General features: G+C 45.2%; 1 protein-coding gene across 2 annotated transcripts; it reads right to left on the bottom strand.

Annotated features, from left to right (window-relative positions):
* Positions 1 to 24,246: 24,246 nt before the first annotated feature.
* Positions 24,247 to 110,684, bottom strand: IGFBP4 (insulin like growth factor binding protein 4). 2 transcript variants are annotated; one of them, XM_077459854.1, is made up of 4 exons: positions 110,175 to 110,684; positions 30,950 to 31,107; positions 29,952 to 30,080; positions 24,247 to 26,684 (listed from the first exon to the last, which is right to left on the bottom strand). In XM_077459854.1, the coding sequence occupies exons 1-4, from the start codon at positions 110,518 to 110,520 to the stop codon at positions 26,550 to 26,552; spliced, it is 768 nt and encodes a 255-aa protein (XP_077315980.1). In that variant the 5' UTR covers positions 110,521 to 110,684; the 3' UTR covers positions 24,247 to 26,549. The 2 variants fall into 2 exon arrangements, with proteins under 2 accessions (XP_077315980.1, XP_077315981.1); XM_077459855.1 differs by having other exon boundaries at positions 30,950 to 31,104.
* Between the last annotated feature and the right edge of the window lie 33,495 nt (positions 110,685 to 144,179).

Below are 144,179 nucleotides of genomic sequence, written 5' to 3'. Positions count from 1 at the left end.
GTATCTAGAACCTTCCTGAAATTAGTCAGAACCCGTGTCCAGAGAAGCCACCAACCCCCTTAGACCTTGTCAAATTTAGTTAGTGCACCTCTGGTCAAATAGGTGGCTTTGTAATAGGGTACTGCCTTATTGACCAATGCCTTCAGGACTCCAAGGTTGGAGTCAAAGAGCTCATGAAAGGATAATCAGCTTTTTAGAATAGAACAGCAATAGGGTAAGGAGATTCCGTATTGCCCTGGTAGTAGGTAAAGGTTCCACCAGAAGCAATTGGCACACCTCAATGGACATGGGGATCGAGATAGAAGTGGTCGACTGTCAGGGCTGGGCTCAGCCCTTCCTTCACTGAGCTGGCAGTTCAGATGTTGGCTAATTGCCAGCTCCTATCTCTCCACAGTTACTCAGTTGCTGATGATATCCTGCTCGCAGTCCAGAGAAGCTCTGTGTTCGCCTTGGTCAACATCACAGAGCCTATCGCCTGCGTTCCTGTTTAAAGACTTGCTTTGCTGACATCCCTTCTGTCTCCAAATCCTGCTTGCTGTTCCACTACACTGATCCCTGACTTCTGGCTTGGCTTACTATCTGTTCCGGTTACTGAACTTTGGCTATGTTTTGACCACATTTATTCTTTTTATTTTTATTATTAAACAAGTGTGATTTAACTGTACTTCTGTCTCGGTCTGATTTCATGGTTTCTGACACCGAACTAATATATCGTGCAACAGCTTGCCAGTAAGGTTTGACCTGTGGACAGTCCCAAAATATATGCATGAAGTTTTTTAGGGGTGCTGAGTAGTGATGGCCGAACGGTTCGCCCGGCGGTCGTTTCGCGGCGAATTTCCGACATTCGCGGTCCGCACGTTCGAACGCCTTTTTCCGTCGTTCGCCGCGGCGGACTTACGTGTTTAATGTATACAAGAACTTTAACCTTTGGTGACACGTTTATCATGTGATACAGGACAGCCAATTGAGACATGACAGCACATGGACACTTGTACATTCCCCCTAACCTATAAATACACCCGATCCGGTGGCCATTTTACATTCTTTCTTCTGTTAAGATAGGGACAGGTTCCTGTGTGGAGTAGGGAGAGATAAACCACTAGCTATTTGGTACACAAAAGTTCTTTTCAGGACTGGTATAGGTGTTAGGTGTTGATAGGTTTGCTGTGCTGCTGATTCTTGCAGCAGCCTGAGTGTCTTTTGTTAGTTTAGAGAAAGGGAAAGGACGGTGTATGCTACAGGGACAGCCAGATTAGTCTTTCATCATCATCATCATCATCATCATCATTAGCTGTTACTATCAAGGTCCACAAAAGAGCTGTTCCAGTAACCACTAATCGTTCTCTTTTTTTGCCAATTTGTATAGGGACAGGAAGGAAGCAGTGTTGTCAGGCAGTGAGGGTAATTTTAAAGACTTGCTGTTATTATTAGTTCCACAAAGGTTCTTTTCAGGACTGGTATCAGTGGTACAGTAATAGGCTTGTACATGTATAATATTCTTTCTTCCAAATATAGAAAGGATATTATACTTGACTGCTGCCCTTCTGCTGCAGTCTGCTAAACATTCACAACTCACTTGTTCCACAAAAGTTCTTATAAGGACTGGTAACTTGGTATAGGGTGCTACGGTACATAGGCTTGAGTGCGGTACAGTCTGCTGTTCTGTAAGGACCGCTATCGGTCCACAATAGATAGGGTTGACGTGCACCACTGCTGACCGCTGCCCTATACTGCAGCAGTCCTTCAGCGGTATAGGGACTGACGTACAGTCTGCTAATCACTAACACACAACCTGCTTGTTCCACAAAAGTTCTTATAAGGACTGGTAACTTGGTATAGGGTGCTACGGTACATAGGCTTGAGTGCGGTACAGTCTGCTGTTCTGTAAGGACCGCTATCGGTCCACAATAGATAGGGTTGACGTGCACCACTGCTGACCGCTGCCCTATACTGCAGCAGTCCTTCAGCGGTATAGGGACTGACGTACAGTCTGCTAAACACTAATACACAACCTGCTTGGTCCACAAAAGTTCTTATAAGGACTGGTAACTTGGTATAGGGTGCTACGGTACATAGGCTTGAGTGCGGTACAGTCTGCTGTTCTGTAAGGACCGCTATCGGTCCACAATAGATAGGGTTGACGTGCACCACTGCTGACCGCTGCCCTATACTGCAGCAGTCCTTCAGCGGTATAGGGACTGACGTACAGTCTGCTAATCACTAACACACAACCTGCTTGTTCCACAAAAGTTCTTATAAGGACTGGTAACTTGGTATAGGGTGCTACGGTACATAGGCTTGAGTGCGGTACAGTCTGCTGTTCTGTAAGGACCGCTATCGGTCCACAATAGATAGGGTTGACGTGCACCACTGCTGACCGCTGCCCTATACTGCAGCAGTCCTTCAGCGGTATAGGGACTGACGTACAGTCTGCTAAACACTAATACACAACCTGCTTGGTCCACAAAAGTTCTTATAAGGACTGGTAACTTGGTATAGGGTGCTACGGTACATAGGCTTGAGTGCGGTACAGTCTGCTGTTCTGTAAGGACCGCTATCGGTCCACAATAGATAGGGTTGACGTGCACCACTGCTGACCGCTGCCCTATACTGCAGCAGTCCTTCAGCGGTATAGGGACTGACGTACAGTCTGCTAAACACTAATACACAACCTGCTTGGTCCACAAAAGTTCTTATAAGGACTGGTAACTTGGTATAGGGTGCTACGGTACATAGGCTTGAGTGCGGTACAGTCTGCTGTTCTGTAAGGACCGCTATCGGTCCACAATAGATAGGGTTGACGTGCACCACTGCTGACCGCTCACCTATACTGCAGCAGTCCTTCAGCGGTATAGGGACTGACGTACAGTCTGCTAATCACTAACACACAACCTGCTTGTTCCACAAAAGTTCTTATAAGGACTGGTAACTTGGTATAGGGTGCTACGGTACATAGGCTTGAGTGCGGTACAGTCTGCTGTTCTGTAAGGACCGCTATCGGTCCACAATAGATAGGGTTGACGTGCACCACTGCTGACCGCTGCCCTATACTGCAGCAGTCCTTCAGCGGTATAGGGACTGACGTACAGTCTGCTAATCACTAACACACAACCTGCTTGTTCCACAAAAGTTCTTATAAGGACTGGTAACTTGGTATAGGGTGCTACGGTACATAGGCTTGAGTGCGGTACAGTCTGCTGTTCTGTAAGGACCGCTATCGGTCCACAATAGATAGGGTTGACGTGCACCACTGCTGACCGCTGCCCTATACTGCAGCAGTCCTTCAGCGGTATAGGGACTGACGTACAGTCTGCTAAACACTAATACACAACCTGCTTGGTCCACAAAAGTTCTTATAAGGACTGGTAACTTGGTATAGGGTGCTACGGTACATAGGCTTGAGTGCGGTACAGTCTGCTGTTCTGTAAGGACCGCTATCGGTCCACAATAGATAGGGTTGACGTGCACCACTGCTGACCGCTGCCCTATACTGCAGCAGTCCTTCAGCGGTATAGGGACTGACGTACAGTCTGCTAAACACTAATACACAACCTGCTTGGTCCACAAAAGTTCTTATAAGGACTGGTAACTTGGTATAGGGTGCTACGGTACATAGGCTTGAGTGCGGTACAGTCTGCTGTTCTGTAAGGACCGCTATCGGTCCACAATAGATAGGGTTGACGTGCACCACTGCTGACCGCTCACCTATACTGCAGCAGTCCTTCAGCGGTATAGGGACTAAGAGTTTTGTCACAGGGTCATTTAAAAAATGACATGCAGAGGAAGAGGCAGGCCCTTCCGCAGGGGTGGTAGGGGTAGGGCAGGAGCAACAGGCTTGAGCCAAAGTGGGAAGTTGCAGAAGGTGCGTTCAATTACTTTAAAGGATGCACCAGACTTGGTTGAGTGGCTCGCTCAGCCTTACTCTTCTGCACCCTCCTCATCCTCTCGATCTGCACCCTCTTCTTCACTCTCTGCTATGTGCACCCCCAAAGACACTACCACCAACAACACGACCACCACCACCACCACCACATACCTTCCGCTTGAGTCACTGGAATTATTTTCCGATCCATATCAAGAGGACATTTCTGATGCGCAGCCACTCTTGGTATTGGATCAGGAAGAGGAGGTAGCAACAAGCGCTACTCAGCAGTCTGACGCCAGTACCCAGATCAGCCCAAGGAGGAGGTTGGTCCCCGGTGTTGCTGCCTACTCCGAGATCTCTACTTATAGCGGTGGGGAAGGTGACGTTGATGATGACGTGTCTAGTGATGTCACGTGGGTGCCCACAAGAGAGGAAGAGGAGGGGAGTTCAGAGGGAGATATGGACCAGCAGATAGGGAGGAGAAGCAGCAATGACTTACATTGCACAGCAGGGACAAAGCAGACTGCAAATGTATCAGGAGCGAGTCATCGACCATGTACGGTCACATCTGGCGCTCCCAGGACACCGGCACATGGCTCCGCAGTGTGGGCTTTTTTTAACGTGTCCGCTGCTGACAATAGCGTTGCCATCTGCAATCTTTGCAGTCAACGCGTTAGTCGCGGTAAGCCCAATACTCACCTAGGGACGACCGCCTTAAGAAGGCACATGAGCAGCCATCACCGAGCCCAGTGGGAGCAACGGAACACACAAAGCCACACTGCAGGCTCTCACCGTCCAGCCTCGTCTTCTACTTCTCCTTCTCCTCTCTCCTCACAATTGTCCTCCACTCCACCTTCCATCACGCCAAGCTCACATTTTTCTGCAAAAAGGCAGGCTTCCGTGGGCCTAATGTTTGAGCGTAAAAAAATGATGACGCCGGATAACCCTCTTGCCCAACGGTTGGCGGCTGGCTTGTCAGAACTCATAGCCCGCCAACTACTGCCATATAAACTGGTGGACTCGGAGGCCTTTCGCAAATTTGTGGCCATTGGAACACCACAATGGAAGGTCCCAGGAAGGAAGTATTTCTCAGAGAAGGGCATCCCAGAGCTATATGGCCATGTTCAGCGGCAAGTGAATGTATCTCTGGCACACAGTGTCGGTGCCAAGATACATCTGACCACAGACACGTGGTCTAGCAAACACGGGCAGGGAAGGTATATCAGTTTTACTGCCCACTGGGTGAACCTTCTGACGGCCGTCAAGCTTGTAACCCGTGGCACCCGTGTAGATTTGGTTTTACCGCCACGGATTGCATGCAGGCCTGACTCTTCTTCTCCTCCTCCTACTCCATCCTCCTCCCTCTCCTCCTCAGCTGCCTCCTCCTTTTCCGCTGCTAGCGTCTCTTCCACTGCACCGCCCAAGCTCCCCAGAACCTATTCCACATGCCAGGTGAGACGTTGCCATGCCGTGCTGCGTCTGTTGTGCCTGGAAGCAAAGAGCCACACTGGCCCGGCACTCCTTTCAGCTTTGCGTTCACAGGCAGATGAGTGGCTAACACCGCTCAATTTGACAGTTGGTAAAGTGGTGTGTGACAACGGTGCCAATCTGCTTAGCGCATTGAAACAGGGCAAAATCACGCACGTGCCGTGCATGGCACACGTCTTAAACTTGGTCGTGCAGCGATTCCTTGTCAAATACCCTGGGGTCCAGGACATCTTGCGGCAGGCAAGGAAAATCTCGGCCCATTTCAGAAGATCTTACACGGCCATGGCTCGCCTTGCTGACATTCAGCGGCGACACCATCTGCCGGTCAGACGTCTTATTTGCGATTGCCCGACGCGATGGAACTCAACCTTCTATATGCTTGATAGGCTGCTCCAGCAGAAACGTGCAGTTAACGTCTACCTGTATGAACTCTGCGAAAGAAACGGTTCTGGGGAGCTGGGTTTTTTTTCACCGCGCCAGTGGCTGCTCATGCGCGACACATGCAGACTTCTGCGGCCATTTGAGGAGATCACCAAACTGGTCAGTCGCAGCCATGGCGCCATCAGTGACATGGTACCTTATGCCTTCTTTCTGGAGCGTGCATTGCGTCGTGTCATTGATCAGGCTGTGGAGGAGCAGGAGCGGGAAGATGAGGAAGTCGCAATGCTGGATGAATTCCCAGGGGGGGCTACTCTATCTGAGACAAGTCAACAACAGGAGTCTGATGAGGAGTCAGAGGAGGATGGTGCCGGGGCGGATGAGCAGGAGCAAGAAGAGCATGCTTTAAACCTTTCTGGGATCCCTGTTGTGCAAGGATGGGGAGAGGAGAATGAAGAGGACGACATTATCCTGGATGATGAGCAGGAGCCAGGCCACCACACCGCTTCCACTTTAGTGCAAATGGGGGCCTTCATGCTCCAGTGTTTTAATAGGGACCCCCGTATAAAAAGCATGAGGGTCAAGGACCAGTACTGGGTGGCAACGTACTTAGACCCCCGGTACAAACACAAAATGGCGGAAATGTTACCGCCGTCGCAGAGGGCTGTCAGAATGCAGCACTTCCAGGCCTTGCTTCGAGAAATGCTGCATTCTGCTTTTGCGTGCGCTGGCAGAGGAGCAATTCCCACTCCCAGAGAAGGATTTGCGGGTACCAATCCAACAGCGCCTGCAAGAAGAGGCCGGTTTGAAGATGTGTTGGTGACTTCGGATATGAGGTCATTCTTTCAGCCGACCCATCGACAGGTGTCATCCGGATCCAGCATCAGGGAACGCCTAGACCGTCAGGTGTCCGACTACATTGGGTTAACGGCCGATGTGGACGCTCTGAGGAGTGATGAACCCCTAGACTACTGGGTGGGCAGGCTTGACCTCTGGCCAGAGCTTGCCCAATTTGCAATCGAACTGTTGGCTTGCCCCTCATCCAGTGTCCTGTCCGAAAGGACGTTCAGCGCAGCAGGGGGGATTGTGACCGATAAGCGTACTCGCCTAGCTCACCACAGTGTTAACTACCTCACATTTCTAAAAATGAATGAGGCATGGATCTCGGAGGAATTCAACACATGTGATCAGTAGACCATGTATATGTCTATAAACAATTTTTGGAATCAAGCACACAGACCTTCTTAATTCATTTGGCTCACTTCCCTGACCCAAAAAAGCACACCGTACTATATGCCCCTACCCTCCTCTTTGAAGAGGTTGAGCGGTGTCATATTTCTACTGGGGCTGCTTATTATGAGGGGTTCCCACCATCCCTGTGCTGTGCTGACTTCCTCCTGGGTGTTCTTATTATGAGGGGCTCCCACCATCCCTGTGCTGTGCTGACTTCCTCCTGGGGGTTCTTATTATGAGGGGATCACACCATCCCTGTGCTGTGCTGACTTCCTCCTGGGGCTGCTTACGGTGCTGCTGTCAGCGCTGTATGTCACGGAGCTGCTGTCAGCGCTGTATGTCACGGAGCTGCTGTCAGCGCTGTATGTCACGGAGCTGCTGTCAGCGCTGTATGTCACGGAGCTGCTGTCAGCGCTGTATGTCACGGAGCTGCTGTCAGCGCTGTATGTCACGGAGCTGCTGTCAGCGCTGTATGTCACGGAGCTGCTGTCAGCGCTGTATGTCACGGAGCTGCTGTCAGCGCTGTATGTCACGGAGCTGCTGTCAGCGCTGTATGTCACGGAGCTGCTGTCAGCGCTGTATGTCACGGTGCTGCTGTCAGCGCTGTATGTCACGGAGCTGCTGTCAGCGCTGTATGTCACGGAGCTGCTGTCAGTGCTGTATGTCACGGAGCTGCTGTCAGCGCTGTATGTCACGGAGCTGCTGTCAGCGCTGTATGTCACGGAGCTGCTGTCAGCGCTGTATGTCACGGTGCTGCTGTCAGCGCTGTATGTCACGGAGCTGCTGTCAGCGCTGTATGTCACGGAGCTGCTGTCAGCGCTGTATGTCACGGAGCTGCTGTCAGCGCTGTATGTCACGGAGCTGCTGTCAGCGCTGTATGTCACGGAGCTGCTGTCAGCGCTGTATGTCACGGTGCTGATGTCAGTGCTCTGTATTACGGTGCTGCTGTCAGTGCTCTGTATCTCCTGCACCCTCTTGTTTGCCTACCCTGGTCCCTGACCTTCCCTCTCCTCCATTGCCTTCATTAGCTCCATAGTCCTGAATTGTCAGAACAATTTCCCAAATAAAAAAAAAATGCTTGTAGTTATCGATCCCAAATTCACCTCATACATGTATTATGCTATTGTCCAGGTGGTGGGACTACGTGCTACCCCCTAATAATTACCCCGTGGCCGCAAATTCGACCTAAAGGTTTGCGAAATTCGCCTCCCATTGAAGTCAATGGAGCCCGCGGCGAACGGTCGTTTTCGCGAACGTTTGTGTCCGTTCGCGTTTCGCGTTCGCGAAACGTCCCGTCGGAAGTTCGTCCATCACTAGTGCTGAGCACCTTCAGCAGAAAGATTGTTGGTTCCCGAACATTTTAGCAAGTCTAGCTGGGGTGAGATAAATCCTATGCAGGGATTTGTAATGGATTAATCTGTCTGTGGTAGAAACCAGATTTTGAAATGCAGTTCCCCACATATCATCCAAGTCATCCCTGTCCACCCCCGGGGCTACATCCTCCCAAGCCTGTCTGCAGGGCTCCAGCAATTTGGTTGTCTCCTGGAAGAGGTCTTTATATAAGCTAGAGACCAGTTTAGATAAAGGATCACCACGTGTCAATAATTCTAGGTCACTGGGCTCAAGGTCAAGAGGCTCTTTGACAAATTAGGAGCAAAAAGCATGTCTCAATTGAATGTAACTAAAAAAATATGACTTTGGTAAGTCATACCGTAGCTTTGAGTCATCGAATGTCATTAGAGTACCATTCACTACAATGTGATGTCAAATCTTAATTCCGTATTTAGTCCAGACTACCGGGTCTCGGTAATCAAAAAAATGTAATAGATTAGGATTTCTCTAAAGGGGAGATTGGGGGAAAGCTTGCATTGACTAGGCAGCCTCAGTCCCTGAGACATAGACCATGTCCTTATCACTGAGCGCATGGAGGAAGTCAGGGGATAGGGGGCCCTCAGACCTCTGTAAACAAGGTGAGACAGCGCCTCATATGAGCACACACACACAGCCTCCAGAGACACCGAGGCATCATCCGGAGGGGTAGTCACCCAACGGTGAGCCAGCGTCAATTGACCAGCTAAGAAGTATTTGTAGAAGTTAGGTACCGTGAGGCGCCCCTCCCTCATGGCTGTTGAAGGACAGCCATTTTTAAAGTGGGTGGACGCGTCCCTGCCACGAGAAGGAGGAAATCATACTGTCTATTGACTTAAAAATAGACTTTGGAATCCACACTGGAGAGTTTCTGAGGGTGTATAATAGTAAGGGTAGGATCTTAATTTTAATCAGGTTTATCTTCCCAATGAGGGACAAGGGAAGATTTTTCCAGGTGTGAAATTTCATGGCAAGCGACGGGGAAACATTTAGGCTAATGAAATCCATCACTGAGTTTGAAATTTGGAGTCCAAAGTACTTAATTTGTGTTACCCACTACAGGGGGTTGTTGGGGGTCTGCCTGTCTAAGTACTGTATGGGAACATAAGGGAATTATTCTGGACTTAGTCCAATTAACCTTGAGACCAGAGACCACAGTAAATCGTCCTAGTAGTAATAGCGCAGCTTGCAAAGGAGTCCCAGTATCCCTAATGAACAGAACTAGGTCATCTGTATATAGAGCTGTAGTTTCAGTAAGAGTACCCACACCGATCCCCCGGATTTGAGGGGAGGAGCGCAGTGCAATTGCCAGGGGTTCCGTAACCAATGCAAATAAATCTGGTGAAAGGGGGCACCCCTGTCTGGTGCTACTGGACACTGGAAAGGCTCCTGACACCCCGCCATTGAAACGGAGGGCCACTACTGCATGATCATATAGCAATGATATCCATTTGAGCAATTTAGGACCAAGCCCCATGCGTTGCAATAACTGGGTCGTATATCCCCAATCAATGGAATCAAAGGCCTTTTCCAGGTCCAAAAACACCATAGCTCACCTGATGACGTCTCTTCATCTAACTGAGTATGGGTATACACCGTCCTGAGATTAATGTCTGTAGCCTTTTTTAGGCATGAACCCGGTTGGGTCAGGTGATACTAATGCCGCGTACACACGTAGCCGACTATCCGGCGGACTTAGTCCGGCGGACTTCCCGCCGGACTGTTCGCCGGACTTTCCGAACGGGCTACTTGCCCACACACGGCACTTTTTCAGCGGACTAATACGGCGTACTAAGTCCGCCGGACTATCCGCCGTACTTTTGAAATGAACGGACTCGCCCACACACGCGGAGGAAAGTCCGCTTACTTTGAGCACGTCTCCAGGTAGGCGGGGCCCGTGAAGGAGACGTCGCTGGCCCCGCCACCTGGTATGGACTTAAAGGGGAACCCCAACGCCGAAAAAAATCAGCGTGGGGTACCCCCCAGGTCCACATTAGACCCTTGTCCGAGCACGCTACCCGGCCTGCCAGGAAAGGGGGGGGAACGAGCGAGCGCCCCCCCCCCCTCCTGAGCCGTACCAGGCCTCAACATGGGGGGGTGCCTTGGGGAAGGGGGGGCCGCGCGGCCCCCTCACCCCAAAGCACCTTGTCTACATGTTGATGAGGACAAGGCCCTCTTCCCAACAACCCTTGCCGTTGGTTGTTGGGGTCTTTAATAAGGGGGCCCCCGGATACCAGCCCCCCACCCTATGTGAATGAGTATGGGGTACAATGTACCCCTACCCATTCACCTGTAAAATAAAGTTAAAAAAACACAACACACAAGATAAAATAGTTTATTGCACAGCTCCGGGGGTCTTCCATCTTCGGGGGTCTTCTCGCCGGACTCCTCCGCTATCTTCTGCTAATAGCGGAGGAGTCCGGCGAGAAGACCCCCGAAGACGGAAGACCCCCGGAGCTGTGCAATAAACTATTTTATCTTGTGTGTTGTGTTTTTTTTACTTTATTTTACAGGTGAATTGGTAGGGGTACATTGTACCCCATACTCATTCACAAAGGGTGGGGGGCCGGTATCCGGGGGCCCCCTTATTAAAGGGGGCTCCTGGATTCTGATAAGCCCCCTGCCTGCAGACCCCGACAACCAATGGCCAGAGTTGTCGGGAAGAGGCCCTTGTCCTCATCAACATGGGGACAAGGTGCTTTGGGGTGGGGGGCCCCCCCATGTTGAGGGCACGCGGCCTGGTACGGCTCAGGAGGGGGGGGGGGCGCTCGCTCGTCCCCCCCTTTCCTGGCCGGCCGGGTAGCGTGCTCGGACAAGGGTCTGATGTTGACTTGGGGGGGACCCTCACGCCGATTTTTTCGGCGTTGGGGTTCCCCTTTAAGTCCATACCAGGTGGCGGGGCCAGCGATGCATCCTTCGCGGGCCCCGCCTACCTGGAGACGTGCTCAAAATTAGTGGACTTTTCTCCGGGCGGGAAAAGTCCGTTCATTTCAAAAGTACGGCGGACTGGCATACACACGGCCGGATTGTCAGCGGAAATACAAGTTTGGGCCGAAGATTGGAGTGCAAAACTACTTTCTAAGTCCGCCGTACTTTCGGGTCAAAAAAGTCCGCCGGAGGCTACACATGGGGGGATTGTCCGGCGGACTTGAGTTTGAGTTTCCACTCGCTTGTTTGATCGTGTGTACGCAGCATAAGTGGTGCAGAATTTTCACCTACCTATCAGATACCATTTAGGTAAATATTTTTATATCCATATTTAACAGTGCTATGGACCTATAGGAGGTGCAGAAGAGAGGGTCCTTATCAGATTTGGGGAGTAACACACCATGGGCTTCATAAAAGGAGGTGGGCAAGATCCCCATTTCAAAACATTCTCCGATAGGGTTGTAGAAATCTGGGAGATAAAATATCTAAGTATTGTTTGTACCACTCTGCAGGGATTCCATCAGAGCCTGGCGATTTACCATTAGGGAATGAGGCAACAGCAGTCGCCAATTCTTATCAGTGAAGGGTGCCTCATGTCCCGCTGCCACCTCAATGGGCAACTCTGGTATCTGAAGAGGGTCCAGCAGGTCTGTCAGGACCCAACAGTCATACATTGGGATAGCAGTGTAGAGTTCTGATTAGTAAGGAACAAAAGCCTGCATGGTACTTTCTCTATCCTTCACAAGAGTACCCTCCGACGAATAGATGCAGGGGATAGCAATATGTGCCCATGCATCAGCAGTCAGGTAGGCCAACAGTTTCCCATTCTTGTCACCCTTTTCAAATAGTTCCTCAGCTCTGTGCTTAAAAGTACATTGTGTAAAGTTTTGAAAATGAACCAATAAGCCCTGTCCGGCCATTTGCAGCCCAGTTAGGGAGGAGGAGGAGGGAGCATCAGCATGGGTCTTTGCACATTGTAATTCATGAGCCTGAAGCGCCTCTGATTCAGACTTTTTCTCAGCTATGGCTTCTTTGACAGCCGATACATACATCGCACGAGTTGAGTGCAACCCAGACTATGGGCTTGTCTGCCGAGCCCTCATTTATATCCCAATATTCCCTCATATGTGGAGAGACCTGTGCCTCAACCAAAGGTTCAGTCACCCACCCCAGGTGAAGCCTCTGGATCCCACAACTGTCGCCTGTGGTGAGACTCAGCATTACCTGCAAGGGGGTGTGATCCAAGAGCCCCTCAGCCAGGTAACAGGCCACCCTGCTTTTGGCCAATCATGGCTCTCACAGCACATTGCACTGGGATTGGCCAAAGCAGGCAGATCAGGTGCATGCTTTGACCAATCAGCAGTCGTCAATGTACTGCGATTTCACAGTGCATTATGGGGCCTGAGGCTCTAATTGGCTTTAAAAAATGGAGGGCTCAGGCAGGGCTCGGGCTCCCCCAAAAGATTAAGCACAAACTGACACTGCCTTTAATGACTACACACAGTCATGTCACAGCGGATAACAATATATGCTACTGTGATTGTGACCTCTTCTGCTTCAATGAGTGTGCCTATATGCCATAGCTAGTGCTATTTGCTTTCCTGGCTGAACAGAAAACAAAACTCTACATCACCAAGGAACTTTAATGAAACATCAGTGTTTTATTGCTTTCACATTGCATTTCAAACAAAGTTGATATGTAAAACTTCCAAATGCTACATTAATTTAAAGACAGATATTAATCCCTTGTCAGATCAGTTCCACTTTCTGCTCTGCAAATGTCTCCGACTTTGTCACATTTTTTCTGATTGTTAATTCACGTGTCATGCACATGCGTATCACCACTCAGTTGGTCACATGACAAGGCATTTGCATTCACAGATATAATTGTATGATCCTAGAAGAACAGTCTGGCCATTTCAAAAAGCCATTATAAACTTGAAAAAAAAAAAAAAAAGAAACAAACATAATACTATTAAGGTGGAAATCAAGGATCAGAATGATTCTATTTTTTTTAAAAAAACAGTACGTGGCTTAAAATCTTAACTTATAACAATAAATTGTGAAAGCACCATAAAAAGTTTTTTAAAATAAGGTAACTAACATTATCCTACTGGACTTCTTTCTGTTACAAAATATGCAGTCTAGAAGGAGAGATTCCTACAGAGGCTCTAGTCTAGCTGGTACCATGCAAGGTGGTCACTCGACCTGTGCAAAACACAAAAGGCATGGCAAAAGAATATATTATGCTACCAATCAGGCTCTATGGGGCGAAGGGAGCAAGGCCAGGGTTTCAACCCTACTTCATGCTTTGAGCCATGGAGGCTCTCTAAGTAGCAGAATGACCACTGATTTAGGATGGTGCAATTCTACAGCCTATAGGAATGCTTACTCAACCCAGGATCAAGATTTCTGACATACTTTGGATGTGCAATGGAGGGTAAATATTCCTACTAATGAAAAAAATTATACTTTATAAAAAATATGGCTTCTAATCATGAAAGTGATTTTTGTTAAAGCATCGTTATAACTCCTCCAATCACACATATGTAACTACTTACTCTAGCTGCTAATGGTAAGTATGGGAATAAAATATTGTTGCAGGATAATATACAGTAAAATGATGGTGAAATAGGCATAATTAGTTGAACAAGTTAAGCCCGAGCACATGTTTGCGTTGATCATTGTCTCTGTATACACATATGCCATTACTCTTCTCCCCCATTAAGTCTTTCAAGCATTCAAGCGCATCTTCAGATGAAAGATCAAGGAACAGCAGGGTCAAATAGAGCACAAATATAGCAAAAGTCACCTAGAGATTTAAAAGCATTGATATTACCATAGCAATTGCTATTATGAGATGCATGAGAAACTGTGGTGGACTCTTCCTTGGCATACTGTATGTATAACATGGTTGTCCACATTTACATATGCAAAACTCAGATGAGCTGTACTTATTGCCGCTGATACTGATCTCCTACAATATGAGTGTAACTTTGCTATTTACTAAAGATAAAATTAAGTGAGGTTGAGCAGTCCCCAGAACATATTAAGTGCCCACACACCACTCTTCTGACCAATACCAGATTATGCTACTAAAGCATGCAGTAGTTGTGCTGCTCTGGAGTCAACAGCCCTTCTCTAAAGGCTGTGTTGTGTCTTCTTTGCCACTGGACAAGGCTTTTTATCCTCATGGTCATGCTTTTAGTGTTATCTAGCTCATTTACACTGTAAATTGCTTCCCAGTGTGATATTCCTATCATGTGTTCAAGCTGATCCCCATGCATCTATGAAATACACAACTGTGCTAACAAGGGAATAAGAGAAATAATGATATGAGGACAGATCAGAGAGTCAAGGAGAAGAACTCATCAGCCTACTGCGTCTCCTTCCACCATCCAGTCACAGGTTACGGGAGGGACAAGTCGAATAGGTGTTACTTATCTGCAGCAGAGAAGAATCAGATCTGGAGGTACACTGCTGGTATATGGCAAGGACCCTCATTACACTGACGGTCACTAATTAAAATACCCACCTTACAGATAGCTAAAAAGACCAAGGCATCAGTGTTTTTTTGACCGACTCCACTGGTCCCATGCCACAAACTATGCAAGCATCATCAGACAGGAGGATCAATTCACCACTGCTTAAATTAGAAATACAGCCAAAGCTCGTTTGGTTGTACTTCTCCTGTGGATCGCAGGAGTGCAGTTCCGGCTAAAGCTTGCTGTTGACTGATATCACAGAGCCGGTCCAGGCTGGGGAAAGATCGTGAACATATGGTCGGGATCCACCCAGGAGCCTGGACCAGCACCTGGCTCAGCCTCTCGGGGGGGGGGGGGTATGGGTGGGTGGTCATCAGAGAATGTGACTGTCACATCACTCTGCTTAGAGTATCAGGGAGAACTGAGTGATCAGCAATGTTTGATCACTCAATTTCCAGCCTTAGAGATGGCAGGGGACAGATGCAGCATGGCATAAATGCGGCATTCACCTAGATGAGTATGAATTAAAACAAAAGCAATGCTTCTGTTGTTGAGAAAGGCTGGTCTACACTATCAATACTGTCAGGATTTATGAGGAGTTGAGACTAAGCCAAGATGGGCTTCTGCATGTATAGTTAAATGAGCCAAAGAAAAAACAAGACTACACAATTGTCCTTGTTCTCTCAATAGCCTGTACCAAGATCACTTTGTTGCATCACCACTCTGAAGTCCCATATTGACACAGCCTGCTACTAGCAACACCAAGATTGTCAGCACGGGACCATGTTCTAAGTATTGTATACTGATGGAGCTGCCTAATAATTATATGTTCAGATCTGGAGGACACTTCATTAGAAATGGTTTGTTGCCAGTTTACAGGTTAAAGCCAGTTACTGCTGTTTCCGCTTTCCATATCTTGAACAAGGAGGCTTCTGACTGTAGTGGTCAAGTGTTGTCTTGGAAATACATGATTCTAATGCCGCGTACACATGACCGGACTTTTCGGACTTGGTCCAGCGGACAATCCGACGGACTTTGCAGCTGAGGTCTGCCGGACTTTCAAACGAATGGACTTGGCCACGCACGATCACTCCAAAAGTCCGACGGATTTGAACGTGATGACGTAGAATAAGGAAGTTCATAGCCAGTAGCCAATAGCTGCCCTAGCGTCGGTTTTAGTCCATCGGACTAGCACACAGACGAACGGATTGTCAGCTAAAAGCTGAGTCCGGCGGACAAATTTGAAGCCAGTCTTATTTCTAGGTCCGCCGGACTTTTGGGAAGAAAAAGTCCGCTGGAGCCCACACACAGTGGAATTGTCCGACGGACTCTGGTCCGCTGGACCAAGTCCGCCGGAAAGTCTGATCGTGTGTACGCAGTATAAGTTATTCAAAGCTGTCTGGATGCTTAAATTACTGAATAAGCAAAACACAACACTATGTTAACCACTAAACTTTTAACAATAATACGCACATGAAAGGTTACAAAAACAGGAGAGCTGTGTGTGGGCCCACTTCTTTATCAATATATAATAGTTGTCATCGGTAAGGTGGCCAAAGACAAAGCATGGTACCCAATTACTCCCAGTAATCCTAAAAAAAACTGCCAAAAGAGATTATGGACTAGACACCAAAAAATGGGGTGCAGGATTTAGATTTTTTTTAGATTAGAGTCACTGAAAATGTCACTGGGCACACTGGCTCCAGTTCAGCAGCACTCACAAAATGAGGACACCCCTCAGAAACAGTGAAGGAACCCAGAGTTGAGAATCTACACACATATAATTCAGTGACAGCACCAAACAAACATGCAAGGTTTTCATGATAAAATTGATTCATAGCAGAAAAAAAGCCAACGCGTTTCAGGGGCCAAACACACTCCCCCTTCATCAGGTAGTTAAGCAGGTCTGCACTTATTTACTGCTTAGAAAAGTTTCAGGAGGGCAGGTTAAACCAGTGTTCATGAATGCAGCAAAGCCTTGGATAGTTTTGAAGCCAGTTAATCAGCATAACAACCAGGCAGCAACAACAAGATTATCAGCCTTTTAAGACTGGTTTACTTTAAGAGACAAATGCAGACAACACATTATTTTGTGTGTTTGCTTAGGAGAACAGCATATTGATACACTGGCCGTATTCCCAGATCCCGAAATGGGGACAAATAGATAACAGGTTATATTTACAGATCTCAACAGCTCTGCCATTACAAGCAATAGAATTGTTTGTGCTTTAAACATTTTAGTATTTTAGTTTTAGTATTCTACTTTTACAGATATATGATGCATACAGTGTGGTCTATATTTAAAGAGAGAATTCGAAATTTAAATCTATGTCAAGGTGCCTTTGGTATACAGTATAAAGTACATGTAAATTGTCTTTTTACCTTCAGCAACTAATTGTGTGAGCTTTTTATTTCCTAACCTGTGCTGAGACATAAAAGAATCTGAAATACTATAAGCAACACATTTTTGAATGTAAAATGCTTTACGACTCAAGTATTTTTAAGTATGTTTTAAGTATGTTTTATAAACGCAAAGGCTTTTTTTAACGTAAAACGTTTAGTACATTTATTATTACTTATTGTAATCTTAATTTTGCCTTTTTTAATAGTGAGAGAAGATAATTATTAGCAAAAAAAGGGTGAGGGGCATTGCTTAATGCCACCAGTCTGATAACCAATGCAGTGTTAATTTCGTAAACTAAAACGACTAAAACATTTTAGTCAACGAAATTAATACTATTTTAGTTGACTAAAATACGACTAAAACAATTGACATTACTAAAATACGACTAAAACTAAAATGGCATTTTAGTTAAAAGACTAAAATGGAACTAAAACTATAATGCCATTTTAGTCAATAGACTAAGACTAAAACTACATTGAAATTTGACTTCAATATTAACACTGGTCTGTAGTGCATGTTCATACCTCAATACCATAAATAATAACATATTCGATTTTTCACTCCAGCAGTATATAATGAGTTTGGAAATTGTAGAGAAATGTTAACGAATGCATTACAATTTAATTACACCCATTAGATTTTAGATGACTAAAATGAGTTTTAGTCGACTAAAATGTACTGGAGATTTCAGTCGACTAAAACATAGGACATTTTAGTCAGCTAAAATGTAAGGAGATTTAGTCGACTAAATACGACTAAAACTAAAACAATTGCAGAAGACTAAAATGGGACTAAAACTAAAATGCAGTTTTAGTCCTAAGACAAAAACTAAATCGAAATTTTCTACCAAAATGAATACTGGACCAATGTCATTGATTGCTGTGTAAAACAGCTCCACATTTACTCTAATGCCGTGAACACACGACCGGACTTTTCTACGGACTTGATCCGGTGGACAATCCGGCGGACTTTGCAGCTGAGGACTTTCAAACGAACGGACTCCAAAAGTCTGACGGATTCGAACGTGATGACATAGCATAAGGAAATTCATAGCCAGTAGCCAATAGCTGCCCTAGCGTCGGTTTTAGTCCGTCGGACTAGCACACAGACCACCGGGTTTTTCGACCGGACTCGAGTTCGTCAGAAAGATTTGAAGCCAGTTTTATTTCTAGGTCCGCCGGACTTTTGGGAAGAAAAAGAGCCCACACACGATCGAATTGTTGGACAGAAAGTCCGATCGTGTGCACGCGGCATAAGTTTCATATATAAGTGCAAATAGCAAGAAGTAAAAAAAATACTATAGTTAAAGCAACTGATGAAATATCAGATTTTAGAGACTGAATGTTACAGCACAATTACAAACGATTGAGGATACTGGATTTCGTAAGGGCTTATCCAGTGAAAAAGTGCAAAGTGCAGTGTCAATGTACATAGTAACCCATCTTAGTCAAACAGATCTATATTTATACTGATTTGACTGCAATAAATTGAGATCTGTGTGTTGCTATGGGTTAAAAAGGTCTGTATTTTAAAACACAAAGGTGAACAAGACCTTAAAATATTAAAGTCAGTGGGTCAGCATGTCAGGCTGCTAATAGTTTCAGTGGGAAAGGTCAACAATGACGGCCTTCTTAATTCTCTCACAACAGGACTCCTTACAGCCCAAAGTTTATATTTTTTTGGTAGACTAATATATACTATGGGGGTTATTTACAAAAGGCAAATCCACTTTGCACTACAAGTGCACTTTAAAGTTTAGTCGCTGTAGATCTAAGGGGGACACGCAAGGAAAATAAAAAATAGAATTTTAGCTTGCACAGGATGATAAATCAGCAGAGCTTCCCCTCATTTCAGATATTCCCCTCAGATCAACAGTGACTACATTTATAGTGCAAAGTGGATTTGCTTTTCGTAAACAGCCCCCTATATTACCAAAAGTTTTATATAAAGTACCATTCTTCCAGAAGCGCATTTGTGAGGTCAGGCACTGATGTGGACAAGAAGGACTCTCTCGCAGTCTCCTCTAATTCATCCCAAAGGTGTTCTATCGGTTTAAGGTCAGGAGACCAGTCAAGTTCCTCCACCCCAAACAAGCTCATCCATGTCTTTATGGACCTTGCTTTGTGTACTGGTCCAAATCATTTGGTGGAGGGGGGATTATGGTGTGAGGCTGTTTTTGAGGGATTGGTCTTGGCCCCTTAGTTCCAGTGAAGGGAACTCTTAAGGCCTCAGCATAGCAAGACATTTTGGACAATTTCATGCTCCCAACTTTTTGGGAACAGTTTGAGGATGGCCTTTTCCTGTTCCCACATGACTGCACATCAGTTCCCAAACAAGGTTCTTCTGCTTTTGGAAGAATGGTCAAACATTCCCATAGACACACTCCTAAACCTTGTGGACAGCCTACTCAGAAGAGCTGAAACTGTTATAGCTTCAAAGGGTGGGCCAATTCAATATTGAACCCTACGGGCTAAGACTGGGATGCCATTAAAGTTCATGTGCGTGTAAAGGCAGGCGTCCCAATACTTTAGGTAATATAATCCTGGGGAAAAAAAACATTTACAGTGTATTTAAAGCCAAAAGCCATTTTTTTTTTTTTTAGTTTCAATGGGTAAACCTGTTTTTGTGACAATCCTCCAAAAAGGAGATATCCCTTCACTTTGGAGAGATCTCCTCTTCCTTCGTTGCTGTGTTGTCTCTACGTCAGGAAGTGAACGACAATCTGCCCAATAATACACAGACAGTAAAACTATCATGAGAGAAATGTAGAGACTGCCCATCTAGACCTTCTTAGCCTTGTTACATGGTTGTAATTCTGGTCTTCTGTCTTTAATATGAGTCACTTGGGTGACATGGACACTTCCCATAGGCTGTTTAGTGGCAGGGATTTCACAGGCCCCAGAAGACTGGAGCCGTGTGATGACATCCTAAGGATGGGCAAAGCAATGCCAGTTGGTGTGGCCCAGACTGCTAAACTTGATTACCAGCCTCCAATAGCAGAAGACGGACTGTGGAGGGACACGTGACAGTGAAGTCAGATAAGTAAAAAAATATTCTATGATGAATGTTAAAGAAAAAAGTAGATGGTAGGAATCGGTGTGAGGAATTGGGTTGGGCTTTATTTTATTTTTGCTTTGGAGATGGGCTTTAAATAACCCTAATAACTTGATATAGCTCCCATTGTTCCTTCTAAAGTCATGTCTCATCTTCAGCTTTCATTATATAATTCTACTGCTCCATTTATAATGTTCTTCTCCTTAACCGATTTAGCCTTGGAAAATTTGGCTGCTCAATGACCAGGCCGTTTTTTACGATTCAGCACTGCGCCGCTTTAACTGACAGTTACACGGTCGTGCGATGCTGTACCCCCAAAAAATTGATGTCCATTTTTTCCCACAAATTGAGCTTTCTTTTGGCGGTATTTGATCGCCTCTGCAGTTTTTATTATTTGCGCTATAAACAAAAGAAGACAGAAAATTTTAAAAAAAAAACACAATGGGGGTTGTTTACGAAAGGTAAATCCACTTTGCAAAACAAGTGCATACTACAAGTGCAAACTGCAAGTGCAAACTGCAAGTGCAAACTGCACTTGAAATTGCACTGAAAGTGCACTTGGAAGTGCAGTCGCTGTAAATAGATAGATCTGAAATGAGGGGAAGCTCTGCTGTTTTTATCATCCACTCATGTGCAAGCTAAAATGCTGTTTTTTATTTTCCTTGCATGTCCCCCTCGGATCTACAGTGACTGCACTTCCAAGTGCACTTTCAGTGCAATTTCAAGTGCACTTTGCACTTGTAGTTTGCACATTCGTAGTGCAAAGTGAATTTGCCTTTAGTAAATAACCCCCAATATCTTTTACTTTTTGCTATAATACATTTTCCAAATTTTTTATCAAAAAACATTTTTTTTCCTCAGTTTAGGCCGATATGTATTCTTCTACATATTTTTGGTAAAAAAAAAATCACAATAAGCATATATTGATTGGTTTGCGCAAAAGTTATAGCGTCTACAAAATAGGGGATATATTTATGGCATTTTTGTCTTTTTTTTTTTACTAGTAATGGTGGCGATCTGTGATTTTTATCCAGACTACGACATTATGGCGGACACATCGGAAACTTTTGACACATTTTTGAAACCATTGACAATTATGCTATAAAAATGCACAGATTACTGTGTAAATGTCACTGGCAGGGAAGGGGTTAACACTAGGGGGCAATCGAGGGGTTAAGTGTGATCCCTATGTGTGTTTCTAACTGTGGGGGGAATGGACTGTCTAGGAGAAGAGAGAGATTGGTGTTCATACATAGTATGAACACATGATCTGTCTCCTCTCCCTTGAAAGAACCAGGATCTGTGTGTTTACACACACAGATCCTGATGTGTCATGAACGTTCGTGGGAGCCAGGCGGTCATAGTGCCCACAGTGGGTCAGGCGCATCCTGCGGGTGCATGCGCACACCTCCGGTGGCATGTGCACGCTCCTAGTGGCCAAAAGGCAAAGTGCCATAAGGTAACGTCATTTTTGCCATTATGCTGCAGTAAAACTGCGGTGTCTGGTCGGCAAGCGGTTAAACTGCTACTACAAAATTCCTACAATGCAAGCCTTGAAACACAAAGGCCTTTTCATTAGCTAAATGCCTCCAATGATGTTCCAACAGCTTTTTTTTAAATTAGCCAATAAAACTAAGACATGGTTTTTACTGTTTTAAACACTGTAAAATATTTTACAGAATGCACGCCATTCTGACTAACATGTTACATCACTAATGATTAAGCTACTCAACAAACTCTCAGCTATAACTTGCAGATCCCCAACTGAGGCTAGCCATAAATGGACTAGTTCCTCTGGCCCGCCTTATTGCGTCCATAAAGTAATCCAGACAGCTCCCAATCTTGCAGTCCCAGCATTACAAAGTTTGGATCAGGAGAGGTAGAAGCAGCATGAGCAGTAGTGCAATGAGTGTTTTGGGGAATAGACAGAGTAACAGATAGATAGCTTATTAGTCTGCTGCTTCTCCTTTCACTGTCCAGTCCCAGGTCGGGGGTGGGACAAGACCCATAAATGTTACTGAACAGCAGAATGTGAAAAAATAGATATCCTGCCCTGACAGACATGATTGTGCTGCATGATGGGACTGTGTTAATCTCAGAACTGGATGGACAGGAAAATCCTTTGAGAGGTCAAACAGCTTTTAAAAATGTATTCATAGGTGTGTGCAGCCTATTGTATTAGGGTGTGCACCCCAAAGCTCAATCACACATGCTTGGGTGTGTGTATCTACATATATATGGCCCTGGCACATTGATCTCCCCTCTGCCATACAGAGTGTTATTGCTAATGCGCACTAGGTGATTAGGGTGTGTCCAGGTGTGCCCAGGCACATCCGGCACACCCTCTGTGCACACCTATGTATGTATTTCATCAATGTATTTAGCAGTTGACCTGGAATTAAGCTTTAAATGCTTTGAAAACGCTTGCTGAATTAAGCAGTCTTCAGAATAATGTAATATATTGTCACTCACCAGTTCTGAGAAATGGTGGCTGCCTTTGTTTTTTTCTCTTTATTTTCACATGGTGACCCTGCTGTAGACTGACAACACTTAGACCCCTTTCACACTGAGGCAGTTTTCAGGTGTTTAAGCGCTAGAAACAGCGCCTGTAAAGCACCTGAAAACTGCCTACCATTCTCTGCAATGGGTGCTTTCACACCCGGGTGGTGCGCTTGCGGGACGTTTGGAAAAGTCCTGCAAGCAGCATCTTTGGGGCAGGTATACAGCACTCCCAAAACGCCCCATTGCAAAGGATAGGCAGTGCTTCAGAAGCACCTGAAAAGCACTTCGGAAGCGGCGCAGCACTGGAGTTTTTACGTTTTTTTGGGGTTAAAATCGCCACGCTTGCGGTAAAGCTCAGCTAAAAGGGGTGAAAGGGGTCTTAATGTACTGATCTATGAGAGAGCAGCACTGTCACCCTAGATTGCTCACTCTTGATTTGAAGTAAGAAAAACCTTTAATTGTGGGATTTTTAAGGCAACAAAAGTCAATATATTAAAAATGTATTTTTTGGACATCATGACGAGGAATGTATCTTCTATTTGATATCTAATTAAAGAGTGGTACAATATCCCTGACGAAGATTGTATTGATAATTACTATTGAAACGCGTTGGAGAACCGCTCTTTTTTCCATCACCACCAGTTGTCCTGGGGGTCCCTGGATCTTGTAGCGGATAGTATCACTCTTTCAAATGTTTTTAACATTTAGATTTGTGTATTGGATGTTTCTATGAATTTTCTATGAATTGTTTATATATATATATATATATATATATATATATATATATATATATGCATTTTTTGTACAATAAATGAATTTTTTATATATTGACTTTTGTTGCCTTAAGAATCCCACGATTAGAGGTTTTTCTTACTTCTTATCTATACAAGGGATGATGGCAACCGCATGCCCAATGACATGAGTTACTCCTTTTCAAATGCACGCTCTTGATTTTAGACTACAGAACACACCTGCTAGTCTCATCTCTATACCTTAGAGCAGGGGTCTCCAAACTCTGGCCCGAGGGCCAGATGTGGCCCTTTGCTAGCCTTTATCCGGCCCTTGGGGCAAAATTCCTCCCACTAATATGAGGCACCATTCCTCCCACTGACACACTCCAACAATGGGGGACTATATCTTCCACCGAAACCAATGATGGGATACTATTCCTCCTACTAATAGGGGGTATACTCCTCCTCCTATTGACCACCAACCCTGTGGCCATATTTATTCTCACTGATGCTAGGCCCGTGAGATTTTCTGCCCCTGCTGGCCATAATCCGGCCCTCCTAACGTCTGAAGGACAATAAAGTGACCCTTTGTTTGAATAGTTTGGAGACCCCTGCCTTAGAGGGTGGACATAATGCAGTTTACACAGGTGACCTGGACATTTGCAGACACAGTGCTCTGAATTTCTGGCTGGATCTTTTTGCACTTGTCAAAACTTTATAATATACATATATAATGGTATGTTTGACACACAGAAAGGGTGCTAATAAGAGAAGTTCATAATTGGGGTCTACATACTCCTCAAAGGCAAATTTCATGATAGATGTAAAAACCTTTTTAATCCAGAAATGTATAAATTAAAACAACATTAAGTGTATTTTTTCAAAGAAATAGTACCTGAAAATCACTTGATATCAGCCTTCTGTAATTCAATATGCAGCGGTATCCAGACTGTGAAAAGGAGGACCAGCACTTTGAGTCAATCAAAGCACTACCGCCTACAGAGATCATGCATAAATAAGGAGAGAGCAGAGTGATGGTCTTTTTAGAATGCTGCTGCTCTTTCACTGTCCAACCACTGGATATGGTCTTGATCCAGGCTGTAAATTCTTATTGAAGTGTAGTCTTCCGGAGTCCAGGATGTGCTGGATCACAAGCGAGGCTCTACAAATATTTTACATTCCACTTCAGACGAGATCAAGCTTCATACTTCACAATCAAATATCAGATGCTGGCACAGCTCGCCTGCACCGAAGCTATCAATTGTACCAACAACAGGAATGCCACACACCAAGATGCAAAATACTATTTTTCCTTTAAAGTGGTTGTAAACCCTCCCCCACAACTTTGTCCCATGTAAATCAGTATAAAACCCTAATGAACACTGCTTGTAGATATCTCCTTACTTGCTTAGTATTGTTGTAATCCTTTTTGTTCTTTAGAAGGAAGTCACTGAGCATGCCCAGATCTCCCCTGATGTGCGGCACACTCTCTATGTCTTATCTATCTGTTATCAGGACTTCCTAGTCACCTAGTCACAACACTTAACTCCCAGGAGACTTCAGACTCATTCAGAGCTTCCTCCTACACACCATGTGACCATGTGACATGACATACAATGTAAACCTGGCCATTACTGCAGTCTTATCAGTTGAAACTGATAAGACTGACAAAGGGAAACATTAGACATTGGAACAAGTAAATACTATGAAATAAAACAAGTCAGCTATGAACAGGGAAGCAGGGTTGCCATAGAAACATTGGATTGAGAAGGAGGCTTGGTTAACAGTACAGGAAGTGCTCAATGTAAGGGCGGAAATACACTCCACTGTGGACTCAGAAAACAATACTCAAGATGGCGCTGTCTAACCCCTGGAAACAAGTTTTTTAAAGTTTTAAAAAGTAAGTAATATGCGATTTGGGCTGGATTACAGTGGCTATAGTCTGATAATTATTTATTATAATGGACCAAATGAAGAGAAGCATCAGAGTGGGAGAGTTTACTTCCTCTTTAATAAAAAAGCCAACAGGAACATGTTCTTTTCTGACATGTTTTGTACTAGGCACAGCGCTTTCTCAAAGAATCTGAGAAAACGCTATGTCTAGCACTAAACATGTCAGCAGAGAACCACAGAACCTGTTCCTGCTGGCTGTTTAATAATATAAGAATATTATTCTGCATCTTGGTGTGCAGCATTCCTGCTTCTGGTACAGTTCAAGGCTTTACAAAGATACAAATTATTTGACAGGTAAAAAAGTTAAACTATCAATTAAAGATGTATGCCTGGAGTTCAGCTTTAACGTATACAGTATGTACTTGTTTTCAGAAATTTGGCATTTGTATTTTATGTCGAACAGATAAATTTCAAATATTTCACCCTTATCAGACAAAATACATCCTATTTGTGGCCAGCATAATACTTGCTCTTACTTAGCTTATAAGTGTGCTACTTTCTGCAAGTCCTAAGACTAGCTTAATCTTGACCTGCTAAGTCCTACAACTATTAAATAAATGAAACATGTAAGTATTAAACCCCCTAACCTTCCATGTCTCCACAGTTATATATAGAAGTCATTTCCTTCCAAAGCGGCAGTCTGCAGTTTGATAAAGAACTTGGGCTTCTCAGCAACTTAAAGAATTAAAGTACAGCTCTACCATTTTGGAAAATGTAACACTAAAGGCAGGATAGGAAAAAAAATCAACTTTTTAAGTAGTGCTTATTAACCGTAATTTTCCCTTAAACTTATGTAGAATCTTGAAGTATCCACTAGAGTTGAAGGTCACACTGAATGCTGTGTAGGTAAGCCAACTGCAATAAGTGTAGATAACGGATGTTCTTCCACCATGGCTATTGACAAAATAAAATAGTTCTCATTTGATTCAGTGGATACTTCCAGAACCTGTACAAGCATATAAAAAATGTAATAAGCATTGTTTATAAAGTTGATGGATGTACCGCCATAGAATATCAAATTTGCCAGGAAAGTGGAGACACCCTTTAAGTTTCTCTTGCGGTCGCTTGTAGGTTCATCATTGTAAAAAGTTTCAAGTCCCTGTAGAGCTGATTGTCTTTGTTAGGATGGCGGGTTTTCAAGTGAAAAGATGCTTGATCTTTTATTTTCTGATGAGTTCAGATGCCAACTGACAGTCTGGGTCGGTCAGAGGGTCATAGGCTGGGTTTAGCTTGACACCAGTTTTCCGTTCGACGCACCAGCATTTTCCACGCTGTCCGTCCAGAGCTGGATGGCACTGTAAGAAGTGTATGAAAGGCATATAAATGGAAATGGCAGTATAAATATCCTTGAAAGACCTGATTATTGCCAATGTTACTATTATAGTCACTGCTATATAAAATGCTTCACTAGGATTAAGGCACATGGTTACAAACAAAACCTGAAGAAAAAAAAAACTACAATGGAAGTCTAGCCCAGCCTTTTTTAACCAGGGTGCCCAGGCACCTTGGTGTGCCTCCTGGGTTCTTCAGGGGTGCCTTGGCAAAATGCCTACAAATTACCCCAAATTCCCAAAAATTGTCAACCAGCCAGCGGGTGGACCAAGCTTGCCATTTTTGTTACAAAAAGCCACATGTTTTTATTGTGCAGCATTATAACCCTGGGCACAATGTGAGACAGCATCCTAACAAGCGATTATGTCCTCAGTTGATAAGGAGAACCTCTACACAACATCCTCCCTTGTCCTTCTCCGCTAGTACTGGGGGTACATTAATTGAGTGAGGGAAACTGGAGGTATAGAGAAACTCTGGAATACTAGTCAGGGTGCAAAGGTGTATTTGCTTTGTAAGAATAAATCACCTCTAATATTGGGTGCCCTAAATGCATGGATGATGCTGCAATGTGTAAAACTGTTAGTTCCATATTTAAATTTTTTGAATGGGGTGTCTCAAGAGTGCAAAATTTTAAAGGGTGCCACGACTGAAAAAAGGTTGAGGAACACTGGTCTAGCCTATGCTGTCTCACGCATAAATACATTTTATTCTCAGAGAAAATGTTTTTTCTTACCCATCTCAAAACTACTCTGTGCTGGCAGAGCTGAGTAGTAGCTACACCTCTTAGCACAAACTTCCTTTCTCAGACTTGTAAAGAAGGAGAGGGGTGTGTCTAACCAGCTCTGTGATAATTACTTAGTGTACCAGTGCCTGCAGAACTGCACAGTCATTCTAAAGTGGAACTAAACCCTCCATTCACTTACAGCCAAGGAAGCAGCCATCCTGTTTGATCTGTGGTTGTCATAGTGCTGCACATGTGGTCAGTTATGACATCAGCCATTTGGTTTCTTGGCAGTTCACTAGCAACTGTGACAGTTTGCATCCAGAGCATGGGTTTGAATGTAAGTGCTAGTTCACATCACTCGCAGTTCCATTCAGTTCCGTGCACTTTTTTTCTGCACTAAAATGCATGCACAGTGTTCACCATGTATTCCAATGGCTCGAGTTCCATTGGAATGCATGGAAAACACTGTGCATGCATTTTGTGCAGAAAAAAAGCACACAGAACTGAACGGAACTGCATCTGGTGTGAACTGGCTCTAACTGTTTTGTGAAACAGTTAAATAGGTGGGTTTAATTCTGCATACTTTTAGATCCCCATGGGGACACAGTTCACATCAAACTTTGTTTTGTAGATATCTGTGCAGTGAGTTCTGAGCAGCTCATCCCTCCCCTATCCACTGCTTTCTAAACATGCTTGATGAAGGAGATGAGATCTTGGCTTAGACTGCACACAGCACCGGCTATGCAAGGGAAGTGTGGAGTAAAATTGTTGGCTTGTGTTGTGAATGATAGCCATTGGAGAAGACCATGATCATTCACAAAAAGCACAAACCCACAGCAACACAAGAGAGGCTAATACACTGGGCTAAGATAGAGCAGTGTAGCCACTGGTTTGTGTTGCTGAGAGTTTGCATTTTTGTAAATGATTGTGCTCGTCTCAAGTGGCCATTATTCACAACCCAAGCTGACAGATTCCACTCTTCTTTCCCCTCAATAGCAGGTAACAAGTGAATGGGCAGGTTTTGGCTTAGTCTTTCTTTTTGGGGGTGTGCCAGTTGTCCCTGGGCCCACCCTAATCCCCCCTGTGCAGCGTAGATTCCCCCTGCTGCCTGGGTTCATGTCATTTACCAGCCACTTTCTTTTTTTGAATGAGCACAGTGAATGATTGTTACAGATTCCTCACTGTGTTCATTCATAACTGAGGCATAGTAAACTGCGCAGAATGTCATATCCTTTCGTGTGGTGACCCCCCCCCCCCCCGCTGTCTTCTGGGACCTATGGGTGTCCCAGAAGACAGCTGGCCATTCACAAAGCGCTCATGCGCAGTAGGAAATGGGCAGTGAAGCCGCAAGGCTCCACTGCTGGTTTCCCTTAGCTAGAATGGTGTCGCCTGCACCCGATTTGATGGACAGATTGGCCTTGGGGGACCTGGACAGATAAGTGTCCTTATTAAAAGTCAGCAGCTACAGTGTTTGTAGCTGCTGACTTAAAAAAAATAATTTGTGGGTGGAACACCGCTTTAACTGTCCACTGTTAACTGTTAACTGCTGCAGAGAAAGGGGCTGGGGAATCTTTGTCCTCAGCTGTTTTCTCTGTCGCAAAAGTGAGACATCAGGGGTCTGTTTAGACCCCTAATATTTCACCAAAGCCCCCAGTGGGGCTCCTAAAAGAATTGTAAATAAAAAATATTGTAAAAAAAATAATAAAAATAAAAAGCTACTGATACTGCTCACTGCCCAATTGACACCAATCTCTGCCCTATTGTATAATGCTGCGTACACACTCTCGGAATTCTCATTGGAAAAAGCTCTGATGGTTTTCCCTTTGGAATTCCGATGGAATTGCCTACACACGGTCACACCAAATTCCGACCGCCAAGAACACGGTGACGTACAACACGTACGACGGTACTAGAAAAAGGAAGTTCAATACCCAGTAGCCAATAGCTTCCATCTCGTAGTTGAATCTGAGCATGTGTGAGTTTTTGCGCTCGGAATTGCATACACACGATCGGAATTCCCGATAGAAAGTTTTTCCATGGGGAAAATTGAGAACATGCTATCAAATTTTTGCTGGTGGGAATTCGGCCACCTAAATTCCAATAGAGCATACACACGGTCGCATTTTCTGATGAAAAGCTCTCATCGGTCTTTTGCTGGCTGAAATTCCGATCGTGTGTACACGGCATAAGGCCCATCACAGCAATCTGAAGGTGCAAAGCCTCTCAGAACGTACATAGTGCCTGTGAACAAAGCTGTCCAAGGACAGCTTGGTGTACTAGTATTAACAGGCGGAATGGTTACCCAAAGGGGCTTTATCCAGTGTTGATTATAAACCACTTCACCATTATTTTTTTTTAATAAGATGCAACAAAGGTGGTTAAGCGGATCTACTAACACAGGGAGTTGATAGTTCAGACCTCCATTCCAACTTTTTGGTTGTATATTTAACTACTATTTCCACACGACTCAATTTTGTTAAGCACAACAAATCACTTCTCTCCTTACCTGCTTTGGATTAAAGTATCCATCTCGGTCACAGTTTGGTATTGGGGTATTCAAAAAATCTTCCTGTGTTTTGGTCCTGAGTGATGCTAATCTCTCCAGTGCTATATTCAATGCCATGTGACAGGCACCCTAGAAAAATCATAACATAATTTATTAAAATCCTTCTGAAGATAAAGCTATTTAAATTGTTGGTGGAGTGGAAATATTTTAGAATATTCTTCTTAATGCTAACTCTAAGGGAATTTATCCCTTATGCTATGTGGTCAAACAGTACAAGGAGTCTCTCTAATGAGGGTATAGGACAGCAACAAAACCTGGCAGAAGTTCTAATCTTTCTCCTCCTAATAACACTTTACTTTAAAGTACTAGCATAATGTATGAACAAAGCTTAAAGTGATTGTTATGTAATTGCCTAATCTCTCCACCACATCCAATAAGAGAATGCTTTGCATTCCTTGAAAAAGGGAAAAATATTCTCTTAATGGCACCAATGCTGAACAAGCAACCTCCTTTGTCCATAGTGCCTACTACAGTGATTTCCAGCTTCCTTTGGGATCCCACAGGTATGACATATGGTCTAAGCTCGATTAATGTACAGTAACTATGTACAAATGGCCATTCTTTAATTCAAATGCATCAAGGATAGACTGCATATTCTTTGCTGAAGCTTACCTTAGTAAAGACCTGATTCTGGGCCTAGGCTGTAGCCTTGCTGTTCACCATAATCTCATAATTGAATGGCTGAACAGCTTCTAAATGTACGGCTAGGGGTGCCTAAGTACTGTCTCTAACCACTCACTTAAAAGCCAGGTGAGGATAAAAGAACCCAACATAGCTAAACCTTAAACACTCATTACGATACACCGCCCATTTCATAGTGGACGTGCTCATCAGATAAATGGAGACATTTTCCAATTTAATATACTGCCATGTTTGTGGTCAGCTTAAGGTGGATAAACATCCCTTTACCCTTATGGCCCTTATGTGGCTACTCTTACCATCTGAGTGGGTAAATTATTGGCAGTCTGACGGCCAAAAGTCAATTTCTTCATTCTCTGCATGGTGTTCCGGTTTGCTTTGGCTTGTTCTTTCTGGAGACAAGTTTTGTCATTCGTAGGGCATGGATTCAAGCTGATATTGGGATGGTCCTCTTCTGCTGAAAAAGAGAAGAGATCATGATCTGATAATTGTAAAATTTCAGAGGTCTTCAACAGTGAAGAAATAGACGCAACTGCAAACAATTCTATGGTTGGTAAAGTAAAGCCACAAACTGACCATAACTTAATCCTGAATTATTAAAAGTTGGATAGGAAGGTGAGGGCATCAGATTTTCTAAAGCTATTGCCAAGGTTCAGAGGCAAAGACTGTAGCGATAGATTTAGGCTAACGGGTTTTGACTCCATCTACTTTTTACAATATCATATGTATCTAAATATTTACAGATGTACAAATCCAAGTTGCCAAATATGTAGCAAAGCTCTGGATCGCTTCCAAAGAGTAAAATCAGCTTTATTGTTCAGCACAACATTCCACCTATAATTCTCCCTCTAACATGAGACTTAAAGCCCAACTCCAGGAAACGTAAAAATTCAACTCGCAGTGGGGCTGTGCCCAAATTGCAAGGGTTAACTGCTCATTTAGGTCTAGGGAGAATTTACCCAATCCTCTGCGCTACTAGACTGGTCCTGCAGCATCTTCTTCCCCATGCTCCAGTGGTCTAAAATGCTTTAAACATCAAGATCAGTGCAGGAGACATAACTCTGTAGCAGATGTGAGGATGCCAAGGGACAGTCCACTGTTGGTCTATCCCGAGATCTAAACGAGCAGGTAACCTTTACTGTGCAGGCCCAGCTCCACAGCAAGGAAGAATTTTTAGATTTTCTGGAGCTGGGCTCTACAGTTAGACTGCATTAGGGGGTGAAGAATATTAGCTGGAGGATCCTGGGTGAAATCTCTATGATCGGTTGGGGTACATTATCTACCAAGTTCTGAAAGCTGTATTGTATTAGTCAAGTTATTATACTTGTCTTTTGTAAACACTTTATCATGAATATATTGTTTAGGATTTACAATTACCTTAACTACACATGGCCATTTAGGTGCTATCCAAATGTAATTAGGCTTGGGCAATGCTACTTTGTTGTTGGGCAATGTTTTCAATGTCTTAATATGTAAGGGGTTGGTATATGAACTTTTCAAATGTTATTAAATGTAATGCTAGTATCGTCTTAAAATAGTTGATTAGAGATCAAATTCTAAAATGGTGCTTATTAATTGACTTTTTTATTGATATGGGTCATTGGTTATAGAGTTCAATGCCCAACATCACTCATGGCTTTGGATGCTCTCTGTGTCTGGGGGGGTGTGGGTAACCTAACGTTTGTTACTTCTTATGCAATTTAGTAAATAAATTGGCCCCTTTGACAGATAAGCCCTCTAAAATCTCATGCAGTAAACTTTACAATTTGTATTCTGTTTCAAATATCCAAAATGCATGGTCTGACCATTTGCTCATTCACACCAAATTTGTCAAGTCTCCAACACATGGCACTTCAATGAATCTCTTCCAGTAAAGCCCGATATCAGCACTCAAACAATAATCCAAATCAGAATCACAATTTTTTAATTCACAAATAAATATATTTGGCAAATATATATTCCAATGTGGACTTGGTTCTCTCATAAGATAACTATTTAAGCTATTTATTAAACTGGCTGCTAAATTAAAAAGAAAGATCTGAGGTATGAAAGAACCTGGAACTTTGCCTTCCTGAATATTTTCACATCCCTCAATATTTTATTTTGTTGTTTACTGTTCAAAAATCTTCTCAGTAAAAGTTTATTGAACAAGGTAGACATTTTTTTTAGCTATGGGTGAGGATAGACTAGTATATTTTGCTCTGGGTGAATGTACTCTGCTCTGGGTGGGAGGGGGGGTCTATCAGGAGACACAGTCAGCCTGGCTATTAGCTCTTTAATTACAACCAAGCAGTGTCACTCTGATCAAGGCACCATTATGTTGTGCCTCCTCCAGCTCAGTCGGCGACCTTTAACGGCTCATTCCAACCAGCTCAGCATATAGAAATAATAGATCTAATGGGTGAAGGTCTGCTTTAATATATGACAAACTACATCTGGTGGCATAGTTCTCTTTTCTGCAGTACAGTTCCACCATATTTAACATTTTATCATGCTCCTCATGTCCCACAGAAAGTCCTACCTGGCAGGTGACAGCACACAAGTTACTGTGATATGGGTCGGCCTGCAGGAAAGTGTCATCGCATTTTTTTTGGGGAATATTGACAACTATGTAATGGGTAATTGGTAAACACTTGGTGAAGGTATACATAAATTGATAATGTTGATTAAGATGCACCGTTTCACATGACGGATGTATATATTAGTCTATAGGTAGTAGGTAGTTAAAAAGACTTGCATGTAAAAAGGTGCCTGAAATGAAACTATTACTCCACAGAAAACAGTTATATATACACAAAAGGACTGACATATAAAATAAGAGCAAGCCAGCGATACAGGATTTATATAGCGCCAACAGTTTGCACAGCGCTTTACAAAATAAAGAGACAGTAAAGTTACAAAATTTAAGATGGGCTACAAGAGCCCTGCTTATGAGAGCTTACAAAACAAAAAAGTTCCCATTCTCACCTGAGCGTTTTTTGAAGCTTGAAGCTCCAAAATGCTCAGTATCCAAAATCTCTTGGTTTTCACTTATGTTCATTCACACCTGTTGCTTGAAGCTTGTAGCTGGAAAAAGTTCACAAGCACTTTTGAGCTCCATGCTACAACCTTTAACCACTCTGCGACTGCATTATAGCCAAATATAGATGCCTCCTAGAACCACACCCCGTGCACCCACTGCAGCGCTTATCCGCCGTGCTTTGTCCTTTGGACACAGCTAATTACAGATGAAGGTAAAGGGCCAATCACAGTGGTCCTTTACCATGTTATCAGCTGTTTCCAATCACAGCTGATCACAATGTAAACACTCTTGCCGGTTATCATCATTCCACTCCTCTGAGAGCCGGTAACTGCCCAGTATAAAAGGGAACATCTACACTGGTTGTCACTTATGTTCATTCACACCTGTCACTTGAAGCTTGTAGCTCGAAAAAGTTCACAAGCTACTTTTGAGCTAAAAGCTTCAACCTTTAACCACTTGCCGACTGCGTTATTGCCGAATATAGATGCCTCCCAGAACCACACCCCTGTGCACCCACTGCGGCGCTTATCCGGCATGCTCTTTGTCCTTTGGATACAAGTGATTACAGATTAAGGTAAAGGGCCAATCACAGAGGTCCTTTACCATGTGATCAACTGTCCAATCGCAGCTGACCACAATGTAAACACACTTGCCTGTCATGAAAAGGACCAAGTGTGATGTGCACTGGGTCACTTAGGGGATTTAACAAACATTTTAAATTCCTGGCAATAGTTTTTCTTTAAACCATCTTCACAACTGCCTTACATACAGCTGGCTCAGCCTCTCAGCTGCGCCACTAAGAGCCTGAGCCAGCTGCTCCTGCCCCCTCTACAGCCCAGCTCTCCGTGATTGACAGTCACTGCTCTCTGCACAGAGCAGATCCGAGAACTGAGCAATATGTAGTTATACTTATCTCCTCATCTGCGGTCCACCGCCAGTGCTCTCTGCTCTGTGAGTACCCCTATAGCAAGTGGATTGTAAATGGGGTCCTCGTGTGGGTGCACTCCCAAGCTGGCCTGTGTGTGTCCATAGACATACACTTAGCAGCTCGGCCTTGCCCCCACTCCCTCCTTACAGGATTTGATTGACAGCAACAGAAGCCAATGGCTCCCACTGCTGTCTCGGTGTCTTGTGAAGAAGAGGGGAGAGCAATGGATCGAGAAAGGACTCAGGTAAGTGTGGGGGGAGGACATACAACTACTGGGACTTATTTTACCTTAATACAGGGAATGTAGACTATAATTGGAGAGCCTGAAATCTCATTAACATGAATGACAAATGCTCTAAAACACACATTTCTTTATTTGCATTATATGGATGAAACAAATAGTTTCTTCTGCACATTGAGGACTGATAGTCTCCTTCCTTTTCTGTAGGATGGTAGAGATCAGAGTCAGTAAAGGGATAGGCAGCCTGATCCACTGACACAGACACAGAGGAGCCAGGAAAAGTGTTAATGCTTTGGGGAGTTGCTGCCTTTGGCAAATTTACTAGTAAAATGGCATCAAAGCTACAGTGCAAACTCCAGTGTTGGGTCCAAGGTGTTAATGGGGTGACCCTTGTCTCCTTTGCCCCCCTCCCCATCTCGCTGTCTGCTTTCTGCTGCTCTACAGCTCCAGTTTTCTTATGAGCTCATGGAAAGTCTGACAGGACCTCCAGAAGGTGCTGGCTAGCCCATGTGTATTTCTCTCGAGCAGAGCTGGCGTGACATCCATCCAAGATGGTAATCTCAGAAAGCAGCCTGGAGCTGGGCCAGGCTGGCAAGTGATTTTCCCACTTTATAGGCAACAAGGGAGGATGTAAGGAATTTTAACGTCTTGGCTGCTGGAAGACTGTACAGGATACTGAACAGTTATGAACCCAGGCAGCTTTTTCATTTACTGAATAAAGAAAAGCCAGAACGGCAACAGACATTCCCATTTAAGTTTATTTCTCAAGTTTGTCTCACTTAAAGCCTAACTTCAGCCAAAACATTTTACTAGTGCTGAATAGTGCGTGGTAAGGTTATAATTTTTGTCAGGTTTTTATTGCAGTCTCTGACTCCAGTAAAGAGATTTCTCCTCATATTTTATCCCTGTGACACCACAAATGAGGGAAGTGGGTCATTAGGACAGAAAGCCACGGACAGAAAGGCACTGACAGCAATTAGAAAACTCACAGAGGTTCCAAACTTCCTCAATTTGTTGCTGTTTTTTGCCTCTTTGGAAAGATTTTCCATCAGCATTTGTCCCTCTGAATGTCTCTTATCAGTACTGGAAGATGGAAAAACGGTTCCTTGGTATAGACCATACAAATATCACAGAGGTTCTAACCCTTTTCAATTTTTTTCAATTTTTCAAGAAAAAAACAAACATTTTGTCCGGATTTGGGCTTTAAACTATGCTTGTGGTTCACACCAACTTTAATCAACACGGCAAAGGTCAGTAACCCTAAAAGCAACCAATTAGATTTGGCCTTTCAGTTTTTAAGTGCTTGCCCAATATAACCATGGAGCTGCAGACCTGAAGTAATATGAAAGTTGGTAACTTCTCTGTCTGCAAGCATACACATACAACCCTCGTAATTTGTTTTAGTACTAGTGTTAGTGCAGGCAAATAGTATGACTTATAATTTGTTTGTGAGTCTGAAATTGGGTAAGGATTACTGAAGTTAACTACCATCAGGAGGTCTCTGGCACCTCCCCCTGGATCTGGATGTTTGAAGAAACTTCTACATGTAGTGGGCAGAGGCCAGGGGGGGCTGATCTGCATATTCAAGGGAACTTAGCCAATCCCCAGGCAGAATGTCCTGACAGGGTGACTGCGTCAGCCCTTAAATATGGTGGATCCATGCCAGCAGGAGAGTCAGGTGGAAGATTGAGTGCTGAGGGGGGTCGTTGCCTCCAGGCTGGGCTCACTGGCTTAGGAAGATCCATTCGGCTTTACGATTTGAACAGAATTCTTGCTTGAGATCAGTGGGAGCAAGGAGGACATAGTGAGTACATCAGTACGACCAGGGATTCACAAGGGGAGAGACTGCCACATGAAGAAAGCTTTCAAAGGACAGTGCTGTGCTTAACCCTTATATCCCTTGCCCAGTGAGATCTTCAGAGCAGCAACCAGGAGGCCTGGTAATGCCTGCAAGCAGTGGAGCTGGTAACAGTTCTACAACAGTAGAGGAGATACACATGCATGCAGTTTTGAAACCTTTTGTGCTATTTTCTAAAAGGGACTAAGAGCTCCTAGTCTAGACTTTTTACTACTGCTACTTCAAGACTGAGTGTGTCCAGGAAGAAGAACAGTCCAGGATCTTAGCTCTGTATATAGGAAGGAAGTTGTCCTCATCTGTGTTCTTCAAGTCATGTTGGGTATCCCATTCAGGTTCTTACTCCTAATAAAAACAAAAAAAACAAAGCCAAGGCACTGAGCTCTAGTGTCTAAATGCAAGTGGAAAATGCTTGCTTGGCTGTGCAGGAATAGGGGAACCAGTTTCCAGCAGCCCCTATGGGGGTAGTGCTACATTTTTTTGAAGTATTCCCCAGGTCATATAGCCACGGTGTCCCATGATATCATAACTGGTCAAAAAAAGGGACAAAAAGTACTTACAGCCTCCACAGATATAGGACCTTTAGGTCAACTGAGCATTCTGCGAATTCAGCCCCTGGCTGCAAATTACTGAATAACCCAACTACCAACTCTCTAGGAAGAGGTCAAAGGTCAAGGTTTTACCAGATTCTCTGTTACCCCAATTAGGCTAAATATCCTCCATGGTGCTTTGATCCCCCTACTTAGCACTCTAGGCCTCCATATAGCCACAATGGCATCCTCTTAAGGAAGCAGGACCAAGAACATCAGATGTAAAACTGAGTCCCTCCCCCCAGGAATGAGGCCTGGAATGAGGCCTGGGGGAAGACTAAGATCCTAAAGTCAATCACAATTATTTTACTTATTTTACTTATTTCTAGCCTGCACCACTGGCTATAAACCTCCTAGAGGTTGGCCAGGAAGACTTAAATATTTATAACTCAGGTTCCCATAGCACTCTGCTATTCCCAGGGACACTCCCCAGCAGCAGGCAAAAGCAAACAATAACCAGGGCTTAGGAGAGACCAACAGATGAATAATTAAACAGGCATCGGTAGACTACAGCTAAGCATAACTTCGTTATGCTTCGTTCTCAGGTAAGTTATTCATAATGAGCTAGTATGCTAAAAAAAAACATCACTGGATCAAGATGGGGCTCAGCTAAGTATAGGGGGGGGGGGGGGCTGGGGAGCTGTACAGGGAGATTTTTTACCTTAATGGATAAGTCCATAAAGGTAAAAAAAAAAAAAACCCTGAGCATTTAGGACCACTTTAAATTGTTACCAAACCAAGGACCCTGCATTCACTATATATCTCCCAGTATACAGAACATGGAAATGCAATTATTATAGTGAATATAAACTTCTAAATACCTTTTCTCATCAACAGTATATACAGTAGTCTTGTATCAGTTACTGTCCTTTGAGGCTGCAAGACCCCTGACTTTCTGAATGAATGAGTGACGTATATAGTGCTACCTATGTGAACTGGATCACCTCAGGGTGCTTTCTTGCCACCAGTCCATCTGCAGATTTTTATGTGGTCCTTTAACCTGTAGGGCCCTGACACACTTACAACATTGACATACACATACACATATTATGGCCAATTTTTTGGGACAGGGTCTAATTAACCTACCAGCATGTCTTTGGAGTGTGGGAGGAAACTGGAGTACCCAGAGGAAACCCAAGCAGGCACAGGGAGAACATGCAAACTCCAGGCAGATAGTGTCGTGGTCGGGATTTGAACCAGCAACCCTATTTGCTGCTAGGTGAAAGTGCTAACCACTACACCACTGTGCTGCCCTGTTCTGTCTGAACAGTGCTGATTACATGCATCCGCCCCCCAAAAAAAACTCTCTAGCAGTGACTCCAAGGCTTTGTACTATCAGCAGATGGATTGGGGACAGTAAAAGAAGGGTCAGAGAAGACAAGCTTGCGGAGAATTAACCCCTTAGGTTCCACAGTGTTACAGCCTTTTGCATTCATATACAAACACATATAAATGTTTAAGAAGCGACCAACTTAGACTACCATATAATCATTTTTAGTATATCTTAGTATCTGGCTCTACATACAAAATATCATGTACTTATTCCTCGTGAGCCATACACATATATATTTAGTTTATCATGTCTCTATGTCATCTGACAGAGTGAATATCTGTAGTGTGACTGCACAATACAAGCTATTCTTTTATTATACCACATATATATATATATATATATATATACATATATATACACACACACACACACACATTCCTACCCCCCCGTTTTTCTGTATAGATTCCAAATCGCACATAATATAATCTCCCCATGGCACACACCTTTCTGGGGGCGTTCCTGTACCCTGGTCTTGCTGGGCCTATGTGGTTAAACCTGTCGGTGTGGTGAGTTGGTTTTGGATCTCGTGTCACCCTTGGAGTAATTTCGCTGCTTTTAAACTGTTGTGGCTTTTATATTGCTTTATATTCGTCAACATGTGAGTTTATTTGGAAACAACAATTATAGTGAGCAATGTCTCTGTGCTTTATATTATGTATGATGTATACTATATTATCCTCTAAATTTTGTTGGTTTGCATTTTAGTGTGATTGTTGTTCATCTTTCATTTTATAAAAAAACACCCCTGAAGAAAGAAATTCTGAAACATGTTGGGTGTGATTCAAGGACTCAGTTTCTCCATCACGGTCTGGAACCCTTCAGTAGTATACAGTCTTGTTGTGTAATTTTGACATGCATATGCACAGCCACGTATTATGTCTACATGTATTTTGACAAATGTCTTCGGCGGCGACAGAAGACCGGGCTACCGCCTGTAAAAGAACTATAAGAAGGCGCGGTGGCCCGGCAGAAGAACCGAAGAGGGGGACAAGACCCCCGAAGTCGGAAGAAGAGGCCGCGGCGACGAAGAAGAATGCCGGGTTCCTCCGCTAGCAAAAGAGCTACAAGAAGATAGCGGAGGAGTCCGGCGAGAAGACCCCCGAAGACGGAAGACCCCTGGAGCTGTGCAATAAATTATTTTATCTTGTGTGTTGTGTTTTTTTTTTGTACTTTATTTTACAGGTGAATAGGTAGGGGTACATTGTACCCCATACTCATTCACATAGGGTGGAGGGCCGGTTATCCGGGGGCCCCCTTATTAAAGGGGGCTCCCGGATTCCAATAAGCCCCTCGCCCGCAGACCCCGACAACCAACGGCCAGGGTTGTCGGGAAGAGGCCCTTGTCCTCATCAACATGGGGACAAGGTGCTTTGGGGTGGGGGGGCGCGCGGTCCCCCTTTCCCCAAGGCACCCCCCATGTTGAGGGCACGCGGCCTGGTACGGCTCAGGAGGGGGGGGGGCGCTCGCTCGCCCCTCCTTTCCTGGCCGGCCGGGTAGCATGCTCGGACAAGGGTCTGTTGTGGACTTGGGGGGGACGCCCCACGCCGATTTTTTTTTCGGCGTTGGGGTTCCCCTTTAAGTCCATACCAGGTGGCGGGGCCAGCGACGTCTCCTTCGCGGGCCCCGCCTACCTGGAGACGCGCTCGAAATGAGCGGAATTTCCTCCGCGTGCGTGGGCGAGTCCGTTCAGTAGGGCGGATAGTACGGCGGACTTAGTACGCCGTATTAGTCCGCTGAAAAAGTGCCGTGTGTGGGCAAGTAGCCCGTTCGGAAAGTCCGGCGGACAGTCTGGCGGGAAGTCTGCCAGCAGTCTGGCGGGAAGTCCGCCAGACTAATTCCGTCGGATAGACGGCTACGTGTGTACGCGGCATTAGAGACACTAAGCCAAAATAAGCATGGAAATAAGGATTTCTAAATGTACTCTGACAGTCCTGATCTGATTACATATTCTGGGGTATCACCTGGGAAAATTATCTCCTTTTTTTTATTCATTCCCATCTGGCTCCAACTGCATTCCTGAAGGGCCTCTCTACAGTGATACAAGAGCACAAGTAATATCTTTCCCTGTATTCTCCTTTACTATTCCCTTGCTTCTTCACAATCTCTGCATAGATCTAGCATAGCTCCATCACTCATCTATTTCGCTGTGTGCCTTTACTATGATTCCTACATAGATCTTTCCACTTTCTTACTTATTTCTCATTTCTACATCACCCAAAATGATGTATTGTATGTCTCCTGCATAGTTCCAATACTGCTTCTCTCTCTGACCTTCTAATCTAATATACTAAAATAAATTATTTTTTCTCTGGTTCTTTCCCCTCCCGTAAAGTGAAACTTTCAAGACAGAGGATGCTACCTTTGTCAACCATTTTGTTACTTAGGAAGTCATTGACCCAAACTAGTATGCAGATCAGGAGTTCCAACTTCACTGACTACATTCTTCTTATAGGTCAATGGCTAACCACATAGGGAAACAATGACAAACATGACAGACCTGGCACTTCAGTAATGGCACCACCCATATTTCTCTCCTGGCAGTTTCTAATTAAAGGGCATTTGTACATTTAGTAAATAGACAATCCCACCCTTCCTAGTCCGTCTGAGCTAAACTATATTGGAACCCCAGCTTAACTGCTTACCTAATTCAGAAAGACTCATCCCAATGAAAACCTCATTAAAGCTGGCCATACCTGTGCAGGGAACCCTCACTGATTTGTATAGAGCTCTTACCCAAGACTAGGGATGCTCAGGAGACATCTCTGTGTAGAAAGATGCAACTTGGCCTCCATTCAGTAGGTGAGGCTTTGCTGCAATACCAATGTAATGGGATCATTAGAGGAACATTGCACCTTGAGAGATCCTATAGTTGTCACATAGATTGCAGCTGTCTGATAAGATTCTGCAACTTCTGATGACTTCTGGCACCCATCTTAGTGTGGAACTCTATAAAATAGGGTGTCTGTGCCTTTTCGGCATGCCTGGAGCATGTGGATAGCTGAAGGAGAGACCTTATTTGTCAGGGAGAGTTACCAGTGCAGGGAGAGGTTCCTGAGCATGTAGGATCAGTGCAGGGACACCTCTTGTTCTCCACAGGCATCCTTGTACCCAGACCAGTGATTGGGGGACCTCTTTGTTTGGCAGCATAGAGTGTCGCTACCTTATCCTGAAGCTTGCCACCTGTCCGGCAGAAGCCATCCTCAGGTAAAACAGCCTGGAACACTGCCACTCTGCAATAATCTGCTCAGTAATATACTGCTGTAAAACTGTGGCAATACTGAGTAACATACTGCTGCAATAATTTGCCATTGCCCAGTAATATATTGCTGCAATACTGTGCCATTGCTCAGTAATATACTGCTGCAATACTGTGCCATTGCTCGGTAATATACTGCTGTAATATTGTGCCATTGCTCAGTAATATGCTGTGGCAATACTGTGCCATTGCTCAGTAATATACTTCTGCAATACTATGCCATTGCCCAGTAATATACTGCTGCAATACTGTGCCATTGCTCAGTAATATACTGCTGCACTACTGTGCCATTGCCCAGTAATATACTGCTGCAATACTATGCCATTGCCCAGTAATATACTGTTGCAATACTATGCCATTGCCTAGTAATATACTGCTGCAATACTGTGCCATTGCTCAGTAATATACTGCTGCAATACTGTGCCATTGCCATGCATGCAGGTTCTTACAGGAGTAAAAAAGAAGGTTTACTTCTTCACCTTTCCATGCTTTCATGGCCCTGCCCCTTGCTGTGGGTCCATAAATACAAGGGGAGGCTCGGGCCTAGCTCTCTTCCACATGGGATTTCAAGGGGAAGGACTGCTGCATCATGTAGTCCTGCTAGAGCATGTGACCTCCCTATTGGGGGGCACCCTTTGGGAATTCAACTGCAAAGGATTCTATCTGAAATAGACTTGCATGGTGGTATACGGCATTTGACAAAGAAAAGGGCTTATCATATACACATGAGATGAAGAGGGGGACATGTGGTTACTAAAAGCAACAACTACAAGGGAAAGAGATGGCAACCAGACAGCGAAAATGCTACATTCCAAGGATCAAGGTGTGTGGTATCAGGGGCAGTGTTCATTTTAAGAAGCCTTGAGCTACGGTACCGCAACACTGGGCATGCGGCTCACTTCTGAATATGGGATGCAGCTTTAATGTTGAGTTTACATGAATGCGGCCCCACCTGGTCCCGGGCATTAGTGAGCGCCTAACCTGAAGGGATAGAAGGTCCTGCGTGCCAGGCGAGCAGACCCACAGCCCAATTTACTGCAGCAATACCGTGCCTTTACTAAGGGTTATGTTGCAACTGTTTGAACATCCTAAGGCTTATTAAGAAAATTGGATAACAGTGCCTATAGATATCATCTGCACATGCTTCTGTTAACGTTATTAAAACATGCAAGATATTATACAACATCACAGACTGTGCATGTAATCTCTCTTAGGTTGGTACCAGAACCCCAGGACCACCTATATCCAGATGCAAGTCAGTGTCAAGTTGAAGAGGATTTTGGCACATAACCAAATTTGCATCTCCAAGCTCAAAAGGTCGAGGAGGTGAATTAGGGCACTTATTATAAAAGTTTACTAAGACTTTAACCTGTTTTCTACTTTTGTATGTTTATAAGATTTTGGGACTGTTATTTCCTCAGCACCATTTAAAAATGTGGATGAAAAAAACTGCTTGGACATCCATTCCACTCGCTATTGGCTGTGTACGAGCCCTTATTGGATTGCTCAGTACACAGACAGTGTACTAAGCTGATCTGAGCAGTACCCTGTCATCGCTGTGATAGCCAATCACAGTGGTCACCTGCTACTGTTTAAATTGGAGATCCCTCTCTTTACTCTTACAACAGAGGACTAAGTTATGAATGAATGAATCTGCATCAGCAAGCAAGCTGCCAATCTATTAATTTCCTTTCATTTCACTGAGACTGAGATGTTTTCATCTCTTTTTTAGCCCCCTCCTGTCCTATACATCTACTCTCAAGCCTGTTTCTGTGTATGACCTATATACATTATATTCTTTATCCAGCATATCTGCATGTTGACCCTTTCTTTGCCACCTTCTCCCTCTGTGTAGGACCTATGCTTTTAATGTATCTAGTGCACCATTATCAAGCTCCACGATTTAACCCCCTAAATACCAGCATGTTTCTTAATTTCCAAAAAATTGTGTAAAATTCAGATCACCATGGTGTGTCTATTTAAAAAAAAAGGGGCTATTTTAGGCTTCTTTCGGACTGGCATGGTCCACCAGTGGATCCGCCCACTCAACAGGGGATCTCTCTGCTGATCCCCCCTGAGCAAGCGGGATGACAAGTTTGTGTCTGCTCCGCTAATGCAGAGGAAGGATGGGGAATGAATGCCCATCTATCTAATTTTAGCAGACAGGATCAGATGTTGGCAGGTGTCAAGAGACACATGTCCGCTGATATCTGCGTCTCCATAGAGAGCAATGGATGGTCCGATTGAGTCCGCCTGAAAAACTGACAGGCGGACCCGATCAGTCCATCAGTGTAAAAGGGACCTTATTCTGTCCTGTCCTTATTCTGGTATTTATTAATTTTTTAACAGAAAGTAGAAAAACCTTTTTTTTTCAAAAATGATTGTCTTTTTTTCATCTTTAGCAATTACCAGAAAATTAAACCCTAAGGGCTCATTTAAATTAGCAGCAGTCCTTGCCCAGATGAATCGCTTTTTACAGGGCGGCTGCCAGGCGGTAGGGAGGCGATATGTCGTCTCGCCAGTGCCTGTTTTTACCCTAAAAGGCCACACTTAAAAGAGTGCATTACATATGGGTGCAGGACGGTTGCTACACAGCCCCATTCACTTGAAAGGATCAATTTCAGTGGAAGCACCCTCCACCAAATGCAGCAGGGGGTATAGAATTAGATGCATGTGTACAATCCCCTTCAGTTGCTGAGTTGGGATAAATATAATGGTATCGTATCTATCTGCCTAGAGTTCATCTTTAAATCTTTCTCTTCCCTGTCTCCTCTATTTTCCAGTCTCCTTCATCTTCCCACTCAGTGCACTTTGCTTGCAGGTGATGTGAGCCTAGCCCACATGCGTTTTCTTATGATATCCAGGAAATCCTTGCAGATTACTCCCTGCCGAAGCTTTATTGCTTTAAACTCGAGGAATGTGTGGCCGGTCTCCAGCTTTCTCTGCTGCTCAGTCTCCAGCTGCTGAAAGGGCCATAGACCAGATCCCTCTTCCTCCTCCTCTGAGCCAGCCTGTGTCTACTTCTATAACATGCTAGCTGGAGCTGAGAACTGAATCTTCCAGTCCTTATGCCAGCTTTAGCGTTGGGCAAACAGTTCAGCCCGAGCATAATTTTGGGCCGAACTTTGGTTGATCGGACGTTCGGCGAACAACTAAACATTATGCGGTGTTTGCGGCAAATTCGAAAGCCACAAACCCTGTTAAAGTCTATAGGACACTAACATGAACAACCAAAAGTGCTAATTCTAAAGGCTTATATGCAAGTTATTGTCACAAAAAGACCAAGGGGACATGTGTCAATGCAAAAAAAGTTTCAAAAATGTCCATTTGTTCGGGAGCAGTGATTTTAATAATGCTTAAAGTGAACAATAAAAATGAAATATTCCTTTAAATATCGTGCTTGGGGGTGTCCAAAGAATGCCTGTAAAGTGGCACAGTTTTCCAGTGTTTAGAACAGTACCACAGAAAAATTACATTTCTAAAGGAAAAAAAGTAATTTAAAACTGATTGCGGCTGTAATTAATTGTCGGGTCCCGGCAATATAGATAAAACTCATTGATAAAAACATCATGGGATCCCCCCCAGTCCATTACATGGCCCTTTGGGTCTGGTTTAAATATATTAAGGGGACCCCTGCGCCATAATGAAAAAAAATTGCATAGGGCCCCTCCCCCCAAAATCCATGAGAGCATGAGCACGCAACTTGGCAGGCCGCAGAAAAGGAGGGAGGGGACAAGAGAGCGCCCCCCCCTCCTGAATTGTACCAGGCCACATGCCCTAAACATGGGAAGGATGCTTTGGGGTTCCCAAAGCACCTTGTCCCTATGTTGATGAGGACAAGGGCTTCATCCCTACAACCCTTGCCCGGTGGTTGTGGGGGTCTGCGGGCAGGGAGCTTATTGGAATCTGGAACAAGGGGACCCCCAGATCCCAGCCTCCCCCTATGTGGCATCAGAGGGGGTGGGGTCACCCATTTATGTCACTGGGTGGCTCCACCCTCAGCTATATAACAGCTGTCACAGAGAAGAAGCTTCACTCCGCGGGAGTCTCCCATGGAGGCGGAGATGTTGCATCTTTTTTTTTTGGTCCATTGGGCGGCATGAGTTGGATCTACATGGCAGGACATTTTTATTTTTTTATTTTGTAATAAAGGACTTGTCCCAAAGTGTCTCCTGTCTTTTATACTATTTTTGATACTTGTTTTTGTGAAATGGTAAGGGTACAATGTACCCATTACTAATTCACATGGGGGGGAGGTCTGGATCTGGGGGTCCCCTTGTTAAAGGCGGCTTCCAGATTCTGATGTTGTGGGGTTGAGGCCCTTGTCCACATAAACATGGGGACAAGTTGCTTTGGGAACCCCAAAGCATCCTCCCCATGTTGAGGGCATGTGGCCTGGTATGTCTCAGGAGGAGGGGTGCGTTCTCTTGTCCCACCCTCTTTTGCTGAGGCCTGCCAGGTTGCGTACTCGGATTCTGTTCTCACTACTGTTCTAAACACGGTAAAACTGCGCCACTTTACAGGCATACTATAGACCAGGGGTGCCCAACCAGTGGCTCGGGGGCCACATGTGGCCCGCGGAGCACTCTGATGTGCCCCGCGACCTCCTGCTCTGGGATGGAATAGAACACTGTTATTAAAACTCAGTTTATTACTAAAATCACAGTATATATATGGGCATATCTGTTCTGCGGGGTTACCTGCACTGAGCCATAGACTTCTGTTATTACCTGCGAGTTTGGTGAGCTTTCTCAAAGTGCGCCAAACCTGCAGAATATAATAGAAGTCTATTGCAAAGTGCAGGAAAGTCAAAAGGTACACTGCATTGCACCCGCGGTGCAGGAAAACCACAGTGCATCAGTGGAAAAGCAGCCTTGGGCCCCCTTCACAAGGTCAGTCTAACCCAGTTGGATCCTCCATTCACCTCTAAGGAGTGGCAGATGTAAACCAACCAGTGTCCTACCTTCAATTCGATAGCCAAAAAAAAAAAAGAGTTTAGTGGGCTATGTCTATGCAGAGCCGACACAGACCTGCCATCTGCCTGCTCTACTCATTGTGGCCCGCGACCGGTTACCACGTCTCTTAAGTGGCCCTCGTGCTTCAAAAGGTTGGGCGCCTCTGCTATAGACACTCCCCAGGCACAATATTTAAAGGAATATTTCATTTTTATTGTTTCACTTTAAAGTGGTTGTAAACCCTTACAGACCACTTTGTGCTACAGGTAAGCCTATAATAAGGCTTACCTGTAGCTACCCAGGATATCTCCTAAACCTGCATGGTTTAGGAGATATCCCCTGTATTTGCATGTGCTGACATCATTGGCACATGTGCGCTGACACAAACTGAAGCACGTATGTGAGTGTGCCATTGCCGTGCGCATGCGTGGGAGTGACTTCATCATGGCTTCGGCCAATCACATCGCCGGAGCCGCGATACCCGGAAGTAACCCCTGGGAGTGATGTCGCTGGCCGGTGCTGTGTATGGGCACCACATCGAGGGCTTCGATCATTATGCCTTTGTCTTGCAGGTGTTCATTTTTTTTTTCCATGTGGGTTTACAACCACTTTAAGCATTATTAAAATCACTGCTCCCGAAAAAACTGCAGTTTTTAAAACTTTTTTTTGCATTGATACATGTCCCCTGGGGCAGGACACGGGTCCCCAAACAATTTTTATGACAATAATTTGCATATAAGCCTTTAAAATTATTACTTTTGATTTTTAATGTTCGTGTCCCATAGACTTTAATGGTGTTTGTGTGCTGAATAACTGAGTATGGTTGTAGTTTGTATAAGTAGCAAATTTAAAGCGATCCCATACGATGCATAAAGAAACTCAAATTAAGCTTTCCTGAAATAGGAGTGCCATTATGCTTACTTCTGGTGGCCCGCGTCTCCTACTTTTGTTTAATTTCAGTGCCTCAGCCTCCATTAGACTCCAGCATATGGCATTCCTATGTGACCTGTAGCCCACTGTTTTTATCCTCGGACCCTTATGTCACTGCTGGATCCTGTAGAGATGTAGAGGTCAGAGGATGGAACCATAGAGCGAGGTAGGGAATGGGAGAAGGAAAAAAAAAAAACACTCCAATGGTGCAGGTCAAAAATTATTTCGGAATTCATTCACATCTTGTATGAAAAAAACAGATGCGACATTAAAATGTGATCACTCGATAATATATAAAACAGCATAAGCTTGCTTATCCTGTGCCTGTCACATTGCTGTTTTTTATATTGTCGAGTGATCACATTTTAATGTCGCATCTGTTTTTTTCATACAAGATCTGAATAAATTCCGAAATAATTTTTGACATGCACCATTGGAGTGTTTTGTTTTTTTTCCTTTTCCTTTTTGCACAAAATTTGTGTTTATCTATTTGGATTCCTGCTGGGCCATTTCACCGCGAGTACAATCTGGATGGATGGTGCTTCTTTGTAAGCTTATCGCACTACTGGGTCGATTACAGGATCCCTTCCTAGCTGCTTTTCCTGGATTTGGCTTGATTAGTTCCTCCTAAGCGCAGAAGGTCAAGCGCAATAAGCTCGTATGACACACCGCCGTACGGTTGATGTGTCCAGCAAATCTGTTAAGAGTTTGATCTCTTCATTTAAATATCACCTGTGAAGCATTTAAACTCACTGAGATCTTGTGGATGTCATACAAGCAACTTAAGATATTCATTGAACTCTATGATTTGATTACTTATTGGTAGTGATGGACGAACTTCTGGCGGGACGTTTCGCGAACGAGGACCGCGAACACGGCCGATAGTTCGCGAACCATCACGTTCGCGGCGGGCCCCATTGACTTCAATGGGAGGCGAACTTTGCAAACCTACAGGTCAAATTTGCAGCCACAAAATAATTACTAGCTGTGCAAACATAGTCCCACCACATGGCCAATGACATAACACATGTATGAGGTGAATCTGGGATCGACAACTACAAGCATTCTTTTTTTTATATGTGAAATTGTTGTGACAATTCAGGACTGTGGAGCGCATTAAGGCAATGGAGGAGAGGGAAGGTCAGGGTAGGCAAAGAAGAGGGTGCAGGAGATGATCACCAGCAGCGTGACTTACAGCAATGACACCTGCACCGTGATAGAGTGATCTGACACCAGCACCGTGATAGAGAGCACTGACATCAGCAGCGTGACATAAAGCACTGACACCAGCACCGTGATATACAGCACTGACACCAGCACCGTGATAGAGAGCACTGACATCAGCAGCGTGACATAAAGCACTGACACCAGCACCGTGATATACAGCACTGACACCAGCACCGTGATAGAGAGCACTGACATCAGCAGCGTGACATACAGCAATGACACCTGCACCGTGATAGAGTGATCTGACACCAGCACCGTGATAGAGAGCACTGACATCAGCAGCGTGACATAAAGCACTGACACCAGCACCCTGATATACAGCACTGACGCCAGCACCGTGATAGAGAGCACTGACATCAGCAGCGTGACATAAAGCACTGACACCAGCAGCGTGATATACAGCACTGACACCAGCACAGTGATAGAGAGCACTGACATCAGCAGCGTGACATACAGCAATGATACCTGCACCGTGATAGAGTGATCTGACACCAGCACTGTGATAGAGAGCACTGACATCAGCAGCGTGACATACAGCAATGACACCTGCACCGTGATAGAGTGATCTGACACCAGCAACGTGATAGAGAGCACTGACATCAGCAGCGTGACATAAAGCACTGACACCAGCACCGTGATATACAGCACTGACACCAGCACCGTGATAGAGAGCACTGACATCAGCAGCGTGGCATACAGCAATGACACCTGCACCGTGATAGAGTGATCTGACACCAGCACTGTGATAGAGAGCACTGACATCAGCAGCCTGACATAAAGCACTGACACCAGCACCGTGATATACAGCACTGACACCAGCACCGTGATATACAGCACTGACACCTGCACCGTAAGCAGCCCCAGGAGGAAGTCAGCACAGCACAGGAATGGTGGGAGCCCCTCATAATAAGCAGCCCCAGGAGGAAGTCAGCACAGCACAGGGATGGTGGGAGCCCCTCATAATGAGCATAGCACAGGGATGGTGGGAGCCCCTCATAATGAGCATAGCACAGGGATGGTGGGAGCCCCTCATAATATGCACAGCAGAGGTACAGCCCCAGGAGGAAGTCAGCACAGCACAGGGATGGTGGGAGCCCCTCATAATAAGCAGCCCCAGGAGGAAGTCAATTATATGCAAGTATTTTATATGTGTATTACACAACTATATACTGCACACCAAATAGTACACCTATACCAGTCCTTAAGGACCTTTGTGGAACTAGTAGCTAGGGATTAGCAGACTGTACCTCAGTCCCTATACTGATAAAGGACTACTGCAGCAGAAGGGAAGCAGTCAGCAGTAGTGCACCTCAACCCTATATATTGTGGACCTATACCAGTCCTTAAGGAATAGCAGACTGTATCTCACTCAACCCCATGTACTGTAGTACCCTATACCTTACCAGTCCTTATAAGGACCTTTGTGGAACTAGTAGGTTGTGAATGATTAGCAGACTGTACCTCAGTCCCTATACTCATAAAGTACTACTGCAGCAGAAGGGCAGCAGTCAGCAGTAGTGCACCTCAACCCTATATATTGTGGACCTATACCAGTCCTTAAGGAATAGCAGACTGTACCTCACTCAACCCTATGTACTGTAGTACCCTATACCTTACCAGTCCTTATAATGACCTTTGTGGAACTAGTAGGTTGTGAATGATTAGCAGACTGTACCTCAGTCCCTATACTCATAAAGGACTACTGCAGCAGAAGGGCAGCAGTCAGCAGTAGTGCACCTCAACCCTATATATTGTGGACCTATACCAGTCTTTAAGGAATAGCAGACTGTACCTCACTCAACCCTATGTACTGTAGTACCCTATACCTTACCAGTCCTTATAATGACCTTTGTGGAACTAGTAGGTTGTGAATGATTAGCAGACTGTACCTCAGTCCCTATACTCATAAAGGACTACTGCAGCAGAAGGGCAGCAGTCAGCAGTAGTGCACCTCAACCCTATATATTGTGGACCTATACCAGTCCTTAAGGAATAGCTGACTGTACCTCACTCAACCCTATGTACTGTAGTACCCTATACCTTACCAGTCCTTATAAGGACCTTTGTGGAACTAGTAGGTTGTGAATGATTAGCAGACTGTACCTCAGTCCCTATACTCATAAAGGACTACTGCAGCAGAAGGGCAGCAGTCAGCAGTAGTGCACCTCAACCCTATATATTGTGGACCTATACCAGCCCTTAAGGAATAGCAGACTGTACCTCACTCAACCCTATGTACTGTAGTACCCTATACCTTACCAGTCCTTATAAGGACCTTTGTGGAACTAGTAGGTTGTGAATGATTAGCAGACTGTACCTCAGTCCCTATACTCATAAAGGACTACTGCAGCAGAAGGGCAGCAGTCAGCAGTAGTGCACCTCAACCCTATATATTGTGGACCTATACCAGTCCTTAAGGAATAGCAGACTGTACCTCACTCAACCCTATGTACTGTAGTACCCTATACCTTACCAGTCCTTATAAGGACCTTTGTGGAACTAGTAGGTTGTGAATGATTAGCAGACTGTACCTCAGTCCCTATACTCATAAAGGACTACTGCAGCAGAAGGGCAGCAGTAGTGCACCTCAACCCTATATATTGTGGACCTATACCAGTCCTTAAGGAATAGCAGACTGTACCTCACTCAACCCTATGTACTGTAGTACCCTATACCTTACCAGTCCTTATAAGGACCTTTGTGGAACTAGTAGGTTGTGAATGATTAGCAGACTGTACCTTAGTCCCTATACTCATAAAGGAATACTGCAGCAGAAGGGCAGCAGTCAAGTATAATATTCTTTCTATATTTTGAAGAAAGAATATTATACATGTACAAGCCTATTACCATACCAGTCCTGAAAAGAACCTTTGTGGACCTAATAGTAACAGCTACTGATTAAACTGACTGTCCCTCACTGCCACACACAGCTTCCTGCCTGTCCCTATTAAACTGACAAAACACAGGCTGCTGGAACAATAACTTGAATAGCACTCAAAACTATATCCTGTATTACTTTACCATACCAGTCCTGAAAAGGACTTTTGTGGACCTAATAGTAACAGCTGATGATTAAACTGACTGTCCCTGCTGCACACAGCGTCCTGTCCCTCTCTCTACACTGATAAAAGACAGGCTGCTGCAACAATCACTAGCACAGCAGTGCCTCAAACCTATATCCTGAACTACACCTAACACCTATACCAGTCCTGAAAAGAACTTTTGTGGACCAAATAGCTAGCGATTTGGGTCACTGCAGGCTCTCCCTGCTCCACACAGCAACCTCTCCCTATAGTGACATACGAAAGAATGTAAAATGGACGCTGGATCGGGTCTATTTATAAGTTAGGGGGAATGTCCAAGTGTCCATGTGCTGTAATGTCTCAATTGGCTGTCCTGTACCCCATGATGGATGTGTCATCATAGGTCAAAGTTCTTTTACACAGTAAACACGGAAGTCCGCCAGGCAAACGGCGGCAATAGTCCGCCGATTGGGCGGACGGCTAACAGCCAAAATTCGCCGTGAAACGACCGCCGGGCGAACTGTTCGGCCATCCCTACTTATTGGACACTGTTATATTGTTTAAATATCAGGATTTTAATATCTTGTTATAGGATAATGTCACTTTGTTTCAATCACTTTATTTGTGTGTTTATTTATGCACATTCAAATATTATGAGTATACACTTTAAAGAGTGATATATGTTTTTACTTTTATAATTTTTCTGTGATTATCACTTTTTTGGTTATACACGACCATAGAGTGCACAGATTGTAGCGATACACAAATTTTTTGGATTCTGTTTGGACTTTGTTTGTTTGAGTGTTAGCAGCTGTTGCACTGTTTAGGTTTAGCGCAGTCTTTTCCCCCACTTTCCACAAGGAATGGGAGAACCTGAGACTACTGGAAGTGTCAAACGCTGAAGAGTCTGAGGAGGGCTTTAGTGCTGGAACAAAATGAATGTAGAAGCCATGGGCCTCCAAAGAGGTGAGTATAATAACCACTTTGAAAATAATATAGTTGCTTTGACCTTTTTATATTCTTTGTTGCATCCCAGTGCTGTTGATCTCTTACAGACATTATTCTTACAATACATGCTCGCCGAGTCCATTGCTGGTAGCTTTTGGTGCAAGGCTCTCATATAAGAACTAGTGTGAATACTGTACATGTTCCATGTTTAACAGACTACTTAAGTATCCAGACACTCTCAATCAGGGTTCCGTAAAACCTTAGGGTTCCTGAAGAGATTTCATGGGGTTCCTTGAACTGTTACTCATTGAATTCCCATTTGATGGTTCCTGCATAGTTCCAGGAGCAATGCCACTTGGCAGAGCCAGTGCCATGACATCAGTGATCTTTTTAAGGTGTCTGTAAGGGTGACATTCTGATCACCACTCTAAGGAGGGCATTCTTCTCATTGACCTCCAATAAATTAGTTTTGGAAGGGTTTCACAAGACCTGAAATTATTTCAAGCTTTCCTCAGGAGTAAAAAAGTCCAGAAAAGCTGCCCTACACAAAATGAATCCCCAACACAAGATATATGAAAATCTAATCCCCTTGTATAAAAAAAAAACCCCAATTGGATGGATATGACCGCATCCTACTACATATGTTCCTCATCATGGTTATGATCCCCTAGTGGGATCCCCCTCTCTGAAAACATCACCCAACCATGTCTTTACTTTTTTTTACATTGCATCTAATATGAGTAAATCCTATAGCCCTTAGTTACAGAGACTTTAACTAGATGCTGACCGCCGGCTATCAAATGACGGCCAGGCGGCGCACCTATTGTGGCGGGAGGCCGTCATTTGACGGCCTCCCGTTTAAACAGGGAATGTGCGCGATCGTGCGCGTGCATCCCTGTTTCTTCGGTGGTGGCGTGTCACGGAGACACCGCTCACCACGGAAGGGGGTGAACAGCCATTGGTTATGGCTGTTTACCACGTGATCAGCCGTGATGAAGTCACGGCCGATCACAGATGGTCACACCCCGACTGTGCACGGCGCATGCGCGCGATCGTGAGTGCGCTGTGTGTGCACGTCGGTGGCGGCGTGTTCCCCTGGAACACTGCTCGTCACCGACGCTGGTAAACAGCCATTGGCCAGATGTTTACCCACGTGATCGGCTGTGATCCTTTCACAGCCGATCACTAAAATGTAAACAAACCACGGTAACGAGATGTTACCGGGTTCTCCTCCTCACACACCGATTGTGTGTGAGGAGGAGATTGCGGTAACATCTCGTTACCGCCTACAGTGTACACCAATCATACTGATTGCCCCCCCCCCCAATAAAGAGGACCTGTCACCACCCCTCATAGTACCTGTCAATCACAGTCCATCAGAGTACCTGTCACAGTCCATCAGAGTATTTGAGTACCTGTCACAGCCCATCAGAGTACCCGAGTACCTGTCACAGCCCATCAGAGTACCCGAGTACCTGTCCCAGCCCATCAGAGTACCCGAGTACCTGTCCCAGCCCATCAGAGTACCCAAGTACCTGCCCCAGCCCATCAGATTACCCGAGTACCTGTCCCAGCCTATCAGAGTACCTGTCATGGCACATCAGAATACCAGAGTACCTGTCACGGCCCATCTGAGTACCCGAGTACCTGTCACGGTCCATCAGAGTACCCGAGTACCTGTCACGGTCCATCAGGGTACCCGAGTACCTGTCACGGTCCATCAGGGTACCCGAGTACCTGTCACAGTCCATCAGAGTACCGAGTACCTGTCACAGTCAATCAGGGTACCCCAGTAGCTGTCACGGTCCATCAGAGTACCCGAGTACCTTTCCCAGCCCATCAGAGTACCCGAGTACCTGTCACGGCACATCAGAGTACCCCAGTTCCTGTCACGGCCCATCAGAGTACCCGAGTACCTGTCACGGTCCATCAGAGTACCTGAGTACCTGTCACGGCACATCAGAGTACCCGAGTACCTGTCACGGCCCATCAGAGTACCCGAGTACCTGTCACGGTCCATCAGAGTACCCGAGTACCTGTCATGGTCCATCAGGGTACCCGAGTACCTGTCACGGTCCATCAGGGTACCCGAGTACCTGTCACAGTCCATCAGAGTACCGAGTACCTGTCACAGTCCATCAGGGTACCCGAGTATCTGTCACAGTCCATCAGAGTACCCGAGTATCTGTCACAGTCCATCAGAGTACCCGAGTATCTGTCACAGCCCATCAAAGTACCCGAGTACCTGTCACGGTTCATCCGAGTACCCGAGTAGCTGTCACAGCCCATCAAAGTACCCGAGTACCTGTCACGGTTCATCCGAGTACCTGAGTACCTGTCACAGCCCATCTGAGTACCCGAGTACCTGTCACAGCCCATTTGAGTACCCGAGTACCTGTTCCAGTCCATCTGAGTACCCGAGTACCTGTCACAGTCCATCTGAGTACCCGAGTACCTGTCACAGTTCATCTGAGTACCCGAGTACCTGTCACAGTTCATCTGAGTACCTGAGTACCTGTCACAGTTCATCTTAGTACCCGAGTACCTGTCACAGTCCATATGAGTACCTGTCACCGCCCTTCAGAGTACCCAAATACCAGTCACCAAGCCATCAGAGTACCTGTCACTAGGCCATTAGAGTACCCAAGTACCTGTCACCAGGCCATCAGAGTACCCGAGTACCGGTCACCAGGCCATCAGAGTACCCGAGTACCTGTCACCAGGCCATCAGAGTACCCGAGTACCTATTTGCAGCCCATGTCTCATAGAATATACGTTGGGGTGTTTTCTTTCCAAAATGGGGTAATTTTGTGGGTAATTTCACTGTCCTGGTGGTCCAGGATCTTCAAAAGTGTGATAGGTAGGAATGAAATGAGATGTGTCATTTATGCTCCTAGAACGCCTGAACGTACTACTTCAATGTTCGGCCTCTCTATGTGGCCAGGCTCTGTAAAAGTCCTACACATGTGGTATCGCCATACTCGGGAGGAGTAGCAGAATGTATTTTGGGGTGTAATTTTTGCTATATACATGCTATGTGTTAGAAATATCTTATAAATTGACAATTTTGTGTAAAAGAAATGCATTTTAATTTTTTTCCACATATTCCAAAAACTTCTGGAAAAAAATTAACCATTCAAAAGACTCATTATGCCTCACAGATTATACGTTGGGGTGTTTGCTTTCCAAAATTTTATGGGAAATTCCATTATCCTGGTACTCCAGGGCCTTCAAAAGTGTAATAGGTGGATGAGAAATGAGATGCGTAATTTTTGCTCGTAGAACGTCTGAAGGTACTACATCAATGTTGGTCCTCTGTATGTGGCCAGGCTGTGTAAAAGTCTCACACATGTGGTATCGCCGTACTCGAGAAGAGTAGCAGAATGTATTTTGGGATGTAATTTGTTGTATGCATATGCTGTGTGTGAGAAATAACCTGATAATATGACAATTTTGTAAAAAAATAATAATAATAAAAAAATCTTCATTTTGCAAAGAATTGTGGGAAAAAATTACAACTTAAAAAAACTCACCATGCTACTTACTTAATACCTTGGGATGTCTACTTTGTAAAAAGGGGTCATTTAGGGGGTATTTGTACTTTCTTGACTTGTTAAGCTGGCCATACACCTATAGATTATCTGCAGAATTTCTATGGTTAGATGGAAAAAGTGCAACAGATTTCTCCATGTTCACTAAACTGTGTGGATGGAGGAATCTCCCACTTTTTCCATCTAACCGTAGAAAATCTGCAGATAATCTATAGGTGTATGGCCAGCTTAAGGCTGCTTTCACACTGGGGCGAGAGCAGCGTCGGCGGTAAAGCGCCGCTATTTTTAGCGGCGCTTTACCGTCGTTTTAGCGGCGGTGTGCGGGCGCTAGCGGGGTGGTTTTAACCCCCGCTAGCGGCCGAAAAGGGGTTAAACCCGCCCGCAAAGGTATTGCCGCGGTGTCCCATTGATTTCAATGGGTAGCAGCGGTATAGGAGCGGTGAATACACCGCTCCTTCACCGCTGCAAAGATGCGGCTGGCAGGACTTTTTTCACCGTCCTGCCAGCGCATCGCTCCAGTGTGAAAGCCCTCCGGCTTTCACACTGGAGTTAAAGGGGCCGGTTTTTTTCAGGCGTTACACAGGCGCTATTTATAGCGCTGTAACGCCTGAATACCGCCCCAGTGTGAAAGCAGCCTTAGTGTCTCAAGAAATGAGGTACACCTGATGTACTGAAGGCCTGATCAGAAGTGATCAATTTTCAGTGATTGACACCATAGTTTGTAGACTCTATAACTTTCACAAAGACCAAATAATATATACTAATGTGGGTTATTTTTACCAAAGATATGTAGCAGTATAAATTTTGGCCAAAATTTATGAAGAAAAATTACTAATTAGCAAAAATTTATGACAGAAACAAAGAAAAAGGCATTTTTTTCACAAAATTTACGTTTTATTTTATTTATAGCACAAAAAATAAAAAACCCACTAGTGATTAAATACCACTAAAAGAAAGCTCTATTTGTGTGGAAAAAAGGACGCAAGTTTCATATGGATACAGTGATGACTGAGTAATTGTCATTCAAACTGTGAGAGCGCTGAAAGCTGAAAATTGGTCTGGTCAGGAAGGGGGTGTAACTGCACTGTATTGAGGTGGTTAAACATGGTGAAATGTACTATTGACCTCTGTCGCTGCAATAACTTTTGTCCCCTATGCTTATGTAGCACTTTCCCCCCGAGTGTGTCCCATGTTCTTTCTTTCTACTAGTGTGACGGCAGCCAGGCTCAAAATAACATTCACTCTGCTGGCTCACTGAAGCAGTCTAGGGGTTTCCTTTTTTCTGTATTTACCACTGAAAAATTTGATTACCCACTACCAGGAACTGTAGGATACTCCAGAACACTGAACGGTAATAAAAGGACACTTCCCACTCTGCACCTACTCCTTAGAGTTGCCCTTCAACAATAGCCCAGGGAATAGACAGCACTGGGACACAAGCAAGGTCCCAGGCCAAGCAAGCCTTAGTATTAGTGTGCCAGGGGGTTACCAGCAGCAACTGTCACCCAGATCCTGACTCAGTTCTGTACTCAAAAGTGCTTGGGTATTTAGATGCCTCCCTCCAGTGGCATGCAGTAATTTCCTTAGTGGGCTCTCCAGACTGGGATCTATGTGAAATCCCCCTTTTTTTTAGCTTCAGAGTTTCTTAGCAAGTAGGTCCCCAGCTTAATAATAGCTGAGACCTCGATTCGATGGGCTTCTGGTAAATGTCAGCTGGGCTACCCGAGAGGGCAGCAGCCCTCAAGGCTGAAGCCTCTCCTTCTGGACAAGAACAGGGCAGCTCCAGGCTTCAGACTATTTATTCTCACACCCAGCCATCATCTGGGCAAACTCTCCCAGGGATTGGCTGAGACAACATAAATAAACAGCTGCTAATTTGCTTCATCCAGCCCACTACATTCTAGAAAGCAGGGGAAGCAGTCAAACCCACAGCCAGTGAAACTCAGAGCAGACTAAAGCAAACACATACTGCTCCACTGAGTACAGAGGAGCCAAAATAACAAAATTTACGTAACCATTCTAGCAATCTATTTTTAAAGGTGCTACACTAAAATGTTTGCAGTAGCTTAGGGGATATTTGTTATAATATGCTAAGTTTTAAACAGAATTTATGTTTAAGTCCTACTGTTGTGCTTTTGTAAGAAACCGAACCGCACAGAAAGAGCACAACTCTGTGTTCAATCCATGTTTGAAGTTCTGCGACCAGATGCAAGAAATTAGCCAGGCCCCTGGCACCCAATAACCTTGATCGGGCCACTTTTATAAAATAAGGGGCCCAAGTCAATTTAGAGATGGAACCTAAATCTAACAGTTATGCACTGAGAATCCACCAAAGTGTACTGAAAAGTTATACAGTACTTTCTTGATTGCACAATGCACTAGTATAGGCTGGTTGATTCCAATGCTGTTTAACCTGAGTGTCTTTGGAATTCACAAACTTAACCTCTTAATATAAAGAAGACTAACTGGAGAATGAATTATGGGTATGGTAAATAGAGTTGAGTGAGCTTCTAAAAAAAATGCTCAGTTGTGGTTTGGCCGAACTTTATAAAAACTCTCAGGCCTTGGAAATTCAGAATTTCTGACCCCAAAGTCTATTGAAGTCAAAAGGAATCTAAACCAGGCTCCAAAGGGTTTGTATTACAGAGCAGAAAATTATGAAAAAATGTGTAGAATGGTTTGATAAGCTCTTGTCAACATTGTCTGATGAGATGATAGGGCCAAAAAAAAGAATGAAAAAATTGGGATGCAGTCTGGGGGATCAAAGAAGCCAGTAGCAGCTTCTAGCAATTCCGGGAGCCCTACAAAATTATACAAAGAATACATACATTGAGGGTTTGGAGACGTAGGCACAGAAAGGCATGCTAAGGGTGCTCATGTAACAACATTTGAGAAACCAATCCACCAAAAACTAGATTTGGAACGGGAAGTCTGAATTCATCAACTCTAATAATGAAATGATATGGAAATCAATGCAAATTTCAAATACTATTATATATACTGTGTGGTGCTTCAGTTTATCAAAATGCACCTATAATGCTCTAGTAAATTGATACACAAAAATAATTTTATTAAATAATATGCACAATATCCTACAAAGTTACTACAGTGCTTTAGTCAACTGCTACAGTATATACACTTACCATTCAAGGCAATTAATCATTGCAACTTACCCCGCTATGCACCCACTACATCATGGGCGGCTCATTTGTTACACTAAAGCCCCATACACACTATCAGATTTTCTGCTGAGTTTTTCCTTCAGATTTACCAAAACCACGTAGTGCAAGGACCTGCCTGATTGCATACAAATTGAATATCCTAAGGTTTGACCTCATATTATATGGTTTTGGTAAATCTAAACGAAAAACTCAGCAGAAAAACTGATAGTGTGTATGGGGCTTAAGAAATGCAAAAGTTTTAAGTATGAAGCAGTAAGGGCCCATTTGCACCTGACTTCAATACCCCAAAAAACACACGTTTTGTGTATTTAAAAAAGGTATAGCCAAAGCTATTTTGGCTATACTTCTCCTGTAGGTCACTGGAATGCAGTTCGGTCAGCACTCCTCTGACATGTTTTCAGCCAACAGTGGGCTCTGAAAAGATCCCGACCATGAGTGGGTCCCACCCAGAACACTGGATCTCAGTGATTCGCTGAGAGCCTGAGCCAGCCTCTCCTGCCTCTAGTGAGCGCTGGGGGTGGGGGGAGTCACTGACGGTCCCGGCTCTCTGCTCAGAGTGGAGGGGGAGAACTGAGCGATCAGTGGTGTTTGATAGCTCAGTTCTCACTGCAGAGCCGGTGGTGGACAGATGCAGCATTGCATTAATGCTGTATCCACCTAGGTGAGTATCATTTTGTTTTTGTTTGCTAAATAGCTTTTCTCATCAGCAGTATACAGTATAGCAGTCTTGTGACTTATATCAGTGTCTAGCTGAGCACTGGATAAGCTTGTAGGAATAGTTTTCATTCTCCTCTGACTATCCTGTGAGGCTGCATGACCCTCTGACCCTCTGTTTGGACAGTCCTGATTTTGTCCCACAAAAGAAAAACCAATGCACACCAAACTGAGCATGTGCAGAGTGACTTCAAAGCTCTGTACTATCAGCAGATGGATTGGGGACTGTGGAAGGAGGGGAGGATCAGAGAAGACAGGATCAAACAGCCTTTTTACACAATGTAGAGGATTAACCCCTTAGGTTCCACAGTGAGTATAGCAAGCATGCTTTACTGCATATACAGACTGATTTTACTGCTGTGAGTTTAGTGACATTTTAAGGGTTAAATGTTCATTTTTCCTAGGGTAACAATAAAAAGTAATTTATGCCTTGCTCCTGCAGGCTCCTCCTCTCTGAGCGTCCCCTAAACCCACTTCTCATCTCTTACGTCACTGGCACTCTTCTAAGGGGTGTAGGTGCAAATAAATATTGCGCTACCCTGTGAAAGAAAAAAAGAGCTGCTACATACGAATGTGACAAAAATTCATAAATGGAAGTGGGTGGAAATGTAGCTCTAATAACTAGTGATGGACGAACTTCCGACGGGACGTTTCGCGAAAGCGAAATGCGAACGGACCCAAACGTTCGCGAAACCGAACGTTCGCCGCGGGCCCCATTGACTTCAATGGGAGGCGAACTTTGCAAACCTTCATGTCGAATTTGCGGCCACGTGGTAATTATTAGGGGGTAAAACGTAGTCCCACCATCTGGACAATGACATAATACATGTATGAGGTGAATTTGGGATCGATAACTACAAGCATTTTTATTTTATTTGGGAAATTGTTCTAACAATTCAGGACTATGGAGCTAATGAAGGCAATGGAGGAGAGGGAAGGTCAGGGACCAGGGTAGGCAAAGAAGAGGGTGCAGGAGATGATCACCAGCAGCGTGACATACCGGAATGACACATGCACCGTGATAGAGGCATCTGACAGCAGCACCGTAATACAGAGCACTGACAGCAGCACCGTGACATACAGCGCTGACAGCAGCACCGTGACATACAGCGCTGACAGCAGCACCGTGACATACAGCGCTGACAGCAGCACCGTGACATACAGCGCTGACAGCAGCACCGTGACATACAGCGCTGACAGCAGCACCGTGACATACAGCGCTGACAGCAGCACCGTGACATACAGCGCTGACAGCAGCACCGTGACATACAGCGCTGACAGCAGCACCGTGACATACAGCGCTGACAGCAGCACCGTGACATACAGCGCTGACAGCAGCACCGTGACATACAGCGCTGACAGCAGCACCGTGACATACAGCACTGACAGCAGCACCGTAAGCAGCCCCAGGAGGAAGTCAGCACAGCACAGGGATGGTGTGATCCCCTCATAATAAGAACCCCCAGGAGGAAGTCAGCACAGCACAGGGATAGTGTGATCCCTTCATAATAAGAACCCCCAGGAGGAAGTCAGCACAGCACAGGGATATCATAAGCAGCCCCAGTAGAAATATGACACCGCTCAACCTCTTCAAAGAGGAGGGTAGGGGCATATAGTACGGTGTGCTTTTTTGGGTCAAGGAAGTGAGCCAAATGAATTAAGAAGGTCTGTGTGCTTGATTAAAAAAATAGTTTATAGACATATACATGGTCTACTGGTCACATGTGTTGAATTCCTCCGAGATCCATGCCTCATTCATTTTTAGAAATGTGAGGTAGTTAACACTGTCGTGAGCTAGGCGAGTACGCTTATCGGTCACAATCCCCCCTGCTGCGCTGAACGTCCTTTCGGACAGGACACTGGATGAGGGGCAAGCCAACAGTTCGATTGCAAATTGGGCAAGCTCTGGCCAGAGGTCAAGCCTGCCCACCCAGTAGTCTAGGGGTTCATCACTCCTCAGAGCGTCCACATCGGCCGTTAACCCAATGTAGTCGGACACCTGACGGTCTAGGCGTTCCCTGATGCTGGATCCGGATGACACCTGTCGATGGGTCGGCTGAAAGAATGACCTCATATCCGAAGTCACCAACACATCTTCAAACCGGCCTCTTCTTGCAGGCGCTGTTGGATTGGTACCCGCAAATCCTTCTCTGGGAGTGGGAATTGCTCCTCTGCCAGCGCACGCAAAAGCAGAATGCAGCATTTCTCGAAGCAAGGCCTGGAAGTGCTGCATTCTGACAGCCCTCTGCGACGGCGGTAACATTTCCGCCATTTTGTGTTTGTACCGGGGGTCTAAGTACGTTGCCACCCAGTACTGGTCCTTGACCCTCATGCTTTTTATACGGGGGTCCCTATTAAAACACTGGAGCATGAAGGCCCCCATTTGCACTAAAGTGGAAGCGGTGTGGTGGCCTGGCTCCTGCTCATCATCCAGGATAATGTCGTCCTCTTCATTCTCCTCTCCCCATCCTCGCACAACAGGGATCCCAGAAAGGTTTAAAGCATGCTCTTCTTGCTCCTGCTCATCCGCCCCGGCACCATCCTCCTCTGACTCCTCATCAGACTCCTGTTGTTGACTTGTCTCAGATAGAGTAGCCCCCCCGGGAATTCATCCAGCATTGCGACTTCCTCATCTTCCCGCTCCTGCTCCTCCACAGCCTGATCAATGACACGACGCAATGCACGCTCCAGAAAGAAGGCATAAGGTACCATGTCACTGATGGCGCCATGGCTGCGACTGACCAGTTTGGTGATCTCCTCAAATGGCCGCAGAAGTCTGCATGTGTCGCGCATGAGCAGCCACTGGCGCGGTGAAAAAAAACCCAGCTCCCCAGAACCGTTTCTTTCGCAGAGTTCATACAGGTAGACGTTAACTGCACGTTTCTGCTGGAGCAGCCTATCAAGCATATAGAAGGTTGAGTTCCATCGCGTCGGGCAATCGCAAATAAGACGTCTGACCGGCAGATGGTGTCGCCGCTGAATGTCAGCAAGGCGAGCCATGGCCGTGTAAGATCTTCTGAAATGGGCCGAGATTTTCCTTGCCTGCCGCAAGATGTCCTGGACCCCAGGGTATTTGACAAGGAATCGCTGCACGACCAAGTTTAAGACGTGTGCCATGCACGGCACGTGCGTGATTTTGCCCTGTTTCAATGCGCTAAGCAGATTGGCACCGTTGTCACACACCACTTTACCAACTGTCAAATTGAGCGGTGTTAGCCACTCATCTGCCTGTGAACGCAAAGCTGAAAGGAGTGCCGGGCCAGTGTGGCTCTTTGCTTCCAGGCACAACAGACGCAGCACGGCATGGCAACGTCTCACCTGGCATGTGGAATAGGTTCTGGGGAGCTTGGGCGGTGCAGCGGAAGAGACGCTAGCAGCGGAAAAGGAGGAGGCAGCTGAGGAGGAGAGGGAGGAGGATGGAGTAGGAGGAGGAGAAGAAGAGTCAGGCCTGCATGCAATCCGTGGCGGTAAAACCAAATCTACACGGGTGCCACGGGTTACATGCTTGACGGCCGTCAGAAGGTTCACCCAGTGGGCAGTAAAACTGATATACCTTCCCTGCCCGTGTTTGCTAGACCACGTGTCTGTGGTCAGATGTATCTTGGCACCGACACTGTGTGCCAGAGATACATTCACTTGCCGCTGAACATGGCCATATAGCTCTGGGATGCCCTTCTCTGAGAAATACTTCCTTCCTGGGACCTTCCATTGTGGTGTTCCAATGGCCACAAATTTGCGAAAGGCCTCCGAGTCCACCAGTTTATATGGCAGTAGTTGGCGGGCTATGAGTTCTGACAAGCCAGCCGCCAACCGTTGGGCAAGAGGGTTATCCGGCGTCATCATTTTTTTACGCTCAAACATTAGGCCCACGGAAGCCTGCCTTTTTGCAGAAAAATGTGAGCTTGGCGTGATGGAAGGTGGAGTGGAGGACAATTGTGAGGAGAGAGGAGAAGGAGAAGTAGAAGACGAGGCTGGACGGTGAGAGCCTGCAGTGTGGCTTTGTGTGTTCCGTTGCTCCCACTGGGCTCGGTGATGGCTGCTCATGTGCCTTCTTAAGGCGGTCGTCCCTAGGTGAGTATTGGGCTTACCGCGACTAACGCGTTGACTGCAAAGATTGCAGATGGCAACGCTATTGTCAGCAGCGGACACGTTAAAAAAAGCCCACACTGCGGAGCCATGTGCCGGTGTCCTGGGAGCGCCAGATGTGACCGTACATGGTCGATGACTCGCTCCTGATACATTTGCAGTCTGCTTTGTCCCTGCTGTGCAATGTAAGTCATTGCTGCTTCTCCTCCCTATCTGCTGGTCCATATCTCCCTCTGAACTCCCCTCCTCTTCCTCTCTTGTGGGCACCCACGTGACATCACTAGACACGTCATCATCAACGTCACCTTCCCCACCGCTATAAGTAGAGATCTCGGAGTAGGCAGCAACACCGGGGACCAACCTCCTCCTTGGGCTGATCTGGGTACTGTCGTCAGACTGCTGAGTAGCGCTTGTTGCTACCTCCTCTTCCTGATCCAATACCAAGAGTGGCTGCGCATCAGAAATGTCCTCTTGATATGGATCGGAAAATAATTCCAGTGACTCAAGCGGAAGGTATGTGGTGGTGGTGGTGGTGGTCGTGTTGTTGGTGGTAGTGTCTTTGGGGGTGCACATAGCAGAGAGTGAAGAAGAGGGTGCAGATCGAGAGGATGAGGAGGGTGCAGAAGAGTAAGGCTGAGCGAGCCACTCAACCAAGTCTGGTGCATCCTTTAAAGTAATTGAACGCACCTTCTGCAACTTCCCACTTTGGCTCAAGCCTGTTGCTCCTGCCCTACCCCTACCACCCCTGCGGAAGGGCCTGCCTCTTCCTCTGCCTGTCATTTTTTAAATGACCCTGTGACAAAACTCTTAGTCCCTATACCGATGAAGGACTGCTGCAGTATAGGGCAGCAGTCAGCAGTGGTGCACGTCAACCCTATCTATTGTGGACCGATAGCGGTCCTTACAGAACAGCAGACTGTACCGCACTCAAGCCTATGTACCGTAGCACCCTATACCAAGTTACCAGTCCTTATAAGAACTTTTGTGGACCAAGCAGGTTGTGTATTAGTGTTTAGCAGACTGTACGTCAGTCCCTATACCGCTGAAGGACTGCTGCAGTATAGGGCAGCGGTCAGCAGTGGTGCACGTCAACCCTATCTATTGTGGACCGATAGCGGTCCTTACAGAACAGCAGACTGTACCGCACTCAAGCCTATGTACCGTAGCACCCTATACCAAGTTACCAGTCCTTATAAGAACTTTTGTGGAACAAGCAGGTTGTGTGTTAGTGATTAGCAGACTGTACGTCAGTCCCTATACCGCTGAAGGACTGCTGCAGTATAGGTGAGCGGTCAGCAGTGGTGCACGTCAACCCTATCTATTGTGGACCTATAGCGGTCCTTACAGAACAGCAGACTGTACCGCACTCAAGCCTATGTACCGTAGCACCCTATACCAAGTTACCAGTCCTTATAAGAACTTTTGTGGACCAAGCAGGTTGTGTATTAGTGTTTAGCAGACTGTACGTCAGTCCCTATACCGCTGAAGGACTGCTGCAGTATAGGGCAGCGGTCAGCAGTGGTGCACGTCAACCCTATCTATTGTGGACCTATAGCGGTCCTTACAGAACAGCAGACTGTACCGCACTCAAGCCTATGTACCGTAGCACCCTATACCAAGTTACCAGTCCTTATAAGAACTTTTGTGGACCAAGCAGGTTGTGTATTAGTGTTTAGCAGACTGTACGTCAGTCCCTATACCGCTGAAGGACTGCTGCAGTATAGGGCAGCGGTCAGCAGTGGTGCACGTCAACCCTATCTATTGTGGACCGATAGCGGTCCTTACAGAACAGCAGACTGTACCGCACTCAAGCCTATGTACCGTAGCACCCTATACCAAGTTACCAGTCCTTATAAGAACTTTTGTGGACCAAGCAGGTTGTGTATTAGTGTTTAGCAGACTGTACGTCAGTCCCTATACCGCTGAAGGACTGCTGCAGTATAGGGCAGCGGTCAGCAGTGGTGCACGTCAACCCTATCTATTGTGGACCGATAGCGGTCCTTACAGAACAGCAGACTGTACCGCACTCAAGCCTATGTACCGTAGCACCCTATACCAAGTTACCAGTCCTTATAAGAACTTTTGTGGAACAAGCAGGTTGTGTGTTAGTGATTAGCAGACTGTACGTCAGTCCCTATACCGCTGAAGGACTGCTGCAGTATAGGGCAGCGGTCAGCAGTGGTGCACGTCAACCCTATCTATTGTGGACCGATAGCGGTCCTTACAGAACAGCAGACTGTACCGCACTCAAGCCTATGTACCGTAGCACCCTATACCAAGTTACCAGTCCTTATAAGAACTTTTGTGGAACAAGTGAGTTGTGAATGTTTAGCAGACTGCAGCAGAAGGGCAGCAGTCAAGTATAATATCCTTTCTATATTTGGAAGAAAGAATATTATACATGTACAAGCCTATTACTGTACCACTGATACCAGTCCTGAAAAGAACCTTTGTGGAACTAATAATAACAGCAAGTCTTTAAAATTACCCTCACTGCCTGACAACACTGCTTCCTTCCTGTCCCTATACAAATTGGCAAAAAAAGAGAACGATTAGTGGTTACTGGAACAGCTCTTTTGTGGACCTTGATAGTAACAGCTAATGATGATGATGATGATGATGATGATGAAAGACTAATCTGGCTGTCCCTGTAGCATACACCGTCCTTTCCCTTTCTCTAAACTAACAAAAGACACTCAGGCTGCTGCAAGAATCAGCAGCACAGCAAACCTATCAACACCTAACACCTATACCAGTCCTGAAAAGAACTTTTGTGTACCAAATAGCTAGTGGTTTATCTCTCCCTACTCCACACAGGAACCTGTCCCTATCGTAACAGAAGAAAGAATGTAAAATGGCCACCGGATCGGGTGTATTTATAGGTTAGGGGGAATGTCCAAGTGTCCATGTGCTGTCATGTCTCAATTGGCTGTCCTGTATCACATGATAAACGTGTCACCAAAGGTTAAAGTTCTTGTATACATTAAACACGTAAGTCCGCCGCGGCGAACGACGGAAAAAGGCGTTCGAACGTGCGGACCGCGAATGTCGGAAATTCGCCGCGAAACGACCGCCGGGCGAAACGTTCGTCCATCACTACTAATAACTAAACAGTGATAATAAACTGTGCAAATAAAAGTACAAACTGTGTGAAAGTAAGGGGATAACCAATCAGTCCCAACGTCTGACTCACTTGTAGTACGAAACGCGTAGGACTTTGTTTCATCGCTCCCCATATTGCTTTTTATTTGTGATCACATTTTATCTGTATGCTTTTATGAAGAATAAAACAATCCACCTTTTTTGATCTGCACCATTGGAAGTCCTCTTCTTTTTTTGCATATCCTCTACATTGCGAGCTTGTTTGAGCCCTCCATTTGGTCATTCATAGCTTAATAGCTGCCTCCATCATTGAGATGTTACAGAGAGAGTGCCGGGCCTCTGAGGACTTCTTGGACAGTCCCCACTGAACCGTGGTTCTGGTTATCCATGCTTGTCTGACCTGGTGTCGTTGACATCCAGGTCCATTGGTTCTGGTAAGAGTACCCATTCTTATTTCATTATGGATGTCATTACAGACATGTGCACCGTCAATAAATTTGTTTCATTTCATTCCGTTTGTATGAAAATGAATTTGTATTTCTTAATTCTTGTCTGAAATTCAATTCGGATTCGTACGAAATACGAATTTTCGTTAGATTCATAAACTTTTCGTAGAATAATGAAAGTTTGTTGTGATGAATTTATCATTATGAGGGGCTCCCACCATCCCTGTGCTGTGCTGACTTCCTGGGTTTTTAACCTTTAGGTTAGTTAACTTTTCGTAAAAATAACAAATGATCGTTATGATGAATTTATCATTATGAGGGGTTCCCACCATCCCCGTGCGGTGCTGACTTCCTCTGACCGGTGACCAAAACACCAGTCATGTTTCTGTTAATTTGGATCCGAAATTCGTTAATGAAATTTTGTATTTCGTATAAAATTTGTAAGCATAGAAATTCCCATAGGGCTCCCACCATTCCTGTGCTGAGTTCCCAGGTCTGTACACCTGCTGTGTGTCCATTATGGGGGGTTCCAACCATCCCTGTGCTGAGTTCCCGGATCTGAATGTACACCCGCTGTGCCCATTATGACGGCTTCCCACCATCCCTGTGATGACTTCCTGGGGTTTTAACTTTTAGGTTCGTTAACTTTTCACAACAATTACAAATTTTCGTTATGATGAATTTATCATTATGAGGGGCTCCCATCATTCCTGGGGTTTTAACTTTTAGGTTTGTTAACTTTTCGTAACAATTACGAATTTTCGTTATGAATTTGGATCTGAAATTTGTAAACATAATTTCGTATTTCGTACATAATTCGTAGGCATAAAAATTCGTATTTCGGATTTATACGAATATACAAAATTTCAGGAAATTCCTACGAATTTTTGATTCATACGAAACGAATCGCACATGTCTAGTCATTACTCTACGGATGTTACACCACTCAGCTGTTTCCTCCTTCCCTATATGAACAACCTGTTGTCCATGGTGAATTCGCCATTCATTGGGACTGACTCACTTGAGACTGATTGGTTGTCCCCTTACTTTCACACAGTTTGGACTTATTTATTCATATACTTTTGTACATTTTTATGTATTTGCACAATTTACTATCACTGTTTATTTATTTGCGCTACATTTCCACCCACTCTTCTAAGGGGACACGCACAACCCAGAGCATCTGGGAGAAGAGGAGAGTGCTGGTGGCCAGGGGAGTAAGGGTTAAAATAAGTAAAAGTGCTTTAAATGGTAGTTTTTCACTTTCCCATGAGTTCAACTTTAAAGTGGTTGTAAACCCTTATGCCGCGTAGACACACAATCGGAATTCCGGCCAGAAAAAACAGATGAGAGCTTTTGATTGGAAAATACGACCGTGTGTATGCTCCATTGGAATTTAGCTGTCCAAATTCCCGCCAGCCAAAAATTGATAGCATGTTCTCAATTTTCCCGATGGAAAAACATTCTATCGGAAATTCCGATCGTGTGTATGCAATTCCGACACGCCAAAAATCACGCATGCTCAGATTCAACTACGAGACAGAAGCTATTGGCTACTGGCTATTGAACTTCCTTTTTCTAGTCCTGCCATATGTGTTGTACGTCACTGCATTCTAAACGATCGGAATTTGGTGTGACTGTGTGTAGGCAAGACAGCTTGAGCGGAATTCCGTTAGAATTCTGTCGGGAAAACCATCAGAGCTTTTTCCAGCGAGAATTTCGATCGTGTGTACGCGGTATTACAGTACATATACCCAGGGAAGTGACTGGCCTTAGGTGATACACATAGATGAAACAAATCATCCTACACAAGTTGTACCTGTTTATCTGTAATATTCTCTTCTCTACATCCATTAAAAGTGCTGAATTTATAAACTTTTCTGAGATTTCCGAAAATAGGGGGAGGAGAGCTGAGGTTACATTCTGCAGAGATCAGTGAGGAGATCTCTGAGAGTTGATTGGTGGGCAGGAACACACACCCCCTTCACACAGCTCACAGGAACAGAGCTGAGGCTGTCAATCGGCTGGAGTTTCCTCCCCTGTCACCATTTTTCTCTTGGTGTCAGGAAAACTTGTCAGAAGTGATTCATGCTGATAGCAGAGGAAGGAAGCAGCAGACAAATGACACTTAGGCCTCATGTACACTGCTGCTGGTAAACGGACGTTCAGAGTCAGTTGGCTGCTTTTTTCAGCTGCCCCCTCATCCAATGTTATCTTATGTGTACATGTACACAGGTTAGTTTAATGTCGTTTTTTCAAGCAGTTGAGTTTCGAGGCCTTTTTTGGGAAGCAAAAAAATGAGTTCAGACGCTGAGTTTAGAAGCATTTCAAGGGCCAAACACTTCTAAACGCGGCTAAACATGGTAACTCGCATTTAGCCGCGTTTACAAGCGTTTTTCATTTTTGCATATTTTGAAAAAATATATATATATATTTTTTCAAACGCTTATAAACACAAACACAGCTAGACGCAAGTAAATGCCGAAAAACGGATGTTTAAAATGGGGGTTACTATCTGTCAAGTTTAATCGTTCAGGAGAGGTTGTAAAAACGTCCCGTGTACATTAAGCCTATGTGCTCTGGATTGAGACAAGTACACACTATAGAGGGATATGCTTTGTTCACATTTCATGTCTGAGGTTTACAGTCACTTTAAGAAAAATATTCAGATTCTTCCAAATGCCTGTTCCTGAATGATTCTCTTTAAAGGCTTTTGAACACTTTCAGTTGTGTTTACAGAAGGATGTTTCCATGTCCATTAGAAAAATATTCTTGGAGTTTATTGGCTTGATGTGACCCAGCCAAGGAGATGTCTGTTATATAATATTGCACAACACTTCTGACTAACAAGATCCAAACTGATCTACAGCAGTGTTTCTTATTTGGGCTGTCACGAGCATGTATATTGTGTATACAACAGCTGATGCTACATATAGTTTATACCAGGGGTGCCCAACCTTTTGAAGACCGCTGCCTGGCCAGGCTGCAGATGGGCACTGATTAGGATACAGATGGGCACAGTGAGGCTGCAGATGGGCATTGATGAGGATACAGATGGGCACACTGAGGCTGCATTGTTGGAACAGTGAGACTGCAGATGGGCACAGTGAGGCTGCAGATGGGCACTGATGAGGATACAGATGGGCACAGTGAGGCTGCAGATGGGCACAGTGAGGCTGCAGATGGGCACTGATGAGAATACAGATGGGCACAGTGAGGCTGCAGATGGGCACAGTGAGTCTGCAGATGGGCACTGATGAGGATACAGATGGGCACAGTGAGGCTGCATTGTTGGCACAGTGAGGCTGCATTGTTGACACTAATGAGGCTGCAGATGGGCCCGGTAGGCTGCATTGTGGACACTAATGAGGCTGCAGATGGGCACAGTGAGGCTGCATTGTTGACACTAATGAGGCTGCAGATGGGCCCGGTAGGCTGCATTGTTGACACTAATGAGGCTGCAGATGGGCACAGTTAGGCTGCATTGTTGACACTAATGAGGCCGCAGATGGGCACAGTGAGGCTGCATTGATGGCTCCATGAGGCTGCATTGATGGGCACTGATGAGGCTGTATTGTTGGCACAGTGAGGCTGCAGTGTTGGCACTGACGAGGCTGCAAATGTGCACAGTGAGGCTGCATTGTTGGCACTGATGAGGCTGCAGATGGGCACAGTGAGTCTGCATTGTTGGCACTGATGAGGCTGCAGATGGACACAGTGAGGCTGCATTGATGACTTAGTGAGGCTGCATTGATGGGCACAGTGAGGCTGCATTAATGGGCACTGACGAGGCTGCAGATGGACACAGTGAGGCTGCATTGTTGGTGAGTGACACAACATTATCTTTTAAAGTATTATTTTTATTATGGCATTATATTATTAATTATATTTTATTATAGTATTTTATTATGATGGGGGGGGGGGGGTTGTTGGCACGGAGTGTGACATCCCTGAAATGAGCTTGCCCCCTCCCTTGCCCCAGGGATGTCTGCAATCTGCCCAGGGGGTCGGATTGGAGGTAGGAAGGTGTAAACGGACACAAGAGTGCATTTGGTATCACCCCGCTTGTGACAGGAGCCTGATCAAAATTTAAACAAACTTGCCAGTTTCCGGCATTCCTTTCCTCTCGCTGTCACAGTGTGAGGAGAGGAGAGGGCCGGTGACCGGCTAGTGTAAAAAGGGACATCTGCACTGATAATCAGGGCACTGATTATCAGTGCAGCCCCAACAGTGCCCACCAGTGCTGCCCATCAGTGCCCATCAGTACCGCCTCATCAGTGCCCACCAGTGCCACTTCATCAGTGCCCATCAATGCAGCCTATCAGTGCCCACCATGCCTCATCAGTGCCTCCTCATCAGTGTCCATCAGTGCAGCCAATTTAGTGCCCATCAGTGCAGCCTCATCAACGCACATCAGCGAAGGAGAAAGATTACCTGTTTGCAAAATTTTAAAACAGAAACTAAGAAAAACTTTTTTTTTTTTCAATAATTTTAATTTGTTTACCAAAAAAATAAAAGATCCAGTAGTGATTACATACCACCAAAAGAAAGCTTTATTTATTTTAAAAAAAAAGTTTAAAAATGTCATATGGGTACAGTGTTGCATGACCGCGCAATTGTCATTCAAAAAGCTTTGGGAGCTGAAAATTGGCCTGAGCAGGAAGGGGGTAAAAGTGGCCAGTAGACAAGTGGTTAAAAGGGTGTTCCAGCGGAAAAAATAGAAGTCAGCAGTTACAAACACTGTAGCTGCTGACTTTTAATAAGGACACTTACCTGTCCAGGGCACCTGTGATGTCGGCCCCTCGAGGCTGATACCTCCCTTGTATTGTGTCACGGCACTGCCATCCTCACTAAGGGAAACACGCAGTGGAGCCTTGCGGCTTCACTGCCCGTTTCCTACTGCGCATGCGCGAGTCATGAGGCACTTTGTGAATGGGGTGCACTGTGTTCTGGGACACACATTTCCCAGAACACACCGTTCCCCATTTCCCAGAAGACAACGCAAGGAGGAGAGAAGACTGAAGATCACCGCGGAGTAGGAAGTGGCAGATTAGGAAAACTGCCTAGCAACAGGGGTTTCAATTTTTTTTTTAAACTTTGTAAAGAATATTAATGCTATTTTTTTTTTGGGGTGGCCCTCCACTTTAAGCTGCCCACCGATTTGAAATGTCAATTGTCTGCGCAGACATTATCCAATTGCGTTCTGAGATTTTTCCTGTGCAACTCTACATAGAGCTCCAAAAACTTGTACTCTTATATAGAAATGTAGAATCCGGGACACAGAGGAGAGGGACAAGGACTAATCGGGCCAGAGGTCTTCTAACCTGTCCGTCTGAACCCCAGACGCTTGATCTTGTTAAAAATAGAAGGTCAGGTGACTTATCTCATATCTATCAGTACCTTCTCATACAGGGGATGCGGAATGTAACTTGAGAGAGAACAAACAGCATGGGAAAAGTCATAGAGATAGCATAGAGGTCACTAGAAGAGAGGGAGCATGACAAGATGCTGGTGAAGGAGAACCGAAAACTTAGAAAAACAACTTAGATCAGAGCTTCTTAAAGCTTTTTATTCCAGATTATGTTCTTCTTTGTCACATCCCATCTTTACCAAGTGGTGAAGAGCATTTCGGGTTTCACCTTATGAATCCTAAAGTGCTGAGATACTTTTCCCTCATTGCACAATTAAGCTGGACTCCGGGATAAGCAAATATTGTCTAAATACAAGCGACAGTGTAATTTACTGTAATCTTGGTGTGCTTTGTGAATTTCTTCCAGATCTATGCAGTAATCCAGATTGACATTTTACCTTCCTGTAATAAAGACCAGTTACTGCTGCTCTCTCAGCTTGTGCAGGGTGACTGGTCTTGTCTCCGCCCCCTTCTATCGTTTTCTGCAGACAGCCTGTAGTGGGTGGGGTGTGTTGGGCCCCTCCCTCAGCTCTATGTACAGCACAGTCATGATGTTGCTGCTGCAAGGTAATAGCTGGAATTGCGAAGGCATTTACTTCACATAACCATTTTCCGACCGCGCACTGTACATATACTGCCACAGTTTGGGACGGCTGTACAGAATCACGTATATATACACTATATTGATAAAAGTATTGGGGCGCCTGCCTTTACACGCTCATGATCTTTAATGGCATCTCAGTCTTAGTCCATAAGTTTCAATATTGAGTTGGCCCACCCTTTGCAGCTATAACAGCTTCAACTCTTCTGGGAAAGCTGTCCACAAGGTTTAGGAGTGTGTCTATGGGAGTGTTTGACCATTCTTCCAGAAGTGCATTTGTGGTGTCAGGCATTGATGCGGATGAGAAGGCCTGGCTTGCAGTCTCTGCTTTAATTCATCCCAAACGTGTGGTCAAAATTAATTAAAGAGATTTGTTTGTTTTTTTTGTTTTGTTTTTAATGGGATATAGCAGTAGGTAAAAAATATTGTTTTTGTTTTCGAAATTGGCAGCATTTTTAGCGGCAAAAAAAAAAGTAGAGGTATATTTGTGGAAAAAAACATGATTTAAATTTAATTTGTGGCATTTGTCGCATAAATAGAAGAAAAGAAAAAAAAAATATTTAATTTGTGTACAGTGTTGCATGATCGCACAATTGTTAAAGTAACGCAGTTAGCAAAAAATAAAAAAATGGCCTGGTCATGAAGGGTGGTAAATCTTCCGGAGGTCAAAATGGATAAAGAGGATTTATATCAATTGTGGTCATTGTGGAATAAATTTTATTTACATTTTTTTCTCCCAAAATTCTGCTTTAAATTGACCAAATACTTTTTTGGTTTATTTTGGGATAGAGTAGGGGAAAGGTTGGAAGCTCTGGATGTTTTTATTGCTGTCTGTGGTTTTATGACCCCACTGGGAGAAAGACAATGAATTAATACTTCTCCAGCAAGAACACAGGCAGCAATAAAACAATAGGTTGTAACCATTCCACACGCTATCCAAAACGAATAAAAGGTTTTGGGTTTAGCACTTTTAAGCTGAAAGCGGTTTAAAACCAAAACCAAAAATGTAATGTAGCCACCCCCTTAGAAGCCGCAGATGAATCGGATTCCCCACCCTGCACAGCCAGGCACGCTGAATTTTCACAGGCACTTCAGAGTCAGAGAACAGTCGGTGACTTTGTTTTTGTGGTTTATTGAGGGTTAATAACTTGGATGGGGATCGGAGGTTATGGGATGCCCACTTGACTTCAGCAACAAAACTTTGGCAACATCTTCCAGGACATCTCCCTATGCACAGTCTATATACAATAGCAATAGCCCTTTGCAGGCAGGAACTCTAAGCCCCTTGTTGTGTAGCAAAATACAGCGATCAGCTTATACTTCCCCTTTGTAGTTACTGGTCTCAGCACCAACTCTTCAGGCACTGCCAACCCACCTGGCTGCAGCTGCCCCTTTCACTAGCCCGCCAGGATAATTTCTCCACCACAGCACTCCAGACTGACTCTTCACCAGCCCACCCGGCTGATTCTCAGCAGCCCACCCAGCTGACTCTCACCAGTCCACCTGGCTGTCTCTCACCAGCCCAACCGGCTGACTCTCACCAACCCAACCGGCTGACTCTCACCAGCCCACCCGGCTGACTCTCACCAGCCCACCTGACTGTCTCCCACCGGCTTGGCTGACTCTCACCAGCCCACCCGGCTGACTCTCACCAGCCCACCCGGCTGACTCTCACCAGCCCATCCGGCTGACTATCACCAGCCCACCTGGCTGACTATCACCAGCCCACCTGGCTGACTATCACCAGCCCATCTGGCTGACTATCACCAGCCCACCTGGCTGACTATCACCAGCCCACCTGGCTGACTCTTCACCAGCTCAGTTGACTCTCACCAGCCCAACCAGTTGATTCTCACCAGCCCAACCGGCTGACTCTCACCACTCCACCTGAGTGACTCTCACCAGCTCGGCTGACTCTCACCAGCCCACCCAGCTGACTTTCCCCAGCCCACCTGGCTGACTCTCACCAGCCCAACTGGCTAACTCTCACCAGCCCACGTGGCTGACTCTCACCAGCCCACCTGAGTGACTCTCACCAGCTCGGCTGACTCTCACCAGCCCAACAAGCTCACTCTCACCAGGCCATGCAGCTGACTCTCAGGAGATCTCCCGGGAATGGAATGAAGACTTGGCACAGGTCTTCAGGGAGACCCAGCTACATGAGGCAGTCTCCCCCCTTGTAAGTCCCCAGTAGTTCTGCTGTACTCACACTGTCCTCTCTCTTGCTACCGTGCTTCCACTCCAGGCAGGGTTTTCTCCATGTGTCGTGGTGGGATGCTTTCAGCACCCAAACCCCGACACAAGGTCACCCCCCCCCCCCCAGACTAGGGGAAACCCCAAAGGGCCATTGACAGTCTCCACAACATTATATCTCCCTCTTCCACCCTACTGCTCCCTGCTGGCATGTCTCATGCCTATTTATGAGGTAAGCCTTGCCCCCTGCCAGCCCTTTAATGGGGATTGGCCGAGGCTCTCATAAATATACCAGGAAGCCCCTACAAACCTCCACCCACTATTTCTAGAAGTTTCTACAACCTTCTAGACCAGGGGGAGGCACCAGAAGAGTGGTCAGGATGAGTCATCCAGCCCTGACTCACTGAACCTTGACCCAGATTCACAGCTTAGGCTTAGCCCTGAGCTAACTAAATTTACCTATACAAAAGAACCTGCACTATAAAAACCTATCCTACATCTAGCACACAAAAGAGGGTGCCACAGTAATATATTGCAGCTTGCCAATCATTGTTTTCACCTGGTGATCTGGCCAGTAACATACCTCCTGTTTTAGAGTGCCCCCGCTCTGGATGAAAGAGCACAGGGTGGCACATTTAGGCAGCGGCATTGTCATTCGGTGGGGTAGGGCAGTGGTAGCTGCACTAGCAGTTTTAGATACATTAACAAACTGAAGCTAAACTACAGCTTACACTGAAGTTACACAAGCAGCTACAGCTATTTTTTTTTCTTTTGGGATAAAGGTTTTACACATATGTGAACCCAGCCTCACAAAAAGTTTTTTTTTGTAGATTAGCTGGAAAGGGTGCTGGGAAATTTTCTGTTGGTGACCTCCTGTGTTCAGCAAGCATGTAAAAATCGCCATTCGTAAACGTTAGATTTAATTGCTTTTAAACTGTGACCAATGGTTTCTCCATGGGTTGAAACTAAACTGCGATCTGTGTTTATTTAACCACTTGCCAACCAGGCCAATTCTGACACTTCTCTCATATATGTAAAAATCTGTGTTTTTTTATTTTTTGCTCGAAAATTACTTAGAACCCCCAAACATTATCTATATATTTTTTAGCAGAGGTCCTAGAGAATAAAATGGCGGTCATTGAAATTTTTTATGTCACACAGTATTTGCGCAACAATTTTTTAAACACAATTTTTAGGGAAAATTAATAATTAATTAAAAAAACATGTTGTAAAATATGAAAGATGATGTTAAGAGTAAATAGATACCCAACACCTCATGCTTTAAAATTGCGCATGTTCGCAAAATGGCGCCAAACTACGGTACTTAAGACTCTCCATAGACGACGCTTTAAAAATGTTCACAGGTTACCAGTTTAGAGTTACAGAGGAGGTCCAGTGCTAGAAATATTCCTCTCACTCTGACATTCACAGCAGTACCTCACTTGTGTGGGTTGAACACTGTTTACATATGTAGGTGTGACTTACGCATGCGTTTAACCAGGGCACGCGAGCATGGGGGGACAGGGGCTGTTCCCATTTTTTTTTAATTATTCATTTATTCTTTTTTTTTTTTTACACTGTCCCTTTAAAAAACCTGGGACACCTTCAGTCACTCCAAAGAGACTAGTGATGTAGTGCACATAGTCCCTCACCCTCCCGTCAAGCCCTGTTCTGAGCCACATTCCTGTCTGAATAATGTGCTAGGGCAGTGATGGCGAACCTTGGCACCCCAGATGTTTTGGAACTACATTTCCCATGATGCTCTAGCACTCTGCAGTGTAGTGGAGCATCATGGGAAATGTAGTTCCAAAACATCTGGGGTGCCAAGGTTCGCCATCACTGCGCTAGGGTTTCAGGTGGACTGAAACCCGGACTGTCCAGGTGAATTCCGGACAGGTGGCAACCCTAGAGGGGGGGGGGGCTATGGCTATGGTATGGGGTTGTTCTTCAGGGGTTGGGCTTGGCCCCTTAGTTCCAGTGCTAATTTTAAAGGCTTATATGCAAGTAAGTTACTGTCATAAAAGTGTTTGGGGACCTGGGTCCTGCCCCAGGGGACATGTATCAATGTAATTGTATTTTTTAACAAAGTTTTTTTTTTTTTAATGCTTAAAGTGAAACAATAAAAATGAAATATTTTTTTAAATATCGTGCCTGGGGGTGTCTATAGTATGCCTGTAAAGTGGCACATTTTTTAAAACAGTATCACAGCAAAATTACATTTCTAAAGGAAAAATTGTCATTTAAAACTGATCGCGGCTGTAATGAATTGCTGGGTCTCTGCAACATAGATAAAACTCATTGAAAAAACAGCATGCCCCCCCCGTCCATTACCAGGCCCTTTGGGTCTGGTATGAATATTAAGGGGAACCTTGAACCAAAAATGTAAAAGAAAATTGCGTGGGGGTCCCCCCAAAATCCATACCAGGCCCTTCAGGTCTGGTATGGAAATAAAGGGAAACCCTGCGCCAAATAAAAAAAAATGACGCAGGGGTCCCCCCAAAATCCATATCAGACCCTTCAGGTCTGGTATGGATTTTAAGGGGAACCCTGCACCAAAATAAAAAAATGGCGGAGGGGTCCCCCCTAAAATTTATACCAGACCCTTATCCGAGCATGCAATCTGGCAGGCCACAGGAAAAGAGGGGGGACAAGAGAGCCCCCCCTCCTGAACTGTACCAAGCCACATGCCATCAACATGGGGAAGGTGCTTTGGGGTCTGACTCCAAAGCACCTTGTCCCCATGTTAATGGTGACATGGGCCTCATCCCTACAACCCCTTGACCAGTGGTTGTGGGGGTCTGCGAGCGGGGGGCTTATTGAAATTTGGAAGCCCCCTTTAACAAGGGGACCCCCAGACCCCGGCCCCCTATGTGAATTGGTAACGGGGTACATTGTACCCTACCATTTCACAAAAAAAAGTGTCAAAAATGGTAAAAAAAATACAAGAGCAGCTTGGGACAAATGCTTTATTAAAAAATAAAGAATAAAAATGAAAATGTCCAGTGACCTAAATCCACGCCGCCCAACGGACCGAAAAAGGAAAAAAAAAAAAAAGCAGCAACAGTTCTGCCTCCATGGGAGGCTCCCGCCGAGTGATGCTTCTTCTTGGTGATAGCTGTTATATAGCTGAGGGCGGGGTCACCCGTTTCTGTCACCCCTCTGACGACACAGGGAAGCTATGTATAGCCGCCTGCTGTCCTCTACCCCCAGGCTACGGACTGGTGACAGTCCGTCCTGGGAGCCGGGCCACACGCGCGGGGGGGGGGGTTGGTTTAGCTAGCGCAACCTGCATTGCCACCCTCCAACCATCAGAGGGCGTCCCCTCCACTTCTCCTAGCACCACTACTTCCTTCCCTCTCTGTGGTTACAAAGAAGGAGAAAGGGAGGGAGGAGAGCCAAGGCCGATGTTCTGTCAAAATAGCCAATTCATCAAGATCTCCAATTAGATCACTTCTTACAGTTACTGTAAACCATCAGTAACTGGAGATTTTAATGACTTGCTGTTTTGACCCAACACCACCAACCGTATACACTCCGGAGCGGATATTTTTAGTCCGCTCCGATACTAACCAACAAAATGGGCGCCTCCGCGGCAGCGAAAATTTTTCCTGGTTACCCGCTGTTTAGGTACCGGTGTGTATACGCTTGAGTTGTTGTGTCAAAACGCCATTGAAATGTCTAATTACTGACGGTTTACAGTACCCAGAAGTGATGTAATTGGAGATCTTGATGAATTGTCTATTTTGACAGAACACCGGACAGGATCTAATAGCACTGCTGAAACCTAGGCTACACCCCCCCCCCCCCCCCACCTCCAGGTGACAGGCTGCAACCACCACACAAACACACACTACCCCCACCCAGGTGATAAGCTACGCTACCCCCTTGTGACAAGCTGCAAACCCCCTCTTAACCCGCTCACCCACCCCCTCCGAGCTGCACCAACTGAGCAACCGGTCCCTGGTGTTGCGGAGCCATCATCTACTTGCATTGCATTAGGGATGCATGGTGACCCAGTAATGATGTCACTGGATCTCTAATAATGTATGTCATGAAAATTACATGTTTACTTTGAGAAGCTGGCTGTGACACCTTGCGGCTTCATGACCAGCTTCCCACTGCGCGTGTACGAGCCACCCTGCCCTAGGTACCAACTCCCCAAAAGTGTCCAAAAGTGGGAGGGAAGGGGAGAGTGGAACTTCCCCTTTTGGGTGAAGTTCCGCTTTAAAGAGGAACTTCAGTCCTCTGTCCGTTTGCCCCCCCTCCAGTGCCACCATTATTGTGCCTGCGCAAATTTATCGAAGGACCCTGCCGTTTCTTCTATTGGGGCTCAGTTGGTTCCTGGTAGAGCCCTTCAGTACATCTGCACACACGCAAGATATTTCCCATGTGTGTGCAAGGATTGGGAGGTTTTCACACTTCTGTGTTACCCACCTGTATCCACTTCCCGCCGGGAGCGGGTACATGGTCGTTCTCTCGATTTAGTGGTTATACCGGGATGATGCCTGTACCTACAGGCATCATCCCGGTACCATTCTTTTGAGCCGGCGATTCCCTGCACCATAAGAACAATCACAGTGGCAGTTCATCTGCTGTTCTTACAAGCGACGGGATGGGACCCCCTCATCCCGCCACCCTCCGGTGATTCTACCGACTCACCCATGCGATCGGCGAGCCGGAGAAGGAAACCGCCGATGCCGGAAGTTGACCATAGAGATTTCTGAGGAACAGATCGTTCCTGGTCATCTTTATGACTCTCGGAGGCTTGGTGTGACATTATGACATCAGGTCGGCCTATCAATTGTAAATACTGCTGTGTAATCATTTTGATTTTTTTTTTTTTATCTCAGGCTTTCCATCCTGGGAGGAGAGATGTGGGATCTTAGTGACCCAAGATCTCTCCATAAAGAGGACCTGTCATGCCCTATTACTATTACAAGGGATGTTTACATTCCTTGTAATTTCCTTGTAATAGGAATAAAAATGATCAAAAAAAGTATAAAATGTAAAAGGGAAAGTGTAAAAAAATAAAAATAAACAAGACCTCCTCTGTAACTCCAAACTGGTAACCTGTAAAAAAAATTAAGGCGCTGCCTATGGAAATTTTTAGTACCGAAGTTTGGAACCATTCCACTGTGAGCAATTTAAAAAAAGAAAATGCATTTGAATAATTGCTGCGCAAATCCCATGTGACATAAACAGTTGCAATGACTGCCATTTTATTCCCTAGGGTCTCTGCTAACTCCCACCCAAATCTATAGTTGTATATGCATTTGAAAATTTCAATAAAGTTCTTTATGGCATTAAAAAATGCAGGACTAACATAACATGTTTGGTAACCCGCAGCAGCCTTTCAGATTGCACTGCAGCCAGACTAGTAAAATTTGTCTGATTGGTAGCTAACAATTACCGCATGTTGTCCCTGTTTTGTTAATTTAGAAAGGAAGGGGATCTGCAATACTGCTGGCTATGACATGTCAACTGTCACGCTACATTATGCAGTTCTTGGTATTTCTGGACACTGACTCTGCATAGTGTTTGTGTCTAGTTAACATTTAACTGTCCCGGCATTAGGTCAGAAGAAGGGTCACTCAAAGAGCAATGTTCTGAGCAATGTCCCATTGACATTGCCCTCTATTGTAAACTATGCTGTCCTGGTTTCCACCCACATGTATTTGTGTACGTGTTTTTATTTAAAGTCATCAAGTGTGGAAATCCATTATGATAATGTGTCTGCATACCGATGTCATGTCTTAAACTTCTTCATTACACCGCATATAGTGCCTTACAAAAGTATACACCCCCCTTGGCTTTTTACCTATTTTGTTACTTTGCAGCCTTTAGTTCACTGTTTTTTAAAATCTGAATTACCGTATATACTCGAGTATAGGCCGACCCGAATATAAGCCGAGGCCCCCAATTTACCCCCAAAAAAACTGGCAAACTTATTGACTCGTGTATAAGCCGAGGGTGAGACATGCCTGTCCATCCCTGTGTGTGTGTCCGTCCATCCCTGTGTGTCCGTCCATCCCTGTGTGTCCGTCCATCCATCCCTGTGTGTGTGTGTGTCCATCCATCCATCCATCCCTGTGTGTGTGTGTCTCCATCCATCCATCCATCCATCCCTGTGTGTGTGTGTCTCCATCCATCCATCCATCCATCCATCCCTGTGTGTGTGTCTCCATCCGTGTGTGTGTGTGTGTGTGTGTGTGTGTGTGTGTGTGTGTGTGTGTCCAGCCTACCTGTGTCCCGAGCCTTTGTCCCGAGCCTCCGTCCCGTGTCGTGCCTTGCCTTCGTCCCGTCCCGTCCCGTCCCGTGCCGTGCCTTGCCTTGCCTCCGTCCCGTGCCCTCTTCGTCGGCGGCCATTGTAAAATTCAAAAGCCGCGCCTCCTCCTTCGCCTGTGATAGGCGGAACACTGAATTTCCCAGCAGCCTGTGTTCCGCCTATCACGGACGTCGTATCATCCTCGTCCGTAGTACGAGGATGAGACGATGCCCGTGATAGGCGGAACACAGGCTGCTGGGAAATTCAGTGTTCCGCCTATCACAGGCGAAGGCGGAGCCGGAGGCGCGGCTTTTGAATCATAGAATGGCCGCTGTCTGTCTGCTCGACACGCTGATCGAGCGGGCAGACAGCGATGACTCGAGTATAAGCCGAGGGGGGCACTTTCAGCCTCAAAAAAGAGGCTGAAAATCTCGGCTTATACTCGAGTATATACGGTATATGTGATGGATCAGAACACAATAGTAAAATTAGAAAAATATATACCTAAAACTATTTTTCAGAACTGACAATTGGCATGTGCGTATGTATTCACCCCCTTTGTTATGAAGCCCATAAAAAGCTCTAGTGCAACCAATTACCCTCAGAACTCACATAATTTGTGAAATTATGTCCACCTGTGTGGAATTTAAGTGTCACAAGATCTGTCATTACACATACACACACCTTTTTGAAAGGCCCCAGAGGCTGCAACACCTAAGCAAGAGGCACCACTAACCAAACACTGCCATGAAGACCAAGGAACTCTCCAAACAAGTAAGGGACACTGTTGTTGAGAAGTACAAGTCAGGGTTAGGTCATAAAAAAATATCCAATTTTTGATGATCCCTAGTAGCACCATCAAATCTATCATAACCAAATGGAAAGAACATGGCACAACAGGAAACCTGCCAAGAGACAGCCGCACACCAAAAACTCACAGACCGGGCAAGGAAGGCATTAATCAGAGAGGCAGCACAGAGACCTAAGGTAACCCTGGGGGAGCTGCAGAGTTCCACAGCAGAGACCGGAGTATTTGTACATAGGACCACAATAAGCCGTACACTCCATAGAATTTGGCTTTATGGCAGAGTGGCCAGAAGAAAGCCTTTACTTTCAGCAAAAAACAAAATGGTACGTTTTCAGTTTGCGAAAAGGCATGTGGGAGACTCTCAAAATGTATGACAGAAGGTGCTCTGGTCTGATGAGACTAAAATTTAACTTTTTGGCCATCAAAGAAAACGCTATGTCTAGTGCAAACCCAACACATCACATCACCCAAAAGAACACAATCCCCATAGTGAAAAATGGTGGTGGCAGCATCATGCTGTGGGGATGTTTTTCAGCAGTTGGGACTGGGAAAGAGGTCGGAGTTGAGGGAAAGATGGATGGTGCTAAATACAGGGATATTCTTGAGCAAAACCTGTACCACTCTGTGTGTGATTTGAAGCAAGGAAGGAGGTTCACCTTCCAGCAGGACAATGACCCCAAACACACTGCTAAACCAACACTTGAGTGGTTTAAGGGGAAACATGTAATTGTGTTGGAATGGCCTAGTCAAAGCCTAGACCTCAATCCAATAGAAAATCTGTGGTCAGACTTAAAGATTGTTGCTCACAAGTGCAAGCCATCCAACTTGAAGGAGCTGGAGCTGTTTTGCAAGGAGAAATGGGCAAAAATCCCAGTGGTAAGATGTGGCAAGTTCATAGAGATTTATCCAAAGCGACTTGGAGATGTGATAGCCGCAAAAGGTGGCTCTACAAAGCATTGATTTTAGGGGGGTGAATAGTTATGCACATTGACTTTTTCTGTTATTTTTGTCCTATTTGTTGTTTCATAATAAAAAAAAATTTAAATCTTCAAAGTTTTGGGCATGTTCTGTAAATTAAATGAATGTAGCTTGAGACTCATTACAATCTTCAACTACGTCGAGCATAACTCAATCTGGATGAATCAAACGTACCTAGGTTTGGATTGAAATGGGTTCAGTGAACATTACTGAGGTTCAGATGCAGAATCCAAACCCCAATGAAGTCAATGGGCCATATGTAAAAAATCACAGTAATGGCCATTTTGTAGGCTGATAGGTGAGGGATTATCAGGCAAATGGCATGGAGGACTGAGCACTGCTCTATGGGAAATTTACCAAGGCAAAAAAAAAATGTATACATTTTTTTTGCGGGGTGAAATTTTTTTAATAATGCTTTAAATTCAACCTTATAATTGCACAATTCCATTAAAAACATGAGGGGACCCAAATACACCCTCCCAAGTGAAACAAAAGTGTAAATAAAGACCTATCCAGACCACAAACCAGTCTGTCCCTTTTGTGACTTCGAAGTCACTGGTAGCATAGGAAACTTGTATAGGCCCCCTCAGTTGCTGATCAATCAACCACTCTACCCAGGGTATATAACCTGAATTCTCAGAGTTCGACCCTAAACTCCATAGACATTAGAGAGAAACCAAACACTATCCCTCCGCTTCACATTGTCTCCAGGATCAATTACTGGCTTCAAATTAAGTACTCTATTCACATGTTTAGGGCAATGACGGGAGAAAAAAGGGGCACCAGGGATAAAAAATAGCAATTAGGTAAGGTTTTCTAACCTGCCCGACCATTTGATTATCTTAAAACTTTGGTTTAAGTCTGTCGCACATTGCCCTATGCCCTGTGGATTAAAACTTTGTTTAAAGAAGATCGGATTGGAAGAATGTTATTTAACCCACAAATACAATTTTATGGTTCGCATTTATATTTTTCAGCCTTAAAGTGTCACTAAACCCACATCATAAAAAAATATCAATAGATGGTGTATCGCTCTCTGTTTTCTTTATTCTGCAAAAAACCTGGTTGATCCTGCTGCTCTCTATCTTCCCCTTATGTCCATGTCCCCAATTCAGCTAGTGATTTTGCAGAGCAGTGTTGGAAGCTCTGCACATGCTCAGTTTTCACTAACTTTCTATTCTGAGCATTTCCTTCTTATCACATCTAAGAAGTCCATGTGACTATAGTATAGTATAGAGTCAGACATGTAGGCATATACACAGTGGTAAATTGCAGACCACTCCCTCTCTCCTCCTCTATGCCCACTAACCAGATAAACACAATGGGGGTGGGATATTATATGTAGATTAATGGAGGCTTCATCTCCGTCTTATTCTAAGCTACAGGCTGTAAATCCGCCTACACCAAGTTATTGCCAAAAAATTATAAAAATTTGATTAAAAAAAAATTATATATATATTATATATATATATATATATATATATATATATATATATATATATATATATATATATATATAAAAGGGACAATGTCAATTAAACAGTGTGTGTTTAGTTTCAATTTAACATCTCCAGTGTCTTTTTTGAAGAGATACCGTAAATTTTGAGCATATCTGTTTAATTTCTCTTTATTGGCACAGCAAGTATAAAAAGTCCAGTCACATACAGTATTAGACAATTCAGGTGTCTAAGCATGTCCCAATTACAGGACATATCAAATTAAAATCATGGTTTGTTTAGAGTACAGACAACTGTTATGTCTGAAAGTTATCACTTTGGATGCTGGATAGTATAAATGGTCATCATAGGGATATGATGAGAACTTCTACTTCATCTGTATCCCACGCTATATGGGAAATTGGCTTGTATGCAGAAAATATAGATTGGCCAAATCTGGACCTCCATGTGTTGACATATCTGTTTAAAATCAGTCTGCACATGTTGGGATGTTTAAGCTGAAACAATTCTGCAACTCTCCTTATTGAAGACAATTTTTTCAGACACATCACGTGAGTGTCTAATATCATGAATCCGGATTAAGTAAATCTTAAAGCAGTACCCCAGCCAAAATTACCATGAAAAAAAAAATAGCCCATTAAAAGATCAAATAAAATCATATTTTACTGCAATATTCCACTTCAATCTAGATTGCCCCCAAACTATTTTTTCCTGCCCTTAGATGTCCTCAATCTGATGACCAGCATCACTCAACCCACTTCCTCTGAGCCCAATGAGAGCAGTGCAGTCATGAGCCAACTGCTTTCTCCTCCTATAAGCACACTTCTTTTCAGCAAGTGGATTGCCTCTTTGTACTGCTTCGTCCTCTCACAATCCAGTTTTGCCCTACAGTACCCCCCCCCCCCCCCCCCCAAGAGTTTGATACCAGGTCAAATTCAGGTACTTACACTGCTTGCATTTACAAAAGACATTTATTGATGTATCAATGATTATAAATCTGCATTATTTTGCCTCCTCTAAATCTGCCTAGTGTTCAGTGAGTCTCTACTTAAAGTAAGGTGACCAGAATTTTAAAATTAAATCCGGGGACATATTTTTTTTTTTACTAGTAATGGCAGCAATCAGTGACTCATAGCGGGACTGCGATATTGCGGTGGACAAATCGGACACTAATGCTGCGTACACACGACCGTTTTTTCCGTCTGAATAAACTCCAAAGGTTTTTCTGACGGAGTCCCGCTGAAACTGTCTTCCCTACACACGTCTGTCTAGAACGCGGTGACGTACAACACGTACGGCGGGACTAGAAAAAGGAAGTTCAATAGCCAGTAGCCAATAGCTGGCGTCTCGTACTTGCTTCAGAGCATGCGTCTTTTTTGGTCCATCGGAACAGCATACAGATAAACAGTTTTCCCGATAGGAATTGGTTCCGTCGGAAATATTTAAAACATGTTCTATTTCTAGGTCCATCAGAAAGTCCAATGAGGCCCACACACGATCAGAATATCCGATGAAAATACTTTTTTCTGTCGGACATTCCGCTCGTGTGTACATAGCATTAGTGACACTTTTGACACTTTGTGGGAACCAGTGACACTAATACAGTGATCAGAGCTAAAAATATGCACTGTCACTGTACTAATGACACTGGCTGGGAAGGGGATAACATCTAGGGCAATCAATGGGTTAAATGTATGCCTAACAAGTGTTTTCTCACTGTGGGGCAGGTGATTTTACTGTACCTGCTTTGTAGGAACACAGGATCAATGTCTTCCACACTGACAGAATGGCAAACTGCCTTGTTTACATAGGCAGACCACTAGGCGAGTCCGCCAGATCCGCTGATTGGCTCTGATACCCAGAAATGCAGGATAAGGTATATAAGTGATCCTGCGTAGCGCGACCCCCCTGTAGCAGTAAATCTGCTATCAGGCGATCGGAAACTGGTTAAGATCATCAGCATTATAACTCACAGGCAGGGGGCACTCTATCATGGCTCTGGCTGGCTCTGTCACAGTGTGTCACATACCATCGCTACTGGGTGATTTTGTTAACTTATGACCAATAAGTGCCTGCTGCCTGTGAGTTCTGATATCTTCCATTATTTCAGAGAGACAGACAGTGCAATGTAGTCTATTCACAGACACCCCCAAAGACACTGACAGGTCCACGATTGGATTTACTTCCCCTCTATTCCTGCTGCTGGACATCATCAGCAGGTCTCACTCTCCGGCCCCCCAGCTACTACTGGGTGGGGAGCGGAGAAAAATGACTCTGCTGGGGAAGGCAAGGAGATAAGAAGGCAGGCGACTGGCCGGGATTTGAGCCAAGGCAGAAGAACATGTGAGCGGAGCTGAATGGGCATGTGCAGGAAACTGAAAAAATAGTCCATCCGCTCTGACCAGCACATTTAATCAGAAAGAGAGATACAGATAATGGAAAAAATACACTCCCCTATGCTAGTAGGAGCGGGGGTGTGTAATTCAGATTTTTTTTTAATTCTGCACTGACTGTCTTTGAAAATTCCCCCAGCTCCTGTTGAAGTCAAATCCAGGGACAAAACTGGGGACAGACTTGGTCCGGGGACAGTGTCCTCAATCCAGGGACTGTCCCCTGAAACCAGGGACATCTGGTCACCCTAACTTAAAGGAGAAATATGGCCAAAGCTTTTTTGGCCATATTTCTCCTGTGGATCACAGGAATGCAGTTAATTCTGGCTCGGGAAAGATCCTGACCATATGGTCAGTATCTGCTCTGAAGTCTGGACCGGCTGCTGGCTCAGCCTCTCAGTGATCCGCTGACAGCCTAAGCCAGCCTCTCCCTGCACTACAGCCGTGCACTCCAGTGAACACTGGAGGGGAGTTCAGCGAGCCTCTGACTGACAGAGTGGAGGCAGGGAACCAAGCGGTACGCTGTGTTTGACTGCTCAGTTCTCACTGAAGAGTGGGCAGGTGACAGATGCAGCATCGGATAAACGTTTAAAATGAAAATTCTTCCTTAAGAGTACGCATCATAGTATGTCTGTAATTACCTTTATTAGTAGAAAAGTCTCTGTTATGCGTCTCTAGTATTTCATTTCTTTTTGTTTTGGTGTTTCCAGGCCTACTGGGACCTGTCCTGAATTCATAACTAAGCAACTTCTAATACTAATATTACTGGCCATTAAGGCAGCATTATTGGAAAGAAGGTATGGTGCTCACCCTGTGGCCTGGGAGCCATGCAGGCCTTTGGCACTTTTAGTGTGACCCTTAGGGCCCTTGCAAACACTAATCTGTGTTTTCCTATCGCCCTATTATAGCAGTGATTTCTAGCAGCCTCATGTAATGTGTCTCTAGTCTATTACTGACTCCTGAAGCATGTCTCCATGTCTCCAACAACTCCTATAGCATGGTCACAGTCTGAGTCTCCTGCAGCATGTCTGCAGTCTCTGATCATTTCTTGTATTCTGTCTGAAGTCTCTTACCATCTCTTTTATCCTGTCTGCAATCTTTGGCCATCTCTTGTATCCTGTCTGCAGTCTATGACCATCTCTTGTATCCTGTCTACAGTCTCTGACCACCTCTTGTATCCTGTCTACAGTCTCTGACAATCTCTTGCATCCTGTCTGCAATCTCTGACCATATCTTGTATCATGTCTGCAGTCTCTGACCACCTCTTGTATCATGTCTGCAGTCTCTGACCATCTCTTGTATCCTGTCTGCAGTCTCCGACCATCTTTTGTATTCGGTCTGCAGTCTCTGACCATCTCTTGTATCATGTCTGCAGTCTTTAACTATCTATTGTATCTTGTCTGTAGTCTCTGACCATCTCCTGTATGGTGTCTGCAATCTCTAATCATCTCTTGTATCATGTCTACTGTCTCTGGCCATCTCTTGTATCATGCCTGCAGTCCCTGACCATCTTTTGTATCTTGTCTGCAGTCTCTGACCATCTCTTGTATCCTGTCTGTAGTCTCTGACCAGCTCTTGTATCCTGTCTGCAGTCTCTGACCATCTTTTGTATGATGTCTGCAGTCTCTAATTTCCTGTATTATGTCAACAGTCTATGACCAACTCTTTTATCATGCCTATAGTCTTTGAATATATTCAGATATGTGTCTGCTGCCGCTGTCACTGAATATTTACTAAATTTAATGTGCAGGCCTCTGATGAAGTCAGGGGCCTCATTTGAGGCCCAATATCAAGAAAGTTGACCACCATTGCAATAGGTTGTTTGTTTTTAAAATCAGAGAACATCAGGCCCAGCACAGAATAGGTCTTTCTACCTATTAAAGGTAAAAACAAGCATTTTGTGGTAAATGCTACTAGATAGGGCATTTTATTTTAGAAATGACGTACAGATTCCCCTGAAAGTCACCCTGAATAATTACTTGGAAAGCAGGAGACGGCTCAGCAAACTTTCACCTATGTTGATTTTGGGAAGCTGTTGGGGTTAAGGTCAGCCCTGCATATATTTCACAGCTTCCCTCGACTCTCTTCCCAGTTCCCTGAATTTCAGTTCCTTTTATCTTACAAAATACACATGGGTGTTTACTGTAAACATTCCTCTCCCAAAAAGTAATGTGACTCAGCCAAATTCTCGAATTTCTGATTGCAAACTCTGACCTAAAACAAATATATTTTATCTGAGCAGTGCAAATCCTGTTGCCCATTTACAGATCAGACTCTAATAATCTGAATATTTCATACAATCATCTAGGAGGAAATTCAATAGTTGAGGACAGGTCTGGAAGAACTCTACTTGGATCGTGTACTAGTCATGACCAAGGCCACACAAATGATTTAGCTGTTTTCATCTTGATTGTTCCAGCTAACAACATTATAGAAGAACACCAGAAAGGTTAGTTCTGTAGATATGAAGTAGGTTAGTGTAAAGCAATTGTGGTCAACCTGCTAGAAAAAACTCAACTGCTGCCCCTGACATCCCTGGGTGGCCTTCATATAATATTCAGTATATGTAATGCTATAGAACAGTAGTCACCAAACTGCAGCCTGCGGGCCAGATGTGGCCCTTCGTTTGCCTTTATCTGGCCTTAGGGCACTAATGCTTTCGCTGATACAAGCCACTATTGCTCCCACTGACACCAGCAATGGGAAACGATTTCTTCAACTGACACCAAAAATGAGGCACTTTTCCTTCCACTAACATACAAGGGGCGCTATTCCTCCCACTGACACCAATGATGGGGCACTATTCCTCCCACTAACACCAATAATTGGGGTTACTCTTCCATATAACACCAATGACGGGGTACTAGGATGAGGGCCTGGTATGGTTCTTGATGCTCCCCTATTGCATTTTTTACAAAAAAAAAAAGCTTGAAGAGAAAAGTTAATTAATGACTATACATGTAAAAAAAAGTGTCATGACAGGTAATTTTCCTGTGCGGATAGTATGAACGAACCCTAAAGTTCTTGGTTCAGGTTTAACAAAAAAGTCCCAACATAAGCAGTAGCAACTCATAGTAGTTGAATCCAAACTTAATATGGTGTCTCTCCTCAGTAGATTCCCACTCTTTAGGCCTGCCTGGGTCTGCCTGTAAGGCCAGACAAGCATGTGCTTATAGCATGTTTGTACACCCTCACTGTTCCTTCAGTACTCTGTCTCCACAGGGGGTGGCATGACCGAAGATTACTCCATTCTGTGGGCAATACTCATCAGTCTCACACCTGTGCAGAGGCAAACTGAATCAAGGTATCCCCCTGCCACTTTCTGTACAGTTTTAATGAGACAGACTATCCATCACAATATTTACTGAAGGGTCCCTGCGTTGCAATTTGAAACAAGCTTGTTGGTGTCCTTCTGCTGCGTCCATTAACACAGACAGCAGAACTCGGCCCCACCCCCGACTCCTGTGTCACTGGATTTGATTGACAGCGGTGTGAGCCATTGGCTCCTGCTTCAATCAATCTATCCAATGAGAACCTGAGACAGCAGCTGAAGCTGCTGTGCTCATCACCGTCGCTGGAACAATCAGGTTCAGGTAAAAAAAAAAAGGGGGCTCCGAAAGGGCTTCTGCACTACAGAATGCATTAAGGTGAAAAACCTTGAGGGTTTACGAAGGGTACTCCGCATCCAAGAATCGAGAGTTGTACTCATTCAAACCTCCTGGGTAGAAAATATAAATATTCTCTTGTGTCCCAAGGGTGAAAAAAGGGGGGACCTGAGGGGAGCAGATGTTGATGCGCCAATTTGGGCTTGGCACCTTAGGTGTTAGGCTTTGGCCTGCACTGGTAAAGTTTAAGGTATTATGATGATTGAAAACAGAATTATCCTTTAGAAGGGTATGAAGCAATTAAATGCAATTGTGTTATTGCAATTTCTTCCAGTGACCTGGTCTCCAGTAATGCATTGTATCTTTGTAAGGTCATGGAAAGTAAAGTTGTGAATCTCCTGTAATGAGTCTTCCATATTGATACTGAATATTTTCCAGATGGCCACTTCTGCTTTTCAAAGTCACTTCAAGGTTCATGGAGTGCTTGCTGTGATGAATTTTCTAGTGAGTCTTGCAGACACAATGCTGCAGGTGTACTTATTTACAGTGTAAAACAGAGAGGCAAGTGTCTGTGCAAAGCACGGGTCAGACGTGGTTTATCATAACATCAGCGGCAAAAACACTTCCATAAAACAATAGTTCCTGTAATTCCACAAGCAATGCTCAAAGTAAACCTCTTCTTTTAATAAGAAGCCAACAATAATGAAATCAATATAGGAAACACATAAATATTCTTATTAACACTTGCCTCATAAATGTTTATGTTCCCAAATTCCATTGCTCTGTCTACTCCACGCCTGGAAAGTCTGCGCCTCTACTTTAAAATCAATGTCATCGGTGGCCGATTTCTTCTTACTAGTTCTCTGGGCTAGCCCACTGATGATGTAAACACCAGGTCTCATGTGTGTATTTTTTTTTTAACGAATGTAAAGTTTGGCGAGATTTTGGGAGCTTTGTTAAAATCCTGCAAGGTCTTGCAGATTTCCTCTAAGGAGGCAGCTGTGAGGCATTGGCATACTGGTCAACATTGTCATCCCAGTTCCAGAGACATTGTCACTCCCACTCACTGCCCATGCATACCATGGCCTCCTTTCAGGCGACCCTGCTCACGCTCACTTTCCAGGCAGCCCTGCCCAGATTTTGCCCACTTTCTAAATGATTCAATTCCAATCACACTCACTTTCAGTCCTGCCCCTAATTATGTTGGAACTAGGGCTCACTGCCGCAATTACCTCAGACTCAGTAATACCCGCTTTTGAGTCCAGGATACAGCATAATCAGAAAAGAGCATCTAGATAGTGGCACTATCCCAGCAAATCTCTATCTGAATATCCAAATAACAATAGTAACGAATTTCAACAAATCCAAAATAAATTATAAAGAAAGAACAAAATTAATTTGTTTAATTTGGATGTTTAAAGTGGTTGTAAACCCTTACAAACCACTTTGACCTACAGGTAAGCCTAGATTAAGGCTTACCTGTAGGTCCAAGCAATATCTCCTAAACCTATATGGTTTAGGAGATATTTGCCCGAAAACGGGCACCGCTGTCTACGGCGCATGCGCCGTAGACAGCGGCGCGCAGGCGCACTGAGCGCGGCAGTTCCAATAATGGAGCTGCCGCATTTGTCGACTCCCGTGCGCATGCGCGGGAGTGACGTCATCACGGCTTCGCCGAATGACAGCGGCGGAGCTGCGAGACGCCACCAGCAAGATGGATGCGGCGGACTACAGGGGACAGCGCGACTTCGCTGGCTCCTGTGTCAGGTAAGTGACACATAATGGGCTACTATGCGATGCATAGTAGTCCATTATGCTTTACCTTTGCAGGGAAAAAAAGAGGAAGTAAACTCATCAGGGTTTACTTCCTCTTTAAAGCATCCTAAGTAACGAATGATCTGAATTGATTTGTGAATGGCTGGTTGTTAAAGAGCGGGCAGTCACCGTGTCCTTAATAACTATGACTCGTCTGCTGTCAGTGGGCTCCCCCACTGACAGCAGAATGTAAACAAAAGTAGAGCCAGCATTAGAAAATACTGGTTGGGTCCGGTATGGATTTTAAGGGGGACACCACAGCAAAAAAAAAGAAAAATGCGTGCCCCCCCCCCCCAAAATCCATACCAGACCCTTAGGTTTGGTATTGATTTGAAGGTGAACTTCACGCCGAAAAAAAAAATGGCACCCAAAATCCATACCAAACCCCTATCTGAGTATGCCCTAAAATGGAAAAATGGAGGGGGGGTTGCTCTAGGGTTGGGGGGATTGACATCATCAAATTACCCCCCCCTATGTTTACCTGTCATTTGGCAAGCGTCTCTCAACGGGATACATCGAGTTTGGCGGGTTTTCGTAGAGTCAGCGCTCAACATGATGAACGCTTGAATTAAATTGGGGGACTTTTTTTTTGTTTTCTTTCAATAAAAGGAATTTTTTAGCAAAAACTATGTTAGTATTTTTATTTATATAAAAAAAAAAAAAAATTGAGAATGAGTAGGGGTACTATGTATGGGGGGGGGGGGGGAATCTGGGTGCACATGAGTTTTAGTTGTTAAGGATGCAGCAGTCGTCTGCTTCTTAACAACCAGCTATTCCAGGCATTTTTTTTTCTCAAAGAACATTATAAATTTGAAATGTACTAATCGATTCCGTACAACAAATCCAAATATACAATACGAATTCCGAAAACAAATATTTTTAACATAATGATATGACGAAACAATATTATTTACTTATGAATGAATCTGAAACTGAACACATTTTTTTTTGTTGTGCACATCTCTATTTTTTTATATATTTTTGACAAATATACAAATTATGTCTTCAGCTTCCTGAAATTTCCTGTACAAAAGGACCCTGGGTAAATCAAAGCTCTACTGCACTGCACAGAGCTGTCAATATCAATGTCAACAGGAGTAAAAACCACAGGGATAGACTTGTCAGTGTACGTCTGCTCTATCATTGTCCAATCAGCAGTCTAGTTATTGGCTAAGCAGTATGATTATACAGTCAGGGATCTGGCTATGCCAGCTAGCAGGCATTGTTATTCATAGACAGTGTCACTTTGCCTTGAACGGACAATGTCTTTTTAAAAAGTGGTAGTTAAAAAGTAGTATAATTAGTCCTCCAAACCTGGGTTATGATGTAAAGGATAACCTCTCAATGTCGCCTTTTATTCTCTAAGCCCTTGTACACACGGTCTGACATTCCGACGGAAAATGTCCGTTCGGACCGTTTTGTCGGATAATCCGACCGTGTGTGGGCTCCATCGGACTGTTTCCGTCGGAATATCCGACCGACAAAGTTTTAGAGCTGGGCTATAAAATTTTCCAACAACATGATCCGATCGGACTTTGTCCGATCGTTTGTAGAGAATTCCGAACGGACAAAGTGCCACGCATGCTCAGATCAAATTACGAGACCAAAGCTATTGGCTACTAGCCTGAACGTAGTCCCGTCGTAACGAAATAACGTCATCACGTTACGAACAATCGGATATTCCGACAACTTTGTCAGACCGTGTGTATGCAACACCAGTTCCTGACAAAATCCGATGGATTTTGTTGTTGGAATGTCCGACCGTGTGTACACGGGCTAACAAATGCATCATGATTACACTTTTACAACTAAAATCTTCTAACAAACATGAAAAAAGAAGAAAAAAAAAGTCAGTTTGTGCTTACTTCATAAAATTCTATATATCCAATCAGAAATCTGCACAAACTAAATATATAATTACATGAATGTAAGCAATTAAATATTTACAGCCATCATCAGCATGTCCACCTAACTAAACACAACATCAGATACAAATTAAAATGCCACATGAACCAAATAGTAAAAGATAAACACCATAAAACAATGACATTTACAGGCTGCACACGCTGTTACCATGACTTTATGAGGCACAAAGAAGCATTTTTTTAAGGTTTGTAGGAATGTATTCTTACAACAGACCGAAAAGGACAGCTTGACAGAAAGCAGGACTCCGAGACTAAGCACAGCCCATTGCTTCCAGGATGGACAATCAATACTGGAGAAATTATTTCTGAGGATAAATGAAGAAGAGTGCGGTATGTAAAGTCTACTCCACCATGTACCTCCATTTTACCATTTTTCAGTGCACGTGTTATCTATCTGTAATTGTTTATTAAAATAACTACATAGGAGGTATCTGCACATAGCTTTAGATGCATGTTCCATCACCTTAGGACCCATTGAATCATGTTTCAGTCTACTGTGCAAATTTTGGAATGACTGAAGAGTTTAAGCTGTTTCCAATCCAATAACCACTGTCAGCACCATGGAACGTCAGGGGTGGTCTGCTTGTAGTCAGTGTAGATCATCTTCATGTCTACGCTACATGAGATTTAGCAATAAGGGCTGAAGTACATTATATGGAGTATCCCAGTCACTAATCCAGGTGAACATACTCCTTCTTAAGCCGCGTACACACGGGGCGGACTGTCTGGCCAACTTAGTCCGTCAGACAATCCGACGGACAGTCCGTCATACTTTCGAATGAACGGACTTGCCCACACACGGCACTTTTTGAGCAGACTAATACGGCGTACTAAGTCCGCCATACTTTCCGCCCTACTTTTGAAATGAACGGACTCCCCCACACACGCGGAGGAAAGTCCGCTCATTTCCAGCACGTCTCCAGGTAGGCGGGGCCCGCGAAGGAGACTTCGCTGACCCCGCCGCCTGGAATGGACTTAAAGGGGACCCCCAATGCCGAAAAAAATCGGCGTGGGGGTCCCCCCCAAGTCCACAACAGACCCTTGTCCGAGCACGCTACCCGGCCGGCCAGGAAAAAGGGGGGCGAGCGAGCGCCCCCCCCTCCTGAGCCTTACCAGGCCGCGTGCCCTCAACATGGGGGGGTGCCTTGGGGAAGGGGGCACCCGCGCGGCCCCCCCTTCCCCAAGGCACCCCCCATGTTGAGGGCACGCGGCCTGGTACGGCTCAGGAGGGGGGGCGCTCGCTCGCCCCCCTTTCCTGGCCGGCCGGGTAGCGTGCTCGGACAAGGGTCTGTTGTGGACTTGGGGGGGACCCCCACGCCGATTTTTTTCAGCGTTGGGGGTCCCCTTTAAGTCCATACCAGGCGGCGGGGCCAGCGATGTCTCCTTCGCGGGCCCCGCCTACCTGGATACCCGCTCGAAATGAGCGGACTTTTCTCCGGGCGGGAAAAGTCCGCTCATTTCAAAAGTACGGCGGACTGGCACACACACGGGCGGACTGTCCGCTGAAATGCGAGTCCGACGGACAGTATTTCCAACATTCCAAAATACTTAGTCCGCCAGACTGCACACTGAAAAAGTCCGCTGAAGCCCACACACGAGTGGACTGTCCGCTGAAATGTGTTTCGGCGGACTAAGTAGGCCAGACAGTCCGCCCGTGTATACGAGGCTTTAGAGATAATCTAGATGGTTTATGTTATAAAGATACATTTTGATGTGCCCTTTTCATTTTAATTATAGACTATACAAACATTACAAACTTTATACAACACTATACAAACTTTTGACACTTCTTGGTCAGGTTGTAATTCAGCCCAATCCCACTGCCTGTGCCCAATCCAGCCCAATCCCACTGCCTGTGCCCAATCTCAATGCCACATATAGAAGGGGACTGGCAGACCTTGGATTGGGAATGGCAGGAATGGTTGATATTGCACAGTATTTAGAGACTTTAAAGTCCCTGGTGTGAAAATACCCACTGTGAAGCCTGGGCTACTTCAAAGGGGTCCAGAAAAAAGGGTCAATAAACTTGATACCCAGGGAGCAAATGAAGAGGGCAGTCTATCATGATGGAGGAAACAGTGCATCAGCTCCACAGTATGTTCATTGTTTTAAGTGTTCTTTCCATTGTATATTTAGAATAGGGATGAGTCAATGATTCGTTACAAACCGAAGTTCGGGTGTTCAGACAGATGTCCAAAATGTAGCCTGTTTATTAGGGTATCCTGCATGGAAAACAACAAATCTACGGCACCATAATTTTTCTGTCCTTGTTTACCCTGTCCTTTTAACAATGTTTGTGATCTTTTATTAGTTATTTGGGTCTAATAATTGGTATTGTTATAGGCAGGGTGCTTCTTAACAGTCAACAGGTGTACAGGTGTATTATCTGTTCCTGAGATATATGTGTGTGTTCAGTAGGGATGAGCCGAACACCCCCCGGTTCGGTTCGCACCAGAACCTTCGAACAGACCTAAAATTCGTACGAACTTTAGAACCCTATTAAAGTCTATGGGACTCGAACGTTCAAAATCAAAAGTGCTCATTTTAAAGGCTAATATGCAAGATATGCAACAGACAACACCAGCAATAAGGGGTATCTTCAGGTGTATACTGTGCTGGAGGCACACAACACCCACTTTAACTCCTGCAGATGCCTGTATTAGAGAACACCAGCAATAAAGAGTAGATACAGGTGTATACTGTGCTGTACTGGAGGCACACAACACCCACTAACTCCTGCAGATGCCTGTATTAGAGAATACCAGCAATTATGGGTAGATACAGGTGTATACTGTGCTGGAGGCACACAACACCACTTTAACTTTAAGATGCCTGAGAAAAGAACACACTGTCCCTGCCTATCTTGCTCTTTCCCTGCATGCCGGAACACACTACACAAGGCCGCCGCGCTTGCAGCCTTATATAGTGTGGGGCGTGTACAAAACCCCCTGAGCTATAATTGGCCACAGGCATCCTGCCTGTGGCCAATTATGTCTCTCCTCGCTGCCGGCGCTGTGATTGGCCAAGCATGCAGGGTCACAGTGCATGCTTGGCCAATCATGAGCCAGCAATGCACTGCAATGGCGTAGTGCATTGTGGGCCGTTCGTGCCACACAAATTTGGTGCGAATGGTCCACAAAGTTCTGAATTCGCCGAACAGACGAATGGCCGATGTTCGAGACGAACGCCGAGCTCATCCCTAGTGTTCAGGTAGCAAGTACAATATATGGTTTAAAATCACACTTGAATGTTAAATAACTGCTTTAGAAGATGTTTAGAATCTGAATCATCTCAACATTCCAAATGTAAGGTGGGAATTCTGGACTGGAGTAAACTACTTGGGTTTGCCACTGGGAAGGAAAATATGTCTCTGTGGGGTTTAAAGGCATGTTATCTGTAACTAATAAATGTTTTATCCTTTTGTTTGAGGACCAGGATTTTGAAAAACAGCCTAAAATCAGCTAGTGTTAGTGTCTTCTTAAAGCAAAGAAATCAATGGCTAGTTTGAGCTATGAACAATACTCATCTCAGCAAGTTGTAAGATAACTCTCAAAGTAGGGTGGCAGGCTTATTCAAAAGGCCAAGTCCTGGGCTCATGGGGGGGGGGGGGGTCTTTGTAGTAATTTCTATAAATGTGTTGCTGAATAAACTTCTGGGAAAGAAGGTTAGTGATACGAGATACCCCATAAAAATAAGATAGCTCAGGTTTTCTGGCATTATTTAATGTTGTTGGTACGTAAAGAGCAGCCAATTGATTACCAATGACTCTGGGACAGCAGCCACTGTTTCAATGGATCTTTCTTTTTCACAAAATAATTTTAAGCCCTTGACCATTTAGATGAAGCCATGGGTACCACTACCTTGAACTTGGAGCAGGGAGTTCTTCTTACATTGTCCAGCAGCAGCTTCTACTAGGCTCTTCCTGGACACTCTTCAACACAGAAGATTCCTCCAAAGATGCTTTACCCAGGCAGCCATCTTCCTGTTCATATAACCTCCAGTGGGGTAGCTGAAATTCCTCTAAGCTGTAAGCACAGGCTCCTGACTGGAGCAAGGCTCAGATAAGAAAGAACCCCCTAGATGTGAGTTATCACCTTCTTTCAGCTCACATCTCTTAAAACTCACAGTGATTGGCTGGGGTGGAAAAATATTCATAATTTTGTTACTTCTCACACCAACTACTGGAGACACCCAGCAGTTGTCAGCTCTGAGTTTAGGAAAACCTACAGAGCACAGAGAATGTAAACATAGATTATGCTAGCTACAGCATAGCTACCAAAACAAACACAGAATTTAACTAGGGACCAAGGATTAGCGTTCGACTCGAACATTGGGTGTTTGCCTGTTTGCCAAACAGCAAACAATATGTAGTGTTTGTGGCAAATTCAAAAGCTGCTGGAACACCGTTAAAGTTTATGGGGCAATAACATGAAAAATCAAAAGTGCTAATTTTAAAGGCTTATGAATATTAAGGGGAACCCCCGGTGTCAGGTCACCTTGAGGCGAGGTGACAGGTGCACACCGTAGGGATCAGGAGTGCACCGCAAGGTTGTGGACCCTACGGCTGACTGCTGCAGACGGGGGACAGATCCCACTGGGGTTAGAGTATAAGATTCCCTGGGGCGCGGAGTCTAAGAGCCAGCAGGTGTTCACCAGCGCCTCTAGTGGTGAGGATGGACTTGGCTGCAACTGGCTCTAGGTCGCGACCCCCAGGGTCCCCCAGCTCACACCCACAGTAGGCAACAGGAGGATAGGGATGGTGAGGGACAAAGCCAAGGTCAGGGCCACAAGCAGACAAGAATAGTCGGGTACACGCCAAAAGGTCAGGATCACAGGCAAACAGGGATAGTCAAGACACGCCAAAGTCGGTAACGGAAAACAGTAGCAGAGCACACGGCAGGAAACAGGAAGCTAACACACAAAGGAATACACAATGGTTGATCAGCACTGATGGCCTGCAGTGCACAGGTTAATATAGGGCTCCCTGATAGGGCCTGGGGTGGAGCCATGCTTAGAGGAGAGGTTATAAAAACCACCAGGTGGAAGTGGCTGACCTCTTAGTCTGAAGACATGAGGGAAGGTAAGCAAACACAGGAAGATCACTGCATAACCATGACACCCGGTGACGGGTGACCCCGTCCCCCTCTGACGCCACGGGGGCCCCTCAGGTATATTAGAGTTTTCACAGTGAAAACATGTCAGACGGCATGGAAGCGGGTCGGTTGCAGCTTTTTTTTATTTTTTTTTGGTCCGTCGGGTGGTGTGAACTTACACTGTGGGACATTTTTATTATTTTATTTTTTAATAATGGACTTGTCCCAAGTTGTCTCTTGTCTTTTTTTACAATTTTGACACTTTTTTGTGAAATGTTTGGGGTACATTTGTACTTCATTACCAATTCACACAGTGGGGAGGTCAGGATCTGGGGGTCCCCTTGTTAAAGGGGACTTCCAGATTCTGATAAGCCCCCAGACCCCCACAACCACCAGGTAAGGGTTGTGGGGATGAGGCCCTTCTCCCCATCAACATGGGGACAAGGTGCTTTGGGGCGGCTACCCCAAAGCACCCCCCCATGTTGAGAGCATGTGGTTTGGTACGGTTCAGGAGGGGGGTGCTCTCTCATCACCCCCTTTCCTGCGGCCTGCCAGGTTGTGTGCTTGGATAAGGGTCTGGTATGGATTTTGGGGGAGACCCCTACACCATTTTTTATTAAATTTGGCGTGGGGTTCCCCTTAATTTCCATATCAAACCAGAAGGGCCTTCTATGAATTTTAGGGGGACCGCCATGCAATTTTCTTGTAAATTTTGGTTCGGGGTTCCCCTTAATATTCATACCAGACCCAAAGGGCCTGGTAATAGACTGGGGTGGAGGGGTCCTATGCTCTTTTTTTCAATGAGTTTTATCTATATTGCCGAAACCCGACAACTCATTACAGCCACGATCAGTTTTAGATGGCAATCTTTCCTTTAGAAATGCCATTTTGCTGTGCCACTGTTCTAACCACAGGAAAAATGTGCCATTTTACAGGCATACTATAGACACCCCCCAGGCACGATATTTAAAGGAATATTTCAATTTTATTGTTTCATTTTAAGCATTAAAAAAAAATTACTGCTCCCAAAAAAAACCTCAGTTTTTAAAAAAAATATTATTTCAAAATGCATTAATACATGTTCCCTGGACCCGGGTCACCAAACACTTTTTATGACAATAACTTGTATATAAGCCTTTAAAATGAGCATTTTTGATTATTCATGTTCGTGTCCCATAGACTTTAATGGTGTTTGTGTGTTCTGCCAAATTTTTTACCTGTTCTGCTGAGAACCGAACAGGAGGGTGTTCGGCTCATCCCTACTAGAGACACTTGAACTTAAGGCATGGTCCCTACAGTTGACATGCCTATTTGTAGTCCTTGTAGCTGTGAACTATTTGGCCCATGCCTCCAAGTATACCAGGTAAACACATTCTTGTTTTGGTGTGCTAAATTATTATTAGCTGTTAGCCTCCTTGTCCTAAACATGGGCTATTATGTCAATTTAGTTTTTGACTCGGCTATAGTAAGCTCAGACTGATAGTATAGTTTTTCACCTGGTTTTCCCCAATCTTAACAGTCACAAACAAAAAAAAAAAGTTATGAATATTTAAATTTTCATTAGCCAATCCAGTAGGAGGTTTACACCACTGGTGCATGCTTGGCAAGGATATAAATATTTTGGACATGCAATTTGCTCGCTATCTTGCCTCAGACTGAGGCCTGAGGAGGTGCTGCTGTTAGGCCCAAGTGGTCCTGAAGCTGTCCTGCCTAGTCTGGAGGAAGCTGTGCCAAGGAGGAGACCCGGAGAGGCCCCTTGCTGGAAAAGACTGCTCGTCTCTCAGAAGGGCCTGGTGACTCACTTGGAGGATGCACTGAACTTTGGGAACGTGCTTACAGTGTTGCTGGGTCGGCTAAAAGGTTCTAAGAGACAATAAGAGCAAAGTGCACAGACTAAGTGTAGTGGGTGTGTAAACATTTATGAAAGAAAGACAATTAGCAACTCACATAAAGCAAGATGAAATATGTTTATCCTGAAATGGATTCCCAGCTTGGGAAGACACCAAGGAAACTATCACAATGGATACACTTTCTAAGGTGTGCACCCATCGTGCCATACTGATACTTTTATCCCTAAAGGGATTGTAAAGGTTTGTTTAAAAAAATTTTTTTTTTTTAAATAACAAACATGGTATACTTACCTCCTCTGTGCAAGCAAGACCCGCATTCCAAGGGGGCACCCGTGCGGGCGCGCTCCTGAGTCCTGCTGTTGCATCCATTGACACAGACAACAGGACTCGGCCCCTGCCCCCAGACTCCCGTGTCACTGGATATTATTGACAGCAGCGGGAGCCAATGGCTGCTGCTGCTATTAATCTATACAATGAGAACCCAAGACAGGAGCTGGAGCTGCTGGATTCGTTCTTGTTGCTGGAAAGATTGGGTTCAGGTAAGTAAAAGGGGGGGGGGGGCTCTGGCGGGCTGCTGCACTACAGATGGTTTTTCACCTTAATGCATAAAATGCATTAAGGTGAAAAACCTTGAGGGTTTACAGCCCCTTTAAAGATTAAAGATTTTGACACTGTGAAGCTGGACATTGACCTGTAATTGATCTGCTACAGTATTTGGGACCCCTAAACCTCACCTCCTTAACCATTCTGCATTAAAATTTTAAAAAGGCTTGCATCCAATATCCTTTCTCATCTCCCTCATTTTAGCCATGGACTCAGCCCTGGGGTGAAATGCTAGGATGCCCCTGGGAGGATCTTTCTTGCCTTTTGCCCCATACACACGATGAGATTATCGGACGAATGAACGTCCGTTTTTTATTGCATGCTAATCTCAGATCGAATCTGATGAGTTTACTAAAGTCACGAAAATTCCCACACGACATAAAAAAAATTCGTACGTGATGTCATGTGTTGTAATGCATTTGTATTGCATTTTCGAACGATAGCTGTACTGATTACACGAAAATCGTACGATCTAGCATCGTACGAAAAAAATTTCCGTGCACGTCCGATAGAATAATATCGGATGTACTGTTCGAATCGGCTCTCGAAAGCTCTGTACTAACGATCCGATTATCGTACGATCGCATCGAAAGCGGTATTTTCCGTACGATTTTCGTATCGTGTGTACGGGGCATTAGGGGTGTCAGAGGGGTGTTATAAGCTGTACATAGAATTCTGAATTTTTTACATCTGTAATAACTTAGGATATGTTTGCTTGTATTTCCAGTTGAGTGTTTGGGTCATAATGCCTCAGACCGGAGGACTCATCAGATGGTTTTAACTTGGTTTTCAGTGGATCTGGGCTTTGTATTGTTCTGATCCCTTCTAGCCATAAAATGTTTTTATAACATAGGGTTATCGATGGTAAACTTAAAGAATCATTGTGCAAAAATAAATAGCTCTAAGTAACTTGTTATTCCCAGAACCATAAACCCATTTTATACTCGAGATACTGTACTTTAGCTACAGGTTGTAGATCAAAACTAGCATCCAACAATCCAAAGTGGACACCCTGTAATTGACTCCTGAGATGGGATGGCAGTTCTCAAATCTGGAGCTTGAAATAATACCTACACAATATTGTCAATAGTATTTGGACACCTGCCTTTACACGCACATGAACTTTAAAGGCATCCCAGTCTTAGTCCATAGGGTTCAATATTGAGTTGGCCCACCCTTTGCAGCTATAAGAGCGTCAACTCTTCTGGAAAGGCTGTCCACAAGGTTTAGGAGTGTGTCTATGGGAATGTTCGACTATTCTTCCAGAAGCGCATTTGTGAGGTCAGGCATTGATGTTGGACGAGAAGGCCTGGCTCTCACTCTCCGCTCCAATTCATTCCAAAGGTGTTTTATCGGGTTGAGGTCAGGACTCTGTGCAGGCCAGTCAAGTTCCTCCACCTCAAACTCGCTCATTCATGTCTTTATGGATCTTGCTTTGTGTACTGGTCCAAATCATTTGGTGGAGGGGGGGATTATGGTGTGGGGTTGTTTTTCAGGGGTTGGGGGTAGTAGTACAATACTGCAAAATGGCCACTAGACGGAGCAAAAATCATGTAACAATTCTAGAGAATGCTAGAGGGAACTGGCAAATAAATGTAACCATTGGTTACATTTATTTGCCAATTCCCTCTAGTGTTCCCTAGAATTGTTACATTGAATCTCTTGTTACAAAGATGTATGTATTTCCTATGCTTCTCATTTCCATCTAGTGGCCATAATTTGGCCATAATGTGATATCTTACTACTGCCCATAATAAAAGAACATTCATTCAGAAGCGAAAATAGCCTAAAGAACATCTGTTAAATAGCTTAAGGAACATCTGTTTTTGCTTTATTGCACAGAACGAATGTACATACAGGTTCTCTGGATGAATGACTGTGCCGATTTTTCATTAATTAAAGTGTTTTCGTAAAGGATTTAAAAAAAATAACAAACAGGTCACACTTACCTGTTCTGTGCAATGGTTTTGCACAAGGCAGCCCCAATCCTCCTCTTTTCGGGTCCCCAGTGCTCTGGTCCTCTCCCCTTTGCTTTAGGGGTCCTCATGCATGCTCGCTCCTGAGCCAGCTCTTTGTGAGTATAAGACACAGAGAACCCTGCTCAGCCTTGCCCCCCCCTCCCCCCCAGTCCCCTCTATACTGGCTGGGATTAACAGCAGTAGGAGCCAATGGCTCCTGCTGCATCTCAGCCAATGAGGAGGGAGAGACCCAGGAGAGCCGTAGCTCCCGTTCGCATGCTGGATCGAGATTGGGCTTAGGTAAGTATTAGGGGGGCTGAGGAGGGAGCTGCACACTGAAGGTTTTTTTTACCTGTAAAACAGTAAAAACCCTTCAGCCTTCACAACCGCTTTAATTAAAAAATAGATCCTCTAATCTTTTCCTGAAAATAAAATAATTTCAGTTCAGGAAAAATAAGACTGGGGAAGAGATAATTATAGTATATGTACACCCAATCACTAATAATTTTTGAAAGCTATTGTCAATCCTTTTAAATCTGCGTCTTTTATTCAAATAATATCAGATAATCCTGCCATGAAGGTCCTTGTGTAAGCACTTCCTGTTATAGAGTGACAACGCCTTTTCCCTGTCTCCAAGTTCTCCTGCGTTGTCACCTTTTCACAATTTTGCCCACCGAAGACTACAAGTGATTGACAAAGCACAGATATGACCCACTGATGTCACCATCAGAAAATCTAGCCCTGGAAATTGTTTTTAAATCTCTATTCCTATAACCAATATACCATTATACAGTATGACTATGCAAAAATAGTGAATTGCAATAGCAGCTGTTATGAGTAAAGTCTGTAATTGCATCTTCAACTCACAGCAGAACATTACAGCAAGTGAGATCCATCTACTATGTTAAGGGATCACAAAAAAGAAAGAAATAGTAACTGTTCCTAAAAACTATATAGAGTATCATATAGGTGTAAAGCATACATTTCAGGAATCAGTCAATCTAGGCATGTATAAACTCTTCCTCTGTCACAAATGCAGTACAAATACACTATAATATACTATAAACTACATAAAAACACAATTTTTTTCACCAACATCTTTACAGCCACACATCTCTCCTTGTCTGGTATTGCTTTGCTGGTCTTGTAACTGATATTCACGGTGCACGTTTGACTGCTACTGATGTAATGCAATGTTTTATTAAAGTGCAGGTAAAGTTTTTTTAAACTGTCGGTCACATTGCAATATTTGTATTTCTTGCATTCCCTTTAATCATTTATTTTTTCCCATATACACTATATTACCAAAATTATTGGGACACCTGCCTTTACACGCACATTAACTTTAATGGCATTCCAGTCTTAGTCCATAGGGTTCAATATTGAGTTGGCCCACCCTTTGTAGCTATATCAGCTTCAACTCTTCTAGGAAGGCTGTCCACAAGGTTTAGGAGTGTGTCTATGGAAACGTTTGACCATTCTTCCAGAAGAAAATTTGAGAGGTCAGGCACTGATGTTGGATGTGAAGGCCTGGCTCACAGTCTCCAACACTCCAAAGGTGTTTTATCGGGTTGAAGTCAGGACTGTGCACACCAGTCAAGTTCCTCTACCCCGAACTCCTTTATCCATGTCTTTATAGACCTTGCTTTAAGCACTGGTCCAAATCATTTGGTGGAGGGGGGATTTTGGTGTGGGGTTGTCTTTCAGTGGTTGGGCTTGGCCCCTTAGTTCCAGTGACGGGAACTCTTAAGACCTCAGCATACCAAGACATGGTGGACAATTTCATGCTCCCAACTTTGTGGGAACAGTTTGGGGATGGCCCCTTCCTGTTCCAACATGACTGCGCACCAGTACACAAAGCAAGGTCTATAAAAACACGGATGAGTGAGTTTGGGGTGGAGGAACCTGACTGGCCTGCAAAGAGTCCTGACCTCAACCCGATAGAACACCTTTGGGATGAATGAGAGCAGAGACTGCAAGTCAGGCCTTCTCGTCTAACATTAGTGCCTGACCTCACAAATAAGCTTCTGGAAGAATGGTCAAACATTCCCATAGGCACACTCCTAAACCTTGTGGACAGCCTTCCCAGAAGAGTTGAAGCTGTTATAGGTGCAAAGGTGGGCCAATATAAATATTGAACTCTACAGACTAAGACTGGGATGCCATTAAAGTTCATGTGCATGTAAAGGCAGGTGTCACAATACTTTTGATAATATAGTGTAGCTCCAATCCTCAAACAAAAGGCCCATACTTAGTTTTTGTCCCCTGCTGACACCAGCCCTGTAACAGGAGCATGGTTGTCGTTCCAGCTCCCAAACTAGCTTGACAAAGCACACCTGGTGCTTACTTGCTCACATAATAGAAATTCCTCCTGTTATACTCACTGTGGAACCTAAGGGGGTAATCCTCCGCATTGTGTAAAAAGACAGTTTGATCCTGTCTTCTCCGATCCTCCCTCCTTCAACTGTCCCCTGATAATTTCCTGATAATACAGAATCTATGGAGTCAGGCTGCACATGCTCAGTTTGGTGTATGTTGCTAGAGAAGGTTTTTTTTCTTGGGAGAGTGCATGTGAACAGCACAGAGCCAATCAGCACTGTCCGGACAGAGGGCCACATGGATTGCAGTCTCATAGCACAGCCAGAAAACTCCTCCTATAAGACACTGATAGAAGTCACAAGACTGCTCTAGCTGCTGATGAGAAAAAGGTATTTAGCAGTTTATATTTTCTAAAATAATTGCATTTCCATGTTTTGTGTACTGTGGGAGACCTGATCTAGTGAATGCAGCATCCTTGGTTTAGTAACACTTTAAATGAGCATTTAGCTTTACTTTAAATGTCAGCTTTGAAACTTTCTAAGTCGGCTGAGGCAGAATTACCTGTTGTACACAATATATTAAAATGTGGAGGGATATTTGCAAATGATCAGAGACTTAAAGAAACCTAGATCCTGATAATTCAGGTGGCTGTCATTGCTGATCTTTCATTCTAAAAAAGACAAGTTGATTGCTTTCATTCCAATCCAAAGGTGTCATTACTAGAATCCTTGACCCAAAATGCATAGGCTTACTTTAATGCCCCGTACACACGATAGGATTTTCTGACAACAAATGTTGAATGTGAGCTTGTTGGCTAAGGCCCCTTTCACACATGTGGACCGTATGTCCGTATTTCATCCATCCGTTTGCGGATGAAATACGGACATACATGCATCCCTATGGGATAGCGGGTGTCTGCGGATGAACATCCGCAGACACCCGATATCGTCCGCCTCTGCTATTGTCCGATTCTGCAGACGGAGGAAAATCCTATTTTTCTATCCGTCTGCAGAGCGGATCGGATGAACACTGACAGACGGTCCATGTTCATCCGATCCCCCATAGAGGAGAGCAGAGAGCTGACAGGGCGGTTCCTGCACAGTGTGTCGGGACCGCCCTGTTATCCGACAACTGAGCGATCCCCGCTGAGCAAGCGGATCATCACGGGGCAGATCATTACTGATCCGTCCCGTGTGAAAGGGGCCTAAAAGTCCGACCGTGTGTATGCTCCATCGAACATTTGTTGTCGGACTTTCCGCCAACAAATGTTGGCTAGCAGGTTCTCAAATTTTCCACCAACAAAACTTTGTTGTCGGAATTTCCGATCGTGTGTACACAACTCCAACACACAAAGGTTCACGCATGCTTGGAATCAAGCAGAAGGAGCTGCATTAACTATTGAACTTCCTTTTTCTCAGCTCGTCATACGTCTTGTACGTCACCACGTTCCCACACTCATAATTGTTGGCCAACATTTGTATGCAAGACAAGTTTGAGCCAACAACCTTCGAACAAAAATCCACGGTTTTGTTGTCGGAAAGTCTGATTGTATATACGGGGCATTATTCTGACTTTACTTTCTGTGTACCTGATATAGGTCAGTAGCCCAAAACTGGGAATGAGCACAGATCTGGTTTGAACTTGGCTTCGAACCAAAACCTAGAAGGAACTTATCACTCCTGCCCACTGTCATCCAATCAATTGTGGCCAGGACATTTCCCTGCCTGTAGACAAAGGGGTGGGAATGCTGTTGATATTATTGACCTGCGATGGCCATATGGTCATGTTAGGTCAATGTCATTGAGCTATGAATGCCCTGGCCTCAGTTGATTGGGTGGCAATGGGTGGGAGTAACAGCTTCCTTCCGGGTTTCGTCCAAACCTAAGTTTGGACCATACCTGTGCTTATCCTTACTTGAAATATAAGGAAAAAAAAGAGAAAACAAAGCAACAATGTTTCCAATGACAACACTCATACTGCTATAAGTACAATGTTCCTATACATTTTGGTTTGTGGTAGTGGAATTAAGAAAAACATGGTGAAAAAAAGCGTAGCTGCCCTTGAAGAGCTAGGGAATATGAACTATCACAATCATTAAAGGCTTGGAAAGTTAGGAGGCAGCTATACCTGTATATGTCTAACCGGGTACATGCACTGTTATATTCCGAGAACCTTTTTCAGAAAATGAATTTAATCGACAATATAAAAACAAATGACTAAAATACATAAAACTGATACCTTATACAAGCCTGTCATTACGTCGTGTCTACACAAGGCACAAAAAAAATAATAATAATACATTTGCTTGCTCTACACTATGTAAGCATGCTTTAAGTGTTTTAATTTGAGCTGTCAAGCACACATCACTCACACTCTTCGTCCAAGCTCAGCTTACGGCCATGGTAAATTGCACTAAGAAAATTGAGCATTAAATGAGGGTAATTAACTTTGCTCTTTAACACATTATTTTTTCCTAACACCACAGACCACTCGTCACTCCATCCTATAAGTATATATGCAGATGTGGAACAAAAGTTAATGATCTGGCACCAAGAAAAATAATCCAGACTTAACTCTTTAAGATGCAAAGCCGTGCTAGGTTGTTCGTGTGTTTTAAGCCTGCACAACACATAAAAGGTACTACTATACATTAAGAGACAGGCAGTCTGGTGCTATAACAGTTAAGAATTCGATTTGTTGTAAAGTTATATCCTTGAGGCATTTCCTGCCTTTGAAGTGGGAGAGACACAATTGCAAGTTCCTCAAAACACAATGCAAGAATCAGATTGCATTAAGGAAATTTAATTAGAAATAGCTGTTGAGCTTTTTTTTTTTTCTTTGGGAAGGGGAGGAAATAATTCTCACCTGCTGTCTGGAAAGTCCCCTGTATGGCTTCTATCTCCCCGGTCTCAGTGCAGACCCCCTGCCCATGCATAAGGGTCTGCAGGGGTTTTTCGGCACCTTTGGTGGGATAGCAGCGCAGCCCAGAGCCACATCGGGCAGTGTAGACCCCACATGGCATCCCTTTCTGTAGGGCACAGGTGGCACAGCACCCACAACCGGGTTCTTTCACCAGTTCCAGGCACCCAGTAGGGTCCAGACAGCGAATGAGCTTCTCCTGGGAGCAAGGAGGGCACTGTATGGCATCATCTGCAACTCCAAGAGATGCCAGGGAGATGAGGATTAAGGCAAAGCGGTAGTGCCCAAGCATTGTGTGTGGCTGGCCAGTAAGGTTAGAGGTGAATTAGAGGGTGGGCAGATCTGGCAGACTGGTACAGCAGTCACTCAGCAGTCAGCACACAGGAACATGAAATGATCCAGCCTTGACTGTGCTCTCCATAGCAAGAATGAGGGGGGACTGAAAATTTACTGCACTGAGCAGATAGATGTGGACTTTATACTGGCTGCAAGCCACTCCTATCTCTAGTCCCATTGCCAGAAGAAAGGGGGAGAGTGTGGGGATGGTGAACGAGACAAGCAGAACTTATAGAGCAGTGCAGTCGAAGAAACAGAGCAAAAGAAGATCAGAAAGAATTAGAAGAAATGCTATAAGGAATAATGAATACATGCCAATGCAAACAGCAATAATGATGTCTAGCAACCAGACATGTCTGCAGTTTAGAGGAGGTAAAACAATTCAACATGATTAGTCTTTGGTTGGTGCAGGTAAAAGTGCCCATAGACATGAGATCTCTGTCTGCAAGACGTGCCTTATTTAAAAGAAGGTGAATACGGGGAGCTGGACTTTTGCTCATCAGTCACCATTAGCTGGGCTTGGTGACTGACCCTTGGTAGCTCTACCACAAAGAAGACCTCCTAAAAGGGGAAAAAGATGTAGAGAAATTAACGTGACATCGAAAAATAACACCAGCTGGGTGTCTTAAAGTGGAGGGCCTCCCTGAAAAAAGAAAATACATTAAAAATTAGAAAAAAATCATTAAAAAAAAAAATATTTTTTTTTTTACATACCAGAAATGCCTGTTGCTAGGCACATCCTCCTAATCTGCCTCTTCCTCCTCCGCGGAGATCTTCTTTCTTCTCTCCTCCATGCGGCGTCTTCTGGGTAATGGGTCGCGCTTTGTTCTCGGAACTGTGTGTCCCAGAACACAGCGCGTCCCATTCACAAAGCGTTGTGCGACTCGCGCATGTGCAGTAGGAAACGGGCAGTGAAGCCGCAAGGCTCCACTGCCTGTTTCCCTTACCCAAAATGGCGGCGCCGGGACCAGAAGACCGAGGGACGGGTCAGCCTCGGGCAGCCGACATCGCGGGCGCCCTGGACAGGTAAGTCTACTTATTAAAAGCCAGCAGCTACAGTGTTTGCAGCTGCTGACTTTTAAATTTATTTTTTTTCAAAACCGGCCCTTTAAGAATCCATAAACATTTATTGCTGATAAAATTAGTTTCCCAAGCACACAAACATAGTGCTTCTCTTTTGATAAAGAGCTCTTTCCAGGTGCTTGTATACACTATATTACCAAACGTATTGGGATGCCTGCCTTTACACATACTGTACACGAATTTTAATGGTATCCCAGTCTTAGTCCGCACGGTTTAATATTGAGTTGGCCCACCCTTTGCAGCTATAACAGCTTCTACTCCTCTGGGAAGGCTTATCAGTGTGTCTATGGGAATGTTTGACCATTCTTGCAGAAGCGCATTTGTGAGGTCAGGCACTGATGTGGATGAGAAAGCCTGGTTCACAGTCTCTGCTCTAATTCATCCCAAAGGTATTTTATTGGGTTGAGGTCAGGACTCTGTGCAGGCCAGTCAAGTTCCTTCACCCCAAACTTGCTCATCCATGTCTTCATGGACCTTGCTTTGTGCACTGGTCGAAATCATTAGACGGAGGGGGGATTACGATGTGGGGTTGGGCTTGGCCCCTTCGTTCCAGTGAAGGGAATTCTTAAGGCGTTAACATACCAAGACATTTTGGATAATTTCTTGCTCCTAAAATTGTGGAAACAGGTCGGGGTTGGCCCCTTCTGGTTCCAACATGATTGCGCACCAGTGCACAAAGCAAGGTTCATAAAAACATGGGTGAGTTTGGGGTGGAGGAACTTGACTGGCCTGCACAGAGTCCGCATCTCAACTAGATAGAACACCTTTGGGATGAATTAGAGCGGAGATTGCAAGCCAGGCCTTCTCGTCCACATCAGTGCCTGACCTCACAAATGTGCTTCTTGAAGAATGGTCAAACATTCTGTAAAGAACTAGCGCCAAATGTAGAGCTTTAAGGAAACCACCATTCGCTGTTTGTTCTTTTTAAGGGCTTTGTTTGCCCATTTTTATTAAAGGAAGTTCAGCAAACAAACATAGGTTTCACTCGCAGGGGTTGTCAACATTCCTTTTTCCATCAATAAAACAACATTCAGCCTAGCAGGCTCTCACTTGCAGCACGGCTGCTCTGGCCTTACATGCCAGGCTCTTGTCTGTCTCGTACAGACTGTTCACCGACCAACTTGGTGCATACAGCTAGCAGCCTCTTGCTGCACTGGCTCCCCTGTGGAGCCCTCCTAAAGCCGCGTACACACGGGCGGATTGTATGGCCTACTTAGTCCGCCGAAACACATTTCAGCAGACAGTCCGCTCGTGTGTGGGCTTCAGCGGACTTTTTCAGCGTGCAGTCCGGCGTAGTAAGTATTTCGGAATTTCCGTAATACTGTCCGTCGTACTCGCATTTCGGCGGACAATCCGCTCGTGTGTGTGCCAGTCCGCCGTACTTTTGAAATGAGCGGACTTTTCCCGCCCGGAGAAAAGTCCGCTCATTTCAAGCGGGTATCCAGGTAGGCGGGGCCCGCGAAGGAGACGTCGCTGGCCCCGCCGCCTGGTATGGACTTAAAGGGGAACCCCAACGCCGAAAAAAATCGGCGTGGGGGTCCCCCCAAGTCCACAACAGACCCTTGTCCGAGCACGCTACCCGGCCGGCCAGGAAAGGAGGGGCGAGCGAGCGCCCCCCCTCCTGAGCCGTACCAGGCCACGTGCCCTCAACATGGGGGGTGCCTTGGGGAAGGGGGGGCCGCGCGCCCCCCCCACCCCAAAGCACCTTGTCCCCATGTTGATGAGGACAAGGGCCTCTTCCCGACAACCCTGGCCGTTGGTTGTCGGGGTCTGCGGACGGGGGGCTTATCAGAATCCGGGAGCCCCCTTTAATAAGGGGGCCCCCGGATACCGGCCCCCCACCCTATGTGAATGAGTATGGGGTACAATGTATCCCTACCCATTCACCTGTTAAATAAAAGTACAAAAAAAAACACAACACACGAGATAAAATACTTTATTGCACAGCTCCGGGGGTCTTCCGTCTTCGGGGGTCTTCTCGCCGGACTCCTCCGCTATCTTCTTGTAGCTCTTTTGCTAGCGGAGGAGTCCGGCTTTCTTCCTCGCCGCCGGCCTCTTCTCCCGACTTCGGGGGTCTTGTCCCCCTCTTCGGTTCTTCTGCCGGGCCACCGCGCCTTCTTATAGCTCTTTTACAGGCGGTGGCCCGGTCTTCTGTCGCCGCCGCTGCCTTCCGTTCTTCTTCTTCTTCTTCTCCTTCTTCTCCAGGAGATGTTGACTCGACGATCTCTCCGGCCACAATGCCAGGGCCGCGCTGTGCGGCCACTTATATAGGGACAAGGGGCGGTGTCACATGGCTTTATGTCACATGGGTTGGTCACATGGGTTAATGTCACATGGGGACTATGACATTGTAAGGGGGCGGGGTCACCATGTGACACCAACCCATGTGACATAAAGCCATGTGACACCGCCCCTTGTCCCTATATAAGTGGCCGCGCAGAGCGGCCCTGGCATTGTGGCCGGAGAGAGCGTCGAGTCAACATCTCCAGGAGAAGAAGAAGAAGAAGAAGAAGAAGAACGGAAGGCGGCGGCGGCGGAGACAGAAGACCGGGCCACCGCCTGTAAAAGAGCTATAAGAAGGCGCGGTGGCCCGGCAGAAGAACCGAAGAGGGGGACAAGACCCCCGAAGTCGGGAGAAGAGGCAGAAAGCCGTATTAGTCCGCTCAAAAAGTGCCGTGTGTGGGCAAGTAGCGCGTTCGGAAATTCCGACGGACAGTCCGGCGTACTTTTCCGCCAGACTAAGTACGTCATACAGTCCGCCCGTGTGTACGCGGCATAACTCCTGGCCAGACTTCCTATCTGCCAGGGACACCTGACCAATCAGTATGCTGGCTGTTCTCAAACTCAGGACCCAGGACTAGACATGTGCACACTGAAATATTTCGTTTTGGAATTTATTTTCGTCCAAAAAATACATTTATTTAGTTACTCCCGAAATTCGTTTTTATTTCGCTTTTGGTTTAAAAATTGCACTCTTCCGAAAATCCAAATTAATTAAGGTTGAATCTGTCATTGAAGGCTTATGGTGTCTGTCGAATGTTCAAAGAAGATTAGACGGAGCAGCTAAACTGTATGACTCCGTATAGTTTAGCTGCTCCGTCGAATCTTAGAACTTTCGACAGACACCATAAGCCAAAGATTCGTTGTTTGTATGTTTTTGCTGCTTTGTGGAATCTTTGTCGTTCATGTTAAATGTATATAGTTCAAACAGAAAATGGACTGGTGATAGTGATCACTGATCAGACAGATAACAAGATAGAGTATATAGAATCTATATAGAATCTCAATCTATAATATAGAATCTATATTAATAAATCACCCCCCCCCCCCACAACACGGGCAGCCTCTGAGGCTATCACAACACTAGCAACACTAGTATCACTATCAGGTTCACAACACTAATGCCTTGTACACACGGTCAGAAATTCAGACGGAAAAGGTCCGATCGGGCTATATTGTCGGAAAATCCGATCGTTTGTACACTCTATCGGACTTTTTCTGTTGGAAACTCCGACGGAAAAAATTTGAGAGCAGGATCTCAAATTTTCCGACAACAAAATCCGATCGGACTTAGTCCGATCGTTTGTAGAGAATTCCGATCGGACAAAGTGCCACGCATGCTCAGATCAAATTACGAGACCAAAGCTATTGGCTACTAGCCTGGACGTAGTCCCGTCGTAAAGAACAAACGTCATCACGTTCTGAACGATCGGATTTTCTGCCAACTTTGTCTGACCGTGTGTATGCAACACCAGTTTCGGACATTGTTCAGATTTTGTGGTCGGAATTTCCGACCGTGTGTACAATGGCTAAGACTCCATTCACATAGGGGCAACACGACTTCCAGTGCGACTTTTGGAGGCAACTTGGACACGACTTGAGTATGAATAACAGCGCGACTTGGAGTGACTTCAACGCGACTTGGGGCAACTTACAACACAACTTTAAATCGCCCCAGGCCGTGGCCAATCAGAGAATAATCAGCTCTCGGGGGGAACTCCATGCCCAATTTTAAATAAAAAACATTGGTTCCCCCTTCGGGAGCATACCAGGCCCTTAGGTCTGGTATGGATTTTAAGGGGAACCCCACTACGCTGAAAAAACAGCATGGGGGTCCCCCCAAAATCCATACCAGACCCTTATCTGAGCATGCAGCCTGGCCGGTCAGGAAAGGGGGCTCTCAACATGGGGGGGGAGGTGGGTGCTTTGGGAAAGTGTCAATAAAAAAAAAACACAACACAGGTTTTTAAAGTAATTTATTAATCAGCTCCGGGGGTCTTCTTCCAACATCGGGGGTCTTCCGACTTCTCCGCTCTGTTCGGCCTCTTCTCCTGGTGTCCGGCCTCTTCTCCCGCTATCCGGCATCGAATCCCGCCTCTTCTCCTGGGCTCCTCCGCTATCTTCTTGCAGCTCTTTTACTAGCAGAGGAGCCCGGTCTCCTCCGTCCTTCCCTCTTCTTTCTTCTTCCGATGTTGACACAACGCTCTCTTCCGCTGTAATGGCTTGTGTGACGTGCGTGGCGACTTATATAGGTATGGGGCGTGTCACGCGGTGACCCCGCCCCTTATGACGTCAAGTCCCGGGGCATGTTTTCCCCCTCGAGAGCTGATTATTCTGTGAGAGAGGCAACATTGTCACTTCAATATAGATGGAGATCTGACTTGGAAGCGACTTCCATTGAAATCAATGGGTACAAGTCGCCTAGAAGTCGGATTGAAGTAATACAGGAACCTATTCTGAAGTTGGAGCGACTTCAGTAGTGTGCATTAAGACGGCTCTCATTCACTTAAATAGATTTTTACATGTAGCGCTACTTGAGGCGACTAAGGGCGACTTGGGGCGACTTGAAGTCGGATCCAAAGTTGCCCCTGTGTGAATGGAGTCACACAATAGCAGCAGATTATTATGAAAATGTTAAGTTGAACTGTAGCTTGCTTCACTATTGTTTTTCTGCTGATCTTATGCTTAATTGCTAATAATTTAGATTCTCTGACAAACAGATCAGCTAAGATTGACTGTCTTCTGAAACAATTCAGTGTGTGTGTCTCTCTCTGCTAGCAATCGTAAGTGAAAGTAAGTTGGCTGTACGTGTGTGCTTAGTTCTAGATATTTTACTGCTCCTCCTCTTTGGTTACAATCAGCCAATAACATTCATCATCATCATTATTTTTATTTTACTTCCCCCACCCAATTCCAGCAGCAATCTTTTCTCTCTATCGAATCTTTTCTCTCTATGTCGAATAATCCTGGACTAATAGAGGTAAGGTTAGGCACATTCGACCACAGGTTCGATGGACACAGATTGTTATTGTCAGCGTCATGTCGAATCTCCTATCTATATCGAACTGTTGTCACAACGAAAACGAAAATAAAGCATTTGTTTATGTCGGATCTTTCGTTTTTCGGATTCTGCACTTTTGTTATCATTTGTTAAAACGATAACGAAAATACCTGAAATTCAGACGAAAACGAATGCACATGTCTATCCAGGACTAGGGATTTCATCCTACCTGCATCTCTCAGAAATCCATGGGCTCCAGGTCCCAACGTCGACTTTGCAAAACACTAGGCCTCTTTCACACTGACGTCCCGTTCAGGCCCGCCTGTCAGTTTTTCAGGCGGACCTGAACGGGTGCTCCATAGAGGTCTATGGAGCGTCGGATGTCAGCGGTGACATGTCCGCTGACATCCGACCCGCTCCGATCCGAAAAAGTATAACGGAGGAAAAAGCTATTTTTCCATCCGTCTGCGCATCGGATCGGGTGACGACGGGCACTGCGGTCCGTCGTCATCCGATCTCCCATAGGGGAGAGCGGCGCTGTGACAGATCCGTCCCTGCGCAGTGTGCAGAGACGGACCGGTCATCTCCCTGCTCAGCGGGGATCGACGGAGTGATCCCCGCTGAGGAAACGGATATCCACGGGGCGGATCAGAACTGATCCGCCCCGTGTGAAAGGACCCTAAGTAAACTGAAAGGCTGATTTCCTCTTCATGTTACAAGCTCCCTGGAGCCCCTCAACCCGTCCAGTTGAGAATTCTGGGTCACAACCTACTTCTAGACCCTGGCAGGGCAACGCTCTAGCACAATTTTCATAGACATATCCCTAAACCTTGTGGACAGCCTTCCCAGAAGAGTTGAAGCTGTTATAGCTGCAAAGGGTGGGCCAACTCAATATCAAATCTTACAGACTAAGACTGGGATGCCATTAAAGTTCATGTGCATGTAAAGGCAATACTTTTCATAATATAGTGTAGTTAGAGTCCTATAGGAAATTTTTCTCGTTATTATTTAAATCCTGGCTATCTTTTATGTTCCCTTTATCTTGATTTTATAGGCAATAAATGTTTATGGGCTCATTAGACAACCAGCTGGCATTTGTTTGTCGATCTGGATCTACCCTTTGTTTTTGATGAGAATTCAGTGTCAATGGGGCAACACGAAGCAAGTGAAAAAAAACAATAGGGCAGGAATGAAACCATTGCCTGATTACAGCCTTTTTTTCCTCAGCAGTAGGACTGTCTGCAGGCTGCCCACCTTCCTTCCTCTATTACCAGGCCAAGTATTACGACTACAGTACTCCTCCTAAGGAAAAAAGCTGGCACAGGATTTGTTATGAGACATTCTGATGTGCATCTATGAAGATAGATGCAAGGGGGTGCCAATATAAGTGCAGTATAAACACTTTTATTAAAGTGGATAAAATGACAAGTCATATGCAGACTCACATAAATGAGTGAGAAGTTTGCTTGTCATCCAGTGAGATGTTCGATTCCAGTGGCAATAGAAGCCGAGGCACCATGTTTGGCAAAACCAAGAAGTTAAGGCAACCACCGTGGTGAAGATATTTGTCAGCACACCACACATCTTCAAGTTGAGTCCGAATGTTTTTTTTTATTTAAAGCATGATAGCATCACAAGCAAGAGAGTGTAAAGTTTTGGAATCAAACAAGACCCCTTCGTCAGGCAACCACTGTGGAGCGCAGAACCAAAAGTAAAGTTACACCAGACTCTTTGTTGCTGTTTAGAGATTTGGTCCGATCTCTGGAGAAGCATGCCTCTCTCAAGTGCATATCCAGTCTCAAGATCTATTACTGTTGACTCATTATGGACTTATTTGGCTTTTAATCCCTTCCTGCCAGTCTTATGCCCTTCCCCTATTTGATTGATTTGTACCATTGTCCATAAGGAAGGAACTGTTGCCAACTACATCTGCATTGCGCCATATGTATAACTGTTTTTATTATAGTACATCTATGGCCAGCTTTACTACCTTTTGTATCTAGTCCTTCTGTTATTTTAATACAGTTGTAACATTTAAAAAAGTTTACAGTGAAGTTTCTGTAACACAGTGATCTTCATCATTGAGCTACTTTTAGGACATCATCAAGAAGATTTCCACTTTCCAAAAGTGGCCTCCCACAGAAGGCAGAAGTGTTTTGCTCAGAACCCCTCAGGCACCTGTTTGAACTCAGCAGTCATGGAGCTCTAAGGCTACTGGGGCTCAGCACATCTGAGAAGCCTCCTTAGGAAATCTATTGCTTTTCAGTGGGGTTTACGAGGTCAGACAGAGTCTGCCAAGGGCAGCCTGAGAAGCGAGCAGAATGGCAGGTACCTTTCTTAGGCATTGGCTGCTTCAGAAAAGCTCAATATCTCTGTTATAGTGTGTGTAAATCCAAAACTTTTTGTTTGGTTTTTGGATAGTGGAATGATTACAAGTTTAAGGTTTTTTTCCTCATTTAGATTTTTTCCCTCAATTACTGTCCCAGAACCACAGCAGAAAATAAGGAGATTTCTCCAAAATCAAGGGATATTTGTCACCAGAACAAGTTTCCCCATTGGAAGATTTCCCTTTAACCTGTAATAAATTCACCTAAATGCATAAAAATTTGGTGGACTGAGTGGTGTCGTCCCTGGTCGTCTTTTGCTAAACATAAACAACCACTATAACTCTAAAATCTCTTCAACATAGAGCGTCATTTTTCTGTAGTCCAGGGGTGTCCAAACTTTTTCAAAGAGGGCCAGGTTTGATGAAGTGAACATGCGTGGGGGCTGACCTTTTGCCTGACATTCTTTGAACCATTGAAATTCGATCTAAGTGTGTTCACTCGAGCACTAATACACCCAACAAGAACTCTGTTGCCTTTGTGGCTGTGTGTGAGTAAAGCGATGAGCTTGGGCGTGTTATTTGGATATACCATATTTATCTGCACTTTAAGAGGGAGGTTTCAGGAAAAGAATGACATTTTAAATAGAGAACTGTGAAGCAAAATAAGGGTCAGTGCCCATCTCCAGCCTCACAAGTGCCATGAATGCAGCACCTCCATTGCCATGAATGCAGACCCACCATTGCCATCAGTGCAACACCCTCATTGCCATCAGTGCAGCACCCTCATGGCCATCAGTGCAGCACCCCCATTGCCAGTAGTGCAGCACCCCCATAGCCATGAATGCAGCACCCCCATTGCCAGGAATGCAGCCCCCCCCCATTGCCAGAAATGTAGCACCCCCATTGCCAGGAATGCAGCACCCGCCATTACCAGGAATGCAGCACCCACCTTTGCCAGGAATGCAGCACCCACCATTGCCAGGAATGCAGAACCCACCATTGCCAGGGATGTAGCACCCACCATTGCCATAAATGCAGCAGCCAGCATTGACAGGAATGCAGCACTCGCATTGCCAGGAATGCAAAACCCTCATTGCCAGGAATGCAGCACTCACCATTGCCAGGAATGCAGCACCCACCATTGCCAGGAATGCAGACTCACTATTGCCATCAGTGCAGCTTGATTGATGCGCATCCATCTGCAGCCTTGGAGGGGGGCGGGAAGAGTGTCAAAAGTTTACATACAGGAAAAACTCCTGTTTTCTTGGCGGCCTCTTTAATTGAAAGTCCCACCTCATATGATGGACAGAACAGCCGTCCAAAGGCAGTGCAGGAGATGGGACTTCCTATTACAGAGGCTGCCATGTAAACAGGAAATACTCATGTGTGTACGGCACTCGTCCCGCCTCCTCCCTGTCCCCTCCAAGGCAGCCAGCATATATATCTTTTGTGGCCCCAGCGCTGGGAGATCGTTGGAGGCCACAAAAGATATATAAAGTATCTCACAAAAGTGTGTACACCCCTCACATTTTCAGAAATATTTTATAATATCTTTTCATGTGACAATACTGAAGAAATTACACTTTGCTACAATGAAAATTAGTGAGTGTACAGCTTGTATAACAGTGTAAATTTGCTGTCCCCTCAAAATAACTCAAAACACACCCATTAATGTCTAAACCACTGGCAACAAAAGTGAGTACACCCCTAAGTGAATATGTCCAAATTGGGCCCAAAGTGTCAATATTTTGTGTGGCCATCATTATTTTCTAGCACTGCCTTAACCCTCTTTGGCATAGAGTTCACCAGAGCTTCACAGGTTGCCACTGGAATCCTCTTCCACTCCTCCATGACGACATCACAGAGCTGGTGGATGTTAGAGACCTTGTGCTCCTCCACCTTCCGTTTGAGGATGCCCCACAGATGCTCAATAGGGTTTAGGTCTGGAAACATGCTTGGCCAGTCCATCACCTTTACCCTCGGCTTCTTTAGCAAAGCAGTGGTCATCTTGGAGGCGTGTTTGGGGCCGTTATCATGTTGGAATACTGGCCTGTGTCCCAGTCTCCGAAGGGAGGGGATCATGCTCTGCTTCAGTAAGTCACAGTACATGTTGGCTTTCATGGTTCCCTCAATGATCTGTAGCTCCCCAGTTCCGGCAGCACTTATGCAGCCCCAGACCATGACACTCCCACCACCATGCTTGACTGTAGGAACACTTGTCTTTGTACTCATCACCTGTTTGCCGCCACACAAGCTAGACATCATCTGGACCAAATAAGTTTATCTTGATCTCATCAGACCACAGGACACGGTTCCAGTATTCCATGTCCTTAGTCTGCTTGCCTTCAGCAAACAGTTTGCGCGCTTTCTTGTGCATCATCTTTAGAAGAGGCTTCCTTCTGGGATGACGGCCATGCCGACCAATTTGATACAGTGAATGAATGAATGAATGAAATACTTGTATAGCGCACAATGCGAACTGAATCGCCTCTAGGTATGTACAGTGTGCGGCATATTTTCTGAGCACTGACAGACTGACCCCCAACCCCTTAAAACTCTGCAGCAATGCTGGCAGCACTCATACGTCTATTTCCCAAAGACAAGCCATGGATATGACGCTGAGCATTTGCATTCATCTTCTTTGGTAGACCCTGGCGAGGCCTGTTCTAAGTGGAACCTGTCCTGTTAAACTTCTGTATGGTCTTGGCCACCATGCTGCAGCTCAGCTTCAGGGTCTTGGCAATCTTCTTATAGCCTAGGCCATCTTTATGTAGAGAAACAATTCTTTTTTTCAAATCCTTTTCACTTAGGGTTGTACTCAGTTTTGTTGACAGCGGTTTAGACATTAATGGCTGCATGTTGAGTTATTTTGAGGGGACAGCAAATTTACACTGTCATACAAGCTGTACACTCACTAATCTTCATTGTAGCAAAGTGTAATTTCTTCAGTGCTGTCGAATGAAAAGATATTATAAAATATTTACAAAAATGTGAGGGGTGTACTCACTTTTGTGAGATATTGTATGTCCAAATAACAAGGCGGGCCGTTCAAAACAGCGATTAGCCCGTGGATCAGACTTTGGACATGCCTGCAGTAGTCCACGATAAGACCTTAGAAGGGTGTAGGCAGGTGCAGTCTCATCTGCAGTGGCACTTCAGAGGGAGAGGAAGTCAAGAGGAACCTTGTTCTTCTATGGTTTCCTGGGTCACAAGGGGGCAGCTATCCCATTGGATGCTGATGTCCATCGTAGGTTAGGCAAAATCTATTTAAGACACTGGTTCCTGGGTGTGACGCACATTTCGCATGTGGCTAGAGTAGGGACAGGTCACCCGTCTGTCAGGGATAGTGCTTAGCTTCAGGGAGAGGTTCCTGAGGAGTAGAGAAAGTGCAGGGACACTCCATCCTTCCTAGAAGCCTCCCTACTTGGATAAGGATTGGCTAGGCCGCATTCCACCGCTTGAGACAGATGCTGACAGCGAACCCGAGACCTTCTACTACTACACATTACTTTTACATCCTGTGAGTGCTAGTTGGGCTGTCTTCCCGTCAGGCTTGTTATATTTTGTCAAAATTCAATTACAATTTACTGTATATCTCTGTTCTCTGTTCCTGGACTGCAAGTCTGTTTTTTCGCGGCACCAAGCTGTACCTACTCACAAGGGGACCTTGAGATAACACAGGAGCTAGGGAATTCTATCAAGCATTTACAACACTTTCCTGGTCGCGTAAATAATTTGGAATAATGTGGTTACAAAGGTAAAAGGTTTTCTTACCTTAAAAGAGAAGTATGGGAATCCGATTTTTTCCATAATCATACTTACCTAGGTGGATGCAGCATCAGACCGATGCTGCATCTGTCCACTGCCACCTGTTCACTGAGAACTGAGCCACGAACACCGCCGATGGCTTGGTTCTCTCACCTCCCTGAGCGGACTGTCAATCAGCAGCTCTCCTGCTCTGCTCCTCCACGCTCACTGGAGTGCTGAGCTGTAGAGGGGCGGGGAGTGGCCGTCTCAGGGGCTCGCTGAGAGGCTGAGACTGCCAACAGTCCAGGCACCTGGTGGATCCAGACTTCCAGAGTCGTGATGACGCGGGGCCTGGACTGATTCCAGTGACGTCAGCTGAGAACGAACTTCAGACCACTCTCCGCTGAAAATGGGTCACAGGAGTGCAAAACTAATTGCACTCCTGTGACCCAGAGGAGAAGCCCAGCCTAAAAAGCTCCGACTGTACTTCTCCTTTAATGCATTCTCTACATTAAAGAGAAACTGCAGTCTGCTCAGATAATTTATAATAAAAACATCTTTGCCATTCTGAAGCTTCCCTCCAACCACTTTGCATATTGTTTTATACATATTGTGATTCTGTACTTGCCAAATATGCTACAGAAATCTCCCTCCACTAAATCTGGCTGCAACCCTTTTAACTGTGGGCAGCTGAAGCTGCTGCCTGTTGTCAGGTCACCTGAGACCAGGTGACAGATGCACTCCGTAGGAGCCGGAAGTGCACCGCTAGGTAGTGGACCTTAGGACTGACTGCTGTGGATTGTACCCAGGGGGATTCAGGACTAGGGATGAGCTTCGTGTTCGAGTCGAACATACGTTTGACTCGAACATCGGCTGTTCGCCCGTTCGGCGAATTACGAACGTTATGGGCCGTTCGTGCCAAATTCGTGTGGCGCTCACAGCCCACAATGCACTGCGATGGCGCAGTGCATTGCTGGCTCATGATTGGCCAAGCATGCACTGTGACCCCGCATGCTTGGCCAATCACGGCGCCGGCAGCAAGGAGAGCCATGATTGGCCACAGGCAGGATGCCTGTGGCCAATCATAGCTCAGGCTGTGTAGTACACGCCCCACACTATATAAGGCCACCAGCGCGGCGGCCTTGTGTAGTGTGTTGGCGTCTGAAGCAGTTAGTGGGTGTTCTGTGTACCTTCAACACAGTATACACCGATCGTTATCGGCCGATTTTCGATCTTGCTCTTCTGTAGTGGTTGTTGTCTGCGTGCCGCAGTATACACCGCTATATTCACCTCACCTATATAGCTAGTGATCTATCTTTTATAATAGAGCTTGCAGTCAGTAGTGTTAGGAGCTTGTGCGTGCTGTCTGCGTGCTCTGTACCCAGTACACACCTACATAGCTCTTCTCTATTTGAGCCCACTTGCCATTTGCAGGAGTTATTGGAAGTTGTGTGTGCCTCCAGCACAACACAGTATACATCTGTATATACCCCTTTATCTCTGGTGTTCTATAATAAAGGCATCTGCAGGAGTTAGTGGGTGTTTTGTGCCTCCAGCACAATATACACCTGTATCTACCCTTTATTGCTGTTCTCTAATAGAGCCATCTGCAGGGCTTAGTGGGTGTTGTGTGACTCCATTACAGTATACCCCTTTATCTCTGGTGTTCTATAATAAAGGCATCTGCAGGAGTTAGTGGGTGTTGTGTGCCTCCAGCACAATATACACCTGTATCTACCCTTTATTGCTGTTCTCTAATAGAGCCATCTGCTGGGCTTAGAGGGTGTTGTGTGACTCCATTACAGTATACCCCTTTATCTCTGGTGTTCTATAATAAAGGCATCTGCAGGAGTTAGTGGGTGTTGTGTGCCTCCAGCACAATATACACTACCCAACTGCTGTTTTACCCAACTCCCTTCAGGCCATTACCATGTCTGAAAGGCCAGCAAGGAGAGGCAGACAGGCGCGAGCCAATAAAAGAGGGCAAGCAGGCTCTGTGTCTAGAGACAACAGTGCTGGTCGTGGACGCGGTGCATTGTCATCAGCACGTGGCCATGGGACACGCTTGTCCTTCTTTTCGGCAGCTGGACATGTTGAACTGCAACATGCCAACGACTTGGTAGAGTGGATGACCAAGCCCTCTTCATCCTCCTCATCCTCTCTCACCCAGTCTCAGGGTACTAGCAAAGCAGCTGCCAACGCATCGTCTTCCCTCCTCTCAATGTCATCATCAGTGACTCCTTCCCTAGACCCACCACGTCCTCCTGAGGAGTCTCCTGAACTCTTTGAGCACAGTGTTGGGTACATGCTCCAGGAGGATGCCCAGTGTTTTGTAGGCTCTGATGATGACACTCAGCTAGAGGAAGGCAGTAGCGTGAATGCAGAGAGAGGGGATGCTCAAGAAGGACAGCAATCTGGCAGTCATGTTCCACAAGCTGCAGCATATTGCCAGGTTTGCTACAGCGATGAAGAGGGAGGGGATGATGAGGGCACTGACTCCACGTGGGTGCCTGGTAGGAGAGAGGAGGAGGAGGAGGAGAAGGAGGAGGAAGCACATGTCCAACGAGGCAGGATGCCCTCTGGGGGCCAGCTTAGGGGCAGCACACACCGACTGAATCACACCGCAGAGCTCCGCCTGTGCAGGGCGCTGCCTCTGCGCTTTATTCTAAAAGTTCTTTGGTGTGGGCCTTTTTTGAGACGAGTGCATCAGATCGCACCGCTGCTATTTGCAACATATGTCTCAAGCGTATCTCGCGTGGCCAAAACATCAGCCGCTTGGGCACCACATGCTTGACCAGACATATGTTGACCTGCCATGCAGCACGTTGGCAAGCGTACCTCAAAGACCCACACCAAAGAACAAAGCAGACCTCTCCTTGCTCCTCATCAGCTGGCATCTCCAACCCCACTAGACCTTCAGTCCTCTCTGAAACCTGCTCTGAGAGGAATGAAGGTGTAGAATTAGGTGTGTCACAGCCAAGTGCTTCCGGGCACTTTGCTAGCAGTACACCCACGTCCGATTATAGCAGGCAAATGTCCCTGCCCCAGCTGCTGGACCGGCGAAAGAAGTTCACTCCCAGCCATCCACATGCCCAGCGGTTGAATGCTAGCTTGGCTAAATTGCTAGCACTTCAACTGCCGCCTTTTCAGTTGGTAGACTCGGCCCCCTTCTGTGAGTTTGTACAATGTGCGGTTCCTCAGTGGCAGGTCCCCAAACGCCACTTTTTCTCACGGAAGGCGATTCCGGCTCTCTACCGTCATGTGGAAGGCAATGTCCTTGCCTCGCTGGACAGGGCGGTCAGCGGTAAGGTGCATATTACCGCTGACTCATGGTCCAGCAGGCATGGACAGGGACGTTACCTGTCTTTCACGGCCCATTGGGTCACTCTTCTGGCAGCTGGGAAGGATGCAGGACAAGGTGCAGTAGTGTTGGAGGTTGTTCCGCCACCACGCCTCCAAAATGCTACTATTGGTTGTGACACACCTCTCTCCTCCACCCCCTCCTCTTCTTCTTCCTCCATGGCTTCTTCCAGTGCCCTGTCCTCAGAAGCAGCGGTGCTCCGTAGGTGTTCCAGGGGCTACGCAAGTACGCAGGCAAAACAATGCCATGCCGTGCTTGCACTGGTTTGTTTGGGGGACAGGAGCCACACTGGGGCAGATGTTTTGTCAGCTCTGCAGGGGCAGGCCGAGAGGTGGTTGACGCCATGCCAGCTTAAGCCAGGAATGGTGGTTTGCGACAATGGCACCAACCTCCTCTCTGCCCTCCGACAGGGACAACTGACCCATGTGCCCTGTGTAGCTCACGTCCTTAACCTGATGGTGCAGCGGTTCTTGGGCAGGTACCCCGGCTTACAGGATGTCCTGAAGCAGGCCAGGAAAGTCTGTGTGCATTTCCGCCGATCATTTAATGCCTGTGCTTGGCTGGCTGAGCTCCAAAAGGAGTTGAACCTGCCCAAGAACCGCCTTATATGTGACATGCCCACCAGGTGGAACTCAACGTTGGCCATGCTGCAGCGGCTGCACACGCAGCAGAGGGCCATCAATGAGTACCTGTGCGACTATGGCACCAGGACAGGGTCAGGGGAGCTCGGTTTTTTCTCACCACGCCAGTGGGGCATGATCAGGGATGCATGCACTGTCCTGTCCCCGTTTGAGGAGGCCACAAGGATGGTGAGCAGTGACAGTGCATGCATCAGTGACACTGTACCTCTTGTCCACCTCTTGGAGCATACGCTGCGTGGAATAATGGACAGGGCACTTGAGGCAGAACAGAGGCAGGAAGAGGAGGACTTCCTTGCCTCTCAAGGCCCCCTTTATCCAGACAGTGTTCCTGCTGTGCCACCCATCACACAGGAAAAGGATGAGGAGGAGGAAGAGGAGGAGGAGGAGGATGATTGTGTCAGCATGGAGGTGGAGGCTGGCACTCCGCATCAGCAGCAGCAGTCTTGTAGGGATGATTTACAGTCCCAAGAAACACGTGGACTTGTACGTGGCTGGGAGGAGGTAGCTGCGGATCATGTTGCCCTTAGTGACCCAGAGGACTCCGGACCGAATGCCTTAGCTAACCTACGCTGCATGGCATCCCTGATCCTGCAAAGCCTGCGTATTCTTCGGATCAAGGAGAGGGACCATTACTGGCTGGCCACTCTCCTTGATCCACGGTACAAGGGTAAGGTTGCCGACCTTATCTTGCCATCGCAGAGGGAGCAGAGGATGAGACATCTCCGGGAGGCCTTGCAGAAAGGTCTGTGCAACGCGTTCCCAGAGACAGGGAGGTTACAAACTCCTGGTCCTGGACAACGTGTTGCTGAGGCATCGGTCAGAAGGAGCAGTGGAGAAGGTGGCCGTCTGACTGATGCTTTCAGACAATTTTTTAGTCCGCAGCCCCAAGGTATGATCGGTTCCAGCAACCATCGCCAGCGTCTGATTTACATGGTGCAGGAATACCTAGGGGCAAGGTCAGACTTGGACACCTTTCCACCGAAAATCCTTTGGCTTACTGGGTCTTGAGGATGGATCACTGGCCAGAGCTTGCACAGTATGCAATTGAGCTACTGGCCTGTCCTGCATCCAGCGTTCTTTCGGAACGCACCTTCAGTGCTGCTGGTGGCTTTGTTACCGATCACAGGGTGCGCCTGTCCACCGAATCAGTTGATCGACTGACCTTCATCAAGATGAATCAGTCTTGGATCACCCACAGCTACCAAGCACCTGAAGCTGATGTAACCGAATAATTTTGTTCGAAATATCACATCCCTTCAAGACTGCCTATGCTGATGCTGAGTGACTGTCCTGTTATGTTGATTGTCTATCCTCTTCCTCCTCCGCTGATATGTTGGAAGAACATTTCTGGTTCTGGGTGATGCCATCAGCCCAATTTTTCTGCCCCTGTTTAACAGGGGAGTTTAATTACAATTTTTGATGCAATGCTTTGCAGCAGGGCTAATTCCTGCAATAAAAATAGAGTATATGGGAAAGGTTGCAGTGTGGTGGCACCAGCACCAGTGCCTAAGGCCCAATTTTTCTGCCCCTGTTTAACAGGGGCGTTTAAGTACAATTTTTGATGCAATGCTTTGCAGCAGGGCTAATTCCTGCAATAAAACTAGAGTATATGGGAGAGGTTGCAGTGTGGTGGCACCAGCACCAGTGCCTAAGGCCCAATTTTTCTGCCCCTGTTTAACAGGGGCGTTTAAGTACAATTTTTGATGCAATGCTTTGCAGCAGGGCTAATTCCTGCAATAAAACTAGAGTATATGGGAGAGGTTGCAGTGTGGTGGCACCAGCACCAGTGCCTAAGGCCCAATTTTTCTGCCCCTGTTTAACAGGGACATGTAATTACAATTCTTGATATAATATTTCACAGGAGGACCCGTTCCTGTGCCCACCCAGAGTAACTGTGAGGACTTATAGTGTTGTGGCACCAGCACCACAACCACCAAAGGTCAATTTTTCTACCACTGTTCAACAATGGCATGTAATTACAATTCTTGATATAATCGTTCACAGCAGGGCGCTCCAGAGTCACTCTGAGGGCTTACAATGTTGTGGCAAAACCAACACCTTGTTCCGCCATTTCTGCAGAGCATATAGGGCAGGCCCCTACTTTCAAACATCAAACTTACAAACATCTCCTACTTGCAAACGGAAGGAGACAACAGCAAGTGAGATGAAAAAAGATGTACAACAAAACAAATTATACAGGGGTGATAACCCTTCCCTATGTTTTCCAAAAAGCTTAAAAATAGTTTTTTTGACTGGAGCTACACTTTAAAAATGTACCAGTTGAAAATGACATACAGATTCAACTTAACACAACAAACCTACACAGTCCCTGTCTTGTTTGCACCGCCTGTATACTGCTGTTCTGAGTATATAGGGCCTGGGGGCCACACGCATTTCCTTTTTTTAATATGGGTACAGGGTTCCCCTTAATATGCGTACAAGACCCAAAGGGGCTGGTAATGGGCAGGGAGGGCTACCCATGCCATTTTTCTCAATGATTTTCAACCATATTGCAGGAACCAGATATAACATTAAAACCGCAAGCAGTTTTAAATGATGTTGTTTCCGTTTAATGTCATTTTGTGCAGGGACTGTTCTAAACACGGGAAACATGTGGCACTTCACAGGCATACTACAGACACCCCCCAGGCACCATATTTAAAGGAATATTTCACTTTTTTTTTTCACTTGAATCGTCATTAAAATCAGTGCTCCCGCCAAAACGGCCATTTTTAAAAACATTTTAGGCATTGACCCATGTCCCCTGGGGCAGGAGCCAGGTCCCCAAACCCTTTTTAGGACAGTATCTTGCATATTAGCCGTTAAAATTAGCACTTTTAATTTCGAACGATCGAGTCCCATAGACTTCAATGGGGTTCTAAAGTTCGTACGAATTTGGGGTCCGTTCGAAAGTTCTGGTGCGAACCGAACCGGGGGGTGTTCGGCTCATCCCTATTCAGGACAAAGCTCTACTGGATCACTAACACAGATCCCAGTGGGAGCTAGAGCATAGATTCCCCTGGCCGCGGAGTCTAAGGCCGCGTACACACGGGCGGATTGTCTGCCCAACTTAGTTCGTCAGACAATCCAACAGACAGTCCGTTCAAAATTTGCATGAACGGACTTGACCACACACGATGAGCAGACAGTCCGCTGAAAGCGTGCGCGATGACGTGTACAGCACGTACGACGGGACTAGAAAAACGACGTCCTATACACTGCAATGCAACCTTCGGCCGTGTAAATCCTTTCTGAGCATGCGCCATACTTAGTCCGTCCAACTTGCCTACACACGAGCGGACTGTCCGCTGAAACCAAGTTTGGACGGACAAAACCAAGTTTGAACGGACTGTCTTACGGAAATTCCGTAAGACTTTGTTTGTCAGACTGTCCGCTGAAAAAGTCAGCTGAAGCCCACACACGAGCGGATTGTCCGCTGAAACACGGTTCAGCGGACTAAGTTGAACAGACAATCCGCCCGTGTGTACGCGGCCTAAGGCAATCCGCCCGTGTGTACGCGGCCTAAGGCCGCGTACACACGGGCGGATTGTCTGTCCAACTTAGTCCGCTGAACCGTGTTTCAGCGGACAATCCGCTCGTGTGTGGGCTTCAGCTGACTTTTTCAGCGGACAGTCTGACGAACTTTTTCAGCGGACAGTCTGACGAACAAAGTCTTACGGAATTTCCGTAAGACAGTCCGTTCAAACTTGGTTTTGTCCGTCCAAACTTGGTTTCAGCGGACAGTCCGCTCGTGTGTAGGCAAGTTGGACGGACTAAGTATGGCGCATGCTCAGAAAGGATTTACACGGCCGAAGGTTGCATTGCAGTGTATAGGACGTCGTTTTTCTAGTCCCGTCGTACGTGCTGTACACATCATCGCGCACGCTTTCAGCAGACTGTCTGCTCATCGTGTGTGGTCAAGTCCGTTCGTGCAAATTTTGAACGGACTGTCTGTCGGATTGTCTGACGAACTTAGTTGGGTAGACAATCCGCCCGTGTGTACGCGGCCTAAGAGCCAGCAGGTGTTCACCAGAGGCTCCAGTGGTAAGATCACCATTCTGTCAGGTTTGTTAACCCATTTATATAAGACTATGCCATCCCCTCTATTAGAGGCTGGCATAGCACACTCTGTAAGTATTTAAAAAAAGCATTCTAAATACAGCATTTGAGCTGTCTTCATGCCAGTCACATGACTCGTGGCAGCTTTACAGCTCCGGTGGATGTCTTCTATGGGAGGAGCTGTGATGTACCTCACCTGTGATGTCAGCTGGCGAGATCACGTGGCCGCTCCTCTCCTCCACAGAAGCAATGTCTCAGAGCTGTAAAGCGGCCAACTGTCACGTGACTGGCCTGAAGACAGCTCTAATGAGGTATTTAGAACGCTCGGTTTTAAAAGGGATTTATATAGCGTGGTATGCCAGCCTCTAATAGAGGGGCTAGCAGTGACCATTTTAGGATTTTATTTTTAATAATGGGGGGGGGGGGTGCGGAGACAAAGACACAGCTGACAGGGAGGAAGGAGGGGTTGAAGGGAGAGAGAGCAGAGCAGGGCAGCGTATGACTGAGGGTATGATGGTGAACAACAAGCACTGTGCTGTGTAATCTGCTTTAAATCGGATCTGCACACAATTTTTCAAGTTAAGCTCACTTGTTTAGAAATGTAGCCCAGAGTGCTCAATGGACATATTTTTTATTTTTTGATGTTCGTACCTTTAGATAGGTGGCCCGGTCTATGTTGCCTGTGTTATCTCCCTGCAGCTGTGGGCGGGGATTTTGCGGGTATCCACATTATTTCCTGTCCTCGCCGTACTGTCTCCTGGGATCTCGTGTCATTCATCCCAGGAGTCAGTGCGGAAAGCCGCCGCAAAATCTTGTGGGATTTCAATGGACGTGATCATTACCTTTCGTGTGAAGCTCTCTCCCCGCTCTGAGAGAGCTTCACATCACAACGGGGGCGGAAACTTCCTAAGACGCCACCCGTTGTGATGGCAACAAAGATGTTTACGCCGCTCGGCACAGTTACCACTGAGCATGCGCGGGAACCAGTAAGGAATGCTGGTACATCCACTGTACTGGAACAAGGAAGTGATTGCTTGTGGGCTTTAAAACTGCTGTACCTTATTTTTATAACTTACGATTTTATAGAAAAACCTCCATGGAGACCGGAAAGGAAAACAAAAAAGTGAGTGTGACATTAGAAAGATAGGAATTGTTAAAAAAAAAAATTGTGTGTGCAGATCCGCTTTAAGGGACCAGGATCTCTATTTTTTTGGGGGGTTAACAAACACTTTAACCCCCTTGATTGCCCCAATGTTAACCCCTTCCAAGCCAGTGTAATTAGTACAGTGACATTGCATATTTTCTCTAAAAAAAAAAGTGTTAGTATCCAAATTGTCCACCGCAATATCGCAGTCCTGCTATAAATCGCTGATCATCGCCATTACTAGTAAAAAAAACAACCCACAGTTTGTAGACGCTATAACTTTTGCACAAACCATCAATATATGCTTATTTTTTTTTTTTTTACCAAAAGTATGTAGCAAAATACATACTGGCCTAAATTGATGAAGAAATTAGATTTCTTTACATTTTTTATTGGATATGTTTTATAGCAGAAAGTAAAAAATATTGTTTTTTTGTTCAAAACTGTTGGTCTTTTTTTTTTTTTTTTTTTTTAGGGCTGTGGAAATTAAAGATTAATTCCTCGATTAATAGATACATTTTTTGGATCAGTACTCACCTCTCCGCCGGCTTCCGGGTCTTCAGGGAGTTCCGCCGGAGATCTGGTGATGTCACTGGACTCCTCCCTCTTCCCCAAGTGCCTGCTAATGAAGGGAAGGGGTGAGGAGCCAAGTGATGTTAAAGTTCTGATTGAACATAACGCGTACGAAGGAGGAGCTACACATGATGTCACCCGCTGCTGCCCTTCGGAACTAACACGATTGGCGGCTTTACATACTGTGTTTTTATCATCTTTGTGTGAGTAGTTTGTGTTCGAACACAAAAATTAAATCTTATACTTAAGCTGTGAGCACTTAGATCTTTTCTTTCTACCCATGACCTGGTGTCCTTGCTTAGATCTAAGGAGATGTGAGAGAAGTTTATAGTCCGTGTTAACCCTTTTGATACCCGCTTGCATGACCACCTGTTTGCACAGGGGTCCATGCCATAAGGTGAGAGTGATTAGTTAGACCGGAGCTGGAGGGATTGTCGCGCTACCGTGGAAAAAAAAATTACGTCAGTGCTACAGTTTGAATTTAAAACGTATTTGTGTGAACTGTAAAGTTAAGTCATGGATTGGGGAGACTAACTATAGTGTATACCACATTTACCACTGACTAATGCAGAGTTGTAATGCAAGGAGATCAGCTAAAAGTAGTTGGATCTGTATGTGCATTATAATTAATCAAAATTTGTTGATTAATTGATTTAAAAAAAAAAACTATTAATCGAACACAAAAATTTTAATCAGTAACAGCCCCACTTTTTTGTTTAAGGCGCAAAAAATAAAAATGCAGAGGTGATCAAACACCACCAAAAGAAAGCTCTATTTGTGGGGAAAAAAAAGGACATACATTTTATTTGGGTACAGTGCCACATGACTGTGCAATTGTCAGTTAAAGTAACAAGTGCCGTATCGCAATAAATGGCCTGGTCATGAAGGGGGTAAATCTTCCAGAGGTCAAGTGGTTAATGGAGCTTAGCAGAGCTGTTGCATATGTCAACCTTCATTAGAAAAGAATTGTTCACAGTGGTAATACAGAAATTTCAGTGTTCCATTTTTGAAACAATGATTTCGTAAACCTTTTCATCTGAATCTCTCAACTCACAGATAATCTACCTATTAGCCTCTTTGTCTACCCTCTTTCAGGCTTCTCTTATTTTAAAAGAATGCCACTAAACCTTATTTGATTTTAAAATGAGCAAATAACATTTAAGTATTGGTAAAGCTGAAATTTTGTTAAATATGTTCTTTGGAAAACAGCCCCAAACACAATAGGTATGTGTAATGGCACCTATCCCATTGCTCATGGAAATGTAGCAAGACAAGTTTATATGACTGGTGGGGGAGGTAGAAGGGGATGGGTAAGTGGTGCAGCTTTCCTTATTTTGACCCACGGCTGCTTTCCTTCACCGAGTCAGGGCAAAATCCGGTGGCTGTGAAGATGACAGAGGATTTTCAACAGATGCAGCCACCTGCAGGTGATGGGATAAATAGCTATTGTGTGTGGTGCTATATTCTAAAACATTTTTTTTTACTAAACTTCAGATTTAGTGTAATCTAGTGGGGGAGAACCAAACTTATAAACTTAGCGATTCAATAGAAGATGGGACGCTAGATGGGGGTACTGGGAGTTCACCTTTTTTCTACCAAAACACAGTGTTCTAGAGACATCCTTTGACCTATGTCTGGTTGGCTGGTGTGTCTGGGAGAAGCTTGCTTGTAGCAGGGGGTAACTGCCCTTTTATTGTGTTCCCATCTTTCTGGGTGTTTTAGTCCCCGTGTCTCACCTGGGGAGGGCCCATCAACTTTTTTGGGATAGGGAGGAGCTAGTATAGGGGATGTTCATAGGAAATAGAGAGAGAGAGAGATGAAACTGTAAGTCACGTACACGTTTCTCTCTTGGGGGACAAGTGGGTAGACTTTAGGCCAGAAGTCTGGGAAGGGAGTGCAGAAGCAATCGGAACAATCACCTCAGCACAGCATCGTGAGCACCACAGTGTTGTCATTCTCTCTGTAAATTGTTCAGTAAAAAAGCCTAAAGTCAAGAAATGATGTGGTCGGTAGTGGTATTCAGCATATTGAACAAAGCTCCAATCTTCCAACATCAAGCATGATCAGTATTGTTGCTGTTAAATTTGTTGGACTGGTCACATGGTCTCTGTGAGACACAAATGGCACATCTAATTCCTAGTGGGACAGAGAAATCTAGCAGTTGCCTTGGGATGGGAGTGAGTGATGGTTTATTAATGGAGGGCCCTTCAGTGGTGGTAATCAGGAACACTCCCTGTGTCTATGCATTCGACATCTGGACTCCCTATTCTTATGGGTCTTAGCCCACGTACACACGGTCGGAGATTTTGCCAACCAAATCCGTCGGATTTTGCCCATCGGATTTAGTCCGACGGATTGTGTCCGAAACTGTTGCATACACACGGTCGGGCCAAGTTGGCGAAAAATCCGATCTTTCAGAACGTGATGACGTAATTTCGTTACGATGGGACTACATTCAGGCTAGTAGCCAATAGCTTTGATGTAGGAATTTGATCTGAGCATGCGTGGCACTTGGTCCGATGAAAATGCTCTACACATGATCGGATTAGGTCCGTCCGGCCCAGTTGGTCGGGAAATATTTCCAACATGTTGGAAAATTGGGTCGGACGGAGATTCGGACGGAATCAGTCCGATGCATACCACACACAGTCGGATTATCTGACGACACGGTCCAATAAGACTCATTCCGACAGATTCTCCGACCGTGTGTACAAGGGCTTAGACCTCAAACCACTGGGAGTTGAGGCCTTATGAACAAAGTGTATTTAGTGGTTTATTACCAGACCTAGAACTAAAGGAATGTAGAATCTGTAGAAAACGCAGTTATCCAGTATACTGAGTGCTATATGCCCTCATCCCTAAGTTAAACATATATAATAAAAAAATGTTAGTAACCAGGGACTTTGTGACTGCTTGCTGGAACTCTGGATGTAAAGGGAAGGATATCCTGACACTGAGAATGATTGGATTATAGGACGTGGATAAGCCCTAAGCCCTCCTTGCTCTGCTTGAAATATGGATGATGATACGTTTGACTTTTCATTTTATTTGTCCATTTATATGGATTATGGATGACCATTGATGTCCTCTTGCACTAATCGTATACAACCTACTGTATGAGAGCTTCCTAGCCCTTTTCTCCCCCCACATAGAAAAGAGACGACACACATTCTTAGAATTCCAGTGAATATATGGTTTTATCATAATGGGAATCATGGGTTTCATCATGTTGATCGCTCACATGTATTCCAGAAGAAGATCTTCTTTATCAAAATGCATCGAGTTTGCATGTGAAGTGTATTGGATCTAAACAATAATTAAACCCTGTACTCAATATTATAGAGGTGGTGTGTGTCTTGTTTTTTACTGAATATTCGAATAAAAAGTATGTTTTTTTTTATATATGCAGTGTTCTCTTTATATCTATATTTTCCTCAAAAGGTCCCTAGCTACTAAAAATTTTTTGTTTGTAATGTAGAATTTGAGTTGTGCAGAGCCGGCAGGGCAGGATCAAAGCCTCAGATCACCACCACTGCAAAGCTAAACCTTGAGCTACCATGCTGGGAACTGGCTTAACAACCCAGCCATCAAAGGGCCCTCTTACATGCTGAATGAAGCAGACTTTTCGTAGCCTAACAAGAGTTTGCAGGCAACTGCTTGCGGGAGAGGCTGAGGAACACCATCTCAATGATTTGTGCTGTACTTGGGGCCTGAGATTAGATGCCACCTAAAGTATGGAAGAACTGCTGTTAAACTTCTTAAGAAAGTATATTTCAACCTAATCTTCAACCTTGCTGTATAATCTGACTGCTAAACAGATAGAGGGGCGGCAGTCACATGTTCGTAGGACAGAGGATTCCTCCCCAGGGTAAACATTCAGTTCAAAAGGAGCGACTGAAAGATTCTGTATTAGTCTTTCTGAAACCTTTTACCCAATGGGGACCCTTGAAATTATTTTCAGGCCTCAGAGAACTAATGCTAAAACCAATTCATTGAGGGTTACTGACAAAAATGCACCTTACATTTGTGGCTACTGGAAAGAACTTCCCCCTTACAAAATTGGACATAATGCCACCCTTACTAGCAGCTTAAAAGATCATTGGTGCTATACCACTGGTTCTGCCAAGTGGCATTGGCCCTGGATCTATGCAAGCATTATCAAATGGGATGTCATGAGGAACCTTAGGGTTCCACAGAACCCATGTTAAGAATAGCTGTTATATACTAAGGTCCTGAGTGGTTGAGTAGGGGCAAAGGAGGTTATGCACTGCTAAAGGCTACAGAGTTCAGTTATAAACCAGGAATAAAGATCAGATTATTTTATTCAATGGGAGCTCCCCGTGCTATGTAGGAGCTCTGTTGTCAGTGACTTTTTTTTTTTTTTTTGATACTTTCAATTATCATACTTGTGTTGGGCTTAGTAACTTTTTTGACTGTCTCTTATATTTGCTATTCTGTCCAGTAAACATTAAATGTAGAAGCTGATTGGTTACTTAGAGAAAGTTAGTATTTTCAGAATGCATGCTGTGAAGGAAAGTACTGTACATTAGCCTTAGCAAACAGTTTCTCATTTCCTTGCTTTATTTTTTTTTAATTATCTAAGTTAAACTAAAATAGCATCTTTAAAACTACATGAACATTTGTGCGTTTACATGTGCCAGGACTTTAGTGCTCCACACCTGTCAAATTTGGCAGAGTTGACAAAGGGGAGATCACATCTCCTGTACTCATTTGAAAGATCTAACACTTGTTAAAAGAGATGAATGCTGCTTGCACTATTTCACACTTTCAGTGTACACTAAAGACCCCCTTATGTAAGGGAGATGTAATGCTGACATTGTGAAACCTCTGAGCTCAGCTATATCAAAATGGTGACCATATATTGTGGCTTGATTATATGAAAATGCATGACTGTTGTATACCAGATATGAATCATTCCAACCCCCAACTTACCCCTCTTTATTTACCCATTAACTTGAGACAACACCGAGTTGGAGTAACAAAGGCCGTAGCGGCCTACTTTATTTAAATAACAAATAACAAATAATATCCAATAAAATTCTGTATGAATATAAAAAACTTCTGTTATAAATACTATCTGGCATTGGTCTGTGCAGGCACTTTTTGGTAAACCTCAAAAACAAATAACCAATAACCAACTGGCACTGCGGTCCCTCTCCAAGTGTAATATTAGGCCTCAAGCCGACAAGCAGGCTCAGAGACAAACACTGTCCGCAGTGCCCCATAACACTTTCCGTCTAACCTTAGTTGTCCGGAAACCACCATCAAGAGCCATCCAGCTATAGTTCCTGAACTTTTCTTTTGCCATATCTCCTTCCCCTGCACAGACCAACACCCGCCGCCGCCACGACATTCACAGTTCAGCACCTGTCATGAGAAAATGAAACACACAAACACAAACCATAAACAAAAACCACAGAAATAAGAAAGGGAGGGTGGGTGGTAACTTTTTCCCCTGACCTTCTGTTAAACTCCCATGATGCACCGGGAGTATAAATTAGCTCTGCCCCAGCCCGTCCCCCTCGGCACCTAAGCCCCTCCTCTTGCTTTTCCATTCTTCCACTGTTAACCCAGTCATGCCCGCCCTGCGCCTATTCTTTTTGTCTTTTGCTGCGGGCTCACTTGACTGTTATATACCAGATATGAATCATTCCAACCCCCAACTTACCCCTCTTTATTTACCCATTAACTTGAGACAACACCGAGTTGGAGTAACAAAGGCCGTAGCGGCCTACTTTATTTAAATAACAAATAACAAATAATATCCAATAAAATTCTGTATGAATATAAAAAACTTCTGTTATAAATACTATCTGGCATTGGTCTGTGCAGGCACTTTTTGGTAAACCTCAAAAACAAATAACCAATAACCAACTGGCACTGCGGTCCCTCTCCAAGTGTAATATTAGGCCTCAAGCCGACAAGCAGGCTCAGAGACAAACACTGTCCGCAGTGCCCCATAACACTTTCCGTCTAACCTTAGTTGTCCGGAAACCACCATCAGGAGCCATCCAGCTATAGTTCCTGAACTTTTCTTTTGCCATATCTCCTTCCCCTGCACAGACCAACACCCGCCACAGCATGAGGGAGTAACCTACTTATTCCCGAATGCCCCGCCACACCCGGAGCGCTCTTTCTATGCCCTCCTGCAGGCCCAGAGTCCATAGGTCAATGCCCACATCATTCAGGTGTACTCCATCAGCTCGCAGGTACCTCCAGGTCTCAAACTCGAGCTCCAAATGGCGGATGGCCAGACCTCCGTTCCTAACCATAAAGTTGCTCACCGCTCTGTTCACCTTCTTCCTTGCTCTATTAACTCCCTCCACGGACCTGGCAAACCGCCATGTCGTGCGGGCCACCATGTCCGACCAGACAATAACCGTTTCAGGAAAATCGGTCATCAACCGCCCCACATCCACTTTAATGTCCCTAGTAAGGTCAATCATGGATCGCGACCCTAGGTCATTACCCCCGGCATGAATGACTAAAACATCTGGGGGCCTGTCCCTGAGCGCAAAACGGTGAACCTCCGAAACCAACCTCCCCCATAACATACTAGGAAAGCCGAACCATTTGACGCAGACCTCCCGCCGTGCAAATCCAAGCTGTCTGCCCCCCCTCCTGGCATCACCCCTCCGTGCCCCCCAGCAAACATAGGAATGGCCCATTATCCAGACCAAACCCTTCGCTGAATCTGAAAAATAGAGGAAAACAGAGAAACCATGCATTACAAACCACTCCAACTCCCAAACCATTTAGCCTTGAACCCCTTACGATCCCCAAACACAAAAACACACCAACCATACCCTGTCCCAGTGCAGCCCCATGCAACCAGTAAGTAAGGACAATCCCCCCACAGTTTCCCAGCCATGTGAGTTTTTTTTTTTTTTGCATAATTATGCACCCTGCGGTGTGTACCCGCACCGCAACCATCCACCAAACTCCCCGAGACCACCCCGCCGGCCCTGACAACGTAACCCAACCCAAAAGTTTACCATACGCCCACACAAACAGCACCCGGTAGCAGAGAACGAAACTCCCAACTATCGCCTCCAATGCCCAAAAACAAACACCAACTGAAAACAAAGCTCAGAACGAGAAAAACCACCCCCCAATTCCCCCTTATCACATCCCATTTATATTTAGTATTTTCGTTTTTTATGTTTGATTTGTTCATTTTTGTTCCCTTTTTTTTTTTTTTTTGCATTTTTGATTTACGACATACCTTCGTCACTCCCACATACCACCCCCAAGGAAGGGGAAATTTTCCCCGGTCAGCACACCTGCAGCCACCAACCCTAAAACCGTTCAACTCCCCCCCAGAGACTCACCCACAGCTATCTCCCACAATCCTGCGGGACACGTCGCGCCATGCAGATCTGCAGCTGGCGCCAACTCCCGAAATCTCTCCCACTGGAACCGTGAAAGAGCATCCGCCACCACATTCTCCACGCCCGGGAGGTGCACTGCATGAAGGAAAATATTCATTTGGAGACAACGCAACACCAAATGTCGCAACAACCGCACAACCGGCGGTGACGATGCCGAGTTCCTGTTGAGAACCTGCACCACCCCCATGTTGTCTACGTGAAAACGTACCTTCAGGTCCTTAAACATTGCACCCCACAGCTCCACCGCCAGAACCACCGGGAACAGTTCCAGTAAAACCAAATTTTTGGTGTATCCCGCAGATACCCAAGACGGAGCACTCCAGCGTCCCTGAAAAAAGGCACCAAAACCCGAAGCACCTGCAGCATCTGTGAACAGCTCCAGGTCAAAATTGCTGACCGGACCTGACATCCACATTGCTCTACCATTGAAAGACTCTAGGAAGGTATTCCACACCTTCAAGTCTTCCTTGTGCGACCGCACCAAACGCACAAAATGCGTAGGAGACCGAACACCCGCAGTACTAGCCGCCAACCTACGGCTAAAAACTCGCCCCATCGGCAGAATACGGCAAGCAAAATTGAGCTTGCCCAGCACTGATTGCAAAACCCGCAACTGAACTTTTTTCGCACCCAACAACCCAGCGATCTCCCTTCGCAAGTCCACCAGCTTACCTTCCAGCAACCGGCATTCCATGGCCTCGGAATCAAGGACAATGCCCAAGAACAAGATGACCGAGCGAGGTCCCTCCGTCTTGTCCGGTGCCAGCGGAATGCCAAACCTGCCCGCCACATGTTGTAATGTTGCCAACAAAATCGCGCATAGCTTAGAACCCGCCGGCCCTATACACAAAAAATCGTCCAGGTAGTGAATGATTGAATTCACCCCGGACACATCCCGCACCACCCATTCCACGAAGGAACTGAATTGTTCGAACAACGCGCACGAAATCGAACAACCCATCGGCAAGCATTGGTCAACGTAAAAACCGTCAGCCCAATGGCACCCCAACAAACGGAAACTGTCTGGATGAACCGGCAATAACCGAAAGGCCAATTCCACATCCGCCTTGGCCATCAGTGCCCCCTTACCGTACTTTCGCACCCAGCGCACCGCCGCATCAAACGACGTATATGACACCGAGCACGCCTCCTGGTCGATCGCATCGTTAACCGACCCGCCCTTAGAAAAGGATAGGTGATGTATGAGCCTAAACTTATTAGGCTCTTTCTTAGGCACCACACCCAGCGGAGACACCACCAAGTCTGGCCAAGGAGGGGTTGAAAAGGGGCCACTCATCCTACCCAAGGCAACTTCCTTCCGCAGCTTCTCAGAAACCACCTCCGGATGTTGCAGCGCCGACTTTAGATTGGGTGCCAACGGGGGAACTACTGCCAGCGAACATGGAATCCGAAAACCTTGCACAAAACCCAATTCCAAAATCTGAGCCGCCGCCCTATCGGGATACCTACCGAGAAATGGCCGCATCCTTTCCACCATCACCGGGGTCCTCCCTCTTGTTGTGAGCTTCCCCAGGGCAGCCTTTTCCTTGTTTAAAGCACCGCATCCGGAACACTCGTGTTTGAACCTGCAGCCGCTCCCAAACTTACACACCCCTGAATTGTATTGCCAACACACCCCTTTTTTATTTCCGGCCGACTGTCCTGGGGACGAAGGTGTCTTTCTGTCAGCTGGGCCAGATGTTCAGTATCACTCCGCCGAATCGATCCGGTTCTCCAATTCTCCACTGAGTGTCTTTGGACCTTCTCAATCCAGCTACCGTCTCTCAGGCTCCGTTAGGTCACCTCACAAGAACAAATAGGCTGGCGCTCCGCGATAGCTGTCGGTCACTGTCTCTCGGGACACCCCTCCACAGATCCGCACAGGCAGGTAATGTGGTCCCAAGAGACCTAAAATGTCCGCTGTTGTCCCTTATATCCCCTACCCAGCATGCAGTGTGTAAGAGAGTGTTCATGGGTAGGTCTCACGGACTCCTGGGTAACGAGGTCAACCTCCAGAATCCAACCAAACAGTCACTTCCTGTACAAGTCTTTAGGTTGTTCTGAGGTAATCATAAACAGGTGCGTTACCCATATTTGGTCACTAGATGGCTCTAGTACGAAACCACAGTAATGCCCATATACCTCACATTGAAGCATGCATAATCACATCAATAAACAAGGATTTCAGTGCTACACGTGTCTATGTCACCCAGTATGTAACCTATTATAGAGTGGCAAGATAAGTCAAAAAAACTTTAATATAGCACTGTTTAGAAAAAAATTAAACCGAAACCCAACCCAATTAAAGAATTTTAGGGGCATTTAGATGAAACTGCACCACAGACCTAATTATAGAAAAACCAATACAAATAATATAAAAATAATATCAACTGTGTGGAAAAATTTATAAAAAGCAGAGCTGCTGTCCTAATTTTGATATATCATCAAATCTAATAGATGGATCATATCTAGTCCCGCGTTCGGTGGACTAGTGTTCTAGCCCCTCCTGTTACATTCACCATTAAATAAACAAAAAGACCCACAAGGACAGCATGGCTCCCACATAATGACCATTGAAGATGTGTAGATGCAGGAACCTGAACACAGATAAGTCAAAAAACAAATTACCCCCAAAGATAAAAAAAAAATTGTAAGATGGTTTAGCTCTACAGTATTTGCTGAAACAGATACAATATATCAGTTTTGGGTGGACTAACCATTTAAGTATATTAGTATACACAGTATAGCAAAGTATACGCACAATAATGCAAAGTTTCTGAAAATAATTGTGTTTTTTTCAGTTTGTGTCACCTATAGCTACTAGAACCTTACCTGTGTGTCATATAGATCTGGGCACTGCTCACTTCTATGGCTAGTGAGATGCATTTGCATCCAAGGCCAATCATCTGTCAAGGTGCGGAAACATACATACAGGTGGACAGCCATGGCTCCTGCCAGCCTCCAATTGCTTTGTTCCGGATTCCTGATTGGTTCCTGGTTGTGATTATATTCGCAAGAATCTGCTGATTCTTGCCACAGAAATCCACTGTCTGTGTCTATTTGGTTGTGTGAATGAGGACTAAACATTTTCTTGGCTCAGTATTCTGTTCAGTGTATGGATCGAGAGGTGCCCGTCAAGGTGATATGGGCATCTTAAATGTATACCTCGAGGCAGTCTTTCCTGGACCTGTACCAAGCATGTCCACATGGGAGGAGGCTACAGGAAAAGCTCATAACGTGATGATGGAATTAAAGTCATACCTTTACAATTTTTGGATAGTGTGTTAAATAGTTATAACCTTTGTCAGATTTAAATTGCTGTGTCTCTATAGGGTAGATTTCTCCCAGTCTTCAAATAATCAGAAAGCTAGAGGGAATCTCCTCCGCGGCAACTCAGACAGCAATAAAAACTCAAGGTTCTAATCCTTCCCCACTAGATATACAATTAAAAATAAAAATTGGTTGGAGCTTGGCTTTAAATCTTCCAGCTGACCTAGAGGCATGATGCTATTCCCCAGAAAAAATTGGACTCCCTGGCTAAGCAAAGGAAACTGTGTTCCAGCCTGGACCGCCAATACTCCAGCCAACTTTGCTCTCCAAGAAGTTTCCTGCTATAGGCTCTCCCAGGTGGTGGGAGAATTAAGGCTACAGAGCCAACACTGACAGATGCTGTAGACCATGTTCATTCTAACAGTACAAAGTAAAAGTTTTACGTAAATATTTTAGCATACAGCATTGGTGAGTGTTGGAAGTGCTAAACCAAGTGCTGGCCATAAACATTGCAATTTGTGATCCTATATTTAATTACATTTTCTGTCAAAATGTCAACTTTGTCAGAAGACATGAAACTGTGGTTTCAGCTGACAAGGAGATGGGACAGGAATTTCTCAAAGCCAACCTAGTGGAAAAATCAGATTCATTGTTACAATTCCATCTTTTATTCAGCTTGAAGCTGTCAACTTATTGCAATGCAGCGCAAACATCTGAT

This window comes from Lithobates pipiens, unplaced genomic scaffold, assembly GCF_037356315.1.
Source record: "Lithobates pipiens isolate NorthernLeopardFrog02 unplaced genomic scaffold, aLitPip1_a1.2 Scaffold_28, whole genome shotgun sequence".
Lineage (NCBI taxonomy): Eukaryota > Metazoa > Chordata > Amphibia > Anura > Ranidae > Lithobates > Lithobates pipiens.
The sequence above is the reverse complement of the archived record's forward strand: the minus strand, read 5'-3'. Positions and strand labels throughout refer to the sequence as shown.

What these genes read in the sequence shown, in the direction of transcription:
- IGFBP4 (XM_077459854.1), bottom strand. Translation starts at nt 110,520, where the DNA reads ATGCTTGGGCACTACCGCTTTGCCTTAATCCTCATCTCCCTGGCATCT. An exon ending in ATAATTTACCCACTCAGATG is followed by an intron (nt 30,081 to 30,949) that starts GTAAGAGTAGCC and finishes TGATTTTTCTAG; the next exon opens with GGTGCCTGTCACATGGCATT. An exon ending in GATACTTTAATCCAAAGCAG is followed by an intron (nt 26,685 to 29,951) that starts GTAAGGAGAGAA and finishes CACTTCTTACAG; the next exon opens with TGCCATCCAGCTCTGGACGG.